General features: G+C 40.0%; 5 protein-coding genes and 1 long non-coding RNA gene across 14 annotated transcripts; 4 read left to right on the top strand and 2 right to left on the bottom strand.

Moving 5' to 3' along the window:
- Window positions 1-1,294: 1,294 nt before the first annotated feature.
- LOC122842491 (galectin-related protein B-like) lies at window positions 1,295-13,102 on the top strand. Of its 2 annotated transcripts, XM_044136421.1 has the most exons (6): window positions 1,295-1,392; window positions 2,560-2,820; window positions 3,316-3,402; window positions 3,546-3,634; window positions 4,617-4,803; window positions 7,524-13,102. In XM_044136421.1, the coding sequence occupies exons 2-6, from the start codon at window positions 2,788-2,790 to the stop codon at window positions 7,665-7,667; spliced, it is 540 nt and encodes a 179-aa protein (XP_043992356.1). In that variant the 5' UTR covers window positions 1,295-1,392; window positions 2,560-2,787; the 3' UTR covers window positions 7,668-13,102. The 2 variants fall into 2 exon arrangements, with proteins under 2 accessions (XP_043992356.1, XP_043992357.1); XM_044136422.1 differs by lacking the exon at window positions 1,295-1,392 and having other exon boundaries at window positions 2,274-2,820.
- Window positions 13,103-15,180: 2,078 nt separating this feature from the next.
- On the top strand, window positions 15,181-21,101 carry LOC122842742 (zinc finger protein 664-like). The gene is made up of 3 exons (XM_044136884.1): window positions 15,181-15,601; window positions 17,279-17,895; window positions 20,748-21,101. The coding sequence occupies exons 1-3, from the start codon at window positions 15,403-15,405 to the stop codon at window positions 21,099-21,101; spliced, it is 1,170 nt and encodes a 389-aa protein (XP_043992819.1). The 5' UTR covers window positions 15,181-15,402.
- A 1,008-nt stretch (window positions 21,102-22,109) lies between these two features.
- Window positions 22,110-32,041, top strand: aftphb (aftiphilin b). 6 transcript variants are annotated; one of them, XM_044136870.1, is made up of 11 exons: window positions 22,110-22,232; window positions 22,503-22,569; window positions 24,654-25,828; window positions 25,944-26,083; window positions 27,131-27,257; window positions 27,355-27,411; window positions 28,231-28,347; window positions 28,420-28,477; window positions 30,793-30,879; window positions 30,998-31,121; window positions 31,247-32,041. In XM_044136870.1, the coding sequence occupies exons 3-11, from the start codon at window positions 24,689-24,691 to the stop codon at window positions 31,389-31,391; spliced, it is 1,995 nt and encodes a 664-aa protein (XP_043992805.1). In that variant the 5' UTR covers window positions 22,110-22,232; window positions 22,503-22,569; window positions 24,654-24,688; the 3' UTR covers window positions 31,392-32,041. The 6 variants fall into 6 exon arrangements, with proteins under 6 accessions (XP_043992805.1, XP_043992802.1, XP_043992804.1 ...); XM_044136867.1 differs by having other exon boundaries at window positions 25,917-26,083; window positions 31,247-32,034; XM_044136869.1 differs by having other exon boundaries at window positions 25,941-26,083; window positions 31,247-32,029.
- Window positions 31,335-33,270, bottom strand: LOC122842733. Its single transcript, XR_006372610.1, has 3 exons — window positions 33,185-33,270; window positions 32,404-32,511; window positions 31,335-31,416 (listed from the first exon to the last, which is right to left on the bottom strand). It is a non-coding gene; the product is annotated as an uncharacterized LOC122842733 (long non-coding RNA).
- LOC122842732 (actin-related protein 2-B) lies at window positions 33,137-48,551 on the top strand. Of its 3 annotated transcripts, none has more exons than XM_044136875.1 (9): window positions 33,137-33,338; window positions 35,902-36,012; window positions 37,994-38,209; window positions 38,423-38,495; window positions 40,953-41,089; window positions 41,203-41,352; window positions 43,777-43,922; window positions 44,185-44,317; window positions 47,005-48,551. In XM_044136875.1, exons 1-9 carry the CDS (start codon window positions 33,291-33,293, stop codon window positions 47,173-47,175), a joined length of 1,185 nt encoding a protein of 394 aa, XP_043992810.1. In that variant the 5' UTR covers window positions 33,137-33,290; the 3' UTR covers window positions 47,176-48,551. The 3 variants fall into 3 exon arrangements, with proteins under 3 accessions (XP_043992810.1, XP_043992811.1, XP_043992812.1); XM_044136876.1 differs by lacking the exon at window positions 33,137-33,338 and adding an exon at window positions 33,683-33,855; XM_044136877.1 differs by lacking the exon at window positions 33,137-33,338 and adding an exon at window positions 33,912-33,931.
- Window positions 47,863-89,412, bottom strand: LOC122842731 (sprouty-related, EVH1 domain-containing protein 2-like). Its single transcript, XM_044136874.1, has 6 exons — window positions 88,691-89,412; window positions 68,803-68,995; window positions 68,536-68,704; window positions 67,119-67,183; window positions 59,836-59,994; window positions 47,863-58,807 (listed from the first exon to the last, which is right to left on the bottom strand). The coding sequence occupies exons 1-6, from the start codon at window positions 88,714-88,716 to the stop codon at window positions 58,022-58,024; spliced, it is 1,398 nt and encodes a 465-aa protein (XP_043992809.1). The 5' UTR covers window positions 88,717-89,412; the 3' UTR covers window positions 47,863-58,021.
- Window positions 89,413-109,177: the final 19,765 nt, after the last annotated feature.

The following is a 109,177-nucleotide window of genomic DNA, read 5'->3' as shown; positions in this document are numbered from 1 at the left end:
GTAAATTAAAGTTATGTCATAAAACAAAGATTGGGTTGTTTAATTCAGATAAGACCAAAATTTAGCTTTTCAGCCAATGTTGAAATACTTTGTCAGGGTTAAAACTATCACTAACACATAATCTCCAACCTGAAGCATGGCAGTGGCAGGATTATGCTGTGGGTCTAAAGTTTTTCAGCAGAGACAAAGAAACTAGTTAAAGTTGACTGGAAAGTGTTTATTTCAGAAAAAAAAAAGAAATGTTTACATCAAAAAGACAACTTTTGAAATGTGTGAACTGTCACAGTGACTAGCACATAACTCTTAATGACTCAAATGAACATGAGGATCTACTGGATTCACCAGGTCGACACTGGGAGGAAACGTCGTGAAAAGACAAACAGTCTCTTCTCTCCAAATGGTGTGAACGATATGTGCACATGCTCACATATCGTTCCTCAAGCGCTACCAGGTTCTTCACAGAGGAAAAATTAGTACGAAGCACAATCAACTCTTATACAGAGTGTCTGTAAAAGGTGCTGAGTCAGCAGTTCTGGGACTGGGCCTGCACAGAACAGACAGAAAAAAAAACAAAAGAGCCGTGTTATCAGGCTTGAAGGCCGCCATATCTACGTTTTGTTTCTCTGCAGACGCACACACTCCTCCATCGGCACAATGCTTTCACTTCACATGCCAGGCCTCCTCCCACATGTATACTCGCATGTTCTTTTTAAAATGGTAAAATTGTATATGGGTGGGAACATATTGCTATGTATTTAATAATAATGTTATTTAATATTGTGTATTTACACACTTGTTGAGTGGTTAGTGTTTGGGGCCACATTTGGATCTTGAATGTTCTCAAAGGGCTGGTTGTGTCAGAAGGTATCAAGAAAACCCAATAAAAGACTGTTAAAATATTTATAAATAACTGCTACTTCTTAAAGTACTTCTTGAAATTAAGTAAAATTGATCACCTATTTACATCGATCAACAGCTCCAGGATCTTTTTATTTTTGTAATTTGTTGTAGTTAAAGTCACAGATTTTGTGGCGTTAATTTAGAAAAATGTTCACTAAATATGTGACTCGCCATCACAATCTCGGACGTCAAAGCTGAGGCAGCTGTGTAGTAGAGTAAGAAATGCTTCCACCTGCAGGTGGAGGTTAGCATCACGCTAACCCAGTTAGCGTGATGCTAAATAACTTAAACGCTATTGTTGATGTGAAGTTTGTCAAAGTTTGCTCATATATATTTTTCAGTATGTTTTATTTAGTCAACAAGTTATTTTCTCCAGGCATTTATTGCAGTTCAAGTTATTCTATGCAGCGCTTGACTTTGTGGTTACCACAGCAACCAGTAACCGTCCGCTCACCCCTCAGCCCCTTTTATTGCTTCCGTGTTGCAACCGTGGTATGTAGTGAGATCAGCTCTGTGTTTAATTTACAAGTACATTTTAACTTAAGACGAATTTAATTATACACAGGGTTTCCTGTATATTTTTTCCCCCATGTTTTGGATATGTTTTTAACTGCTATCGTCATAAACCTTGTGCATGTCAGTTCAGTAAAATTCAAAAATAACTTTCTTTATGCCGGAGGGAAATTGAATGTTGTTATAACTCGTTCAATTAAAGTGCTATCGTAGACAATAATGGCTGTGGATAAAATGAAAGTGAAACAAAATTAAAATTAAACAGATGTGTTTAAAAAATTTTACAACCATTAATTGTTCTGTTTCTCTGTAGTTAGTATAGGTTTATTGTAGAAGCAGCTGGACTGATTTTAACCCCCAACTTGACTGTTCAGTGTGCTCCCATTTTTTAATTAAAATGAACAGTTCAGGTGCCAATTGAGGGATAGTCTTTGAATTATTAATACATTAATTGGGGCATAATTTCTTCATATAATAATTTTTACAAAGAATCTAGAAAATTAATGACAACCTCTCTTCACGAGACTGTCATAGAAAAACAACGTCTTCAATCAGAGGCTCCTTCAATTTTGCTGTGAAACAGACGGCTACAAGAAATCCTGCCATCGCCGTCTACAATAACTCTTTAAAGAATCTTGAAAGATTTAAATTAGAAAAACATTTATTTTCCATTTGGGAACAATGAAGTATGTTTGCGTTTTCATTTGTATTGTTGTAACGTCTCTAAGTGTCCACACGGGGGCAATAGTGGCTCAATTAACCCAAAGCAAGTCAGGGGAGAGAAACTAGAGCGTGTTTTATTGGTCAAACCGGAGAGGACAATGAATCTTTCACTTAATTTAGTTGAATGTTTTTTTACGTGGGCACATGCATTTTTGGTTGTATTTTGTGCCCCTCTTTGCCCTCTGATGCTTGCTGTGGCGTCTAAACATTTACTTAAAAAAAAAGGGGGGGACTCCCCACTTTGTGTCACATTCAGACTTCGCCTGACGCTCATTTACTCCAACCACCTCTAGCCTGCCCAATCGTCTGAAGGCTCGGGGAAGATCTGTCCGATGATTAGCCCTCTCCGACAGACGGGGATTAAAGCTGCTGATCTCTAATTATTATAAAGCATTCGTCAGCACATTTATCCATCCATTTCAGGGGCCGGCAGTAAAGCGGAGGCGGAGAGTGTGGATGTCCTGTTAGGGGCTCTTTCTCTGCGCGCGCGTGTGTGTGTATGAGACGAGGCCTGGAGCCGACCAACGTCGGGGGACTCAGGAACTGGGAAATCCTCCCGAGGCAAGTCCCACGACGCAGACACGCCACGCTCCGTTCAGCTTCCTCCCTCCTTCCCTCCCCACGCTCGCATCCTGTGCTTTTCGGCTCAAGATGGCGGTGCAGGCAGCAGAAAAGGACGGAATAGTGAGTATTCCCAAAGCCACATCAGCGATAGAAAGCATAGGTGGAAGGAATGAGGTGTGTGGGAGGAGGGATTGCGTTCATTTGTGCATTCGGTGGGGATTGCTTGGTAATGCGCGTCCTTATCTGGACGTGGAAGTGCTGTAAACGTGGACCAGAGCGCAAAAAAAAAAAAAAAACTAGAGGAGGGTGGGTTGATGGGGTTGGCGGGGGGGATCCTCCTCTTTCATCCAACCATCATCCCATGCGTGGGGCTTGGGGGAGGAAATGAGGAGATCCAGCCCGGTTGTGGTGGCGTGCCTTCACCCTCCGCCGCACGGTGCTCGACACGCAATCAGCTCTCTAAACCTGCCAGCTCGTCATTGTTGCGAACCGCGTAGCGAGGCCACAACAATTATCAATTATTGATCACACAGGCCCGCAGCCTCACGGTGGGTCTCTGACCTCGGTCCTGCTTGCGTATCGGCTCCTGATTTGTGTTCTGTGTATGTTTTCAAGAACATGGACGGGGATCACACGCTGAACGACTCACCGGAGAACCCCGGTCTGATCTCACCCGACAAGGAGGATTTATCTCGTCTTTTGGTAAGAAATCTCTCCCCCGCACCTCCACACGCCCCCCCAGTACCATTGTTTGGGTCGGGCTTTGAAGAGTGTATCTTCATATCCCAGTGTTTGATTTGTGTATTCGTTTGGGTGGGTGTGGTGGTGGTGGGTGTTGTATGCAGACGGTGCCTTTCAGCGGGCGCATTCGCGGCGGAATGCGACCGGGGAAGAAGATCATAGTGATGGGCATCATCGATCTGGAGCCAAACAGGTGAGATAAGGCCTCACAAAGCGGCAGGCTCAGTCTAACCTTTGCATATCTATAATACTCTGAATACAAGTCGGATTGATATCTTAAGATAAAATTCTTTTTTTTTTCTTCTTCTTCACTTTGTCAAACTTGTACATCCACTTCATGAGGGCAGTGGAGCTTTAAATGTGCAGAGACAGGGCGTTTCCTCACCAGTAGGGAGAACAGAAAAGAGGGGCAGGGAGGAGGTGGTGGGGGGGATGTAGGGGAAAATATGAGGAATAAGATTCCCCAGTGAGGCAGAATTTGTTTGGGTGTGTCTTTTACCCTTCATGGAGACTTGTGTTGAATTTGAAGGGGTGGGGGGGAAATCCTCCCCATGACCTCATCTTTCCCGCTGCTGGCAGAGAATTCAGGGTCCAAAGTTCATGTGAAAAATAAGAGCTGCTCCAACAAGCTGTCTTTGTTTCGCTTTCTTCTTCTTTTTATTTTTTGTTGCGTCTTGGAAAGTTTGCAGCAAGGATGAGATGCTTGAGTGTGCATGAGCTGCACAGCTGCAGGGGAGGGAGGACAAGCAGAAACTGCAGCACGAGGGATTATGCATAATTAACACTCACACTCACGGTTTGCTCTTAGACAGCAGCAGTAGAATTATTCATATGTCTCATCCCAGATTAGCTACAGACATGGACACGTTTATTGCCCCCCAATGGTGAAGATGAGTAAAAAGCCTAGAGATGAATGCATCTTTAATTGAAGTGGTCTAATTGCATTCAGTATGAGAAACATATGTTGAGTAATTGTTTAGCTTGTTTTCACAGGGAATAAATATGACGTGACACCTAGGGCCATTTCCTTAAATGGGGAGCGTAAGGGAAGACTTTGGATAACCTGGGAAGATTAAACGCTAAATAAATTTCAAGGCTCTTTAGCAGAGGTGACAACATAATTGTCCATTTTTAGATCTACTGTCCGACTGCAATGTCTTTTATTGTCTCCTCAGCTTCGACGTCAGCCTGACCTGCGGACGGGATTCGGAAAAGGATGACCCGCCGTTCGACGTGGCCCTGGAACTCACCGCTAGCTTCAGCAACCGGCAGTTTCTGCGGCGCGCCCGCATCTCAGGCAAATGGACAGATGAGGAAGCTTCCACTACCTACTTCCCTTTCATCCCTGACCAGCCTTTTAGGGTAAGAGCTTCTTTGCTGTTAGTATCTCAACATAAGAAGAGGAAGTCCCAGAGATCTGCTAGGTGTTTCCCAAACTTGGAGGTCAGGGGATCGAACACCAAGACAGAATTTAGGGAGTTGATGTGCTGATGACACAAAATGACAATTGTTCCTTTTTAGGCTCCAAAAAACTGAAATTGAACAATTTACATTTGACATGCCCTGACTTTTCTAAAAAAAAATTAAATAAATAAATCTGATCTTTTTTTCAAATCCTTGGACGAATCGCACAAAAACATTAGCAGGTAGTTCAAACAACACTCTTCAGTGTGGAGGTGGAAAGAAGACCCCTTCTGTATCAATGAAGTGTTTAAAAACACGAGGAATCATGAAGGCTGTTGAACGCTCCCTGGAAGGAAGATGGATTTTGTATTTGAAAACAACTGAACTGGTTGCTCAGCTGGAGGAGGGGAAGCGCCTGTTATCATGCAAATCATGTGGGAAAGGGATGGAGACGGGTCGACGTCACCCTCCTGTCAAGCCTTTTAGGTAACAGGATGTAGAATCTACTAAAGTGAAGTTGCCAGGTTTCATCTATTTTTGAAGAATCCAGTTGTATTGTTCAGCAAACTGGATAAAGAAATGTTGGCAGTGTTTTGGAAATCTCACAGTTAATTCCACGGTCTCCTCCTGACTCCACATTTGAGTAAACAGAGACGCACGTTGGCTAAAAACGGTAGAAACATTCAGTGGTATCGGACAAAATTGGTCATTTCTGTAGATTTCCTATCAAAATCAGTGATCAAAAATCTTCTGGAAGACCTTTGATTGGCGCATCTTTAATAAACGAGACGATCCTCTGTCCTTGCAGCATTAAAACCGAAACAAACGGCATAAACCCTGCGCGTCGTCATGTGTGTCTAATGTTAACACAACCTGCATGTGTGCAGTGGTGTGTTTACAAAAACAGCATCAGCTGCTCACATACAGGACGAAGTCAGGAGAGAGAGAGACTCTTCGGGTTGAACAGCTGTGACTCATCACTGCTAGACATGAGTGGCCCGGATGCTCATTCACATTCCGCTCTAATAAATTATGAATCACGATCAGCCAGAAATAGTTTGAGTTTAAAGTTATCCTGGACGTCCGCGTTAATATGCGTTGTCTAGGCGTCCTTTCTGCTTCTCGCTGCCGTCTCTGTGATAAGGCGATCGTCGCTTGTGGTGGGCGCGCAGTCAGGAGCTGGAGCCTGGAGATTACAGCTGTTTGTCTGAAACAAAGTGGAGGCATGTGGACAGACACATGATGATCTGTGGTTTTTACAGTGAAAAGGCTCTTTTTTTTTTTGCTGATCTCTTTATGGAAACAGGCCTGTTAGTGGCAGGGAAAGCTTCCTCCGGTCTAAGGAGTGGGTGGATGTCTACCAGTGTGGTTTATGTGTTTATTACTGTATTTGGTCAAAAGTTGAACTTGCTGTGATCGTGAGCATCGCTTTGTGTTGTGCTTCGGGTCAAACTGAACAAGTGGGGGAAAAGGGAAGCATTAATGGGTCCAAAAAAACTTGACCTGTTTATAACATGAAATGAAAGATTTTACTGAATAAACTGACTGGGGGGGGTGGATGCAAGAATAAGAATTACTTAATTACTTTTCTAATGATGAATGTGTAAGACCTTTTATAAAATTGCTGTAAAACCATAAAGTCAAAAACTGATGCAATATCTCTCTCTGGCTAACACATTAATTGTTTTCCGGTGCAACAAGCAGCATATAATGAAGTCGTTTTGTTCTCATTTGTCACTTTGAAAGCACAAACTCTAGAATGAATTTTTACTGAGATTTTCTGCTGTAGACAAAGAGAAAGCAGCCCAGCTTTGTGAAATGAGGGGAAAATTGTACCTGATTTTTAATTTAGATAGTGAGAAATAATAGTAAAATCTTAAAAAGGTTTGTGGGTTATATCTCTACCATCTCTGCATGTTTAGAGACTAAAAATATTCTCCATTCTTCTGTGCAAAATCTCTCTAGCTCAGTTAGTTAGGATGGAGTGCATGTGAATGACAAATGTTAAATCTAGCCACACACTCAAAGTCAAATGTGAGTCTGTGCTTTGACTAGACCATTCAGTGACCTTAATATGCTTTAATCTAAACCATTCCGTTGTAGCTTTAGGAGCATGTTTAGGATCACTGCGTTGCTAATATCAGCTTTTGTTTTACTAGTTCCAAAGGCAAATCTTTTTCACTTGCAAGACATTTTTCCCATGTTATAAATGAAATAATCTGCCAGTGGAACCACACTTCAAAAAACTAAAAATAAAATGAAATGATGAAATTATTTACTTTAAACAAGCTTCCATATCTTGCTGAAAAGTTCTTTCTAAGTTAGTTTTGTCTTATTTAAAGTGTACAATTATATTTTCACTAGAAAAAAAACAAAACTTGATGACATTTAATGAATTAATTTTTTTTTCTTTTTTTTTGCTGTGAATTTTATGGTCACTACATGACAAACTGGAAATGGTTAAGGGATAGACTGAATAAGCTATTGTTATTTTGTCCCAAGTAAATTCTACTACAACCTGCTTTTTGAGTCTGACTCTTTTCAGTTATTTTATCTTTCGGCTGAAGATGTAATTTGCCAAATTAAAACACGTGTCATTTATTTATTTTTTTTTTAGGTCTTCTGCCCCTGCTTTCCTTTACTTTATCTGCTTCCTTTCTCTGCTTCCCTTCCTGCAGATTGAGATCCACTGCGAGCACCAGCGCTTCCGGATATTCGTGGACGGACACCAGCTCTTTGACTTTTACCACAAAGTAAACTCCTTGCCCTCAATCGACACAGTACGGATACAAGGAGACCTACAGATCACCAAGCTCGGCTAACGCTCCCTGCTCTTCCCACTCGCAGGAGATCTATTTTGCGCGTGTGTGTGTGTGTGTGTGTGTGTGAAGCAAAGACTTGATCACAAATGACCGCACACACACGCAGACACACTAGCGCTTTACATCGTCACCGGTAAGGGGTGAACTAGCTCTCTGTTTAGGATTTCTCAACTGTTTTTCTCCAGTCGTGAGGATATAACGTGTTTCTGCTCATTTTCTTCTTTTTTCTTTTTTTGTTTTCAACTAATTTATCCAATCATTAATTTAAGCTCTAAAGTAAAAGCAAACCTCTAAAATTGAAAAATGAAAAGATTGTTTGCGAGGAAAATTTGAGTTCAAGGTGGGAAAATCTACTGTTTGTTTTTTGATTGTGATCTTTGCTTTAAAAGATTCTTTAATAGAAATGATACTTCAGATGAAAAAAACTGAATCTGCTCATGTTGTTCAACACGCAAGCAAATTTACCAGTGACTGCTGCAGAATGGGTTTTACTCCAGATAAAACTGATGTCAGTAGAAACGTCAGTTTTTGGGTTTTTTTTTCCCTGTATGCTTGGTTTCAATTTTTTATTTTTTTTTCAAAGCTCAGTCATGTCAATTCAGTTCAAATTTAAAGTCTTATTACTGCAGAACTAAAACTTTCCGGCCTATTTGTTACTTTCCGCCGTTGCACTTTCAACTCTTGTGCTCTCCATGAGGTTTATCCTAGTTTACGTGATGATGTGCTGCAGCCTCCCCGACCCAAATACCTAAAAACCAGGATTATATCGAGACGTCCCATATTGCCGTGTGCTGCGTTGGCAGGCTGATTTCTAGTGACTCCTGCAGATGGGAAGCAGAAAATGATGTTGAAATGACTTATTTTGTGCAATTGGCTTAACTTCAAGAAATCCCTCAAACCTGAAAGCAGGGCCACGTCATTGTCGGTACTTTGAATGTACGATGTGCATGTTTCCATGGTCGTGCGGGCGACATAGCGATGTACATAATTAATTTAAAATGTTTAACAGTTCAGTTGTTTTTGCAGTGTGGCTGTCGATGTCACAGTTCAGGAACGTGTGTGGGCTTTTTATTTGTGTTTTCTGAATCTTTCCACACCAGCTCAGAGCGAGGCGGAGCTTTATGGTCACCAGCAGCTCCTTCTGAAGTCTTACCAGTAACAATGCGACGCACCAGTCTGTCTCTATGATTGTTCCGCTACGTGCAGAAGATCCCTTTTTTTTATTTTCCTCGGTTGTGACAACTCTGCACTAATTGTCGTCTTAAAACTGGTAAAAGTCGTACTTCCTGTTGGTGCTGCGATTTCTCCTCTTCCAGTGTTAACATTTTTACTGGGTTGTAAGTTCCATAAGATGAAATGTACTAAAATTTCACAGAGGAAGCAAAGGCTGTGGGTTGCCAAGTTGGGATATGCTGATTAAAATGTAGCATATTTTGTCAACTGCCATGTTACCGAGTATTAGACAAGTTTATGGAGTATTACTTTAAAAAAATATTCTGCATTGATGTTGCATCTAGTTTCTCTGAATTCAGAATATGGATCTGGAAATTGCATCAAAATTTGTTGAATTGTTAATCATTATTACAAATAATGCAATTATCTCCACTCAATGTGCTTTAACACTAAAGAGACGTTTAATGTAATGCAAAAACAGTTTCTTGCTGCAATGTTTACTATGTTTATTTGGTGGATACCTCCAGCTTTGTAAAGACGTCAAGGGGCGTTTTTTTTTGTTATAATGAAATCTGATCTGTAAGAAGCAGCTGAAATTTTTTTATTTATTTTTATTTTTTCATAATCTTGCTGTAATGTCATGAAATAGATAATAGTAACTTTAAACAACCAGTCACAAAGCTCATTTTTTGCTGTGGATAGAGTAAAACTGATAGTCTGGAAGAAAAATTGCCACGGATTGGTGACATTGATCTAGACTGAATCTGTCTCAGGCCTTGTACACACATAACCAGGTCTTTCTCTAAAAACAAATATTGTACACATGAAATCTGTTTCTGAAAAGTTTTCATCCACATTAACTTGGATAAATACGGCTCTGAGTGTTTGTTTTAAACATTGCACACCCACAGAGGGCGGTGTAGTGCTAAGCTAAAACCAATGTCAGCCAATCAGATTGCTTGAGAACAACCACAACTTCCTGTTGGGGATTAAACATGGCGCCAGGAGGTTCATTTTTGTGGAGAGGTTGAACTACTTTTAAATCGTATTAGAATATGAAGTTAAAAAACACAAAACAATGTTGTTTGGGAACCATTTCAAAGTGAGCATGTGGATATGTTGGCTCATGAATACGCAGGACTCTAAGTCTCCGTTTCACCCATATACACACGGAAAGACAAATATGAAGGGGTTTTTTTAAAATACAGACTTTGGTCTGAGTTTATATAAATGCGTAACTTTAGTGATATTAAACAGTTTTTGTGAGGGAGAAAGGCCAAAATGAATAAAAGAATTTTGTTTTCCTTGATATCCGGCTACGTGTGGACTAGGCCTAAGATTCAAACAAAACTAGAGAACAATGTTTTATTTGTTTTTTTTCTTGTGAAGGATATTTTTAAGAAAATTTTGTAGAAAGCAATTTGCCACAAATTTGACCTCGGACACCATCTGGTGTACTCCACGTTGATGGCAAAGAGTTCAAAGGTTTTTTCTGGAATAAGCCATGGCGTCTGTGCCCTAAGCGATGCGCTGACTTCACTGCCTAGAACTTCATCCGCCATATCGCGTTTTACACGTTTTCTTTTTCTCCTCGTGCATCAAAATCTCACTGTGGTCGCTAACTGCTCATTCTCTCCCTACTGGTGCAATAAATAACGTTGCTGCTGTGTGAGCGAAGGCTGCTCTGAGGCAGAGCGCCTCTTTGAACCGGGTCTTCCTGAGTTCAGTCCTTGTTCTTCGCTGGCAGGCGCTCGTTTATTTCGGACACAAACAGAAAGCGCGGTGTGGAATGCGAGTGCGCCGAGAGGTCAGATCAGATCTGTACATGATGTGTAAATGTGCATTGATGGCGTTTGATATACTTTCTTTTTTGTTTTTTTGTTTTTTTAAGTTTACGAACAGTGACTATTGCTACTGCCTCAACATGTTGGTATGGTCTACGTGACGAGTGAGAGTGACTCGGTGGTACGGTGCTGGTGGTAGATGTGTGTTCGGTTCAGCGTCATGTTTACAGAGTTGACTGCTGCAGGAATTATGGGGGAGGGAGATAAACAATTGATAAATTATAGCTCTGTGTTTATGTCAAGCTTTCTCAGCTGGGACTCTCTGCGCCAGTCACAATCGGTCATTTGCAAGTTCGTTTTTTTTTTTTTTGTGGGTTGTACTAGGCATGTGTCTAAATCAGATCCTCACGGTATAATGTGGCCAGAACCAAAGGGTTTTAAGGTAAAAACAAATGCATAACATTCTATGGTTGCTTTTATTTAACACCATAAATGTTCCTACTGCTGCTAAAATAGTTATTAAACTGCATATTACAAGTTTAATAACATCTAGAGTAATTTTTTGTTACTCTGATTTCAAAACAAAAACCTGAGCAAAAAAAAGCGACTCCTGAAATTAATGCTGATCTTTTTTGGATGGCTCTTTTTGGGTAGGATTGTCAGGCTTAAAGGAGGCTTATGGTGCAAAATTTGTATTCTGCACTTTTTTGTACTTCCGTTCGAGTTTCTACTGCTTCTAAAAAGTGCTTGGAGGGGGAAAAAAATCCACCCAGATGTTTTTTTTGTGTCTGGAAAAATGACCTGTTTCAAAGTACTCCACAAATCAGCAGGAACTGCGCCTCACCTAGTAACCCAAGCGAAACTCCAGCACGTTGGTCAGCTGTGTGCACTGTACAATGGCTGCTGGAAAAGATGAGAGAGTTTTGTTGTTGACTCACCATACAGACACCAGTTGTTGGTTGCACAGGAGGCTCTACTAATGCTTTTCAAATGATGTACGGTTGTATAATTACTCATGTTTTGTTATTTTCACGTGAGTGTAAACGTTGAGCTGGAGGGCGTGGCCAGCAGCGGCTCATTTGGATTCAAAGTGACAAGAGGCCCTAAAACGCCTCATTCTGAAAACTGACCAGACTGAAAACCGGAAGCAAAAAATATAAACATGTTTTTGTTTTTTTAATAGACCTATCCTAACCTGCTCACATAACAAGTCACCTTTAAGTGTTAATCAATGCTTCTATATTTGCTACACCGTTACTGTATGAAAGTATTTCTACACAGTAGAAACAAGAAAACAAATGACGGTGTACAGCAACAGGTGTGAGAGGGGCAGCAGCTTTGTCACAGCCAAACCCAACTGTTGCACCTTCTTGACCATCTCGTTGAAAAGAAAAACGTCAAACTGTTACGAACGGTATTCAGGAAACTTTAGCATTTTTTTTTGTTGTTTTGTTGCCAAGGCATTGCATGGATACCTTGACCCCAGTATCCATGCCTAGGTTGTAACCATGTCTGCAGACCATGATGCACATCGCATAACAACCTTGTAGGGTACTCGTATGTTCCTTCTTTGTTCTGGTGCACTTTAACCCAACCTTTGAGGCTCCCGCTTTGATACGTGCGCTCAGAAAGCTTCTGTTCTGTACTTGTTGATCTACTTATGATCCCATAAATCCTCCACAGCGTTACGGAAGGTAAACTCTGGGAAATGTTTTTTGTTTTTTCTTTCTTAAAACTCCAGACTGTTCCATTATTTGCTCTGCAAACCCATTTAAAATGGGAAAATGTAACCGAAGAACTGAATGTCTCTCTCTTTCTGATTGTAGCCGGTTTGAACACAACCCGGCTCCTGCTGCCGCCAGAATTTATTCCCAGCTGTGTTCAAGTAAGAAAATCCACGTCTTATTTGGAAAGCTTCCAGTTGAAGCGTGTGCTACCCTATTTTTTATTTATTTATTTCTTTTAAGATGTAGATACTGGTGGGTGTGGCCTCAGGGGATTTATTTTGTACATTTTATGAATGAGTTATGAGGCATAAATGCGTGCGTGGCAGCTCGTAAACGTAACTGTTAACCCCCCACCCCAGTTTCTGGTTTGGTCTAGCATGCTGTTCATTTTCTCTTCATCATTCAATGTTTGTTGAGGCTGTTTACAGAAAAGTATGAGTAGAAATGTTCTGTTCCAGTACACACCTTGATTGCAAGCTGAAGGATTAGGAAGAAGAAATACCAACTATTTCATAATAAATATTTTTTTCCTTCCAGTTGGAACAACTTTCTCAAAGTGCGACAAACTAAAACGGCTGTTGTGTGAAATACTCCGTCCCGTTTATTTACAAAAGTGTCCTAGTAGAAGTAGGCCGATCGCTTCCTAATGTGTTGTGTGGTTTGTACAGGTCATTTTCTAATAATTTATTGTAACCTGCAGGTTCAGTGAGCCTGCTCTATGACGCTGTCTAAATAAAAGGCATATTGAGAAGTCACAGTCTCCAATTTGTGCAAACGTTTTCGTTTCTTCCTTGGTGGCGGGGATTACACTTTGCCGTCAACCAACAGGTCTACGGAGCTGGATCGTCTCCAATTGGTTTAGCTGTCGGATTATTTGCCCTGGTGGTTCTCAGGAGCTGCTTTCTGAGTGTGTGGTTACAGAAATCACAAACATGGAGCATTCCTGAAAATACATGAGGACAAATTATTAGTCGGTTAACTTTGCTGATGAATAAACTTTAAATATGAGTTTAAATAACTTTTTAATGCGACATTGAAAAATAGACGGGAATCAAAAGGGCGGTAGACTGCGTAGGTCTGATTGGTTTTAGCTTTGAGTCTCTTTGCTTCCATACTCAATATCAGAACCAAAAGTACAGTTCAGCTGTCGTCCTCACATCTGCATATTTATAAGTTCCGTAATGGATTGAAAGAAGCTCGTCGATGTGATAGATGGTAACTCTGAAACAGGTGCACTGGTTTCTGCCCAGTGCTGGATCTGTTCTGTCATTTATTATTCTCTGAAAACCTGACCACACGTGGGCGAATTTGAAATTTGCCCCCCCACCTTTCCACAAGGTATGTTTGACACAAAACAACAACAAAACACCGAACAGCGTCGTGATTTGTTTTTCACATGGAAGTTTTTGTCAAGGTGGCTGAGAACATGAAAATGTTGGGACAGTTTGAACTCAAAATGCCTGTTGGAAACCTGAAGTAAAAGGCATTTTGTTTTAATTTTTGTGAAGTACACATCCGAAACGACTGAATAATGTTTCTAAACTTTTTAAATTATTTGGAGGTGAGGGTTTTTTTTGTTTTGTTTTTTTTTAAAGAGGAAAATTAAAGTTTAGGAATGTTTTAAGCCAGAGAGAAGAAACGAGTTCCTCAAACAAAATCCGAGGTCACCTGAAAGCACCTGTGGGCTAAAGATGTTCTCACAATCTGATAAATATGGAGAACGTTTGCTTGGTAGAGAAGTCCAATACTGCCACATCCAGTGATGTGAATACTGCCAAATTTTTTTGTGATGCCAAAAAAAATTCTCCATAACATTAAAGCTCTGCTTTAAACGTGAGATGTGAATGAAATGACTGTACTCATGCAAACGTCTGAGTGTCCTAATGAAGCTTTATACAAGTCTGTCATTTCTTTTCATTTAAAAAGTGGTGTCCAAACTTTTTGCCCCACGTGGCAAAACTGGCAAATTTGAACTCCTGGCCAGCCACAAAGTTCGTTTTGGGGGGGGGGGGGGGTTATTTTTGCATTTAAACTCAAATGTAAAAATTTGAAAAAAGCAGAACCCTGACAGGGCTTGTCGTTTATGTCCTCACAGCTACTGAGTGGCCTACACCAAGCCCTAATCATTTGCATCCCGGTTGCACTGGATAAGCATCTCAAAACAGGGAACATTTCACCCTGTATGCAAAGATAAATGTCTTAACCGGCTGGCCACAAAAGCAAGCAAATGAAACGGCTGAGGAGGAGCGGAGTCCTGGTGAGAAACACCTGAGGAAGTTTAAAAAAAAAATTGTTTTAAGAATTAAAACAACTAAAGAGGACAATGCTAAATGTTGAAGAGAAAAAAGTCTATGAATATTAAAATCAAAATGGCACCAACACAAGACTAATCCGCTGGAAACGTCGTACTTTAGAATAACAAATAAAGTATTTTTCTTTATATAACGTGATGTTTGTGACATTTATCAAACCTGTGTTTGATAAAACAGTTGCTTGAATGTGTTTTTTCCAATTTATTCTGTAAATATTCAGCAGAATTTTGAAATTCTTCGTCTTTAGTTTCGTTTATTTATTTGTATGTATTTCAGCTATAATTCTGTAATGGAAGAGAGAGAGAGAGAGAGTAAGAAGAAGAAAAAAAATCACAAAAAGCATCCACCATTTTAGTGACTCTAATAGCTTTCTCCTTTGTACAAGCTCAAAAGATAACAAAAAGGAAGAAAACGGAAACCAGGTCGACCTATTCTAGTCTATTAAGCAATTCAAGAGACTATTTCTGATTGTATAAAACCAAACGGCATCACAGAAAGCCGTCATAGTCCTCCTGAGCAACAAGGGGCGCTACAGAACAAAATTTTTTTAATGTTTTTTTTTTTTTATATATATATGTATAAGCCAGTATGAAAAGACAAAAGATTAATTAAATGACTTTGATTCGGATGGACGGGGAACTCATTTTTTGTTCAAAGGGACTAGTTTCTTTTTCATTTCCCCCTCCTCGCGGCATCCTTCTTGTTTGCTGGCTGTGTTTCCTCCCCGGGTGGTTCTGTCATGTCGGGGATGCAGCAGCTCAGGCTGCTGGTCAGCGAGCGGCTAACGGCGGCTGCAGAGGAAATCTTCGGGCTCGTTGAGAGGACAATAACGGAGTACCAGGAGGAGGTGGTCCGCTCCAAGAGAGAAATCATCCAGCTGAGGCAGCAGATCGAGCAGCTGACCGTCTTACAGCCCCGAGTGTCTTTGTTCAAAGGAGGTTGGTAGCGACGCCGTCGAAGCAGCCTTCGAGCTGTTGCTAAGTAACCGAGAAAAAAAAGAAAAAGAAGAAGAAACAACCACTTGCCATACATTGTCAGATCGTCATACGCGTATGACAAACTGATGGCTATATCTGTCAGATCAGCATACGTTTGCATACGTTTCAGCATACGTTGTCAGATAGTCATACGCTTAGCTCAGACATGTATACGTTGTCATTACCATATGATTTTATTTAATCAGCAACATAGAATCATGACGTAGATAAGGATTTTTTTCAAAAGTGAAACACTGGTTTTGCCCCAGTTTCAGTGTGGGTAAAAATTGCGTTTTCATACACGACATGCTATCCAAGTTGGCAGACATGTTATCCAACCCAAAAATATTAAGGAAGTGGGGGACGTGAATTTAAACAGGGCGTGTTTTAGGACGTGTTTTGTAGTTTACTGCAGCTGCAGCAGCATTAAATTTAATTTATTTAGTTACTTTTTATTGTGTCTCTTCTCGCGTATGACAAGCTGACGACTCCTCTCAATATGGCGGACCTCCTGCAGAATGCGCATGCGTGCGCATGCGCTCTTACCATATGTATGCTATTCTGACATGTATGGCTATCTGACAGAACAGCGGCCATATGAGCAACATCCGCAGTAATTTAGTTTAAGAAAATGTGCCGTAAAACATAGCTAAACACAGTTAAACTGTATCAAGAAGCATATAGAACTTTTACTGGACTTTTACACTTGTAGGTCAGTTATTCTATCTATCTATCTATCTATCTTGAAAATAACAAGCTTTATATTCTGTAAAATTCACATTCTGTTGGTTTCGTTTTTATACTTCCATCTGGGTCTCTACTGCTTCTACAAATAGCCCAACCTCTTAAAAAACAAACAGTATATATATATGTGTGTTTATATGGCCTAGTAAAGTGCTTTCTTTACTAGTGATTGGTTTCTTTATAAAGAAACCAATCAGTTTGAAAAGACCAAAGAGAGTTGCTGTTTGGGATTGAGATAAAAGTACGAGAAGGAAAAAGTTGGAGGAGAAAATTGTAAACAAAGGAGCATATTTTTCATTAGGTTCACATTTCTATATTAACATTTTTTTTTATTAGTCCAATATTACATTCAAATCTATAATGTCAGGGCTGGGTGACATGGACTTAGAATTTTATCAATATTTTGCCGTACTATTGTGATAACAAATAAAATAACAATAAAAACTATTTATCACGACTTTCTAAGATAACTGTATGTCTGTCAGTCCAAGGAGCAGCATTCATAGCGCCAGAAACACTGTTCTTGAAAAACATACCTGTCGGAAATAAGCCTCTTCATACTTAAGAATTTACAGATATTTATTATTGTTCTTGTGGACAAAGAAGTGGAGAAAATAGTTAAAGTAGCAGTGTAGTAAAGGCGTTTTAACATTAACTGAAACTTATTGAGACAATAAACGAGCTTTGCATCATGACACAATTATGTTTTTTATTACGATAACTAATTTAAGCGATACAGTAAAAGCCAACTGCTAGCTGTAGGTGGAAAATCATCACAATTAACACAACCAAAGGTTTTAAAGCTTACGTCTGTGTGTAGTTGATATACATAATGTGTTTTACTTTGTGAATTCGTACATGTAGTCCCTCTTTTGCGTGTTTTCTGTCTCCTAGATTTCGAGTCAGCGTCAGAGAACCAAAGCCAGCCCCCAGCAGAGGAACAAAAGGAAGGTGGAGACCATCAGCAGGTTAAAGAGGAGCAGCTGGACGTCTGCATCATCCCAGACGTTGACACCGATTCTTCTGACGACGTAAAAGTTTCTCCTTTCGATTCAGAGACGACCCCTCGCATCGACCCCCGGCTGTTACCAAGCGTCAGCTCCATAACGGCCACTCTGAACGGCGGCGACCAGGGAAAATGGATTCGGAGTTTTGGCGGGAGCTCGTCGCATTCTGATCCGAGTCGCGGCCACGCTTCCCTCACGCAGCCGGAACACGTCCTGGACAGCAAGTCCTGCCGTCTCTGCGGCGTGTCCTTCATCAGGGACTGCGACCTGATCAGGCACGTGGACGAGTCCCACGCGGGGCAGAAGGCCTTCAGATGCTTCGAGTGTCACAAGGAGTTTGCCCGGAAAGACAGCTTGACTTTGCATCTGAGGGTCCACACGGGCGAGAAGCCGCACAGGTGTTCCTTCTGCGGGAAGTTCTTCACCCAGACCTCCAACCTCAGGGTTCACATGAGGAAGCACACGGGCGAGAAGCCGTACTTCTGCAGCTCGTGTGGCAAAATGGTGACGTACTCGTATCACCTAAAAACATGCTCCAGGCGGTCCTCAGTCACGATGGACGTTGGTGGACATTAGAGGACATTAGAGGTCTTCTATCTGAATCCTGGGTGGTTAAAAAAAATTACACTGCAAACCTGAGTTTGCACAGAAAAGCCTTGGAATCACATTGTACTATGGAAGCTTTCTTCTGATTAGATGCAGATGCTATCGCTGCAGACTATTTATTATTTTTATATGTTATTATCTGTGTTGTTATTATTGTCATAGAGGTCTTTTGGAATCACGTGAAACTTTTTTAACCCATAAAACATCTGTTTGACTCTTCAAGTTTGATTTGAGTAGTTCTACCCCTGCTTATTGTGATGTATCTCTCAATAAAGAACAACTGTGAGATTTAGCAGGTATTGAGACTTTTTTTGGGATAGTTTATTATTTGGCCCCCCAAACTGTGTTTATTTTATGTCCGATTGTACTGAGCTCTTAAATGCAATCACCTTTTTTCAGGTATAGTTATCTTTAGCACTTTGGAAAATGATGAGTTTAGAGAATGAAAACATGCAGGACTGACTTTGGACACCACTGAGCAAACTTCTGATAATGTCTTGGAAATTTGGGCTAAGAGCTGCAGCTAACTTTAGCAGCAACTTTTCACTAACATTTGGGGTTGTTGGCTAAATGCTACAGCTTTTCCAGGAATTGTTTTGGTAATGTTTCATGAATTTAGGTTAACAGCTACAGCTAACGTTTTTGCAGTAATCCTTCGCTAACATTTCGAGGGTGTTGGCTAAAAGTTGCAGCTAACTTTTGCAGGAATATTTTACCAATGTTTTGGGAACTTGGGTTGAAAGTTACAACTAACTTTTCCTGTAACTTTACACTGATATTTACTTGTCTCAGAGTTGCAACTAACCTTTGCAGTAGTATATATTGCTTATAAAAGTTTATATAATATGCTAACTTAAATTATGCTACTATGATTCAAGGATGGTGCATTTGAACAAATTGGAAATGAACAAATGTTTGTCAGAAGTTTCATTCAATAATGAAAACTCTTATTGTATACAGATTCATTACACACCCCCTGATATATTTCAACCATAACTCCTGCTAATTCTGATTGCTATGGCTTCATGCTTCCATCTGCTGAAAGCTTTACGAAAAAGGATGATTTCATTTTTCAGAAGGACGTGACATGTGATCAGATTGCCTAAAGTACCAATTTCTGCATCCAAAGTCATGTCACTCATACGATCAGTTCCATTTAAATTAACCTGAGAAAATAAAATTGGGGTTTGTATAAGATGTAAGCAAGACAGAAATTCACACAAGTAAGATATCAGGGATATCTTGAAGTGTCCAAACTTTGAAAGTTCTTGGGATCACAAAAATAAAAAAGGAAACTTTTAATGCATTTTTTTTATTTTATCTGATCAACAATGTACTAAACCACTTAAATGTTTTTACAAAGAACAAAACAGTATGATTTTTGTTGAAAACTGATCTGTAAATCACAGTTTCTAAATTTCTGGGTTGAGTGTTTTCTTATTGGAGAAGAAGGATTTACTTTTGAGAAAAATAAGTCAATGTTTGCAGTTCTAGTTACTCCAAAAATAAGATGGATGTAAAAACTGTGTTAATAAACGGAAATATATTTTTGTACCTACTCTTTAAAAAAAAAAAAAAAAAAAAAAAAAAAAAAACATGTTATATATTTGTAAAAAAAAATGTTCCCATAAAAATAGACCATAAATAAGTTTTACATTTTGAAAGGAATTAAGCTCGTTTCAAACTATTTAAGTACTCCTAAACTACAGGGGGCGCTGTGGATGTATTTTACTTTTACAGGCGAGCAGGGGGGAGGGGGGAACAAGTCACGGTCCTGTCATTTAATTAGATTATGGCTATGCTTTTTGGACTGCAGTGATTGTTTCTTTGTTTGACAGTCCGGGCGGCATCCTTCTTGTTTGCTGGCTGTGTTTCCTCCCCGGGTGGTTCTGTCATGTCAGGGATGCAGCAGCTCAGGCTGCTGGTCAGCGAGCGGCTAACGGCGGCTGCAGAGGAAATCTTCGGGCTCGTTGAGAGGACAATAACGGAGTACCAGGAGGAGGTGGTCCGCTCCAATAGAGAAATCATCCAGCTGAGGCAGCAGATCGAGCAGCTGACCGTCTTACAGCCCCGAGTGTCTTTGTTCAAAGGAGGTTGGTAGCGACGCCGTCGTTACTTAGCTGTTGCTGAGTAACTGTGATGCATGCAATGCAGCTAGGGGTAAATGAATCTGTCGATTTTCTGTTCTTGCTTCACAAGAACTTCGTGGACATTTACTAAGCATAATTGCCAATGAATACACAAAACTCTTTCTGCAGCATTTCTGCTCTGAAGTTTAACATGTATCGTGTGTATTTTGTCTCCAATCAGGGCCAGAGAATCAAATTCAGCTTCCAGTTGAGCACCAGAAGGAAAGTCAGGCGTGTCAGAGGGTTAAAGAGGAGCAGCTGGATGTCTGCATCAGCCCTGACCCGGATACCGATTCCTCAGAGGACGTAAAAGTTTTTCCTTACGAGTCGCAGGCGACCCCTCGGAGCGACCCCGAGCTGTTACCAACCGTCAGCTCCATAACCGTGACTCTGAACGGCGACGACATGCGCAACGAGTGGAATGAGAATGCCGGCTCAGATTTGACTTACTTCGGCCAAAGTCACAGGGACGCTTCCTTCCTGCAACAGGAGCACATCCTGGACAAAAAGTCCTGCCGTCTCTGCGGCGTGTGCTTCATCAGAGACTGCGACCTGATCAGGCACATGGAGGAGGCCCACGCCGGACACAAGGCCTTCAAATGCCTCGAGTGCCACAAGGAGTTCGCCCGCAGGGACAGCCTGGGTTTGCACATGAGGGTCCACACGGGCGAGAAGCCGCACAGGTGTCACTTCTGCGAGAAGACCTTCACCCAGACCTCCAACCTCAGGGTTCACATGAGGAAGCACACGGGCGAGAAGCCGTACTTCTGCGACACCTGCGGCAAAATGGTGGCGCACTCGTATCACCTGAAGATATGCTCCAGACAGACCTCATGCACGACAGACATCACCGGGGAGAGGGCGTTTCGCTGCTTCCGGTGTGGCAAAAAGTTTCACACGATTTCAGACCTGAACGTGCACATGAAGATCCACGAAGCGAGAAAATCGCACGCGCTTGTGCAGGTTTTCTCTTAATCTGCTGTTTCGCTCTTCATAATGCTTAGACGTTTTTTTTAGAATTGTGAATGCAAATGATTTTTTTTCTTCTTCACAAATTGGTGTACAGGATTACATACAGAAGCTTGGTGTCTTTTAGCTCCTTTTACTTCCTGTTGTTATATCGCTGTAATTAAACTGAGAATGATGAACGAAAAACATCTGCTGTGTCCTTGGCTATATAAACAGTTGTTTTAGGAAATGAACATTTTTTTCCCAGCTTGTGATGTTGGAAACGTGTTACATAAATACATTGAAGGAATCAAAATGACATTTATTTTGAAATTACAGGTACAAAATGTCTTGCACAAGTAATGCAGTGTCTTTTTCTACATAGCATAGCTAAAACAACTGTTGAACCTCTTTATTTCACTGTGATTATGACACTTTCTAATAATAATAAAAAAAATATTTTTTTTCTCCTTTCTAAATATTCTTAAAATTATGATATTTTAATCCAACAGAGTGAGTAGGATCACACTGATTAAACATGAGGTTATTCAGTTTGTATGGAATTTTGTTCCAGATAGGTGGAAACTGCAAAAATGATGAAATACTGAGTTCCTGTATTTGTTTAATGAATAGCAAATGGAACGTCATAAACTGTAGTCTGTCATTACTCATTACTTTGCCACTGTAATGTTTTTATTTTTTGCTTTATTATTTTATCTTCATTCATGTAAAGCACTTTAAATCCCCTTGAATTACTGAAGAGGTGCTATACAAATTAAACTGTCTTACCAAATTTGGCCAGCAGGAGGTAGTATTTCACCCAGGCAACCTGGACGTCACCATAGATTGTCTATTTTAAAGACGTAGCACGATGCTAGGATTGGAAAATTGCTGTACACTACAAAATTGCCTCTATTTCTTTTGGAAAGTTGGAGTTACCCTTTGCCCTATGTACTGTGCATTTTTTAAATTAGGGATCTATAACCGACAGTCCCTATCCTAGATGTTTGTATTGCTCATTTCCTGTGTCAGCAAGGATGTACTGACATATGTAGAGCAGTGAGACCTCTTTCTCTGTCCTGCATTCCAGTTTCCACCTCATTCCCATACAGAATAATGCTGAGAGATGATGGAGGAATAGGGTTGCGATTCTGACAGGCAAGCAAAATTAATTGTTGCTGGTAAACTAAAAAGCTGTATCGACTAAAATTTACTAACTTTTAGTCAGTTGTAGAGAGATAAGGTTTTATAACATGGCGGCTGATAAGTTACAACAGAAACCGGGTACTGGTGGTAAAGCTAGCTAATCTGCTGCGATGGGAACAAAAATAATGAGCTAATGGGGTCAGATTTCTGTTTAAAACACAATTAATTGTCAGTGTCGGATTACACTCACTTGACACTTTTCTCTCTGTTTTTACTTTGTAGTGTTAGTTTGTCTGTTTTTGTCACCTGTCTGCTCTGTTCACCATGAAGACTGGGGGAAACGGACAAGGTAGGAACCGCAGTGGTTGTTTTCTCTTTTCTGACAACAAACCCGAAGAGCTGCGCTAACCCATGACATTAAACCAACAACGAGGGATGTAGAATGACATTCAAATGGTGAAACAGTCGTTAACGCGTGTTTAAAGTAAAGGATGGTATAATAAACCCGTTAATCCATTACCGCGGAGCTGCTGCTGAACTCTGAGGCGGATTATCTTTCCTGTGTATCGGTTTACTGGCCTCTCTCTCGCTCTCTCTTTTTTTTTTTTCCACAAACGCCTCAGCGACTGAACTAGACATGAACGTTACACATAAATGTAAAACGGACTTTTAGGGAAACCCAGAAAGACAACTTCCGCAAAATATTAACTGTCAGCACAGTCTCAACAACAAAAATCCGTCTGCGTGTTTACTTCATATGAATCTACACAGACTTATAAAAAAAAAATAATAATTTGAATATTAAACATTTTAAATAGATTCATTATACTGGGATGGATGTTTGAAAGCGTTTATTTCTGCTGATTATGACGCTTTTTCACTTCCAGATGACATTTAAAATTAGTCATCAGTAAGTGACTTTTTAAAATTGGTTTGGTGTTTTATGTTACTGATGTTAAAAAATCCTATTGTTGAAAACGTGGGCTTCATGAACAGCATGTTTAATACTTCCTTAAAGGTTGCTATTTTCAAAAAGTACTTTTAAAGTTACTCATTGGAACATAAAATCTGTTTTGTTGTATGAGACTGTTAATATTTCTCATAAAGAAACTGCTTTACAGATAATTATATTTTATAATAGTACGGTATTATCAAACTTCTTGACAACAGTATCATATTATGAGTCTTTGCCCCACATGGAATATGGAATGTGGATATTCCATATTCACATATTGGAATGTGAATATGTATTTATATACAGTACAGACCAAACGTTTGGACAGTTGTGTCCAAACTTTTGGTCTGTACTGTATATCAACCATCAACAATAAGCAAGATGATTAGTTTATGTCCGGTTGGCCCTGTTTTCTGTCCTGAGGTTACTGTTGAAATCACAAACACTCTGATTTGTCTGGTAGGAGCTGTTTTCTACCCTATGCTGCACTCATCAAGTCCTAATGTCAGCCTACCTGGTTAAACACAACACAGACAATCTATAGATGCATACTATACCAGCTTGTTGTCCCGAGAAGTTGTGGGTATTATATTCAGACACATGGATGTAAATGACATATGGCAGCGCTGTAAGATTGGCCTCAATCGCTAGCAGGAGTGACCTGTAGATATTATATCTAGAATGTTCTGTGTCCAGCCACCTTCACTCGCTACTGTAGCTGACTATCAGATGCTTCAGCAACTTCTTGATAACACTATTGCTCCACCATTATGCCCTCTGTTGCCCATTCTAGACGGTCCAGCTCCTTTGTTAAACCACTGACCAAGCATCGGTCTTCAAATAAAGTCCAAATCGGATCATTACATCTTTGTGCTTAAGTTTTGTCACAAGGTGCATTTTTTTTAATTGGAGGTTTATTAGTTTTGTGTGTTTGTGTTTTATATTTTATAGTGTTTCAACTTCTTTGAAAAAGGTCCTTTATCATATCATATACTAGTGAATAGAAACTGTGTAGTTTATTTGTGTTGTTTTTATCTTCAAAGTGTGGTGCTGAAAATTTGTGAAAACTAATTTTGAGTTTTAAACTGTATGAGCCTGGTTAAAAACATTTTTGTCACATGTAAATCATGCTTACTATGGATTTTGTAGTGTTATAGGTTCTCAGTGTTGGTTTTGTTTGTTTTGGTTATTACAGTGATAAAACCCAATTAAAAAGGTCTAGATTAACAATCTTGAGGGTCCTGCTCTCTGAAACCATAAGAAGAACTTTCTTGTGGTTTCAGAAACAAGATTTCAGGATGCTTTGTTGAGCATCCTGAACAAAGCTTCAAGACACTTTGTTGTTAAGTAAGAGTTATTTCATCACCAGCATTAAGTAGGTTTATAACTAAAGCTTTAACCCAAGCTGAGTATAATAAAAAAAGACTCTTAAAGGATTGTGACCATACTTTTTTTGTTTTCCTTACCTGTCCTGCCAGACGCATGAGGCCTTTGGGTCCTGCTAGACAAATTTATGGAGCCTGATGTAATGCCCCCGCCGTCTTACTCCCCCCCTCCGCTGGATGATGACGGTGATGATGGGGTGAGGTCAGAGGAGGATGACTTTGGGGATTTCTGTATAGGGGGCGTTTGCTCCCCGCTTGGTCATGCCGACTTCACAGAGTCAGCAACCCATCAGTCGGATGGTCACCTGGTTGAACAAACTCAATGCACTCCGTCTGAGGAAACTGGGAGCCGCGATCTTGAATCTTCTTTGCACTACTCGAATGGACGGGCTGGAGAAGACCTACAGCCCGGGGCACAAGACTCTTCTGTGGAGGACACGGGGTTTGCTGATTTCGCTATGTTCACAGAGCAGGCAGGACACCCCTGGTGTTGTGGCTTCACGGAGCAGTGGGATGGCAAAGTGGACGAACGCGAATGTGTTTCCGGGCAGGAGGTTGTCATGGAGTCTGAGCCTAGATCCCAGCACGCAGGCGAGGCAAATGGAGGTATCTGCGTTGAGGGCGAGCACTGTGAGAAAAGAGATACAGCACTTGTGCAACCACCTCAGGACCACTGTCAACCTCAGGGAGACGAAGGAAATGTTTGTTTAGGAGCAGCTGAGGAAGGGCAAAACGTTGTTGGGAAAACTCTGGATCTCTTTGTGGCAGAGCCTGCTTCCGACAGGGTGTCTTGTCATGACGATTGGTCATCAGAGGAACCAAATGTTTCATCCCTTACATCTCAGTGTGGCCGGTCTGATTGGGACCAGACTGATGACGAGGTGGAAGACTGTGGATATTCTGATGCTGTCGTCAGCAGCGCTGTGGAGAAGCTCGGCCCGTCTGAGTTGAATGTGCCTCACTGTGATGCCACTCAGGAAACCTCGGCTACCTCCTGCCCAGAGAAACGTACATACTTCACCGACGCTAACGCCTTGCGTCACAGGGAACCCGCTGAGACAGCTGACACGGGAGCAGAGAGTCTGGGAACCCTTCCACCCAGTGACAGCTTTGCGGATTTCTGCTCGGCGCCCACGCAGGACGACGAAGAGAGACCAACATGGGCGGACTTCTCAGACCAAAGCAGACCGGCGGAGGGAAGACCGTCGACACAGCGCAGTGAGCCGGTCGATGAACAGGATGGAGTAACAAGAATGAATAGCTGTCAGGTAGAAAACAGATCTCTGAAATAGAATCCTGGCTTTGTTACCGTTCATCAGCACTTTTCTTTTTAAATTTTGCGTCCTAACTGTTCAGGATTCCCTTTCCTGCCATGTCCAGCAGCTCCTCCAGTCCAGCTTCCCAGAGGTCTGTGTCCCCGTTGTGGAAGGTGAGGAGGACCTGCCCAACCTCGGTGCTTTACTTCACATCCAGCAGCCTGCAGAGACGGAGGAGGAGATCCCAGAACTCAGCCGTTCTCTGAGGTAACGACAAATGACTCAGCTGCTGTGTCCAGACTACAGAGTTAGAAAAGACATTCATGATTATAATGAAATTTCTGAATGGGTTACAGATCTACAAAATCTGATAGTGTCTACATTGCTTCTGTCACCTGAAATATAAAAGTTGGAGTTTCTCATGAGTGCTAGTAGCTAGGCCTGCTCGATTATCCAACTATTTTTTTTTCCAACTATGACATCTGAGTTTGGAAAACACTTTATTTGTTCAGGGTGTCCACATACTAGCATTGCTTAAAAGGCCTTAAATTTGTGTGTCTAAAATTAAAGCCTTAAAATGTCTTGAATTCATAAAAAAATTACCTTTTAATACTAACTACGTTAATCAATTTTGTTGTGGCAGGACTGTTTGAAGTAGTGTTGTTACTTCTGGCTAGCTACTGTTCCGAGCTAGCTAGCTTTTTGCCTCGATTATGGACACAAACCCGGGTTCACAGTTTGTGCTATGCTTGATTGTTATTCCCCAAAGTAACAGTTTTTTTGGTCGTAAATTTTATTCAAAGGTGACAGCAAAATGTGGCAAAAATAATTTAATCCATAATATTTGGGGGCAACTATGATGTTTGTTGCCAGAACCGTCAAAATGCAAGTTTAATTGTCCATTGAGATACCAATCAGTTGGTGTAAAGCATTATACCTTATAGGCCTGTTTGAATCAGATTTGCTGCTCAAATCTGGTCTTCAGGATAAACATTTGCATGTCATTTGCAAAGTTTTGATTCTCCAAACATGTTTTGAAATGCTTACCTAAGTAACCTGATAGCCATCGATGATGACACACCTTTAAAAAAATCTAATTATTTTACTGAAAGTGGCATGAAGCCTCATTATATCTGTTTTGTTTAGATTTGCAGTGTCTGTGGTTTTACACTGCCGTTTTTGGTTAAGCACACATTGGATCTGGACTTACCAGTCGTGAGCTGGGTATGTATCCAGTCAGATTGTCTAAGTTACAAAAATAACAATTTTTGCTGGGTTTTTTTTTGTGTGTGTTTCTCTCCCAACTCCTGCCAGGATTCAGCAGCTGATGTTCAGCCTATCAGAGGACATGCACTGCTCACTTGGTCTCCAGTTTAAGTGGGGAGGTTCTCACAGTAACACTACACTGCTCAGGTGCCTTGGTGTGGACACTAGGAACATTGTAAGTTCATATCCAGAAGGATATTTTATTTAACTGTGCCCCAACAACCTGAGCCAGCATATGTTAGGGATTGTTTTGTGTTTTTGTCCCCTGAAAGGTTTTTATTGGCACAAAGAAGCAGGCAGTGACTGTGCCAGCATATGCCTCTTCCCTGGTGAGTCCTCAGATATTTTATATGTCATGATAATAACCTTGGTTTGCACTAATTATTGTGTTGTTGCTAAATTTAAGATGCTAATATTACCTAGTGCCGATTAATCGAATGGCCCATTTATACCTAAAGGCCTCTGAGGGTTACCTGGTTCGCAGCAGCGTGTTACACGGTCTTGTACTGCGGTCAACAATGCAAACTCGCAAATGCAAGCGATAAGTTGAGCGAGCAGAGTCAAACTGGTGTGCTCATCGGCAAATTTGGATAAAACCAAGACAACATGTATGTATTGCAGCGATGAATTGTCCTTCCAGCGAAGCACAATTTATAGTTGACATGTTTAAATGACGGTTTCACACAAAATGACTTCCTTTAAACCTCCCTGAATATGAAAACCTAGAAAACTGAGAATATTCAGACGTGTTTCATTTTAGACAATCTTTTTTTTTTATTTTACTTTTGGAAAACGTGCATACAGTGGCGGTTTTTCATATGAGCAGCTGCTTTCTGATGCCCAGGGTGGCATTAGAAACCCAAGAACTGAATAAAATATATCTTATCTTTCAGTTGTCCCCTGAAACAGTTTTCTACTACTTGCATGCATGAGTGGAGTAAGTTTCCCTTAGTTGCTGTTGAGTACCATGACGATACCTTTCATCCTAATGGGCTGGAATGCGGTAGAAGCGGCGTTGCGTTGCGTATTTTTATTTCAAGCTTACAAAGTTAAGCATAGTGATTAATCACAACGCTACAGTGTGATTAACTTAATCTGTTTTGACCACACTATTTAAAATGTAACTAAGTCTCTTAATATTTCATCAGGGAATGCTGGACCCCACCAAAGACCCTTCGCCGGCTGTGTGCTCTCCAGGACGCACGGCCGTCGCGGCACCCTCAGGGCCCCCGGAAACACAGAAACCCTCGACTCCTTCGGCGCAGGTGGCGTTCGCTAAATCAACACGACAATAAACGCGTTAAAGCCGAAACACTGATATCAGTTTGTCTGAGCAGGAGCTTCCTTCGACCCAGCCGGACTGGAGCTGCAGAGGCCATGGCAGCTCCCAGGAGGGTACGTCCCCTTGCCGAGCCCCTCACCCCTAGTAGTCTACCAGCCACGCCTGATGGCTGCCATAAAGTGTCTCACTTCCTCTGCTTCTGTCGTGTTTTTTATTACATTTTTTTCCCTCTTTCTTTACTCAGCTGGTTAGCGCTGAAATCATGTTGATAAGAAGAAGATCTACTTCTTCTGTTTACCTCCTGTGACCGTTTGGAGTGTTTATCTCAGTATTTATCAGTCCCATTGTGATGAGGAAAAGATGAATATATTCATATTCGGTGCATATACAATGCAAAGACACAAAATCTTACCAAGCAATCTTTGTGTAGTTTCTAGTGCAAATATTTTAGTACACTTGAAATAGTACAACACAAACTTCCAAGTAACTTTTCAGCAAGACACAGGAGCTTGTTTTAAGTCAATAATTCCTTAATATTTATGAAAAAGTACTAGTCCCATTGGCAGATTATTTTATTTATAACAAGACATTTTCCCCATGTTGTAAGTGAAATAATCTGCCAATAGAACTAGCACTTTTTCCAACAATATTAAGGAATTACTAACTCAGTACAAGCTCCTATTTCTTGCTGAAAAGTTACTTGTAAGTTAGCTTCTCCTTATTTCAAGTGTTCTAAAATATTTTCATTAGAAACTACACAAAAATTAGTTTGTAATATTTTGTGTCTTTGCAGTGCACCTGCTAACTTATGCCTGCTGCAAAACTCAGTTGTTGTTTTTTTCTGCAAAGGTGTCAATATCATCTGGTTGTCACCTTTTATTTGACGTGAAAAGGTTTGTACTAAAAAAAAAAAAAAAAACATTTCCATATTATTTTTCATTTTTGCCTCACAAGGCCTTGATGGTTCCCCGAGCTTTGAAAAAGCTTTACAGAGAAAACATAAACAACACACACACATCGGCTCAGGTCATCAGCTCATCTTTGCTCAGGAATACTTTATTAAATCTACTAAAATTTGATTTGTTAAACTTTTTAGGGGTAAAGAAAAATCTGAAATTGTCATGAAACTGGACATTATTGTAGCACATCTTTAAGAAAAGTTCATGAAAAGAAAATTAAAATCTGCGTTGCAAAATGCCTCTGGCTTCAGCAAAATTTCACGCATTTGTCCTTATCTCATAGACAATTTGGAATATTATGTCTCCTTTTTCCTTCTGCACTTCCTTGTGTTGACTTTTCATACGACATCCATCACAAACACTAGTTTGTGGTTTCAGCATTACTAAATGTAAAAATCTTCAGAGGGTATGCACTGTAAATGAAATGTGCCTGCGCTGCAGTACTTAAGATATTAACTACCAGCATAACTAAACTGACTGTTTCCTAACATGCACAGGGAAGCTAACTAATGTAAACACACCTATATGACCTTCAGAAACTCACCTGAGCAGCATGTCTTTCCTCCTCAAATGAAAACGACGTAAACACTGATTCAAATGAGCTCATCTCACTGATCATTTTTGAAATACTGACATCCACATTTTCTGAAATGCTAGCATTCTTTATTAAACTGGAGAATTTTGAAACACAATTTCCTTTGACCTGTAGAGGGCAGTATGTTATCAAAGAACAACTTTGATCCAAAAATAAATCAAACCTCATTGCAACAAATGTAAATAAAGCTTTAAAACCTGCATCCTCAATCCAGCTGTAACTTTCTACTGAATTTGATCGTTTTCTTTATTATTTAAGCACCTTAACCTGTCTCACAAAGCCGAGCTCCTCGTGTTGAGGCTTATAATACAATCATTTTAGTAGCTTTTGTTGTTTTTCATTACCGATAGAAAATTGTTTCTGCTTCAAAAATACGGCAGAAATTTTTATTGATGAGTTGTAACTTGTGCCAGCAGTTTTTTTTTTTCTACATTAGACTGTTATTTTTATTTTTTTTTAATTATTCAGTTTTATTGCTCAAATTGAGACATGCGCTGCATAAAAGACTGCTGGGAAAATCCTTGTAAATACTGAAATAAATCAGTTGATCCTCCCTGTTTGGTCTTCTCCTCATACCTTTCACAACTGATAAGATTTTACAACTTTGCTCTCTGGTTTGAACGCAAAGTTGAGATTTGTTTTTGTATGTTTGTTTTTTTTTAATAATATTTTTAATGGTTGTTTTATGAAGATAACATTTGTTCTTTACAAATACAGACAGGGAGAAACTGCATCTCCTTTAAGTTGCTCTTTTTTTGGATAAAAACTAAAAGTGCATTTAGAGGAAACTTTAAAAACCAAATAGTGAGGTTAAATAGAGACTGAAACCCAGCATTAGTTCTCATTTCCATTCAATTTCTCCTATTGATATCAGTCTGCTCCTCATTCAACCTTGATTATTTTGGGTCTGAGGACGAGAGCAGATCCAGCAGCAGCAGCCGAGCCAGCAGTCCTCCTCCAGGTCAGCACACCGGCGTTGGTGAAATCTTCTGTAAACATTGTTGATTTATGCTCCTGTAGTTCTCTTGAAGCTTTTGTCCCCTTTTATGTGTTTGCTGTGCACAATCTGCGTCTGGAAGGTGTCGACCGCGAGCTGTATAAATTAATCATAAGCAAACTGGAAGCTGACAATAGAACCAATCAGATAGAAGACACTCTGAACCGCCTGATGTCCGCAGCAGAGAGCACGAGCATTTCCGCCAGGTCTGTCAGCAAAAAATGTTCAGATGCTATACTTTGTGTGTTTTATTAAGCCTAATACAAAACCACTTACAGAAACCAGCTATTGGTGTTTACATTTGTTTATTTGTGCTTCTGTTGTTGATCAGGAAGTCTTCCGCCCAAGAAGAGCTGAGTGGTGAAGCTGGCAGAATGATTTCTGAACTTCCTGACTTGTCCTTCATGCAGGCCAAAGTTCTGATGTTCCCTGTCTTTCTCGGACCCGAAGCTCACAGTTCCCCAAAACTACTTTAGCTACTCGGCAGCCTCTGACAACTCACTTGTTTGAAAAGACAAATAAAGAACAAAATATGCGTGTGTACAGTACATGAGCTGATGTAGATTTTAAGAAGTACAATCTGAGACGCCCCCTACTGGCCTAATTTGTCTGGTTAAGGACCGTCATGTTTTGATCAAACTACGCCACCTGCTGACTATTTAATGTATCATTCAAAATGGAAGCCAATCAAAACGATTAACTATTAAACCTTGAGCATATATACAGCTGCATTACAGTGTATTTAAGTATTACTGTCTTAAGGTTCAGTCTTTGGGTTTTATTGCAATATTAACCAACATGTATTTACTTTAAGTATTGTATAATGTTGTTTTCTTTGAATATTTTGAGTATGCATATGTTTATTTTAAATAAAAAGGTGTCAGACTAAACATATGCAAACTTGTAAGTAACAAATTATAGGTTGATTTTTGCTCACATGTTATAGAGAATGTACTTTATGGATCAACTGAGAAGTCCTGAAGATGGGAAGTTGCATTTATGTACATTTTGGTGACAGTTCAGAAATATTTCATGGTTGTTGTTTTTTTTTTTGTTGTTGTTGTACTTAAATGTTTTAAATTACCATACAAAATTATATCTGATATCAATTTATTAAATATTAATATCTGATATTGATGCTAAAGGTCTCCAAGCCCTATGTGAAAATAAAATTTCTATAATTTAAATTCACTACCCACATCCAGGCCTGAGTTTTGTCAGTGTTGTACTGACAAAACTCATAGAATCAAAAAATCATTTAAATAGTCTCACAATGAGAAGTGGGATAAACTATCTCATAAAGCAACACACAAGGTCACAATCTAAATTCAAAAACAGATGAGAAACAAAGTCACAGACTGAGTTACCTCAGTGAATCACAAATTGAACAATTGTGGGATTTTTACTGCTCTGGCACAAAACATGTTTCTAATCGAGAGTCTGTTTTTTTTTTTTATGGGTGAGGTAAATAAAAAAAAACTTCTTCACCTGTTTTTATCCAATGTCTCCTGCAGAGACGGCCTTCTTAGCAAAAACTCCTCAGCAAATTATCTTTCTGTGATGACAATATGCAGTGTATCTCCAGTCAACAAATTCCTGTTAAAAATCAAGGATAAAGAAACAATACATTTTGTTTACAGCAGTAACAGCATAAACACGATGGTGCTGTTACAAATGTTATGTGATCATCCATCAAGGGAAGTTCATATCTTGGCAGAATGATGAGTCACAGGTGATGAGGCAAAGTAATATTGTAGGCTGTCTGAGGCAAAATAATTTTGCTTAGTGAGCTGAATGTTAGTGAGTAGAGTCACTTCTATGGCAACATATGAGAGTGTGACCTCAAAGAGAAGGAGAAAGGAACAAGTAGCAGTACTTAAAAACAAAACAAAACACAAACTTCATAAAATTTTTTGGTAAATGTGAACATGGGTGACTTCTAAAGTGATACTAATGCAACTCATGTAAAACAGCTACATAGAAGATGGGACAAATGTAAAGATTTAGTAATTATTTCTTGGCATTTGCTGGCCTCCACAGATGCGACTATGAATCAGAGAATCATTTTGATAGGACAAGCTCAAGCATAAAATATGTCTTGAACTCAAATGACGAAAAAATAATATTTTGACATTAAAATAAAAACTTAAAATACTTCTAAGCGGTAATGTAATAAGGTTATGAAACTATATATAAAAGCATTTTATGTCGAAGACCTAACAATCTCACAGAGGGAGTAACCATTGATTTTAGCGCCTCCGTCACATACCGGATGAGCACCCTTCCCTTCCTCTTCTTGGCCGGGCTGCTGTGTCTTCCTTCCGGCTTGCCGAAGAAAGTTGAGGAGGGTTCAGCGGCAACTGGGCTTTTACACAATGGACAGCCAGGGAAGGAAAGTAGTGGTCTGTGACAATGGAACCGGGGTAGGTTTGCGTTTTCGGCTCGCTGCTCCACCGAGCTGCACTTCGCTTTAGACGGAGCCGAAATGTCGAACAATTTGCTGAAACAGGAAGTGGGGCTGTCAGCGTCTGAAGCTAGCTAGCCTGAACTGGGCGTGTAGCTTCGTTTCCAGCAAATTTTCATTCATCCGAAATCGCCTCGGAAACACCTCTCTGAGTTTCTACAGTTGTCAAGTTTAGAGCTGAATTCGTCGCTATGGCTGAAGCGCTCGTGTTGTGTAAAATCGCGACTAACGGGAATTGTTCATCGTAACCAACGGTAGCTGAGCTAAAGCTGCTAGCTAAGTAGCCTGTCAGGTTAAACAGCTGGTTGTCTGCTAGCAGCGTCAGGGATTTTTAGAGATTTACTCGACAAAAGCTCGTAATTTCCAGTTTCATTATCTTTGCTATTCATTTGGTTTGCTTATAAATTTAAACGAATGTATTTTTTTGTATAAATTGCCATCGACAGCTAGGTGGAAGGCTAACTAGGCCGTGTCAGGTGAATAGAGGAACCTCTTGTATGGACTTTGCAGCGACTTCGCCCAAAAAATATTACCTGGCGGCAGCTAAACTGGGTGAAAAACACACAAATGCATTCATGTATTAACCGCGTTTCGCACATTTTAAAAACATTGTTGGGTCCATTGCTATTGACAAGCATTTAGGAAGTCACAGGAAATGCTAGCATACGAGCCTTCACTTTTGTGGAAAAAAATACCTCCAAACATTAAAACCATAAATTTGCCATATTTGTCACAGCGGTCGACCAATGTTCATTAGCCAATAAATATGTTAATCTTAAGGCGCATTTTTGCCATTTCATCCTAATTGCTTTATATTCACACACATTAGGATCTTCGTTGTTTTAAAGGCAGGAATTTGTGATAATCCATTTAGGACCTTTAGACCTTGACCAGTTTTGTTTTTGATGCATTTAAATTTATTGCTGTACACTGACACAACCACAATTATATCTACCATTTATCAATAAAGTATGGCGATTATCCCAACTAATTGATAAAGGCATTCTTTTTATTACATTCTAGCTGACATCTTTGTTTGCTTAATTACATGATAGTTATGATTGTGCATTTGTAAACCCTTGATCAATTAAGGATGCACCAGTCAGAAGGCCAGAGGTCGAAATCAGCCAATATTTCAACAATATTCTGATCGGCAATTTACAGGTCAAATAAAATCTTTAAAAATCAAGTAGTCTGGCTATAAATGCTTTGATACCCGGTAGTAGTTCCTTCATTTTCTGGTGGATTCCAAGCACATACTTTTTTTTTTTTTAAATCATAGAACCTGCAACACATTTTCCAGCTTTGCTTTTAATTTAAAGAGACAAAAAGATAAGGTAGAAGAACAGAAAGTGGCATTTGATGAAAAAACAAAATTAAACTGGTTAAAAAACTAAATCTACATTCTCCATCCCAGCTTGGAAAATGACACAAATGTTTGAATAAATGTTATTCACAAATTTTTACTAAATCTTTCAAACATATTGCAATATATCAAATTTATATACAAGTTTACTTTTTTGTGTCACCAGAGCTGAGCTGATTTTGGTGTATTTTCTACCTCTTCACATGCACAACGCACTCGGCTTGCTAATCTTTGCAGAAACTCAGGAATGTGCTCACTGCACACACAGGTACCACTGCCTCATCTGGAGTTGCAGGGACTTCCTTATCTAAACACCGTCAGCAGTCGAGGAGGATGTTGGCTCAGCGCGTTACTGACTAATAAGGCTTTTTTTCGGATGTGAATTTTTCAATAGCTCTGTGTGAAGCCAGCAAAGTGAGAGAGGAAGAAAAAGCCATCCGTATGTCAGAGTTGAATAGAGAAGTCAAGAGGAAGCGAGAAGAGACTAAACCACAGTCGCTTATGTCACAGGCACATATTCAGAGATCTGACACATTTTGTGTCAGATCTGAGTTCAGTGTGAGATGACTGAATTTTTTAAAAATGTATTTATTTATTTATTTACTTTTAAAGCTGCCGATACAGAGTTGTAAATCAGCACAAGAAATGACCTTATTTTAAGATCTGAGCTTTTCTCTGAAGCTGGTAAAGGAGGCTTGAACTAATTTATCTACTTAAATATTGTGTTCTTATTTGAGAAGATTAAAATTTGAACAGTTCTTTCTTTTTTTGTTTTTTGTCCTTAATTTGACTCTGTTACACAACTTAAACGAGTGCTTTGTGCAGAGAAGCTAAATGTTGCAACAAGAGTCCATGAAGATAGTTGTTACTAAATTGTTTGGAATATTTGGTCATTGCACTGATGGGGCAAAGTTGCAAATTTAATTACAAAGGGCAAGATAATGGTTTCAACAATTTTATTTTGTGTCACTGGGTCTTGTTTGGCATACGAGTTTCATCGCATGAATGGTTTATGCAAAAAATGCTAACATTTCAAAGGTTTTGGCTTCATGCGCGAGATTTCTAGAGCTAACTTGTGGATTGTATATGTCTGAAGCGCTTTAATGTGTCTGCTGATCACTTCCTTTTTCCTCTGGTCACTTTCTGCCCCTTGCAGTTTGTCAAGTGCGGCTATGCAGGCTCCAACTTCCCAGAGCACATCTTCCCTGCGCTTGTTGGGAGGCCTATCATCCGCTCCACAGCCAAAGTGGGAAACATTGAGATCAAGGTACGAAGTGGTTTATCTGATCAAAATCTTCTCTTTTTTTTCTTTTTCTTCTTCTAAATTCTAAATAAAAGAACACAGTTTGTGTGAAAACCCCCACCTGTAAATCAGTTTTAGATGTGAGGTGTTGTAAGTTCAGAGGTAATCAGTTTGAAGACAGCAGAGGGTTCGTATTGGCACCTGTCTCGACTTTTCTTCCTGTTTGTTTTCCTTCATTCGTCTTTTGTTTTTGTTTTTTTCTACCTGTTTTGCCCTTTCTCCACGTTCGTTGTCCCTCGGTGACGTAGAATTCCCAGAAGATGGTAAGTTCAGGTTGTTGTGGGAGTCCTGTTCTTGCCTGCTGCCGATGGTTTTTAAATGTCATGCTCAAACTGAAAATGAGGAACCTGGTTTCTTTTCTTCTTTTTTTAAATTTAACACCTAATTTGTTTGCTGATTTCTTCTTTTGTGTGTGCGTGTGTGTGTGTTTGGGCCAAGTTAGTGGCAGGGAATAAGGAAGACATCCATCACTTTGTTAATGTACTCCCTTTTGCAGGCTGAGCGCGTTGGCAGAAATGCTTGCGATGAATCAGAGGCCAGCTGTTATCGATGGAGCGCTAAAAGAGATTTTGGAACGTTTCCATTTTTAGAGCCTCTGATCTCGTCGTTCGCCCTGACAGCCAAAACGCCCACCTCAACCCTGCCGCCGCTTTAAGCGGGAGAGAAATTGAAATGTCAGCTTAAGCTCTCGGTTCTCGCCGGTTATGCGTTTGTTGGAACTGTGGGCATTTTAACGCAACGTCCAGTCAGGAGCGGAAGAAGAAGTGTTCCTCACTCGAGGACACATGGCAGACAGCTGGCAGTCTGAGATGAGAGGACATCTGGTTTTCTTTTAAGACCACATCGAGGCGATGCCTGCGACTGGTACTTTGCTGATGCCAAAGCACACAGGATGAACCCATAAAATGGCTGCTTTCAGTCGGCTTTTGATGTCTCCAAGCGGAACGTGAGATGCTTGACTGTGTGGCTAACGCCGCATTCTAACCCGGCAGCTGTGTACATTGCCAAGGCGGCCTTGCATGTGGATGGTTGGATGTGGGGGTCGAGGGGTGGTTTGCTATTGCCGAGGGGAAGTGGTTCCAGGTGTAAATGCATGGAAAAATGATGCTTTGTAGTGCATGCTGGGTAACAGAGTCCCAAGCTGAAAGGCTACAGGAATACATCTGTTTGCCAGTAGACAGATGGCGCAAGATGTTTAAGCTTTAGTCAACAAGGAGGAGCCGAATGTAATAAAGTTACTGTATAGGGCTGCAAGAAAGATTTATTTTAGTAATCAATTGTTCTATTGATTGATCAAATTTTCACTTAGTCACTTAAGTTGTTTTAAAACCTTATTAGAAATGCATTAAACAGGTATAAATCAACAATTCAGTTCCTTTTTTGAAATAATAAAATTCACATTTTATTTCCTAAAATGCAATAACAAAGCATTCCTTTAGTGAACGCTTGATCATTTCTAGCAAAGGATGCATCTGCAGTAAAAAAAAAAAAAAGGTACTGTCAACTAATCTGTTTGTGCTTTTGGATAAATGTGCTTCATATATTTTTCTCTAGAATTTGAACCAGGTGAAGCTAAAATTGCCACTTGAGGAGTTCTGGGTAGAACATATTTACAATGAAGGCATCATCATAAATACAAAATGTTTACCTTTTTGTACAGTTTTGGCTTAATTGTCTCTCTGACTGTGGCGTTCTTTCAGCAAATGGACATTTTTAGTCTGTATACTCCGCTGAGCGATTAATTGATTACTAAATTAGTTGCCAATTATTTCAATAATCTATTAATTGCGATTAATCCACTTAATCGCGATTAGTTTGATTAATCGTTTCAGCCCTATTACTGTATTGGTTTTCAACTTGTCTGAGTGACACCAGGCGATCCAAATAAGGAGCTTCATGAGCTGAATTCTAACAGTATTCGTCTCTGCTGACCACCTTCCTCCAGGACTTGATGGTGGGGGACGAGGCCAGCGAGCTGCGCTCCATGCTGGAGGTCAACTACCCCATGGAGAACGGCATCGTCCGGAACTGGGATGACATGAAGCACCTTTGGGACTACACCTTCGGCCCGGAGAAGCTCAACATCGAGTCTCGCAACTGCAAGATCCTGCTGACCGAACCCCCCATGAACCCCACCAAAAACCGGGAGAAAATCATCGAGGTACAGCGACGCGCGTGTTGTTTTGGAGCGGCTTACTTTGCCTGATTGATTGAATTAAACAAGCCTCTGTCCCGGAGGACGCGATGTATTTAAAAAGCTTTGCAGAAGTGACGCCGATATGAATCTTCTAAAATCGTGTTTTAAAAGCTAATGTTTGCGTGTGCTGCTAGCTTTTTCTTATCAAACCAAAATATTTGTTCATCCTCCACACAGGTGATGTTTGAGACCTACCAGTTTGCAGGAGTCTACATCGCTATCCAGGCTGTCCTGACACTGTATGCCCAGGGTAAGAGTTCAACCACGGTTGAAGGTTTATACCATCTATCTGTGACTTTTACCACCCAAAGAGCCATTTTTTATTCTCAGTCCAGCTAAATAAAACTGGTTTAGAGCCACAATTGTTACATGATATGTTTCTCTCATAACGTTTGGTCAGTATCTACTCTAGGTAGTTTGTCGTTTTTATTAAAGAATTACTATTTCAATTCTGTCTTTAGGTTTTGAAATGACAAAAACACATCTACATTTTGCTAATAGATGATAGATACATTTCCTTATATGAAATCAATATTTGTGGAAATGTGTGGGTTTTTAAAAAAAACAAACCCTAATGATAAGAAATCCATCTTTAAAGGCAGCAATAGTATTTTTTGAGTCACTTTGTTCTAGAAATTCATTGTAATTATACAATAAGAAACACTCTGCTATTTGTTTTGTCCAGAGTTATTAAGAGCTGTTGTAGAAGGCTCCGGAGCCGCACGTTGGAGTCCCCTGGTTTAAATAAACGATTTCTGTCTGACGTGAAGCCTTTTCTTCCTTGTTCAACAGTATTTCACTCCCATATTTCTGCTGGACTAAATAAATATTGTTTTTTTAGAGATACATCCAGAAGTTGACTGGTAGCTGAAATTTGAAGGGTCTTTTAGGGGGAAACTGTTTTCTACACCACGTCGGACATATTTGTAGTTCATTCAGGCTGAGAGAAAATGACATGTTCAGCAAATGACTAGAAAACTGACTAAAGCAGAGAAGCAAGACTGTTTTATCTTTCCAATCTCAACCTGTAATGGCTGAGTTTTCCTAAAGCCTGACTTTTAGAAACAGAGTTAAGATAATAATTCATGTTTTATTGGAGACTTTAGTTTTAGTAAACCTAGCTGTGCTAATTGCTGTTATAAGACAACTTTAAGAAGATTTTGTCTCTTTAACAAAAATCTTAATTCTTGCTTAAAGATTGGATCTTAAACAATATGAGTCTTTTAAATGACAAACTGTTAGAAAAGCCTATAGTTGATTTGATTTGTTCCCGTTTTAGATTTCCCCTTTGTCCTCTCCTTTTATTTAAGGCATACATGACCAGTGTTGGCTATAAAAACATCACCTATTATTATTATTACACTAACAAGTGTGATGAACAGTTTTAGGGTTTGACGAGGCCTCCGGCACTCTAATAGGTGGAGTTTCATACAGTGGAAGAGATATTTTCCCACACTCATTCCAAAACGTGGTCCTCCTTCAACTTTTTAATTTTTGAGTCAACTGGCTGTGTATAGGATTGAACTGTCACAAAGTAGACGTGATTTAGGGGTGTGTTCACATTGGTAGAGCAGAACTGACGTCCAATTACAAATACGCTTTTAAAACAAAGCACAATCACCATCAGATATGACTTAAAAATATATATTTTGAATTGGAAATGATGGTTAAATCTTACTTTATTTTATTTATTTACCACCTGCTTTTTAAACATTTAAGAGAGTTTAACATTGTGAGCTATTATCTCCTACTCATCAGATTTTCCAGGTTTGCCTCAGTGTAATTGTTGGTCTAGTTATAAATCTTCTATTTTTCCAGGTTAGCTTTTAGAGTTGATCAGGGTTTCCCTGGTCAATAAAGATTTTCTAAATTCTGAGGGAAATAAAAATGTTGGGTTCATTGGAAAATGGAAAGAATGTCAAGATTATTCTAATTTTGTCATGAGAGTATACGTCTCCATCCTGTATCTGAATTGAATCAAGTTCAAATGTTAATCCAGGAACACAAGGATGGATTTACAAGGATGGGCTGGAGTCGGTTTTGGTGCCCTGCCCACTACAGAAAAGTTCTACTAAATTGTAGCACATTAATATATAGTCCTATATATCAGTAGGAATTAATTGATACATTGTAGGTTTAATATGTCCCCTGTCCAATAGTTCCATATTGTTTCCAAAAAATCTACGATAACTTCATAACTTTCAAATACTTCAATATTGTTCATATTTTTAGAAAATCTCCAAAATAATAGTACAACTCACCTGCTTATGAGTTTTTTTATAAAGTACGTTTGAAAAGCATGTATATGTGAGGGGGGAAAAAAATCATTGGGTTCCCCACCCCCCCCAAAAAAACTTGCCACCCTGGGCTACTGCCCACATAAGACCTTTTTGCCCTATTTTTGTCTCTCACCAGTTGATTGGTGCAGGTCTTGGCTTGTAACACCCCACACATCTGCACAATTCATATACGAGAATGTTATAGAGCATTTTAACTTGTATGTAATGTTTTTGCTGTTAGATTTCAACCTTTCGCTGCATAATCTTAAAATGCTTTTGAAGATTTAGTTCATTTGCATGAATCCCGATAAATAAGATGTTGCTGTCATTTAGTGTTTTTGTTCCTCCACTCAGGAAGTCTGTTCCCCTTCGTCATAATGCACTTGTCTGATCAACATGTAAATAATAACCTGCTCTGCTTGTGTCAGGCCTTCTGACTGGAGTGGTGGTTGACTCGGGCGACGGTGTGACACACATCTGTCCAGTGTACGAGGGTTTCAGTCTGCCCCACCTGACACGACGTCTGGACATCGCAGGCAGGGACATCACCCGCTACCTCATAAAGGTATACGGTCTCTTAAGGAAGACGGAAAAAAAAACCAGCTTAACTGCCCTGATTTGATCTAATCCAGCCTCCATTTCCGTATTTTCTTTTCCTGTGTCTTTCTCTGGTTTTAGCTGCTGTTGTTGAGAGGCTACGCCTTCAACCATTCTGCAGACTTTGAGACGGTTCGCATGATGAAGGAGAAGCTGTGCTACGTGGGCTACAACATCGAGCAGGAGCAGAAGCTGGCTCTGGAGACCACTGTTTTGGTGGAATCTTATACGGTACATCCACACTTATTGATGGTTTTTGTACAATTGGTATAACTTCCTTTCTGATGTCACTTGGTAAACTCCTGAAATGGAGTAGAAGGTGTGTTTCACAGACCTTATTGCGTAACCAATGGCCTGCATTGGTTGTAAAGGGGTAACTTCTGGTTCAGCTGGTTCACTTCTATATATGGAGAAAAGGAAGTGCTCTGTTGGGAAATTGCACCACTTATTTTCTTTATTCAATGCAAGAGTTATTCAATGCATATTGAACCGCTACAAACGTTCTCAAGCAAATTGCTTTAAGATATTTGTGCTTGTAGTGTCTGCTCACAATTCTACGTTATTTAATTCTGCTGGAATTTCAGTTCCACTTTTTTTTGTTTTTTGTTTTTTGCTTGTGTGAAAGTTATTGCCCAACTCAGTTTTCTATATTCAGTGTCTCTATGAATAAGATTTTCTCCATAGGGAACTTTTCTTATACTCAGATTAATTCAGAGAAGTTGAAACTAAAGAACAAACATAGTCTGCAGTCACACCATCATAAGTTCATCAAATAATATTAATTGTTGGACGGCTAACATAAAATGTCTGAAAATGTGGAACTGGGGTCATAAAAAAAAAGGAACAACAGAGATATGAGAACACACAAAAATCTACATAAAACAGAAAATTGGATTTCATTTGATATCTAAAATGGTAAACAAAAAAAAAACCCAAACAACTTTAATAAGATGGGTAATATTGAAGGGTAATAAAATTAAAAATGCTACAGAACCAAGCCAGAAGCTGCTTAAAACCTGATTGTGCAAATAAAGTCAAATAAGTTTCTGTGAAAGCCTGGCTAAAAAGTGCAGTTTTAGGTCTACATGTAAAAAAATGAAAAGCCATTCAGAATGATGAACATTGTTGCTCAATCAAATAAATAACACCAAATGACAAAGTTAGTCATCATGGACCTTAGTTTGTATCAGTCTCTCACTAGATCTTAGACTTTTAATCTGAAGCAGGTTCAACTTATCCTGTTTTTTTTTTTTTTTTTTTTACTTTTTCTTCTGGCTCAGATAAACCCCTCAGTGGTCCTGTAGAGCAGGTTTTCAGCTTAGTAAGTCGGGGAAATCCACTGGATCCATCATTACTAAATCACTGCAGGTGTCACCGCCTGTTGGTGACGAGACAAGGCTGCAACTTTAATATTTAGCAACTTTACAGACAAACCAGTATCAGCCAAAATCAGATTTGCCAAGTCAGGCTTCTTAGAGGTCGAATAGAAAACTAATTCTTTGATGTCCAACAGTAAACGCCAACAAAGAGAATAACTTGCAAAATATATCCACCATAAGAAAGAGTAAACTGTAGAAAACCTTTTCACTTTAATAGTAGACAACATCCAACTGTCTGTGTGGATCTGCATTTTTAAGACAGATGGGTCGTCCACCTCCAGGTGTCTAGAATAGAACTTGCATACAGATTTTCAGTCACTTGTGTAAAAAAAAACAAAACAAAAAAAAAACTGGAACATCTGCATTCTCCAGGCCTGAGGTATCCCTGCCAGCGAAAACGCACCACTTGGGGAGGGGAACATCAAAGTCGAGTTAACTTTTTAAATCTAAAATAATTTCTTTCCAGACCCCACACACGAGCTGAAGCTTCACGTTGCCACATAGCGCATCATAATCAAAGAAATCTTCTCAAAGGTTTCCTTATGAAGTACCAAAACTGGTGGGTTATTAAAATATCAGCAGTGAGCTGGAGGGACTGCCACATGGCCGTAGTTGACTGCCACATGGCGGGGTAGCGCTATTTTCTCTGGGTCTCAAACATCTGGGCATGCAGCTCTCCGCCATCAGCCTTGCTTTTCTTTCCGAGGTTCTTTTTTTTCCCCCCTCTGGAAGGGGAACCGCAGAATCTAAACGTCTGTGTTCCTGCACGCCTTTTTGAGCACATGTTGTGTCTCGGCGCTCACTGTGACCGGGTGTGTGTGTGTGTGTGTGTGTGTGTGTGTGTTATGGTTGGTGTAGGCGAGTCGGCGTGCAAGGCGCACCGAAACAAGGAGGGCAATGTGACTGTGGCCGAAGGGCTGCTGAACTGTGCGTGACATCATTTCCTGTGCAGCCACTTTGTGGCAGCGGCTGGGCTCCACTTCCTCCCACTGCTCTCTACTCAATGAAGCCTTTTTTTTTTTTTTCTAACACTTGAACACGATGACTCAAACATGGCTTAGAGTCCACAGTGTCTGTGGCTGCTCATGATCTGCACTCATTAGTGAATGTTGATGTCCATATTAGAGGAAACAGTATTTACAAGTTGTGTGGGGAAAGTTCTACTTTGTTCAGAACCATTTTGGTAGTGTTGTACCTTTCTTAACCTGGAATGGCACCACAAGGCGCTCTACCAAACTCTCCTCTTTTCATCTCATTCCCTCCCACACGTTTCCAGCTGCCAGATGGCCGTGTGATCAAGGTGGGAGGAGAGCGCTTTGAGGCCCCCGAGGCTCTGTTCCAACCCCACCTCATCAACGTGGAGGGCGTCGGAGTGGCCGAACTCCTCTTCAACACCATTCAGGCCGCTGACATAGACACCAGGTGAGACCCAAGAGTCCAATACGCCATAGTAACCTAGATCTCTTGATCTTTGTTTGAAATATAAAAAAAACCCAAAAAAAAAAAAACCTGTCAGGTAAAGTCATCACTGGTTTTCTTTTAAACCAGTGATGTGGTCACTGAGAGGATATCAATTTGTGTTTTGAAGTGAATCTCGATTGTTTTAAGACTTTAAGGCTATACGCTCCCGAGGACGATGGGTTCTCAAGTCTCATTCACTGTCGTCCATCTTCCCTCCGGTCAGGCCCGAGTTCTACAAACACATCGTGTTGTCGGGAGGATCCACCATGTACCCAGGGCTGCCGTCCCGTCTGGAGAGGGAACTGAAGCAGCTGTACTTGGAGCGCGTGCTCAAGGGAGACGTGGACAAACTTTCGGTGAGAGACCAACGCTCACATCTTTCCCCTAAACTGACTGTGACCTAAAACTGTCTGGATTTGGCTAACAAGAAAGAGTAGAAACCACTGTAATGATTTTAGATCAGTTGAGTTGCAAACACTTAACTTTTTAAAGGAAATGTAACTTTTAGGTTCAGCTTTTATTCTCTGAAATTAAACATCCAGAGATCAGATTAGTGTTACTCTGTCTTAAAACAAGTGGGAAAAGTTTTAGGTGTTTATGTTAACCACTTAAAAAAAAAAAACTCAGACTATTTTATCTCCTTGAAGTTTGCAAAACAGATTAATAAGAGTTTGTATTTTTGATGCAATGTACGTAACCAACCACCAGGTGGTGCCAAAAGTGTAAAAGACTTTCATCTTTGTACCCATAGGAATCATCTTTGTGATTCCTGAGTTTCACTTTACTGTCCTAATCTGGTCCTATATTTTACATTAAACTTCAGCTGTAAATGGCAGCTGTTTGATTTAAATCCTTTAATATGAGCAATGAAATGAAGAAAACCATATTGTCACAGTAAAAAAAACAAAACAAAAAAAACAAAAAAACATCTGCCTTGAATTTTGACAAATTAGAGAACAGAAAGTTTAGTTGGGTCATTAAATGATCTTGAAATAAGGTGAAAGTAACCTTGCATAATCAGTATATCCTCTATTTTTATTTATTTGCTCACTTAGTGGTAAGATTTGTGCTAGAGGGTTTCCTCTGGTATGCCATACACTATTAAAATCTATACTTTTTGTTTCATCTGAGATTTTCTGGAGAAAGTAAGAAATTGTGTGTTTTTTTTTTTTTTGTTTTTTTTTTTTTTTATTATTCCTTATTTAACTATCAGAACAATAAAAATAAATGACAGCTTTTATATTAATTTTTTTTTACTTTTAATACAGCTTCTTACTGAGATCCAAGATCTCATTTACAAAAGAGACAAACAAAAATTACAAACACAACAAAAAAGCAATTAAGATATTTGACTGTTAAATAAGAATAAAATATGAGCTCAAATAATAGTTTTCTAATATTTCTTCTCTTTTTTGTCTTAAAATAAGTATTAAAGTCATTTACCATTTGAGCTAGTGTCAGGAAATCCAAAAATAAAGTTAAAGAAAAAAAAAAAAAAATTTAAATAAATGTTCAGCTAGAAAACTGGAACAAAATCTTAACTAAGTTGAGATAAAAATGTTACATTAACAATTTATGAAGAACAAAGATTGATATAACCTCACTGATCTTTGTACCGAAATTTCCTTCATATTTCAGGAGCTACAGGAAGAATCTGGATGTTTGTCAGAAAATATAGAAAAATCCTGTTTTCCAAAACAAAAGCAAAACCTTATTTTGAGTAGTAAGCTCTAGATTCTGTTAAGTTTTGCAGCTTTGCTTTCCACCCTATTGAGGGGGATCTGGGGTGTTTCTCCAGTGTTTTGGAGACTTTTAATCCTTCATAACCTGACTGACATGATCTCAGTCTGACCTCCAATGTCAGGAAGCTCCTGACACGTTTGACACACTAACTAGGTTTGATGTGCAACAACTCTACAAAGCCTCAGTGTTTCAGATCGTTTCGGTCCGCTCGTTCATGTCACATTAGGCTTTGAAACGTTTCCCAGGAAATGAACCATCGAGCAGGAAGGAAAATATTATGAACACTTTTTATTGTATAAAAACCGACTCCAGAAAGCATCGTTAGCACTGCAGTCTGCAGGATTCAATATTGAAACTGACGTGCTATGTACCAAATAAAATTTACAAGGTAATAACTCATATAAATATTATGCTTGGAGTTTGTGTGTCTCCCTGTAGCCAAAAAAAAAAAAACAAACCCCAAAACTTCTGTGGTTTGCTGCTTCAACGTATGTTTTTATTTTTTGAATATGAAGTGTCACTACTCTTGTGAATTCGATGCATAAACGTTCAGGACAAAGTTCTGATGTTGCAACATTTTTATTTATTTTTTTGTTATGTATAACAAAAAAAATTTTTTTTCTTTTTTTCCTCTATTTTGTGTTATAAAAGCTGCTTTAGTTTAGGTCATTTGTGAAATTTTAAATATGAAAATGGAGATATTTCAAGATACAAAGGTTGCTCCCACCAAACCCGTTTTTTATTTTTTATTTTTTATGTTTTTTTAATGTTTCTGTCTCTTCCATCTAGATGATATCCATCTTTCGATTTATCCAGCTCTCTCTCAATCAGTCTGTTTATATAGCTATTTTTTTACCCCTGCTGTATATTTACAGAAACTTAAAGATAATTCAGAAAACTTGAGTGTGAAAAATATGGAATTTTCGAATGGGAGGGAAAAAGATGTGTAGCAACTCTTGACTACGGTTTCTACTGCTGGGTTTGTCTTTCAACACCTCAGTTTAGGAACGGGATTGCGAGAAGATAAACTTAGAGGGACTTCAAGGTCGTACTATAAAAACGTTGAGGCTGGAAACGCAAACTAGCTCAATTTTAATCACGGTAGCGTCTCATTTCGGGGGCACAAATCCTGATCCCAGGAACAAAAACGTATCTCCATCCACGACAGAGGCCGGTCGGGTCTTTGATCCCGACCCCCCTCGCCCCGCGGATCAGAGAAACCACCAGGGCCTTCGCTGGAGAACGCGCTGTTGTGTTGTAAACTTATTATAACTCCCTCTGCGTTCCCCTTGTCGTGCAGAAATTTAAGATCCGGATTGAGGATCCTCCCAGGCGAAAGCACATGGTGTTCCTGGGTGGAGCGGTGCTGGCCGACATCATGAAGGACAAGGACAACTTCTGGCTGACCCGGGAGGAGTACCAGGAGAAAGGAGTCCGCGTGCTGGAAAAACTCGGAGTCACCGTCAGATAAAGCACCGGGACGGACAGAACAGCCGCACACCTGAAAACACAGATTCACAAACACATTTCCTCCATTCGCCCATATAGCAGAGTTTATATCTATTTATCGCTCTCTCTCTTTTTTTTTTTGCCCTTTTTCCTAGAAGTGTTGGCTGCTCTTGAATTTTCCTCAAACATCTGAAAGTATCAAGAGTTTACCTCTCTCTCTTCCCACTCCTCTCCTCTTCTCCTCTCTCCTCCTTCCTCTTTTCCTTCCTCCTCTCCTGTTCGAGGATTGGCTCAAAACTTGTCTGGGAATCCTCCCACAACCCCGCGAAGCAACTTCCTGCTCTGCGATTTGAAATGTTTTATATTTACAGGTTTTCTGTTTTGTTTTTTGTTTTTTTTTCATGGTGGAGATGCTCACCTGATAGGTGGGTCGTCCCACCAGCTTCAGGCCTTTTAGGAGGATTAAAACGATGCAAAGTCTCAAATTCATAACGTCGCATTCACAGCCCATCACAAACAGCCACGGCCGCTTTCAGCATCTGTTATAGGCGAGCACAAACTTATCACATTTTCTTTTTTTCTTTTTTTTATATATATAGATAGATATATATATCTATCTATATATATATAAATGATATGACATGTTTTCTGGGTGATGGGTTATGGCTCTGCTCTTCTTCTGTGGCTGGATTCTTAAGTTCTACATTAATGTTTTTTTCATGATTTTCCTCCTGGTGTTGTGCATTGAGCCATTGGAAATGGAATGCACACAGCGACACACATTCTTGCGCTTTTTTCTTTGATTTTTTTTAATTTTTTTTTTTATATATATATATATATAAAAGAAATTAATGGTTGATTCATAAAGGGACGGAAACAGTAAAAGCCTCTAAGCTTGACGGAGAGTTTTGTGACGGTACGTTTGGGGTTAGTTTGTTGTGGGAGGGGAAACGCGGTTAATAAGAAGCGAGTATTTGTTCATTTCTACCTTCTCTTTAGATGTAAATTTCGAGTGGATATATGAGTGGTCACTGCCGCGTCGCACCGTTTGGTCTCTCGGGTCCAAACGGTCATTAAAGTTGGAAAATACCCCAATATCCTAGAAAAAGAAAACGTATTTAAGTTCTCCAGGCTCTAGGGGTTTGACGTGTTACTGGAGCCACTTCTATTTCGGGTATGAAAAACGTGTACCTTTATCATTATTATTTTTTTTCTTCCCCTCTTTTCATGAACGTCTTATCCAGTGCCAAGTGCAGTTATTGTTAACTGGATCTCATGTTTTAATGTCTTTCTTTTTTGTCCGTTTTTTTTCTTTTTTTTTTTTTTCTTGTTTTTATTTTCCTGTCGTTCATAGCATAACTGCCTAACGCTGATTTAAATAAAAGTGATTTATAATGACGGCTGTGTGGGTCTCTTCACAATTTCTATGCCTGTTTAAAGGTGCAGAATTTTTCCCCCCTCAAAGATTTTAACTTCTTAAATTATTGGATGCCAGACGGGTTGCTTGGACGGATTCATCACACTCGCTCACAGATGGGAGAGAGAGAGACGGAGGCTCATCCACGGAGGACTGGGATGTGTGTGCAGCGACCAGAAGGAGGAAGAGGAAATGGAACAGTGGCGGAGGCAGTGGCGCCATCAGAGGAAGAGACTCTTTCCGTGCCTGAAATAAAGATCTCACCCCAGACTCTTCCGGCCTGGTTCTGTTTTAATCCCCCGACACGCAGCACTTCCCTCCCGACCTTGAACTGGTACCGACACGTCTGAGCGCCAGGCGAGACGTCGCCTAAATGCATTCAAAACGGGTTCTGTACGAGACCTGCTGTCGGGTCAAACTCGGCTCGATGAAACCGTTCAGTGGTCATTTACAAGTAGCAACTGATATAATCAAGTTGTTTAAAAACAAAAAGGCAAATGTCACTTGGTTGATAAGTTCTAATTTTAAAATGGCGTTACTGATTGTGGTTGACTCCTTTAGCGTTCTGTGGTTATTTTCTGGTGACTTTGTTTTTAGCCTGGTTATAAATCAGTCCCTGGTTCTACGCTTTTCTTTTTATTCTTTAAATGTTCTCTCTTGCCCAGTTGCTAACGTCTGGCCATGTAAAGCGCCAATTTGACGGTATGAAGCTCGCTGGAAATCGCTTGAGCTGTAAACCACCAGCCTCCACTGCTCCACTACTTTAAAACTAGGGTGACATGCTCCATGTTCCTGATTTTAGTGAGAACGTGAGCAGCAGTGTTCTGGGTCAGGTGTAGCTGTTTGATTTGTTTTCTTTCTTTAGTTTAGGCAGACATTTGAAGACACTGTTGCAGTAATCAATACGACTAAAGATAAACATGAGGAGTTTCACTAGATCTTCCTGCGACATTAGTCCTCTACTCTTGGAAATGCTCCTTGGTAGAAGGCCGACTTTGTAACTGTCTTTATGTGACTCTGAATGTTCAGACACTAGCAGCTTTGCTAGTTGTAGTTTTTAAATAGTATTACCTCAATATGAGAGGTTGGCGGCATTCCTTCAGTTTCCACACAATGACTCTACTATCAACCTGAAAGACCTCCAATCATCTTGTTTGTGTGAAGGGAAATGTTGCATCTTTCTTTCAGGCAGCTGGCCTGCAGTGGACAGCAGCAGGTGCACTGCAGGTGAGCTAGACAAGAGGAAGAAAATAAAACTTTCTCTGGAACCTAATTGGAAGGATTTTAAACAGGAGTGAAAATCAAAACTACGTGGAATATTAGTGGGTTTGAAGTACAAAGTCCTGAATGTATCATAAAAGGACTCGATTGCAATATGAAGCTTACCGAGGAAACAAATGGGGGGGAATAAACTTTTTTTTTCAATGACAAGGAAGTACTCAAAGATCAACAGAATAAAAAGTGTATTTCCCTTTTATGCACTGGAATACTTGCAGGTCTGCAATCTGGATTTGACCTGTGTTAAATGCCGACATTACTGATGAGGCTTTTGTTTCAAGACTCGTAAAAACTGTCGATGCCAAAGTATGTCTTCACCAGCCAAACATCCGCTTTTGTGTTTTTGTGTTTGTTTGTTTTGTTTGTTTGTTTGTTCATGTTTTCAAGGACAAATTGGAGTCGAGTATGTTTACTCTTCGCTTTTAGAGTTGCATTTGCTCAAACTCCAATGAGCCAGACTTGATAGAGTAACAATAGGCCAGAATGTTGCAGCTCTCTTCAAGCCGTGCTAAACCCAAATACCCCAGGCTTAAGAAAAAAAAAGAAAGAGAAGGAGAAAAAAAATCAAAAAAATCCAACTCCTTCCCTATCTTTGGAGTCGACTCCACGGTCGCCTCGTTTCTGTAAACTGTGGTGGGAAGTGAACGCCGGTGCTCGGTGCACCCGGAGAGGGGCCATGTTGACCCCATTACACAGGCAGATATCTTAAATGTTTGCACATGTGGACTGTGATGCTGTTTGCAGCCGTTGAGCTGCTTAGCAGGCCCCCAAAAGCCCTGAGGGACCCTCTCTTTCTCTTCTCTTTGCTCTCCCTCCCCCTTCCTTCTTTCTTCCTCTTTTGCTCTCTCTTTCCCCCTCTCTCTCTCTCTCTCTTTCTCTCTCTCTCTCCTGGGCTCCATCATTATCGCCCACATGCTTTTCCGGAGACATCCTGAGTGAAACAGCTCGACGGCTTCGATGGCTATCACATGTTCCTGCTGAGGAGGGAGGCAGCTGTGAAACGTACATCTTGAGACGTACGTTTGCGCCAAGTTTTTCTTTAACGTCGTTTTAGTTGGTCTCTTTTTTTTTTTTTTTTTCTCGAATTTGCCCAAACTTGAACTACGTTTAATTTGAATCTCTGATCAGTACTGCTAGATCTGCGTTTACCACCGTGCGCTGGCATCCACGTCTCAAAGGATGGCGTGAATTTTAGTTCCATGTTTGGTTCTGAAATCAACTGAGGAAATGAAACTTGCTGCAACAGCTGCAGACTGACATTTATCTGCTAAACCGGGAGTCTTTGAAACCCTTTAAAGTTTTTCTAAGTGGAAGATTAGGAAAATTATTTGTTAATAATTTTTGACTCCTATGATCGGTTCCTTTGCCCGTCTCTTTGTCCCCTTCCTGTTGGATTACTATCAAATAAAGCCCGCTAGTGCCAAAAAAAAAAAAAAATCAGCTTTGGCATCATAAGATCCAGACTATATTCGACCAGCACTTCACAGGCCTGTCCAAATCTTCTACAGCAAACTTTCTCCAGCAGTGTGAGCAGAAACTGCTGCTGTTGAGTGACTTACTTATCGTTCAGCTTATTTCCAGGCCTTGCTGTAGCTCGCAGAGTGCTCCACAGTTCTTGGGACAACTGTTTAGATTCATCTTTAGACCCTTTTCTTTTCAGAATATGATGAGGGAGACCTGATTGGTTTATGATGAAATAGTGGCTCTTTTCACTTTGGAAATATGACTCCAGCACCACTCACTGGACCATTCTAAAAGTTTAGAAATGTCACTGTAAATGTTGACTTATATTTGCGTTTTTGAAAGGTCGTGTCGCGCCAAGACAGCGATACAGCGTTTAAAGTTTGACGCACACGTTGGAGGGGTATTCTCATAAAAAGAGCCTTCATGGAGGGATTATATACATGCCTGTGCAAGAGCACCTTTCAAATCATCCAATCTCATTTTCAAGAGTGACCTGGCAAGGTTGCAGCAGTGTTTACAGCTTCTAAATGCTGACAGACTTCAGCTGCTTTCTTGGCTTTCTACACCTTTTGCACATCATTTTCTTCATCTGTTCGGTATATAAAGCCTTTACATACTTACCCAGAACAGAGAAACTTGAGCTTTAGAGTTGTTCTGGCCAGGGCACTTTACACTTCAGAACCCAGTGGTAGAAATCTTAGGGAATTCTCACTGGTTCCTGCTTTTGCAGCAGTAATAGCTGTTGGATACCAGGCAACAAAGAAGTTTTGCCCAGATGTTCTTGCAGCCCCCAGAGAGAGAATAAATTCTTTTGTTCTTGCAGAGTATGTGTAAAGTTTTTGGGTTTTTTTCCCCCATTACTTCATTTGTGGACTAATTTGCTTTGATTGCCTTGTACATGTGGACTGGTTGGGTCATTGCCGACATCTTGGGGTGAATATTATGTAAACAGCCCTGTTAGAAATTTTCTAGCCGAGAAAAAAAGTTGCTGTTGATATGCTTATCTTACTCACTATATCACTGCGCGGCGAATCTCCAGTCGAAACCACACATTTACATGCAGCTTATAAAAAGACATGACCTCTCTCTCACCGACATTAAATCAGATGAAACTTTTCCTGCTTGATGTTGTTTAGGATTACGACTGAGGTCAAGGGGTCGGGCTCCTTCCTCGAGCTTCTCACAATGGCTTCCTTTCATTTTTCCTCTACAGAACTCTTGTAACTCATCAGGTTCTCCAGTTTGCCGTTAGACTGAGGTCAAGGCGTTGGGATGGCCACTCTGCGTCGTCGTCTTTGTCCTAAAGCCACTTTGGAACTAATTTGGTGGTCTGCTCAGGATCTTTGTATATTTGGAAGACCCTTTTGTACTTTAACTTCCTGTCTGCTGCCTGAAGATGTTGCTTCAATATTTCCATATCTGTTTTGTGAAGTGCACCGTTCCCCGCAGACGCAAATCACCCCCACAATATGATGCTTCAGCAACCTCAGGCTTGCAGACACCCCTTTTGCCTCCAAATGGAACAATTGGCATTATGGCCAAAAACTTTCAATTTACAGTCATCAGACCTGCCGGACATGTCTCTAGAAATTAGGGTCTCTGAATGAATTGGCCAATTCCTACCTGGCTTTTTCTGATACTTTCGGAGTGATTGCTTCCTCCAGACTGCATGGCCTTTCAGCCCAAGTCAGCGTATAAATGGTTTCACTGCTGATAACTCCAATATCTTATAACTTTATAAGATATTTTGCTTTTGAGGACATTGATTCACACAAAAAACAGTCACCTTTGAGATTTGGAACCATCTGGCAGCTTTGGCGGACTTTCCCATGTCGTCTCACAACATGCTCCTTCAGGCATTTGGAAATAGCTTTCTGTGATTGTCAGACTCTTTGCTTGTTATGCCACTAAGCTCGTCGGGGTTGCAGTTGCAGCAGGTGACACTGAAGAGCAAGTTTGAGAAACACCAGAGAAACTACCAATCATGTCCAAGTCCTGGGATTTGAAGACAGGAACAATTTCTAAAGCTAAAAAAAGCCTGCAGGTTGGACACTTTAAATCTGAGATGCGTGGAATAAGCCAGAAACGTTTCATGGGGGGCCGTGGGAGTTTCCTCTGTGTTCTCTCGTTTTATTAAAGGCAGAAGGTAAGACACACATTTCAATTAGATTTTCTCACAGACCCTGGCCACTCTTTAGTTTCTACAAAGTACTTCCTTGTCCTTCTCAAAAGCAAGAGCTACATCCATCGTACATGTTATAAACAGTTACTTAAAAAAAACAAATATAGAAATAAAAATGTACAACATACACGTGATATATATAATTTTTGCTCTTACTTTGTTTTGTTGTTTTTACAGAGGTAAAAATGCTAAGTGTAAAAAAAAAAGGAAAGAAAAAAGATCCAATTTAGTACAACGTTTTGTTTTTGGTTGTTTTTTTTTTTTAACCAATTCTTTTTGTTGTTTTCGATTTAAATACACAAGGTAAGGTGGATGAGTTCAGGCACTTTGTTAATGGCTCTGACATGTGAGATGAATGTAAAAAAACCCCCCAAAAAACAGAAGAAAACAACACAGACACTTTCTGGATGGATTGGCCCAGTCCCTGATGCACCGTCGTTAATGGATCCAAAATTAGTAGAACAAAGCACAGACTGCAAGCTGATCCCAGTATCTTTGGATCAAGGAAGAGGATGGAGAGGCTGCCATGTAAACACACACACACACACACGCAGGCATTCATACAGTGACACACAAGTGGGTACAGGGGACAGGATGTGTCGAACAGACACAACCAGGGGGGGAAAGAGGACATCCTTAAACACTCTTCAGCTACAGTAAAAGGACATTTCCTTAGCAAAACAATGAGGGCTGAACGCTTGTTTTTAGAATCGCAGACGTCTTTTTTACACTCTGTGCTCTCCGAGGGATTCCTACCGACATCCTGCCTCGTTTCATCTTTAAACGGCTTATTGTGTTCGCCGTCACGTTCCAGACGCTGCCATCACAGAGGCCAAGGGCTAAAGAGACAGTAAAACAGCAGGTGGGACAACGTTCCCACTTTTTTTCCTCTCTTTTTTTTTTTCCTTTCTGCATTTGCTATAAAATTCAAAGCGCTCGCAAAACCCCCACAAGCCCCCCTTTACATAAACTTTAACCATTTCTTGCCCAATCAGTCACAGACGAACCCACACTTCTGTTGCTGAGCCAAATCTGGCGTGAGGGCCGGTGGAGGGCTGAGGGCTGAGGGGACGATTCAGGGCAGAGATTAATAGCACACACTGGTCACATGTGGTTTCAGCAGGTTTGTTTCTCATGTTCACCACAACTTTTAGTGCCTGAGACGGACAGACTGACTTTTGGCAACAAACCAAGTCGCTTTATAATTAAGAGCGAATAAGTTGAATAAATAAAAGGGGGGGAGGGGGGGTGCGTTTCATTCTGAACCACCTGGAAGTCATCTGGCCTTTGCAACAAACGGTATGATCATATAAAATACTCACTTCTTTATTTCTGCTTAGATTTTGGAGGAACAGGTGAATTTTAAAGAGTCTTAAAATATTAGAATGAAATATATTTCTAATAATATAGAAAAGAGATACAATTATATTATATGCCAACTAACCTATCCATGTATTCATATGATCCTTTGGGTCACGAGTAGGAACAGGCTGGTCATGGACGTATACCACGGTTTTTAAAAGACACCATTTCAAAACGGCACGGATGTTCTGCCGTACTTTTTCTAAGGTGTAAACTTTGCTTATTGAGATGCCACAGAAAGTGCCAGAGCGACTAGAAGTGAGCAGCTATCTGAAAGAAGGCTACTACACATTTTGCCTGAGGAGAATGTAACTATCAGGAAATATTCACAGTCACAAAGAACGCAGGCGTTCATCGCTATGTGTATTTCCACTAACGTTGTTCTAAAAACATGCTCTGAGTCGGATATCTGTAAAGCAGCAGACTGCAGGCTAGCTTTCCAAACTAACCATGTAATATGAACTTGTTCTGCTTGTGTAGCTCAAAGAGCAGAAAGGTTTAATATTATCTGCATTAGGCATGTTTGCTTTGAAACTACTGTTAAATGTAGGCACAGTTTATTTTACATTGTGGCTATGTATCAAAACTAAAGTACCAATTATCAACACGGTATGAAATTTAAGCAGAAATATGACTCATTTTTGGTTTTCTCTGCAAAGTAAAAGCCACTTGATTTTTGGGTTAATTTTAGTGATAGTGCTAAGAGTCTTTTTTCCTTTTTTCCTTCCAGGGAGCTTATTATGGACTTTTTTTGTAAGATAGAGTAGAATTCGTCAGGCCTGTGCTGTTCCATGTGTGACCAGTGAGAAAGTTTGGGATTTGATGGTTGAAAAAAAAAAAAAAAAAAAAGGGTGTGGTGATTGTGCGTCGCAGGCAAACTAGAGTCCATAGCTTACATATGTAGTGAGAACTGTTTTTTTTTTTTTTTTTTTTACTTCAAGCTTCTTTGAAATTTCTTGTTACAAAAATAGCTTAAATCACGTCCAGTTGAATAGTTTGATTGTTGCGGACATCTTTACAGAGAGAAGTGACGTTTAGACCGAGACTCCACATTTTAAGGCATATGGGCACAAATAGTTAAACGGTAGGTTTTTATTACTATTTCAGTGTTTGACCAAAAAAATGTAAAAAAAAATCCTGATTTCTGGATGGAGGCTCTTGCTTTGCTGAACCAATCAAGCTGACTGGAACTGTAAGACTCAGTGGGTGATCTGGTTGAGGGAATTTCTAGGCACTGTTTTAAGGTCATGAGAAAGATGAAGGGATGCTAGATTACCGCAGCATTACTTGAGGCAACGTTGAATCAGACTTCTAAAGGTAGGTGATGAGTAAATAAATAGGATTTTTTTAAAAACCATAAATCTTTGGAATATCTATTAAAAAGGATAGATTACATTCACTGAAGAGAGATCCTGTTAAGGTATTGCCGCTAATAATTCCCTTACCTGCATTAGAAAGATGCCACATCGCAGCGAGTTTGTAGAAAGTGCTGAAATGGTCAGAGCAGTAGGCCTTTAACGGCTAGCTAGCTCAGCTTAAGCTGATTTTACAATAACTAACTGCGACTGTTTTATGTTCATGGAGATCAATGCTAAATTAGCAGATGTTAAACGCTTACTTTCACAAGACGTCATTGTTGAGTTGTTGCCATTTTCTCAGTCAAATATTTGTGCTACGATACAAATTTAAGTTGGTGGAAGCTACTAGCTAAAAAAACAAATCTGTTAGACCAAAAGCAGCTTTGCAACTGAATCTCTGTTTCTTCTTTTTTTAAGTGCACCAGGCTTGACTGATTCCAACCTTCCATGGTCTCTTATTGGCTCTGATTTCATCTTTGACAGTGAATTTTGGAAGCTGTGCCAATTCACATTAGCTAGCCATTTTAAAATGTGTAGTGAAATGCATCTAAATTCTTTCACATTTAGGAACCGAAAAGCTGTCCTGAAGAGTCAGTCGAGACTATTTTTAACTTAGTCTACCGTCATGAACGTGCCTGTTGTTCATCTGTGCATATGAACACGTTGTTTCCAACGTTCCATAACACTACAGCTGCGATATGTCAGTCTAATCTTGAGTCCACCGAACGGGGAGTGAACTGTTGAATTTTGTGACGGGCTGTCTTTTTTAGCATTCCTGTGCTTTTCCAGGTCTTGTAAGTTGTTTAGAAATCATTCTGACAGTACAACTTCATTGACATTGTTCGGCGGACGAAAAGTGACAGAAACCTCTCGACGGCGTCTTGCAGAAGTGTAGACGATCGACAGCCGCAACTGTAGTGTCGTAGTTCCACACACATTTTCAGCTTAACTGCCCAAATCAGACGCAACGGGGAGTCCATGTGAGGATTTGTTGACGTTTCTACAAACTCACTGTGATAAGACATCTGTCTGCTCACAAGAAAAGGACCTGTTGCTGATAATACCTTCACAGAACCTTGCTTCAAAAATCCAAACTGTGCCTTCAAGATTTGTACCGCATTTGTTTGAGCGAGGAAAGATGTCCGCAGAGAACTATGAAGAGTATATACATTAGCTTTACTACAAGCTGCAGCACAGAAAACAAAAGGCCTCAACTTACACTCATATAAACACACACACACATACACACGCACACACACATTCCCAAAGAGGTGTAGTGTCTGATTTCTGTTGAACTGAGCGGGCCTGATGTTTGAATAGAAAATAAACAATATGGCCACAGAGACATTGAAGGAAAGAAAAGAAAATACAACAAAGAATTCAAGTTCTTTGAGGCCAAGTCAATGTACAAATATAACAATATAAAGTACCTGCATATGTGATACATGACGTATAGTTTGGCTATAAAAAAGGCCCCCTGAAAAAGACTACTCTCTCTTTAGAAACAGAGCATGAAATGGCCACATGGAGAGCTGAAAGAACTGTCTGCCATAAGGGGGAGCTTATCTTCCCAGGCTGTTCACAAAATGGACCAACTGTTTTTTTTTTTGTTTTGTTTTTCTTATTTGGCTTATTTCAGTGTCTGGAATTTGTAGAGGAACCCAGAAAAACCAAGGCAAGAGAGCAAACAGCCGCGACCACTTCTTCCTCCTCTTTGAGCCTTTTTCCCCATTTCTCTGTGTTTGCGTTGGGTTAAGGTTTTTATTTTTTCCGACGTTTCCTCTGAGAGGATTCCAAGTACGACATCTCAGCTCTGGGCCTTGTGTCGGCCTCCGCAGCAGCCGCATGCCAGCCCCACCCGGTGGCAGGCGTGGAGGGGCGGGTAGAGGCAGAGGCACGGCGCCACTGCGGACAAGCCTAGCAAAGCCAACCAACGGGTGCCAAGTCGGCCTCCGCCGCTACCCTCGCCTCCGTCGCAGGAGCAGGGGTCCGAGTACTCCCCCTCTGGGTCAGACATGCAGTGGTAGAGCATGGTGTCTGCCAGCCACATGCAGCTGACCCGTCGGATGCACACTCGCAGGGGATCTGGGGCGTCCTGGCACCGTCCTCTCCGGTTTTCGGAGAGGTAGAAGGCCTCGCCGCAGTGCTCGCACTGAGCACGCTCCAACCCATTGTCCTTCCGCCCCTTCCTTCCATTGGAGGACGGGGACAAGCTCGTGAAAAATGACCGAGGCTGGCTGGAAACGACCGAAGAGAAGGGCTGGTGGTAGGAGCCGCTGTGACCCTTAGTGGGCAAGGATCCTAGGGCGGGGTCAGAGTCTGAGGGCGACAAGGAAGGTGCCAGCGGGTAGGTATAGTCATGCTTCTGCGCCTCTGTTTTGTCGAAGTGTACATAGGACTCTGTCTCTTCCGGGTGGATGTATCTATCACGCACTATGGCGTGTCGGTAGTCCTCATAGCCCGTGTTCCAGGAGCGATCTGCCTGGCGTCCAAGGTAGCGTTCTGTGCTTCGCTCCCAGCTGCGCTCCCGGGGGTTGATTCGGACAATTTCCTCATCCTCGAAGGTGACGTGTCGAGGGATCCGAGACAATGGCTGAAGGGGAGAGACAGAAAGAACCTTTACTTGGCCAAACGTCACTAGACAAATATACAATACAGGCGACATTTAAATGTACACCTGGTTACATTTAAATTAACATTAAAATAAACTTGTCTGTAAACCAGGAAAAATCTCACTGAGGCCTACCAACTTACTGTCAATGTATAGCCAGCTGAGTGCCCACGCAGATCACACTACATCTCCCATAATACACTACCACAACAACTCACCTTTGCACAGGTTGTACTTGTGGGAAAGGCAAATGCAGTAAGAAAACCGATTGCACTTTTTGTGGTTGCTGTGCAATAACAAACCAGTGCATTCACATCAACCCTGTTTAGTCTACTTTAATCAAACTCTAGTTTGTTTTCCTAGAAAGTCCAGTTCATTTGCGGAGGTGTGAATGCACAATCGAACTCTAATGCGGACCAAAAAAGCAATCTCTTGTCCACCTAAAATCCTAGGTCTTGGTTTGGTTGAAGTGAAATCCGATGTAGTTCCAATGCGTATGTGACAGACAAGGAGAGTAAGAGACCCCTCGAAAAGCAGGAACCGAGCAACAGTGCATGGCATTCTGGGTATTTACAACCACAAGAAATGACTCATGGTTTGTTATCAAAGACAGAAGAGAAATCCTACAACTACAAAAATCTGACGCCATTCCAGAAGAAGAAGGAAGTAGGAAGAAGGAAGATGTGCTCAGTGTTTTTTTTTTTTTTTTTTTCAGATGTTTTCATGTCATTTCCTTCAGTGGTTCTTGGTGCAGTGCCACCACAGGCGAAGTGATCAACAGGTTTTTCAAAGGGTTTGGATTGTTTGACGATGCAGAGTGAAAACAAACCACATCAGCTGAAATACTATCAAATGTCGGGACTTTGACTGAACCAAGTCTACTGGACTACCAGGACGTGCATCACGTGGTTAAAATAGTGATAGAAATGCAATTGCACTAATCAATGTATAACTAATACTCGAGTAGATGCACATATTTATTCAACTGTGAATAAAGGAAACCCGTTTACCTGGTCCAAGTAGTAGTGGTCTGTGAGGCGGCAGGAGTCATGCAGGTCATGTCGATGTCCTGGCGTGCACTTATGTCTCTGAGGAAGGGGCGAGGACTCGAGCGGCGGCAGAGAGCTGTCCAATTTCTGAGAGGAGTTGGATGAGCTGTCTGTGGCGTTCTGAGTGTACAAACAAACACAGGATGTGTGCTCAATCGCTGCTTCTTCATTGGACGCGGCAGACAAATAGCCAGTGTTAGAGTACACCGTGATTGGACAAACAAAAACAGGAAGCCTTGTAGCAGCCCTGATTGGGAAAAAAACAGGAAAAACACGTGAATTGTTTTGTTAGAGCCACTTCATCAAAGCTTGGATTACTGCATGTTGAGTCAACGTTCAAGATATGAAGAGGCAGCAACATAACTACCGTAAGACCATCTTAGAGACCACAAAACCTTTTTAAAACTCAACAACAAAGATCAGAAAATGACTTGCAATCTGTTACAGCACTAAGATTGCTTAAACGTTTAGAGAAGAAGAAACACAGACAACTTCAAAAATGCTCCAGATAAAGTATGTGGTGCAACTCAATATCATAACTCAAGACGTTTGCACACGGTAACCAGAGTCACCTTTTGTGTGGCTCTCCAGCACACCCTCCGGGAACCCCCTGTGATCTTAACTCTTCTAGCCTCACAACAACCTGTCCTCCTCCCTCCCCCATCGCACTTTTCCCCACATTCCGCCCCTCTCCTCTCTTGCCGGCACTCTGCACTGCTCTGCATATGCCTATATGTGTGTGTGCGCAAATAGTATCCTGTTCCTTTTCCGCTAAAGGCTGTCAGGGCTCAAATCCAACCCAAACCTTGGCCAGACACAAGGCAGCCGGGCTGTTGCCATGTAGTTCTCAGACAGACACATTTTCAGACGGAGCAAACCAGGGGTCATCCTCTGAGGGCACCGTCTGACAGTCAGGTTGGTGCTGCTCCTGTCTCATCATGTCATCATGGCTATTTGAGTGCAAGGGTAGGCGCTATTCAAGCTGTGGCTCAGTCCGGTGAAAGGGGTGAAAGAGTGTAACTGGACCATGACATAGGCTAAATAAATCACTGGTGATTGAGAAAGGGAGTGTTAAGAGGAACAGGGTGTTACAAAGAGCTACATGTTTGCATTATTATGATTATTAAATATGCAAATACAGCATAAAATTCTTCTTGAAAGCCGCAGTATGTAATTTTTTTTTTTTTTTTCCTCCATATTTGTACAAACTACCACCATGTCATGTCATACAATATGAGACACAGAATCTGTGAAAAGACTGAGCTCCGCCACCTTCTCCCAGTGCTACCATTGCCGTTTGGAGAAATGCACCCGGCTCCCGGTCAAAAACAACCAATCAGAGCCAGGAAGAGGGTTAGTGTTGTCAATCAACCTCATGTATTCGCTGCTTACTGTGTTAATGGAGTAGAAACAACATACTGTGACAGAAAAACTGCTTATCCGCTGTCATCAGTGGCTAGTTAGCATTCCAAACCAGAATGCTAACTCGCCTTCCTGGCAGGAATGCTAATTAGCCTTAGCGTTTCGGGCAGGAAATTAGTCCAATACTATTATTATTTTACACTTCTGTGAACAGGGAAGAAAATTCCATCCAGTTTGATTGTATTATATGTATGGTCAACAATGAAATTAAAACTATAGCAACACAGTAGCTACAATATTGTATATTACATTTTTTTATTACTCTATTTGGATATTTCTATTATTTATATTATCCTAACCTGATGTAGCTCTTAGCATGCCAAAGTTTGCCAACAAGAGCTGTAGTTTACACACAGTATGTGTTTTCTTTATTTAAAATAGAAGCCTAATGTCTAATCTCAAGCTAAAAGGTTTTGTTTAATTGCACTGGTAACCAAAGAAATGTAGCTCAACACAGCTTGTTATTCGAGAATGAGTTGTTCTGTTGCTGAGTTGATTGCTACCATTCACTAACTCAATAATCTCAAGCACTCAAAAATAGAATAATCACATAGATCTTCATTCAGTAATTTGTGCTTTGATGTGCCTCTTTTGCATGGCAGCATGTTCTGAGCAGTACTAAGCACAGAGAAGGACACTAGTCTAATACAAGTGCTGTCCAACACATCCGGGTAATGTTGAGACAGTCTGAGGACCCTCTGCTATCGACTTAGCCACCAGTGGTAGTAACCTTTGGTCCAGCTGGTAGATAGAGGATATTGATCGGATATCCAGTATTGGATATCGCTGACAAGTCTTCCTATTTTGGCCTGTGATCATTGTCTGCATGCCAGTGACTCTTTATGAATGTTAAAACTGCAAGCACCTGTTCAACATGCAAACACTTGTAATCATAAATATTGGGCAAATTAGAATGGTTTTCAGTGTGCATCAAGTGTAGGTTACATACAGTCCTAGGGTATGTTATCTGCAAGCATTCTGAAACCTTCCATTACATACCACTTCAGATCAAATCTGGGATGTTATTTGAGCTATATGACCCAGATCTGGTGTGTGTGTCGGTCTGCTCTGTCTGCTGAAGCCATCCCCATTATATCCTGCTCCCCACATGGATACTGCCATGCCGAGAATTTCCCCCAGCTTTCTTACAAAGCCCTGAAAGCAGCTAGCCAAAAATAACATAACATACTGCCTCTGCTCCAGGGCCCGCCCCCCTGCAGAAGCCATTACTGGGGGGAAGGAGGAGTGGATACGGTACGAAACCAGTCCGACTCTGGCCTCCGTGGCTGCAACTAATTCAAAACACAGACCAGACTTTCTGCTGCTGAGCCCAAACGCCACAAGACGACAGAGAAAGGGGGGAGAGTTTATATTACTGGACATCCTCTTGCTGTGTATTCCAGTCCAAGGCTGGACGGAGGGCATTTCAGGTTATTTTCTGATACAAAACATGCCCCGACTAAAAGCCCAGGAGGAGTCATCCTTCAGCAGGCCAATCTTGCTCGACCTAGAATTGCTTCAATAATTTTCACTCCCCCTGTTGTGAATGAGCCAAAATAGACACAGAGACGGGAGACGGGCAGAACGGGGGTGGACTGAGTTAAGTTTAGGTTTGATGAATGAGGAATAATTTAGGGAAGTCCATCGTTGCTTGTGCTCTCCCCATCCAACTATTCATCTGCTAAATGGCAGACTGATGAAGCATTTCCCCTTGTCCACAACTCTGGACCTCGCAAGCTCTATCGCAGTCGTCATTCCCTTTAAGAGGTTGTTCAAACCATAAATAGCTTTGCATTACTGCCAAGCTGATATGGATTTACAATTCTGCACCCATTGTCAAAAATGTATAGTAAGAGAAAGTAGTACACATAAAATATGGTAGACCATACCTTGCAAAGGTATCACTATCTTTGACATTTGGTCATCTTACAGACACTATCATCAATAGCTTTTGTTGGGTTTTCACTTGATAAACCAATACAAAGTAGTGCAAAAATTGTGATGTGGTTGGAAAACAATCCATAGCTGGCAAAAAGTGTGTATGCATTCAGGTTCTGCAAAGTTAATACGTCGCAACGACGCCTTTCCGATCAGCTACAGATGAAAGTCTTTACCGGCTTCTGCCAAATCTTTGCAAAACAGCATAAGCTGAGGAAAATCGAGTACAGAGTGACTGCGGACAATTTTCAAGTCTTGCCCAAGATTGTAAATTAGATTTAGGCTCATGAATTTGACTGGATCATTCTATCGAGTGCATGTGTTTTGATCTTAACCATTTCATTGTGGCTCCGGTTACATGATTAGCAACCTTTTTGCCATTGTGTTCGGGGTGAATGTGGAGAGAAAGCTTCCGACTACAAGCAGTGCTTTGCTTGAAGACCCAAAAAGTCAACGATGGTCTACAGTGATACGGACGCCTTCTTCCACAGGTTTGAAGTGTCCCCTTCAGGCCAACAGGACTCCTGATGGCTCTTTTGTCGTCACTATCCCGTAAAGGCCGGATTAGTAGAACCATGAAGCTAGTAGTTGTCTTGTCGACATATTCTTCCACCTGAGTTGCTGATCTCCTCCACAGTTACAATGTGCCTCTTGAGTTTGTTCTGTGATTGATCCTCTCCTTACTGAGCCTTTCACTATTAACTTGAAAACCATCCATCAATATGTCAGCAGCTAAGCCATACTTTTTCAAACGATGGGTTGAGAGCAACGCTAATTCAGATGTTGAAACTGGCTTACCGCTGAAGCCAACTGACTATGCTGCAATTTACCTTAGGAGTACGACATTAGTGCGCTCGTGGTGGCAGCATGTTGGAGTAGATGTGTTAATTTAGTTCTGATACAGATTAATTTTGAGAAGTGCCCATCATTTCTTTCAAACTTCACACTTATGCACGGCTTTTGTGTTGATCTATAACACAAAATTCCAGTGGAAAACATTTAAGCTTTGAAGTTGGCAACGGCGAGGAGACGTGGAAAAGCCCAAGAGGCATCAGTGTTTAACAGAGCACTGTGAATAACGGGATAAAACCCGTGACCCCAGAATAAAACGGCAAGGCATGAGGAACTAAGGTCCTGTTGCATGGAGCAGCTCTTCAGTTAAACCTTAACATTTTTGTTGTGATCCAGCCGCTCGTTTACACACCACCAGCGACCGGAGCCTCTCACAGCAGCACTTTTTGACACTTTTCTGTAACGCCCCCCGCAGAGGTGTGAAGTAGTCTGCTTGTTTGAAAATGCACATGCGCAGAACACACAGCTTCAGGGGTTTCTTCTGCGCATGTACGGGTAGATAACAAAAACAATGGCGGATAGCATCGTGCTGTGTTGAGCTACTTAGCTGTGTTGTGTTACATGAGCACTTTGTTCGTGGGAGACGGACACGGGTTATTTTTCGCAATGAGGTGCCAGCTAGTGAGATGGAACAAAGGGTCAAAAGAGCAGATGCATTCAACGACATGCTGAAACCACAGCGCCATCTAATGGCCTGGCATGACAACTACAGTTGACTCAAAGTGTCTTGGCGGTGCCATTGAAACATGGACCTTTTTCCCAATCGACATCCAAAAACACCAGCAGTTTCCAGGCAGCGGCCTCATGTAAACCTGAGTAAGCTGTTCTCACTATAATTTAATTCCTACAACTTTAAGTAAGAGGGAAAGTCTAAAGTTTCAACCAAAACGTTTTGTGTGCCGTCAACCGCGTTGTCGAAGAAGTCAGAGATGAAATATTCACAACTCATAGCACTTGTGGAATAAGCTCTATACCACAATTATCCTGAAATTTAGACAAAATATAGCTAACGCCAGAACTCTGATCAAAGTGGTTAAAGGCTAACATCACCTGCAGATTAATGCTAAAGAGAAACATACAGACTACATGTATGTTCTCTTTAAAAGAAGGCAGACTAAAAGGGATTGCTTTGTATTTATAATATGCTGAACAAATCCTACTAAAATGGAAATATTAAGCACATTTTTGTAACTCGCACGGTTTTATTAACTGCTGCAACATTAAGTTTGGTCTGAAATATACAAGTCTTTATTTTGCAAAACAATAATAAGGCAGTTTCTCTACCAACAAAAGTGAAGGACTGCTTCGAATTCGTTCCACTGAAATCTTCTACAGTGTTCCCCGCACCGCCATCCTCACCTCTCCACGCCTGCTCATGTGTTTGTGTGTGTCTCTGTGGTGGCTGTACACTCCCAGCAGAGCACCTATTAGTCTTGGCCCTAACAGACAGCTCGAGTCAAAGATGAACCACGAGGCACTTCCTCTCGTAAATCAGCAGCACCGCACTAAGCTGGGAAACAGCTGCTCCGCGCAAGCTCGGCGGCTGCTCTCCCGTCCAAATGGGAGGGCGCAAAGATAGTGTATGTGTGTGTCTGTGTGTGTCTGTGTGCGCGGAGGGATTTGGTGGGATACAGGAAGTGACCTTGTGACCCCGCCTGCTGGCTCTGGTGTCAGGTTTCAGTGCTAAAGGAGGAGGTAAATGGTGGGTTAGCATAAAATGCCGTTAAGCTAACCTAAGGTGGAGATCAATCTGCTGTGGCAGGTATGCATAACAAAAGACTAATATTAAATCCTGAGCTGATAAGATTTCGTCTGCAAATGTTTTATGCAGAAGAACGGCAGTTCAGGTCAACATTGTTTCACTTCGGATTCTTCAAGAAAGCTTTTAAATTACATAATGTTTATAGAAGGTAGAAGATTAGATGCTGTCATGTCTACTTTGGTGTATTGTGATATTTTAAGCACGGCCCTTTATTAGGATGCCATATTAAAGTTTCTAAAGGAGAATTCACTCCAGCCCTGATTAGTCCACTTTAATCAAAGTCCAGTTAGTTTGTCTACAAAGTCCAGTCTGTTAAGGGAGGTGTGAATGCGTAATCAAACTCTGATGCAGGCCAAAAGAGCAAACTCTGGTCCGCCTAAAGATCCAGGTCTCGGTTTGGTTCAAATGAACAGTAGCACAATTCAAATGCACATGGAAACCGCTCCGAATGCAGGAAGCAAACTATATTCTAGGTAAATACAACCAAAACCAGCCGAAAAGTCTAGAGGTATCGCCAGTGGGAACATGTTGCTCAATTAGCTTTGTTCATTTGGCACAATAAAAGCGAACAGCACTACATGAAACTGTAAGAAATGCTGCAATTTTGGTCCCCAATTGAGTCGAGTCTACCTTTCAGGTGTGAAAAGACTCTTAAAGAGTATAAAGTTTTGAAGTTTTTGTTATCATGTGAATGGAAAATTAAAAGAAACAAAACACATTAGGTTTTTTTTTTTTTGTCCTTGTCAAACAAAACCACTTCATGTCTCGAGCTTCCTCTTCACATCACACACGCTCCTCTCCGTCCCCCGACCCTGCAGTGGGACCCGCAGCCAGCTCATACCTCAAACTTTGATCCCCAGTAGAAGATTACAATCAATGTCACATAGTTCCTTAAAGAGCTACTTAGTTGCTTTTTGGAGGAAGAAGAGGGAGTTGAAACATTGCCTTGCATGCTGAAAGTAAAGAGCTCGCACGACGCTGAACGCTCTGAAACACGTTGCACAATAAAAGTTGGCTCTGCGACTTCCTCCGCCGATGCTCAGCTCAGAGATGAATCAACTTTGACCCCCGTCTGACAAACAGACCAGCATGGTGCAAGGCAACCACAAATGTCCGGCCGAAAACCAGCAGCGTGAATGCACCGCCGAGCATGAGTGAGATTCCTTTTTCGTGCATTTGTCGAGGGGGGGGAAAAAAAAAAAATCCCAAAGAAGTTTTAATGTTTTGGACTCATTTTCTTAGGGACTCTGTTTATTTAAAAAATGCTTACAGTGAAAACATCGTCGTCCCCCAGTTCTCCCTCGTTCTGGAGTGCCGTAGAGGAAGTCGTGGAGCCTGCGGAGAGGGAGACATCGCAGTGAGCAGCTCGGACACGCAGCTCTACCTTTCATCTCTTTTAAAGTTGCACTTGCAGCAATAACCGACGGTCAGGTTTTACGACTTCTGAATGTAAACTTCCTCATCCTGTCGCATTATCAAAACTTTAGAAAAACTATTTTCGGAACACGTTTCTCCACATACTTTGAGCTCATTCATGTCCTCGCCAGGACCGACCGGTTTTACCTGCCATGTTTTGGACACCGCCCACTAAACACCTCTAGTCATGAACCGGAGGGGTGTTTTCTCGCCTCTCTGACTTTGTAGAACTCTTAACTTCAACATGGAAGAAATGGACGCTTATTTAGTTCGAGATACACAAATTACAGTTTTGTTGCCGATTTACAGTTTTAGGTTGTTTTTTTTTTATCTTTGATCTCGTGATGCTGATTTTAGCAGAGCAATATTTCTCTTTAAGAACTATAAAGAGAAAGTGATATTAGGAGATGTCACACTGTGTGAGACGGTTTTCAAAGGATTATTGATTATTCAATAATTATTACATGATTAAGGAGGCAGAATGTTTATTCTCGACAAAATGAAGACCCTTAAACCTTAACGTAAATTTCCACTCAAAAGTATTGCTTTCCCCACTTTAACCTTCCTGTTATCTGCTAAACGGACACTCTCTTTTTAAGTACTAATCTGACTAAATGTCCGACAAGACTTAAGAAAATCTAATTCCCTCTTTAAATCACTTGTTATACTCGTGTTCTTCCACTGGGTATGGAATAAAGAGATGACCACGGTGGAAATTTACCCCAGAAAAACACCTTGTTTGTGAGGCAACATGTTTTTTTATTTACCAAAATGTTTTGCACAGGGTTTTGTGAAGAAACAGCTGCTGAACATTTCAAATTTGTAGATATTTGTATCCAGCATTACAATTTATTAATATCAAATAATATATTTTAAAAAAAAGCTAATTATTAAACTTAACTAGAGCCATAAATAATAACAATAAGTAAAGAACAAGTCCTTCATTCAACATAAAATCTGTGCTGGCCAAGCCATATAATTACCTAAATAATAGGGGTTTTTTTCATGATATTTATTATTATACCACAAAATATTACGATCAAATTCTAAGTTCATATCACCCACCCCTATTACTGAATATGTACTGATACAGCAAATGTTTACCTGCTTATTACAGCCGTGCATAAAGTCAACATCTGACGTATCAAACACGCTGAATTTGCATTTTCTTGATTTGCTAAATTTTAAAGGTTTGCTCAAAATTCGCATGAGAATTAAATGGAAACACAGCTAGTGACGACCAACTAAACCCACATTCCAGCACAGCGTACCTTCAGCCAGGTCTTCAATTGCTTTGTGCACCCCTCTGTCGAAGGCTCTGGCGTCAGCTGGACACTGGAACGACAGGCCGCACCGCCTGTCCTCCACCTTCCAGTGGTGAAATGTCGGCATCGCGATAGTGTACACTATGTCCTTCCGCAGCGGACAGTCCAGGATCACCTATGCATCCAGCCAGTAGGAACTCAGCATCACTTCCCGTAGCAAAATCAAAAACACAAACGTTCAGGGTATTTAAATTTTATTTATTTATTTTTTACCTGTTTGTCACGCAGCCGTTCCCCCCGGATGACGAACTGGGAACTGCTGGAGCCGGAGAGATGCATCACCTCCGTAGGAAGGAGGCGACAGACGCCCACCCGGGTGAGGGCCCCCCCATCCTGAGCCAGCCAGCCGCCGCTTGAGTCGTCCCGCGTCATCACCACCGCTTTCACACGCACGATGTAGCTGTCACTGGACGGAAGGATGAAGGACAGGTGGAAGATTATTAGAACGGGGTTCTCAATGTGACATTTGTCTTAGTCTCAATCTTAAAATGCTAATTATAGGAAACCGACGATGCTTTACGGAAAAGCATTAACTGATTCATCATTTGCAAGAAGTCTTTAGGGTTATTAGACGATTGCTTTGTTAAAGTACAGTCTAGTTTGCTAGTATATGTTAAGCTGCTTCAAGTGCAAACCACTTCCTTCCGCAGTAAAAACAGAACAACAAGCAAATCAATACAAAAATGCTTTACTTTATGTTAAAGAAACTAAGAAAAAAAACCCCAATTATTTCAAATCTAAAACAAAAAACCTCCTTCACATGAATTGTTAATATTCAAATTCTGTTTATTAAAGCTGAAAATGCTGCAAAGTCAAAGTGGACTTAATGCCACAGAAGTTTTGTGCAGTATTGGATTCACACCCTGACAGACTGTTTGAGGGCGTCGCAAGTCACGACTTTGTTCAGTCCGCACTGTGCTGAAGTGGGAGGTGTTGCACCAGGATAAGTCAGCATTAAACACACACTCACACACACATGTTTGCGTGGCTATCTTTGTGGGGACTTTCCATTGACTTCCATTCATTTCTGCAGCCTAAACCTGACCCTATCCATTACATACCTAATCCTAACGCTAACCAAAACGCAATTCACACCGTAGTCCTACATCTAATCCCTGACCCAAAAACAGGCTTTGGTCCCCACAAGGAGCCGTGGGTCCCCACAACGTAGTATGTGTCAGAAAAATGATCCCCAAAAGGTATTACAAACACACACACACACACACACACACACACACACACACACACACACACACACACACAGTAAAACTAATGGAAACAGAGCTCAATGTTCAAAATCTCATGGTCTGCAGTCATAAGCTTGACTGGAATATTTCAGAATGACACAAACAAACTTCAAATGGTGGTGAATCTCCTTTGGTACTTGACTTGATCGCATCCCATTTAGTTAACAGACAGTTTTTGTTTTCCGCATCGTGAATTACTAAATTTCAGCGTTGGGATTTTAAATCACTAAGTGGAATGTACAGATACGATGCAAAAACTGAGGCCATGCAAGTCAATGAATTTACCAAATAAAACAACCACAAACAAAGCAGTGAGGATGTTCTTTTTGGACTGTAATATTGCAAAACATTTTTATGCTGGACTGGATTAAGAAAAGAAAAAACACACACACAGCTGCTGCTTGGGTCTAAAATGAGTAATAGCCTTTTCCTGGTTTCAATAGTTTTATTCAAAAGAGCCTCAACTTCACCAGCACATAAATGCTTAGAGCTGCTATCCATAGTCACACCGTGTTGCTATTCATCTGAGAGAATAACACTTATATTTGCCCAACTAGAGATTATTCTATGCCATTAAACATCTTTTGCCATTTTTAGAAACACGTTCTGCAGTAGGACTGGTTTGTTTCGCATATCCTGCAGAATAAGGGTTATTTTGTAATTTTTATACACTTTCAATTAGATCATAACGGCAGGGTAGATTAAAATGATCTATTCTGATACATGTTAAAGGTTTCCCCCAGAAAACTTGCTAAGCCCGTTGGTTGGGCGCTAGGTCAGTCATCCATCCAGCGGCCCGTTAACTCTGTGTTTTAGAGTTAAAAAATGTTTAAAGGTGACAGGAAATTTTTAAATGTCACTTGATAATTATGTGTTATTGCAAAATTGGTAGATCAATACCATAACACCAACAAAACAGTCTTAAAAAAATGCAAACATTTTAAAAACACTTAAAAAAAGAAAATAAGCAATGTTTATAAGCCTGGTGGCCCGCCAGGCTTATAATACACCGAGGAAAACCCTGCGTGATGCTGATCCCCAACATATTATTATGAAATTATGGGCCTTTCCTTTTGTGTTGTAGAAGGCAGCTGCAGCAAACAAATAAATTAGTTCTGTTACTAAAAATAAGGAAGCAGAGCAGCCAGATATCTAAAATGTTAATCTCTGTTTTATGTCAGTTACTTCATAAGAAGCAAATATAAATGTAAAAAGTAAGCTTAAGTGAGCATAAATAGATGTAAAGAAATAGGATGCTTCTTTGTTTCCACATGCAATTTGTGTGTCAAGTCAATAAATTATTGTCTTGTAAGCTAAACAATTTAAATTACTGACAAGTTTAAATATACATGTTTTTATTACTATTCTTTATCTTCTGTTGTATCTATCTAATATGTAGGACCTGATTGCTGTCAAGTTATGTTTCAATTAAAACGTCACATCTGAAAAACACTGGGGCAGTTCCACATTGCTGTACCTCCCCCACCTGCTGCTGCTGCTGCTGCACATTACCGACCAGACAACTCAAACAAAGCCACTCAACTTTTTCCACACTATCTAGAAAAAAAAATAGACTGAAAATATTTCTGGTTGCAATGAATCTAGTCAGAACGCTGGAGGTTTTCTGTAAAGCAGCAGAATGCAGGCTAGCAACGCCACGAGCTAGCCCAATTATTTAGCTAAACAAAAGCAGCAGAACAGCAAAAAGGGATATCATCAAGCAAAATACTTATTTCAAAACTTGTACTAAATCACCATATGTTTAGTCTATATTATGGAAAGAAAATAAATATTGCAGATATCATTGTATATAATAATTGTAACTTTGAATATATAGCTACGTTTTTGTTTAAAAGGGATTACATTATGTTTTAAATTTTTGTTTTAATTTTTAGTGTTAATACTGTAAAAATTGGCCTTTTTACTCAAGATTGTCATACTGTGACAAACTCATATCATTCCAAATTTGCCTTAACATTTAACATTTGCAGCCCAAGTGCAGTTTTTGAAAACAAAAGTAAAGTTAATTATCAAATTAGCCTAAGTTATGTTTTCAAATCTAAATGAGTGTTTCTATACTAAAACACTGAAAACTCGCTAGGCAATAAAACTAATAACACTAGTAATCAGGGAAATAGTTGCGTTCTTATCCCAGCTACAGATCGTTTAGGTAAGACGACAGCCAACTGGAGCCTGAAGCGGACACACGTCAAACCAACAAACAAGATAACGCAGCCACAGTTTAGTCTTGAGGAGCACAAAACAATACATGACAAAAAAAACAAACAAAAAAAACAAGCAGGAGACCGGAGGTGGAGCAGCAAACAACACGAGCCATTCCCCAGCCTTAGCATGACAGCCACCACCCTCACGGGGACACAATGCACATGGTCCCAATCCTCATGAACGACCCGACAATAACAGGATGTGCCTCTGTATATTGAATCGATGCTCTCTGTGTGTGTGTGGAGGGGTTGGGGATTGAGGAGGGACATTAAAAGAGATATGGAGGACGAGAGGCAGAGTGGGAGTGAATGGGAGAGGTGTTATATAATTAGCTTGCAGATAGTCCAAAAGACCTAATGCACATACACACTCTCACACACACGCAAACACAGGTGGCAAAACTGGTTCACCAGCTCCCACCCACACACATTCATAAAAGTGACTGAATGACAGACTGGCTGACTGGGTGATAGCAGACAAACAGCCCATACAGAAAAGCAGCCACACAAACACCCACATTCGTGCTTTTGTGTAAGACACGCATGCATAAAATGAGATGTTTTTTTTTTCCATCTAGCAACTACAAGTTGTTGTTTTGTTTTTTTTTCCTTTGGACAATACGGGCGCAATAACTGAAAGGGTTGCTTTAAAAAAGAAAAAAAAAAAACCATGTTATGAAACAGACCAAACTGGGAGGTTCAGCGGTGTTTACTGGCAGACGACAGAGTTAGCCATAATGTCGGTGCGCAGGTGGAGTAATACTTGTCATGTGAAAGCATGATGGGCGTAGGCAAAAAGTCATTCAGGTTCCTCTGTGTAGCTGGAAAACTTGAAAAGCAGCAAAGGAAACAGAAATTTAAAATAGACACCTCAGTTACCTACTTGTGTTTCCATTAATCTAAACTAACTGCAAGCTAGCTTACACTGTAAACTAGCTTACAGCGTAAGCTAGTTTAACAAGCAGTGTAGGCTAGCTTTCTTGCTTACAGTAAGAAGCAACTATCTCATAGTTCATTGGCTAAATGGCTAAAATTGCTTATAAAAATAGGTCTAATGTGTTATCCTTTTAAAATATCATATCTTGACTTCATTATTCCAACTAGAGTTATGTTAGCTTTGGCTAAAATATCTTCCCATGTATTTTAAGGTTGCAGTACATTGAGGCTACTTTGGTGGCAAATTAAGCATTTACGCAACCTTTGTAGCATACAAAAATAATTAAAAAAACTACAGAGAAAGTTTATCCTATTTCTATCAAAGGAAAAAATAGCCTTGCTCCAGGCAGCTACGATGGATTATCACTGTATGCCTCAAATAAAACCACCAAAATAAACACCTCAATCCAGCTATAGAATGAATAACACCCCAAACATAGAGCTCATTTTCCACATGTGGAGGCCAAATCTGAACAAGGCCCATATGCTGCCAGAATTAGTTGGCCCACATGGAGCTAAATGAGTCCAAACACCCCAAAACCAGTCTTCCCTAGTAATTACCACTGAACCAGAGCTCACCAACCAACATTAGAGCACTCCCACACAGACTACGTCATTATATACCGACTACATGGGACTGATGAGATCACTTCTAGTATTGCAGAAAGAGAACGATGATGTGTTCTTCTGCTTGAGCAACAATTTCTCCATTAACTGCTTGAAAAGCAGTTCATAAATAATTATGCTGGCTCGCACAATGACTGAAAAACTACACAGCAAAAATGCAATCTTTTGCATCAGCAATGACAAGAAAAAATACAAGTAAAATTTTGTTCTTGCCTAAGAACTTCTAAAAAAAAAAGAAGAAAAAAAAAAAAGGCCTACGCTGGCTTTTATTTAAATTTGAAAATGAACAAGGGTTCTGACTGGAGTTCAGCAAATTTATTGAAACTCTAAAATGAGACCTAACCAAAAATATGGTGCTTTTAAGTCCTTACTGCACAAATTATCACACCTTTTACCCCTTCAACTCTTCATGGAGTAAACAGGATAGCAATCTGATACTAGCTTGCTAAGCTACATGAGTCATCAGCTGTTTACCAGCTACAGTGCTAAGTGTTACTTTTACAAACGTGACGTGTGACGCTCCTTCACCTTCCACTCAGTAACTCTCACTTTTAATGACCAAATATTTCTAAACTGTAGCTGTGTTTCCATTACAAACGTGTGCAAAATTTTTCAATATGCCGCTAATGTCAGCGAAAAACAAAAAAACAAACAACAAAAAAAAAAAAAACAACAACACAATTTCACAATTGTGATATTTGCAGTAAAAAAGAAACACAATTAAAATCACACAGTAAGACAACATTCACCAACCACTTCTGGTAGTCTTCGTCATCTGGTTGTTGATCGTGTGACGAAAAATAAAATGTTTCTATTACTGTTTAGCAAAATAATACACTAAATGTGATACAGCTGAGAAACCACCTCATCCTCAGGTGAGTTTTGGGGCGTCGTGTGTTGCGGTGGTTGGAGCGTGCGCCCCGTATTCACTACAGAACTGCAGGCTTAAGAGTCCCGTCATCGGCTAGGTATCGTTCACAGTTCTCTCTGTCTTCTTCCTGTCGAAGTATTGTTGAATAAAGGCCACTAGTGCCAAAAACATATACATTAAAAAAAGGGAGTTTTTTTTTTTAAAACTGGCATTTTCCCATTAAGTTGCTGTTTTTTGTAATTCCAGTTTGCACAGTTACAGTACATGGCTAATGGAAATGCAGCTGTGAATAAGACTTTCTTGTAAGTAAGAAAAAAGTGTAGATACTTCCTTCAGCCAGCTGGCCTGCAGTGTACAGTAACATTTAGAGGAGAGGCAGCTTAGTGTTATTCTTTACAACTTAAGAAAACTCTATAAAACTTTTTTAAAATGAATGTTCAAAATGGCGGGATGGCAATTTGACTCCAGTAACCTTTTATTAAACCAGCTTGTTCTGTATATTAAGGTAAATCAAGACGTGATTACTTTGAACTTCAAGTCATTCATTCGTTTTTTGGGTTTTTTTTTGGCTCTATAAAACTGCCATAGAAAATGTTTACATTTGGAAATCCATACTGTTTGCCTTTACATGACTCAGACACACATGACGAATCCAGATATAGCGCGACAACATCCAAGCCGTCCGCATGCAGAAATAAACACCGAATTCTGCAATAAATAGACACATGTGCTTTCAGATACACGATCCAGGCTATCAGCTCTCTGAGATGAACTCGTCACATTTTGGTCCGTCTTGTGACCCATGTCTAGCGCCCCGTCTGCCGACAGGCCCTGTAATCTGTGGTTGGAACACACAGACAGCCACAACCAGCAGCAGAGCGCTGCTTTAATACCCTTTGGAGGAGACTAAACATCTTGACACAGATGCACTCACACTAACATTTAGGAACTGTGAATCTAATTCTGTCCATGCCAATGTTGCATGAAGCGCTGATGCTGGGGAACAAAAAAAAAAAAGGGCCGACAGCCGCTTTGAAGGAAGACGACCAATGCACTGAGGTCGTCCATTCATACAGATTCTAGCATAAAAAACATCTTAGTTGATCACTTTTAACCCAGCAGTAAAGTGGCTGTGAATTTTACTTGGCGTCACGACCAAATGTGAGTGATGACTCAATTCGGACGGGCGATAAGAGTGGAGCTCACCGCCTCGCAGATAACAGTGGCGAATCCGTGAATCATGGCCTTTTATAATTTATTGTAAGCCAGCAGGACAAAAGTGCAGGGTGTGTCAGGCAACCGTGTCCTAAAGCCAGCCGTCATGTATTTGTTGCAATGCCACTTATACTGCATATCAAACAATAAGTCATAAGTGCAACAGCCTGGAATACAAACCTGAAGTGTCACTAACTAAAGACCCAAACACTCTGCTGAGTTTTCAAACGGCGATATTCTTAGCTATGTGGAATAAAGCACTGAAATGGTTGAATGTGTCGGTTGCTAAACAACACATTTGTCCAAGTTCACCTGAACATAGTGTGTTTTGAGTATGTTGTAAAAGGATCTACCTGGGTTTACCTGACCTATACCGATTTCTAGTTAACTTTGAGATTTGGACTCAGTAAATTTGTGATATGTCCCAAACCTTTGTTTGATTTATTTTGTGACAAAACTCCTTCTCTCCTTCCCCTCAGTATTTCAGCTGGTGACTACAGTCAGAGAAACCAGAGACAACTTGATTTATTCTGTCACTGGCTCATTATGAGGTTCATCGATGAAAATTTTAGGAGATATGAGAAATTTGGGTATGTTGGCAGGCTTTTGGAAATAACAGTGTTGAGGTAAGGATTCACATTCTCTAGATTATAAACTTGGAAACTTTTGTTTTTGTGATGCTAAGCTAGCTAATCACTAACATGCTAACGCCATTTTAAAATGTCAACGTCTGTCTAACAATGACGTTTCTCTCTGATACACACACACAATGTAATATTAGTTCCTAATGAGAAATCTGACTCCTAATAATCGGTATAGTCGAACCAGAGTTTGGTATTTGTTAGTTTTTTTTATTAGCTGTTTGCTGGCAGTCTTCAGGAGGAATTGCTTTGCTTCAATTTCTTTCATTTGACCTACAAAAATACTAAAGCTGACATAACTTTGACCAAAAAAAAAAAAAGAATAAAAAAGTCTTTTAGCACCAACAAGGAGTTTATCATAGTTTCAACAGCTTCCCCCCTCTTTTTGCTTAAAGACAAATACGATAGATTTGAGCGATCAAGTTTGGAGCTCGACTCTTCCTTTGTCCTCCTCATACGAGACGGAAAGTATTGGATGTAAAATTAGTTTAAAAAAAAAAAAAAACTGCAGGCAGAGGCTAAAGAAAAGCTAATCGAGACCACTTTTAAAATTTTACAGCGCACGACTGCACTTGAAGCATGGCACAAAAACAATTAGAGCTGCTTTATAACTCTTTCACCATGCCCACTTTATATTTATGCACAACAAACAGGCTATTGAATGTGCTCCAGAGTTAAATGGACCCTGAGAATCCTCCCTTTGTGCAAGAGGGCCGCAATAAAACAGTAAACGGGGCTTGGAAGCCAAGCCGGCTTGGAGAGGTGTGGAATCCAGCTCATGTGTGCCAGATAAATGGGCCGGTGAGGGCAGTCCAGCCATGTGTGATAAGGGTGGCTATACTTCCTGTGATAAAGAATGACTCGCCACACCTCTGCATGATCAACAGCGCCCCACACACACACACACACAAACACACACACACCCCTCTCTGCACACTGTATGCGCTCTGTTTCCTGCAATCAGGAAGTGACTGAAGGGCACTTCACAATCAGGATCATTTCATTATTGGTTTGTTTTTCTGATGTCCTGAATGCTCACAGAGTCTCACGGCATTGCGTGATACTCCTGTGGCGAACTGAAATGTATGGCGCGCAAACAAAAATAGAATAAAAATAGAAATAGGCTGTCGTAATGCTTCCAGATGTTTGAATTTGCTTGTTTTCCGACTTATATAAATCTAAACTTTGATGTCTTTGGTTTTTTTTCTCCACTAACTGCTACTACTAATTAGACCGAGTAAGAAGGAAATGTTCTTAATTTGATTTGTTTATACTGAAGGACAATTTGCTGCTTGTTGGTACAAACACACACGCTAGTTAGTAGTTAGAAGAGAGGATTCATCTGTTCTATCTGATCTTTTTAATTTTATTACCTCTCATTCAGAGAAACAGGAAGTGCGGGGTTGGGACTTGGGGGAGAGGTGAAGAGAATTCATTCACATCTATTGACGCGGGCGCCTCCTGAGGGGAAGTCTGATCGGCATTCTGTCAATCAGCCGCAGTTATGTGGAACGTTCACATGTCCGGCCAGCACAAGGCTCGAGCCGCTGCTTAGGCCCAGTGCGTCAGTTGATATGGGAGCGGCGTTAACGGATAACACGCCATGCCCGACTGGCCAATCACGGCGCGAAAGCAGTGAGGGCGCTCTGATCAATTAGTCACCGATCGTTATGGGTCTATATTCCCTCCGAAACAGCGAGGGTAGTTAAAGATCTGCAGAGGAAGGCGACTAAACCATTCCTGGAAACATTTTTTGTTGAAGTTGCAGGAAACGGCATTCGGTCGTCGTCTTTAAGTAACCAAACAGAAGCTCTCCTTCGCATATTTTCACACACTGCGTCTGCAGTGGTTTATTTTATGCTACAACAGAGTTACATTTTCAACAGCTCTGCAAACAGACGCTACCGTCCTCAGATGAATGGAAATAACTAGAGATGCAACCAGAGATCGGCCGGTCGCCCGACTGACAGGCTGCTGGGGAAGTCAAAGAATCTGATCTTCAGTGTGGAAGTTGTGAAAAGAAGACTTGGTTAGCCATGTGTTAGTAATGGAAGCAGGAAGCAGAAAAATATAAGAAGCTAATTCAAGGAAGTAGATTTTCCTTCTTTAGCCTGTAGATCATTAGGGCTGCAAGAAAGAGAAAATATTCAGGAAAGAAGATGTTTTAACTTTAAGCTTTCAACCACATAGTGTCTATGTTCTGAAGGGAAAACACACAAGGAGCCATTTCACAGTTAACCCTAACTGTGTTAATTGCTTAAAAAAAATATGCTGAAAAAAGTCATCTGTAGCCATTTTGTTTGTTTTAAATGAGTAAAACCATGCTTTACAACGACCGGTGTGTTCACTTTATACTCACAAGTCAGATTTATTTATTTATTTATCCTGAAGATTAGCATTTGGTACAGCTCCTGTGGATGCAAAATATCTACTTGAAAACTTGCTTCTTTTTGTGCTTTAACACATAAAACAGAGAAATTATTACAGGATTTTATTGCTAATAGCAGTTAGCAACGCAACAATTCAGAATTCTGATTGTTACCAGAACAATGCAAGTCACTCCCAATGCTTACACAAAATGGATTGGGATTTTGCTACTGCTCCTAATATGAATAGATAATGAGCGCTCAAAACAGAAAGGTTAAAATAAAGTTGTTTTTATGTGCCGTTATAGTTTTCAATAAGAAATCTGGCAGATCAAAGCTTTGCCAAACAGAGAAAACAAAAATCTAATCCAAAATTGTACCAGTGCATCTTTAGAGTTACATCATTGGGATTTATTCCTTATTGAGAAAGCTTAAAGTATCTTCTACACATTTTTTAAAAATCTGAATGGTTTCGGGTATTTTCTTTCAAGCGTGCTCAAAGACACGTCACAAATTCATCATGACTATAAACGTTGCTCGGAGCATAAACAAGCTTCACAATTCATAAATTAGGTAGGTTGAAAAGTGAAAAACACTGATAAATAAATCAAACTCCTGTCTTTTACACCTCTGTGCAGCATTGCTCTTATAACTGTACTTCAAAAGTGGCAGCCCCTCCAGTTAACACGAACTCTACTGAAACTAAGCTGATTGGTCCTAAACCTCTTACAGACCCTCGATAAAGCCTCCCATCCGCTTATTCTTGGTTCGACTTAACGCTTTGGGCTGAGTGAAGGTGACGAGCGGAGGGGGGTGGGGGGCCTTTCTAATCCTCTTTGCATCTTTGACGGACGTCCAACACAATGTCAGCCGGAGGTGTGTTTGATCAGGTGGACTTCGTTTACATAAACTGTCAGATGTCAATGGTTTATCTTGTAATTGGACAAACTGTGGCGCATCCAACCAACTGAAAACTATTTGCATGATGAACACTAGGAAGCCTGTTCGCTCAGGGCTTCCCCAAACGAGGCACGTCGGGATTTTTGCAGCTACGCATGAAAAGCAACAAAAATATTAGATGTTACTTCACCCGAATTTGTTGCAGGTTGGAATCATGTTTCACAACATGTGATATTTATACATAACATTCTTAGAATTAATCTAACTCTTCCTAAAACAAATCCTTTCAACTGGAGCTTTCCAGCGGCATCGCAAAGACCGGGCCTCGAGATAAACATTAGCTAAATAGTTGTGTATACTGTACCTACTGTAGTTTTTGCATGACTTCTTCTGAAAACACATGACTACCACCAACTGTTAGTTAAGGAGGTAAACTGTAGTCCATCCAAATGATTAAACCCATTTTGAACATTTGGGTACAAAATGGAAACGTCAAGAACAAAATTCGTTCTACCTACAGAAAACTAAAATTATTTTCTGTCTACTGTAAGAAACTTTGCCCAGCACTTTGCCTACTCAGCACTTACCAGCAGTAGATCACCCCTGGTTATTTAATAATTTTTGTTATTTCACACTATTCATACATCTAGGCATAAAATGGGTTCTTTAAACATTAATGTTATTTAATTTATTGTGCCAATGATAAACCAAAAACTTGTCATGGTAAAAAATTTACTCTGATAAAGACCCAACCCTATGCTCAACTACTAAAAGAAATAAACAGAAACACAATGGCTAAGTACATGAGAACAAAATTTGATGACAAGCATAAACAGAAAGTAGAAAGTTACAACGTAGCAACACGTGGGTCTGAAGTGGAGCCATTACTAGAGTGACAAGCTGACGTGAAGTCGTATCCAAAGCAGCAGTAAAAACAAATGGTTAGCGTTGCTGTTATGATTCATTGCCCTTAAAAATTTAATAACCCCCACAACATTAACACAAGGACTTTTTGGTTGAGATGAAAAGCTAAAAACACTGATGATAAAACCGAGCTCTAAAGCCGACAAATAAACCATTTCTTTTTGTTACTGTTGGGGGCGGGGGAAGAAAAATATGTGCAAGGAATGTTTCCTCGGCTTTGAACACCTTATAAATTAAAGTCACCAACACGCCCTCGAGCTAACTGTGGTGTCACACTAGCTAAAGAACTGAAAGTGCACGAAGTTCATTCACTGGGGAGAAGAATGGGAGTTATCTGCAAACAGCCTCTCAAGTCGTCGTACATACGGGTTCACCAGGGGGGAAAGACACACGATGAAGTGAATGAATACTCGAGCTATTATAATCTTGGTCATCCAGTCAGCTGATGAGCAGAGATTTAAAAAAAAGGGAGGGGGGGGTGTGAGGGGAGGAAAACAATCCAGGTCCATTGTTTGGTGTCCTGATATAAACAGCTCGGACCATTATATGGCCTAAAGGCTCCGGAGAGCAAGCAGCGATGAGCCTCTCCTTGAAACACAGGAAACGCTGTGAAAAGCATCTGTTCCATGTGATGCGTGCGTGCACGCGTGCACCAGCGGAGGGGGAGTACAGAAACGTTAAAAAAAATTACCGAGGGGTCTGCAAAGGAAGCGTATGTGTTTACGCGTCTGATTTTGACACGTACCGTTCAATGCAACTCATCACTTCACCAGCTGCAGATAGTGTAAAACGAAGCCGCGCGTCTTTAAATACACGGCAAAAATGTGACGCCGTAACAGCGGCGTTGACTTCATGCAAGTCGTTGGTCTTTAAGGCTCTTCCTGGCTCGTCTAGATTTTTATATCTAACCCAGATTGACAAACTTGGTTACCACGAGACATTAAGAGAGACAAAGCAGTGATTGTGCCTTTGCAATGTTCCATAGACCTGTACCGGTTCAGGTCACAGAAACTTTAAGGTGTGCTTCGAGAACCTTTCGACATTTTTTTGGCCTTTTATAGCTTGTAAAAACAAGTGATCCCAAATAAACTGTTTTATCTGTAATGGAAAATTGAAGGGGGAAAAGGTAAAATATGCTGCAATAAAAAGTTAACTTTTACCGCGGCGCATACATTCATTTGCCAAAATAGTTTAAATCTTTCTGACAGCAATGTGAACGACGGTTTCTTCCTCCCTGCACAGCTCTGTATTTAACGCCATCCAACTTCTCATTGGCTGTCTGCCTGTACCTGCTGAACAAAAGCATCCCCCACAGCATGATGCCGACACCACCTCCATCCACAGAACGGCATGTTCGGAGTAAAACAAATACACTATTAGTTGCATACTATTAGTTAGATACACACATCTCTGTCTGCATGTGCAACCGGGTTGTATTAGCAGTTTCGTATGACGCAGAATGGGCTCTGTAGTAAAAATAGTTCACATATCTGTCGGTGAACATCCTGAAAGCAGCCATGTGACTTTATAATGCAGACCCCTTCTCTTGATTTCTTCTTTCATTTCTTCCTGGTTGTACTTGTGAATAATGTTTGGCTATATTTTTATATTTATAGCCTTTCAGACTGGCCTTCTTGCAGGCAGTGTTTTACTGTGCAGGTAAAACGTGTTTCTACTTCCCACATGCTGCCATCAACGTTTGATTCATAGTACATTGTTGTTCTGTTCAGTAATATTTTTTCTGCTCCTACCCCATAACTTGGACATTTAGATACATTTCTTTTTGTGATGTTATACTTATGAACCAAGTTAACAGCATCACCAAAGTAGTTTGTGTCCAAACTACTGTAGCACAACGTGAATAAACTCCGGTTACTACAGAAAATTAGCTTGTTTCAGCTAACTTGAGTACATTTATATTGACAATGTTGATTAAATCTAACTTTTACAAAACCATTTCTTCTTCTTTTTTTTTTTTTAATTGTCACAATGTCAGGATGGTGTAGCATGAGACAAACAATCTGTGAAAAAATCGCCGCTCTTCCACCTCCCACTGCTACTATTGTCTGAAGAAATGCAACGCTCCCGGTCAAACAACAGCCAATCAGAGCCAGGAGGAGGATCCTAAAGCTGCCAATCATGCTTGTGTAAGCACTGCTAACAGAAAAGGAAAAGCATGTATCCTTCGTCATCAGTAGCTATGCTAACTAGCCTTGGACCTCTTGGCAGTCTATGTTGAGGTGAATCAGCTGCAGACTGACTTATACCGTCATGACATAATAATTTGAACAAATGTGTAAAAAATATGTATATATTTTCTAAAATAAAAGTTACGTACTGCTGCATGAACATGCATTGAAAACTAAAATCTGGATCAAAGAGTTGGACTTTAGGCTCATCTGACAAGAGCATTTTTGTCTACAATATACCCTACAAGTCTTCTTGGAAACTACAAATGGGATTTTTGTTATGACTTTCTGTCAACAGTGGCTTGCAGCATCAGATCAGTTTCCAAAAGGGGTGAATCATTTAATCATCCATCTATGTCCGGTTTTGGCGATGAGCTTTCTCACTCCTATCAGGTTTATTGAAACGTTAATATCAGATTCAGCTAAGTTGGAAAAACGGGGAACAGGACAGTCCTGCAGAGGGAACATACAGGTCGTCTGACTCCTCGCTGCTGCGTTCACCACTTCGTGACTGCTTTTCATTTCAGGGACGGATTCGGTTTCAACTCTTTGTCGACCTTAGCTGAATGTCACCGAGCATCTCCTGTCCAATACTGACTGTGCACATGCTGACTGGGCAGTAGCTCAAACCAGATCAATACATCCTCTGCTCATAGTGTTACTCTCTGTGTGCAGGGGGCAGGGGGGATGCAATGGACCCTTAAAATGAGTAATAACTGAGGAGAGAAGAGGAACTTCCAAACCTGGGATATGATAAAGATAACACATTAAATCTGTCAACATTACACCCCAAGCAGGTGATAAATAAACCCGTCAACAACTACACGGCAACACAACAAAAGGCAGATAATGAACCGCTGATCCGGCAAGAGACTGAGAACTGTTACAGAATACTGACATCAAAAAAGAAATGCGTGACACCGCGAGTATAAATACGTGTGTCTTTATGTCCTGACCTGGCATCAATCCCATAACTGGCTTTACTTCAGATAAAGAGACCGCATTACACAAAATAGATAATTTTTACGACGGCTGCTTCCGACCAGCCAAAAAGATAAAGATAGCAAGGCTACAACCAACAGTAAAAAGCACATTAATAATCTTAACAGATACTGAAATTATATTTAAATTTTTTTATTATTATTAAATTGCTGTATTCCAATAAAATTAACTCAGACTCTCCTTTACAATTCAGCCCAACAGATAACATTCAACAGGGAGACAAAAACCTTTCACAAGATGAGAGTACACTAATGTTACGAGTTGTACTTGTTCACTGCATATATTGTCATATTTAAAAAAATTAATAAATAACATATATATATATATATATATATATATATATATATATTTCCAAAGTGGTTCAAAGTGGTTATGCGCGTTTGTATTTGTCGTCAGGGTTGTGGTTTCACAGTCATGTGAAAAAAAGTCAGTATGACCTTCAAATAAAAAACCTCAGCTGGACATGAGATGCTTTGACGACGTTTACCCAAACACTTGGCCAAAAGTTGCACCGTAGTACGGCCTTAAAAGCTTCTGCATTAATCAGAACCGGGTCACGGAAATCAAACTAGCTTGTTAAGTCAGTAATATACAGTATATTCTAATCTGACTCTGGTTCTAAAACAAGTTTAGTTTATCATGCCAGTTGGTAAAAACTTTTCAGTCAAAGGAAGCCAAGACGACTGCCTCCAGTCACAAACTTTGCACCAATCCCTCCTCCTTGATGACCTTGTGGCAACAGTTTATTACATTGAGTCATCAACTCTGCTGTAAATCCTCACACTGATCATCCATTTGGCAAAAGAAAACTCCCATCAACTCAAATCTGGTACGAAATGCCCCTGTGATTGTAGGGGTGGGCGATATGGGCTTGAATACTGTTTTATTACAATATTTTGTGGTAATATTGTGATAAACAATGAATGTGACAAGTGTCAGGCTGTGACAACATTAAACGGCAACCACGGCCCCACAAAAACCAATAACGGTCTTGATAAACATATTCATTTGTAATGTGCTACTTTAGAACACCGGTCACATAAAGAAGTGTGATTTCTGTCACTAAACTCCACACGGTAACCGCATTTAATCAAATTTTCAAATTAAGCCATATTTATTGGTACTTTTATTGAACAAACAGTGGAGAAAATAGTAAAACTATCAATCCCGATAATTCGGACAGCTTTTAAACATCATTAATTGAAATTTATCACAGCAACTATAAATTGGAATTCTTATCATGACAAGAAATGTATCACAATAAATGATAAACGATACGATAAATGCCCAGCCCCACGTGATTGCTATGAAACTCTTGGTTCCACTGCTGGTGACCAAAGACATCTCAATCCAGAAGAATTGTGTCAACTATTCAAACCTTTTTCTGAATGGATCTGTTATGGGTAACCATTTCCAGAAGCTTAAATACAGTAAACATTTGTTAACTGTAGCTGAATGGTTCAGACAGAAATGTCTTAAAATACTTTTAAACAATTATGAGACGTGAGGGTGGAAGTGCAAAAGCAGCACTGGTGTTGCCATACAAAGTCACCCAGCCGGGTTCTTTGAAAGTTTCCAGGGTGTGGCTTGGTTTTGCACATCAGTGACGAAAGCGAACTTTATCAGAAACACGACTTACAGCAAGGCCATAAATAAAGGTCTGCAACAGGAAATGACCCGACAGCTTCAGGGAGAGATTTTTTTGTTGTTGTTGTAATATATTGTGACAAATGTATGGCCTCTGTCTCGCCGTAGGACTTGGTGGGGACAGAATCAGCCGTGGGACTGTGCAGCCCAATGAGACGGGTACACTGAGAAAAACTGATAGAACTGAATGAATAAAACTGATGCGACAATTTGCAAATATCAGATGGTGATACGTATATAATCAACCCCTCTGAATAAAAATGGTTAAATTAATTGAATTCCAACCAACTTCTCAATTTTGTTTAAACAAAAATGGTTTTAAGTTATAAATTTATTTATTTTTTTTGCTAATGTGGATTGCCCTGAGTGTGAAAAAGAAACCGAAACAAGAACTGATTTGCAATTTAGGCATTAAATGTTAATATTTAAATACAGATTTCAAATAAATTCTATGGTGGTCAGATGTAAACATTTTCCTTGACAGCCACAGCTAAGACGAATGCTTCAGGATTAAGAAGTTTGGTTTATAACTTGCTAACAATTTAGCATCCGCACTGATATTAAACTCGCTTTAGCATAAAATGCTACTGAAACCATTAAAAAAATATCTCCCATTAAGGTGGACATTAAGTTTTTTCTCAACAACCATGAATAAAAATAATTAGCAACCCCTACGATAAGGTTAAAGAAGCTGCTCAGCACTTAGATCTTTTTCTTTAGCATTAGCGTTCAGGAAAATAAATGTTATCAAAACCATAACAGATTTTTAAAATACGTAAAAGGTAGCATTAAAACCTACTTTTCCATGACAACCATGGTTAAGGTTCTCTATGAACACTAACATCAGGAAGCTTAGCTTACTAGCATGTTTGTTCTCACCATTTCATGTTGCCAAGCTACTTACAGCTGGATTAAAGCTCATAATATTTACTAAATAAATAGAAGTAAATACACTGAGGAGACAAGGTGATTTGTCTGACTTGCTCCTGTTGTGTAAGAACTACATCCTTTCCAGTAGATATGCCTACTGACCAGTATCAAGATGCACCAAGTTCCAAAACCATATACAACTTCTATCATATTTTCTATCTGTAGGTAAAGTCCTTTTTAATGAGACTCCAAGTACAGTGCCAGAACTTTTTTTTTTTTTTTCTGGCTGCAGAGCACAAAGTTTCATAGTGTTCACCTCCCACCTGTTGCTGCGCACTGCTGGTCAGCAGACTGAGAGAAGGCTACTACACTGTTCTGTCACAAACAAGAAATATGAGTTTGGCTCTTTGGAAATACATTCGGTCATGAAAAACACAGACAGTGTGTGTAAGCTAACTCACAATTCAAGGTTGTGTTGTATATAAGTTGGAAGAATTTTGACCATTCCAGGCAGGAAGTAATTAAAAAATACAACGCAAGACGACTCCCCAAAAACATGCACAATATGTGAATGTCGCGATACAGATATCACTTGCAATGGATAAATAATTTTTAAAAAGTACTTCTACTTTGCAAATAGACCTCAGATAATAACTAGTCTATCCATCTCAACAACATGGCTTTATTGAATAAATGGATTCTGGCTGTTTTCAGAAAGACCTACCTAGCTCTTTTTATTCTAAAACATTTTGTGTTGTATTAAACTACAAGGGCCAGGGAGAGCTTAAATTATTAGCTAACACTGACTCCAGTCCAATATTTTCTTCTGGATATGCATATTGTATACATTGCGTGATGTTGAAACCCTGATCAATTTGTGACATTAGCAATAGTAAATACATTTTATTTTCGCCAAAGGATATCTTAGCATAAAAAAAACCATCACACCAACTCAGGCCTTGTTTCAAAACAGACTTGATAGTGTTCTGTTTTGAACTACTCTTCTTCCTGAAGTAATTTTACCTGATCTTTATTCTATAAAATACGTTCCTGTGTGAAAGCAACTACTACATGTCAGTAATTTTCTACTTCCAAATTTAGTAAATTTCCAGTATTAGTAGAAACTAGAAATTTTATCTGCATATTGTATTTTAACTTATTTTCTACTGTTCAATACCCCCCCACCCCAGATTCGTTTTAACAGTGCCGACCGGTGCCAGGTTACGTACTCGGGTTTCCCTGTGGGATCGGAGACCGGGGAACAGACACCCAGACGCGGGGCTTGTGCTGACTACAGCACGGCCAACAGGCATGAATGGGGACTCGCTGAAGGTTAGAGGGCTTTTATGAATGAGCCGTCGTCACGCTACCGCAGCGCAAACATCCCCCCCATCCGGTGCCCTTCGCCCTTCCAGCCCCCGCCAACAAATCAGCACGGGCAGGCATTACCACCGAGCAGCCTAGCTCAGACGAGAGGAAGAAAAACAAAAAACTCGTCTAGTATAGTTTATGTGTCGCCTAATATGAAAACAGCTGTTTAGGGGTAAGTATTCGGCTTTAACTCAGACCCATTGGTGCCGTGTAAACAGGGCTGTGGGCCTACACACGGAGCTACGTTTCGCAGAAGGCGAACGAGCCCGCGTGGCGGACAGAAACGAGCCGCGACGACTCGAATCAACCTGAATCCGACGCTGGATTTTTTATTTATTTTTATTTTCTCTCTCTCGCCTCTGAAGGCTAGCCGTCGTTTACAATCCCATATAGCCTACTTTTTTTTTTTTTATGAATGGAGCGCGGTAGGCTATGCAAATGAGGGCGATTGAGAAAGAGATGGCGGATGGGGCATATCGGATATCTCTTATCCGGTGAGACTTCCCCCTTCGGTTGAAAGCAAACACACAGATGTGACCAAACAGCAGAGAGAGAGAATGGGGCATAAAGAGAAATGCAGCCGCCCGCCGTTACACTGTAACACGCGCTGTCGTTGCTGTATTTCTCTATATATTTAAAGGCGCAGCTCCTTAGGCGTGTTTGAGTTCCTAAGTTACGTTGCAACAGGGCCTCACTCGCTGCTCTCTCGCTTGAGATCCTTTCAGAAAATGTTTCCGATCCACCCACGCTTATTCCCCTCCTCCTCCTCCCACTCTTCTCTCTCTCTCTCTCTCTCTCCCCCCCCTCTCTCTCTCGCCTTCTTTAGGTTGTTTTCTGGAACATAATAATATGGGGGGTTGGGGGGGCACCGTAAAAAATAAAAATAAAACAAAAAATAAATAAATACAAACGCACACGCAGCCGTTGCATTAAAGGCGCAGTAAAGACACGAACGGCTACGATTAAAAGGGAAGTATAGCTTTGCAAGGAGAGTTTTGCACATTCCACCAACTTGCTCCAAGGAACTTATAAGCACGGGGAAAGAGAAATCTTTAAGCTGCATTACTTACTCGTTTGGGTGTGTTTCCTCTATCATTTTTTCGTTTCACCTCAGGTAATGTACCACGGCGGTTGCATACTTTTCACTCGTCATTCTTTCACCTCCGATCCTGTGTCCAATTCCGCATAAATCCCCCCTGCGCCTTTGTGCGAGTGTCGGCTCTCAGGCTTTGCCCTCGACAGTCCCTTTTTTTTTTTTCCTGAAATCCTTTCCTCCACTGAAGCCACGCTGTTTTCTTCTGGATCGCAACAGAAGAAGAAGAAGAAGGAAAAATAAAGGACCTCCTCTTCTCCGTCTGGAACTTTAATACCCAATCAGTGGATAAACGCAGGCTGCACTGGCAATTTCGGTTGCCGAATCTAGCTTCTGATTCTCTCTAACCCCCCCACCTTCTCCAAACACACACACACACACACGCGCGCGCGCGCGCGGGCAAACTCGCTCGCTCACTCCCTCTCACACACGCTCCGGGTTTTTTTTAAGTCCTAAGGCGCATGTTTTCACCGACGACTCCTCTTCCAGTTGTGCGTAAAAAAGAGAAGCGCGTCTTCGCTGCTGTTGCCGAGGGGTGGCCCCGCTAGAGCCCCATCTCTCACTACTCCATGTTGGATTGCAGGCGGCTGAGCTGCTCCAACGACGCCGGGGGAGGAGAGAGAGGGAGGCTGGGGGTGGAGAGGGGAGCAGGGCGGAAGCGGTGACGTCGTGCTACATTTTGGTGGAGGGCCCAAGACGGCTGCAAGCTGTGGCCTATAGTGGCCCTTGATAAATGCAACAACCCCCTCCCTCCCTATTACACACACTCACGCACTCCTTGATCATTGATTTCAAATCCGGGCATGTCTCATATCAAAACTCTTAATTCAAGTTCAAGCTTGGTCTTAAAAGATATACTATTGAGTGGGAAATTGTGGAAAGGCGATTAAGTATGGAAAGCCCAAAGTACCAAAATTTTCTAAATGAAATAAATGTATGCAAAGGTTAAATAAATATATAATTAAATACATTTTTTTTATATTTAATCAATAAATTGCAGTTTAAAATAAATAAATATGTTTGTAATTATTTTTGTGGTGATAGTTAACTTTATTTGGTTAAAAATAATTACATGTAAAATCTATCAAGCACATCCTAAAGTCACATGAATTCAATTAAATTATTTTACAATTTATTAGAGCTGCATCTCATTAAAAAAAAAAACAAAAAAAAACACGACATGTCGATATTGTTTTTTTATGATAATGTTATTAAAGTCAAATTTTTCCTCTACTGCAATGTCTCCAATGGTGGGTGTATTTTCTGTTTTGTATCGACCATCAGAGGTTTCTGATTTTGATTACTCTCATCTATGGCCGTAAGCAGCAGTGGATGTTTATCCATAAAACATCCTTGTGGCAGCCAGAATGTTAATCCGGAAAAAAGAACTAAAATATTTTTATCCTTTGGGTATTTTTTTGACTAAAGAGTACAGTGTTATGTGTTCAGCTACACAGATGTTAAAACCTAACAGTTTGACGTCAAAGAACTTAAACATCAAAATTTTATATGGCTGCTCTTCTTTTAAAAGTTAGATATAGTTCCAGTAAAAGCTAGTTTATTAGTACTTTGGATGATTTGTTAGCTAATAAAGTCAGCAGATCCCGCTGGCTTTCAAACTTGTGCCGGTGTTTGGATGTCATTACCAGAAACAAATATCTGACCTCAGAAGTTACTGATGTTCCTGGTCACCTGCCAACCATTTCATCAAAGTTATTTTGTTCATATTTACCTTGCAAATAATTACTACAGCCACTTCTCAGTACATGTAAAAGAAGCCGTTGTACCATAGTTTGGGATCAGTAGCCCTGCCCACTGACTGACACATGAGACTCGCTAATAGATTCATTTGTGATGTGTTGTCGTACACCACCGTGGAACAAAGGGGTATTAAATAAAAATACATTTTAAATAATGAATATATTTAATAAAATGACTATTCATCATGCATATCTTGAATACTTTGCCTATGCTGTTAATATGTTTTTAATTCAGGGACTTTTGAATAAACATTGACAGATTTATTATTATTATAATTGTTTTTTTGGGGGGGGGGTTCAAATAAAATTCTGGCCCTTTCAGACCTCCGTAGTTTGGTGCAAATTTCTCATTTTTTAAGGAATTAGAGTATCAGAGCCACAAACTATTATTCATTTATGCTTAAACAATCAATGTAAGTGCATGTTTGATCAAACACAACGTGATTAAAGGAGTTTCCGGGCTAATCCTGTTAACGTTTTACTAGCATATCAGTAAACAGTTCTGTTAATCCTGTATTACCTTTGTTTAAAACAATCTCTGGACTGATCTCTTTAAAATCTACTGATCTGCTAAAGAGTGAACAAGTTAAATGATTAGTCACGTTGTTGGCTAAGAATCCAGTCAGATTTTCAATCCAACCACCCGAGCAGTTGCCAACATTGTTTTCCTCTCAGGTTCATGTCTGTGTGACGGGAAAAAAAAAGCGTAGAGATTATTAGGGTAAAACAGTGATGGTGCACCGCCCTCTGCTGGTGACTGATCCATTGTACACCCAAATAACGTAGCTTGTTCTTTTTCTTCCTTACATATCCTAACACAATAGTTGTACACTTGTGTTTAAGCAGGTAAGACTTTAATAAATGCCGAGCTTGTTGATCACTATTTAAAACTATATTAAAGCATGACCTGCACTTTTTTATGTTTGTTGTGTCATAAAAAAAGGAAACAAAGCTCGTATCCACTGGTAACTATGGCCGATTCAAAGATGTGGATTTATAAGATATTCAATATTTAATAAAATAGGGATATATATTCTCTATATATATATATATAGGGGCTGCACAGTGGAGCAGTTTGTAGAGCTGTTGCCTTGCAAGAAGGTCCTGGGTTCAATTCCCGGCCCGGGTTTCTTTCTGCATGGAGTTTGCATGTTCTCCCTGTGCATGGTGGGTTCTCTCCGGGTTCTCCAGCTTCCTCCCACAGTCCAAAAGCATGACTGTCAGGTTAATTTGTCTCTCTAAATTCTCTCTAGGTGTGAGTGTGTGTGTGAATGGTTGTGTGTCCTGTATGTCTCTGTGTTGCCCTGCGACAGACTGGCGACCTGTCCAGGGTGACCCCGCCTCTCGCCTGGATCGTAGCTGGAGATGAACCAGCAACCCTCCTGACCCCTTTAGGGACAACGGTGAACAGAAAATGGATGGGAATATCATAAATTTTTGTCTGGAAACGTAAATCACTTTTAGTCACTAGAATAAGAAAGTCAGATGGGAAAAGTTTGATATAGCGATTAACATCTCACGACCAGCTCCCGATCAATAATCTTATGGTGGCACAAAAATCAAAAGTATTTGAAAATCTGATCGACTCTCATGAGGAAATTATATAGAAGCAGAGCCGAATCACATGCACCAACACAAAAACAAAACGTGAAAATAACTTTTTTTTTACACTTACAGAATAGCAATGATTGCCAAGGAAGTGCCTTTGTTTTAGTTGAACATTCCTTTCATTTGTCTCCTTTGCTTTGTAGTTTTCTTCTTTTGTACAGTTCCTGATTCAAGAGTGTTGGGTACTACCCGACACATGTGGGCAGCCGGGTCGCTTCCGAGCATCAGGTCGTACGGTGTGAGAGGATGGTTCGTGAGATGCGAATTATTGAACCCTGCAATGTGGTTTTACATTTTGAGATGGAGTTGAATGCGACTTAAGATGTTATATAATCAGCTTTAGCATTGACAAATTCGACTGCTTATCTAACTTGCAAATTAAATTTGGATGCGTCATTCATGACCGCAGCAGTAAACTGATCAGAGGAGAATTAGCCACCAGCATGTGTTCCTGATTTCTCTATTTTAGTTTGTGCTCTGGAGCTCGTGAAATATTCTTTTTACAAAGTCCACGTCCACTCTGTCTGTCTCTGTCGTTGTGTTCTTGGATAAGAAGTTTTACCTGCTTTACCTGCTGGTCAGAGGGTCCAGTGGTACTGGTGCATGACGACCTAGCCGCTATCAGACTCCCACAGGGCAGATATGGCTACTCCCCAGTAGCCTGTCACATAGTACAGACCATTCACCAATATTTACCTTGTGAACAATTAATGACATTACTTTTGAATACCATTAAAGACAGCTAAAATGCAAGAAGGCTACAAGCAGGCAAGTGAATTGGTCAACTTCCAAAAGGTTAACAATGTAGGTTTGTGGTTCTTCGGACCACATTTCCAAAGTCTTGTTCTTGTCTTGGTTTCAGCTACAATTCTGGTTGAATACTTTTCTCGATCTTAGACATACAGACCAGACCACAGCTACAAGTTCATTTGAAACTTGGCTGTTTTAAAGAGCACCCAATGTATTTTTTTATTTATCTGAGTTTGAAGATTTCAAAGACGCCAACATCCAGTGTTTTTCTGGTAAACGTTTCTGCTCTTCAGAAAGGTCTGATACCCTATTTTCCCCTCCAAATTGAATGCAAAATACTCACAAGTGCATGGAACAGCTGGGAAGTAAGAAGACTATATGAACAAAGCAACAAAGCTGCATAGGGCATAGTTTCCTACGACATTCTCTGCAGTAGGGTTGTGCACACTCTATCCATGTAGAAATGAGTTGTATTTTTTTGCCTGATTACAGCCAGCCTCGACTTTTCATACTGTCAAATGTGTGCTTACAGGCAAACAGGAAGTCTCAAGTTTGACACGTCAATAAACAGGAACCAAAACAGTGACGAAATGGAGACCACTAAGCTAGGATTAGTCAAAAAGTCTCACTCATTCATTTATAAACCTTCATTTCTAATTTTGTACTGTACAGATAATACCTTATGCATATCCATCGGCCGGCATTTTTTTTCTCCTCTTTAATAGATGTCACCCAACTTTACCTCTCAGTCACACAATTGTTTCTTCTCTTGTTTTTATGTGACCTCCTGGATGAAGTCTTGGGAGAAATTTTAGTAGGTCTGCCTCTTCAGGGAAGGTTCACCATAGTCCCATGCTTTCTCCATTTGGGGGTAATGGTTCTCGCTGTGGCTCTCTGGAGTCCCAATAGCATTAAAAGGGCCTTACCTGCTCCACTCTGAGATATCAGTGACTTTGTTCCCCATCTTTTCTTAAATTTCTTGAGATCTTGACAGGAACTGTTGCTCTTTGAGATCTTGTAAAGACTCATTTATCCAAGTGCTTCTGCAGGTCTCACATTGATCCAGCCTGGGTGTGGCTGGCAAGGCTGAACTAAAGAAATGTGATTAATCAGATTTAATACCTGAATTTAAAAAGAAATTGGGTTCACACTGGATTAGTCATCTAGTGCTCTTTGTCTGGTATTAACATTTGTTTGATGGTTTTAAAGATATAAGAGTGTTGAAAGTCTGAAAATTTCTTTTCTTTATTGTTTCCTAAAAGGCCTGATCTCTGGACATGGACTTTTTCATTTGGACATTTGTCTCATTACATAAGATCTGTTGAACACAATGAAAATAAAATCCTTTTATTAGCACTTTTATTTACATACAGACCAATAACCACTAATGCCCTCTAGTTCTCTTGATTCATTTTTATGTATTTTAAAATGGTACAAGCCATTTTAAAATACAATACAAAGGAAGGAATTTGCCGTGTTAATAAAAGCAAAAAAAAAAATAAAAAATTTGAGCAAACTACTTTTTGGAAAAATGAAAAAAAAAAGTTTCCTATTGACATTTTTCCAGAAATGTATCATAACAAATGTAATAGAAGGGCAGTTTGATAAAACAATAAATTTACTGACTTCAGTCCGACCTGTGGTCATATTGGCACAACAGTGCCCCCAGGTGGTCAAACTATAACAATTCAGTTTTCCAATAATCCCACTAAATCAAAAAATTTAATGTAATTAAAGATTTGTTTCAGTTATTCCAATAAAAAGTGAAACATTAGTATAATATCGATTCATGACACACAGTGACATTTTAATTTTTTTTGTTATTTTTATTATAAATTCCAGCAAAAACCCACAATTCAGCTTGTCAGAAAATCTTACTTTTATATAAACGGGATTAAAAATGTCTCAGTCAGGCATATAGAAAAGTATTTTCTTGTACTTACGCATACAGTGTGTGTGTTTTAGTACTTGGTTGGGGCTCCTTTTGCATGAACCACAGCATCATGCAGTGTGGTGTAGAATTAGGCATGTTAGCAAAGACAGCTGGGAAATTAAAACAGATTTTTATGAAGCTTCTCAACAGATGGAAGCATTAAATACCCTAAAACATCCATGAACAGACAGCAGATGATATGCAGTTTTTTCTTTTGCATTTTTTCTTCCACTAAGCTTTCCATTAATATGAACAGAAAGCTTTGTGGGCAATGATCTCTAACAGCCTGCATGTTTTCGTTAGTTATAAGCCACAGTAACCAAGTTAACCAGTTATTGGAGTACTAGTTTTACTGCTGGTTTTGAATTAAATTGTATTATTAATCTGTAATAAGAACAGCCTCAGACTTTTTAACCTGTCTAAACAACTTACTGTGTGACCCTAAATGACATCACACTTCATTTTGCTTTCCCGAGTAGCGAAAGCTACATGGGTATATTATTCTTTTACAATGTGTGTTTTATGTGTGTGGGGGCTGTTTTTGTGTCCTCATCTTGTCCCAATGTTGACTTTAGATTCTCCTTGTGCTTCATGCAGCACAGAGTTCTCCACAGAGATTTGAGGACTCAAAGCAGTAACTCAGTCCTTTAGCACGCAATCAGCCTGCCATTCATCATCGCTGATTGGGCCAATGGAAATTAATCTTACTTTTCTGTCTTCCTGCTTTAGGAGGCTCTCTTTTAACAGTTTTTAATTTCATTTTAGGTCATATTTGTTGTTAAGAGACATGTAATTATGCTAACTCCTTTGTTTTGTACCAGTCTTGCTAAGCAGCAGAATTTAAGTGGTGAAAGATCATTTAGTATTGAATGAACAGTTTGATTAGAACAACATTTTAATTTGTATTTAATTTGATAGCGAATTTAATCTTCGAAATGCGTCTTTCCTTGTGTGTTTTGAACAGTTTCCCCACCAGAAATGAGGCGACAATATAACCATAGAAGAAGAACAACCAAAGGAGCCGAATGACGATCATCAAAGTTTTCTCTATTACATATTACTAATTTAAATTTGCCCACATACCAACAAATTATGCAAAAGCCTTTTACCACATGCACTGCCAAATCAGAACTCCACCTCTTCACTACATTGTATTATAATTTTGTAGAAAACAATGTCATAAAACCCACAATGTTAACCAAACTCCTGGGTTATAAAAAAGAAAAAAAAAAATCAAGAAAACTGATTTTGGTATTTATATCTACTCTGTTTAATAGTAGGAAACAACTGAAGAGAACTGGTTCATTGCTCAAAAAAGCTTGCAGCATCTTTGCCTTTACCAACAGTTTCGAGGATTCAGATGAAGCTGTTTATCTACCATCAGGTGAAGGGTATGTCAAGAATCCTGTCTTGTTGTTTATCTATTTACCTCATTGAACTCCCAGAATCCACATTTGCTTTACAGTCGATAGAAGAGAGGCAGATGTAGACATTGTTGTTTCTTATTGTGGGATGGAGGATAATGAGAGCTAAGAAAGCATTAGGACGTGAGATTGTCAATGTTCAAATTCCATCAACTGGAGTACAAAACGGTTGCATTTGGATCTGTGCACATACAATAGACTACAATCTAATACAACACAGGGACATGAAACTGGTGATAAAGATAAAAAGAGGCTCAGTAATCACGCATTTCACTGGACATACAGTAATAAAGGATACTTTATGTAACAAATATTTATTTATTGTAATTGGTTAAAAACCTACTCCCTTTTCCACCTTCTTGGTCCAACACATAAAAACTCATTAAACGGGCAGCATTATGTATTTTCCAGGCGCACAGAGTCATTTTATAGCACAATCAAGTAATGGTTGCCATGGGAGATTAAAGGATTTCTCAAACATGGACGAAAGAAACAACGCAACACTCCAGGTGTGTTTTTGATGACTATTATATAACATGATATAAATCTCAAGAAAGCAATTTTACACAATACCGCCCCTTTAAATTTATAAAGTTTCACATCACTGCACCTCTTTTCATTGTTGCGAGCGCTTCAGCGTAACATGTTGACACTCGTCGAATAGTACACTGATGTTGGGGGAAAAAAAAAATTTAAATAAAATGAGTCAGCTCACGTTTGTTGAACTGTGGGAATAGCCAACAGCTCACCAAATGTCACCAGCAGAGGGCAGTGTAGTGAGGGGAAAACAGAACTTAGAGGTGAACAGAGTGGCATGATGGCGTTCTGAGGTCACGATGAGCAGGATACCTTTGTATGGCTGCATTAATTGAGAATACAGGGAGATGCGATGAGTTGGACGCTAATGCTGATGTCAGGACAAACGGTGGGTACAGATATGAGCCACAGCAGCACTCCGTAGGTGTTGGGAGAAAGTAGCTGCATTATGTTTTGAGACTATAAATTGTAATTGATCATTTACGGTTAGATCAGAAAGATTCATACTCCTGATATTTAGACTTCAAATGATCTTTATTCAACTAAGAAATTTGCTTTTGATAGACAATGAGACAGGCATTTCTCAAGACAAACAAGTATCAATTTTAAGAATAATAATAAAAAAAGAGATTATTTGAAAGATTTATTTTTGCTAATTAGTGCCAGTGGAAGTTGGGAGACTTCCATTATAACCCCCATTTTTAGGGTTATTAACGGATTAAACCTCAGTTGACCAGGGTTACAAATGACTTTGGCCTTAGAGATCAGGTTAAAGCTTAAAGCACAGGATGACCAGAACTCGGCTTTCTCCAGGTCGTTTCATCCTCTCCCCTGTTTTTGATCCTTCATACTAATTATACAATTTCATTCATACTTACCATGCGGATACCGGGACAGATTGTGCTTTCAACATTTTTCTTTTTGCAACATGGATTTGTGGAGCTAATCTCTGCGCTAACACCGGACCGGGGCACTGAACATTTCTGCTGGTAACGTGTCAAAAATATGGGAAAATTTGAAATTATGAATACTTCCAAAGGTCTCTGTAGATGGGACTCATGTTACAGTTGAAATGAAGTGATATTTAGTTTTTATTTTGCATAAATACTCTTTTATAAAAATGTGAGCTCAGTTTTTTCTGACAAAAAATATTCATACATGAGTTACAGGTAGATTATTTGGCATTTAAATACTAGAAAGAAAAAAAAAAGTTCTACTAATTATGTAATGTGTTGACATTGTAAAACATGAAATGAAAGTAAAACTAAAGAAATAACCCTCATAGGGAGAAATTTGTAACCCAACCACAACAGCAAATTGGAAATTGCTTCGTCAGACTTGTAAATAAAGAAAAATAAAGATTGGTTTTGACTTTGAAAAGGTTACCCAAACAGAAGGTTGCATTATTTGACCTGTTGCTCTCACTAAACGTTATCTGGTGAAGGTATTTCTCCCATTTCTAAGTTTGCAAACCTAATTTTCATTCTACGCTCTGACCAACCTGAACTTTTTCAGTATTTATTCTTCTACATCCTCTAGGTTTGTTGGTGTCAGATTTACTTCACAAAAAAATGAAAAAAAAAAAAAAAATCCAAGTTAAGAGTGTGCAGCAGCTACGATATAAAAAAGTATCAGCCGTCTTCCAGAGATCAGTGTCATCACAAATCCTCCCCGAAGTCAAGCGTTTAACCCTTTGGCAGCATCAAGGACGCAGAGAAGAAGAAACCTAAGATGGCTGCTACCCGTGATTCACAAAAATAAACGTTTTGATTAAAAGCTTTGTTTGTCTTTGTGTGTTTAAAGCCATGTCTGCAGCAGAAAAAACAACTTGTAAGGGGGTTAATTTGTCACTAATTCGAACCATACCGCGCTGCCCTTACCCCTCCTGAGTATCACAAAACATTCATCAGCTCTGACTCCCTGACCTCCTTGCATCAACGGGCCCCGGCCTCCAGCCAATCAGAGCCGACCGAGACAGCGTCTCGCAGTCTGTTAGGTTTATACCCGAGCATTAAAGTCACCCAAAGGCCTCGCTTCACCTTTAAAACCAACACTGGTGCTGCCCTGCGCGCTAATGACCCCCCCCCAAACATACAAAAACCTCTTTGGTCGCCTTCCACTCCATCACAACAGCAATCAATAAGTGATAAATGGAGTCACTTCGGTGTACATATTTAGTTTAACGTCTAACCTTCATGTGAGGACCTGATGGCAGAACTGCAGTCACACAGATGTGGCTTAACAGGCCAATCATACCGCTGAATACCTTCCTCTGTATGTACATGCATGGCTTTTCCAGCAGAGGGAGACAAACACTCAGAATCCCATTCACTTCCACATTTGAACATACATAATGCGCTTGAATTCATTTTATTCTATTATTTAACATAGTGCCAGGTTGATTTCAGTCTAATAACCTGCATTTTGTGGTGTATTTAAATCTCTTTGATGATCTGGAACATTTAAATGTGACAACAAATAAAAGTAAAACCAGAACAGAACTGAAATGGACACTTTTTATAGCACTAGAGCTGATTTTAAGTCTTCACTCTGTGATAAACTGAAGACAGCCCTCTCCTTTCATCATTTGACTGTTTGGCTACGATGTCTTTACTGGTGAGTGTGGTTATCTTCAAACCAACTGGCTGTGGTCTAGTTTCTTGGTTTTGAAGCCTCTTTAAATTTCAACCTATTATTCAAGGATTCTTTAAAAGCATATGATGCAATCATTGAATTACAATATCCCAAAGGCAACAGAAGTAAATTTTGGCTTTGATGTTCAATCTTGGCCAAATGCTGTCGAAGAAAAAATGTCTGCAAACCATCCGAAGTTAAAAATACTGAAGCTTTCTTTTCTGTGCTGTACTAATATCAATCAAATTGTTATTTAATCCAAATCATTACAACAGAGTTTAAAATATTGGCGTGTGTGTGTGTGTGTGTGTGTGTGTGTGCATGTAAGGTCAGAGTTGGGGGTCATCACTGTTTAGTCTGTGGGTTTCTCCAGAGCGGCGACTACAGCTTTCACTGATTTATAGCTTTCAACTCTGGACCTTTGTGGATATACACGCATACAAATACATACAATCCTATTTTCATCAATCAAAAACTAAACATTAGCGAACATGTACAACGTCTTGAATCCAAATATTATCAAAAGAATGACTATAAAAGGATAGCAGATTCAAAGACAAACTCAAATTCAAACCAACATCTTTCAGTCGTCCAAGGCCTGGTTGTCTCTCGATGCTTAGCGAACTAAAAAACACATCCAGTCTCACGGGCCGCTTGGCCTCCGGCCCCTGCAGTCGTAGGAATGATCTTGGGAGCCGGACTCTGTCGCCAGACCGCGGCTCCAGTCCAGTGTGTGTGTGGCGGCAATTTCCCTGAGAATCCCCTGCGATTGAGGCGCTACTTTCCCTTTCCACGGAAACACCAGTGACCCCTCCCCCCTCCACACATGGGCACACAATGCAGCCACTGCTGATAAACACAGAGCAGTCACTTCCAATTAGAACTGACTGAACAGTATGATGTACAGTCCTTTCAGATAGCCTGCAGGCCCGCAGGGAGAAGAGAAAAGTCCTTCTTTTGTCAAATGCACACAATCGATTTCTGCTTCGATACACTCATACGTAACAATACATCGCTAATAGACGTCGCTTAACATCTGCACTTTAAACATTTCTTTTTTTAAAAGAAAGACTCCATGATGTAGCTTGTATCATTTTAGGAAGCCGTACTGCGTTGAGTTATTTTTGAATATGTTTTGCATTTGCTGATTGCTTATCTGCAGAGCCCTATCACATGGAAGATATCATCTTACACACACCAGAAGGGCCCAAACATGTGCAATTATTCCTGACAGATTTGACATAAACAGCTTATCATCCCGGTCTAAAGGCAGCTGTAAACAAACCCCACTGCTGATCAACCAACCTGATTTAATCTCCCTCTTGAATTTCCAAACAAACGCGCCGATCCTCGTCTGCAGACAAAGAAGCCGCGCGCAAAATGCTTCACAGATCCCGACTTCGAGTCTGTCGCCGAAGGAGCGGGCAGAAGTTTACGAGATTAGACATCAACCAGCAAAGCGAGCAACAACAGAAACTCCGCTGCTTTAACGGCGACCCGTTTCTTTCTCTGCATGTGTGTGTTATACGTGTTGAGCGCTTGTGGTGTGTGTAGAGGCCATCCAAACGAGCCCCTTTGTCGGTCGAGGAAGAGAGCGTGTTGATGGAATCCTATTGATGTGCGGATTAGGGCACGCCTCTGTGATCAAGTGCTCAAACACTAGATAAGAGGGTCAGAAACACCCTTTAATCCTGCCTAACCCTTTCTCTAAACAGGACGCCATCGTGTCATCCCAGTGGAGAGGAAAAGAGGCTGGAGGGACAGCTGGAAATGTACCTTTAATCTGATTTATGGCAGAATGCTTGATAGGCGGATTTTAATTATTGGCTGGTTGTTTGAAGGGCTCAAGAGCATTTTCAAGGGTGACTCATTGGAAGTAAAAACTGATGGTTATAAATTTATGGGTAGTTACATTTTCCTGGAAAGATGTAGGTGAACAAGTCGGGTTCAAACCGACCTCTGCTTTGCTGAAATAGAAACATATTCATAGAGATAAAAAACTACAAAAACAACCTGAACAAATGGTTTGATTTGGATGTCTTTTTTTTTTTTTGACCCATTTTTAAAAAAAAGAGTAGTGGTGGGTATAAGTTGTTTCGCAAGAAACTAGCATGTCCAGAACAGGCACCACAGGCCTGAGTTGAGCAAGATGCTACTGGTAGCTGCAGCACATCAGAACAGTTATTGGAGGTTTGTGAGTTTGCAAATGTTTGAATTGCTCAAGTTTGGGAAAAAACAAACAAACAAACAAAAAAACGGTAAATGAGAAAACCAATGTACATTGGAAAGGTTTGGACCACACCAAGGGAGGATCGTGATGATATGCATCAAACATTACAGAACACAATGACTTCTCCATTTGCTATTTGGAGACATGAGCCAGATTCTTTACAACACTCTGTCATGATCTTGATGTGTGGACAATTTTCTGAATATAGTTGTTAGCATTATGGCCTTATGGCAACAACATCCTGGTTTGAGCCCATGCGTGCGTCGGTTCTCTTCGGATACTCCGGCTTTCTTCCATAGTCCAAAACCATTACTGTTTTGTTAATTGATTTCTCTAAATTGCCTCTTGCCCAGTAACTGCTAGAGATTGGTACCATCCTCCATGGTACCAATGGTATATAGTATATATATACTGTATATATATATGGTATATGTCTTCTGCTTGAAGGACAGGCAGAATTTGGATGATGGATGGATGAGGATCTCTACTCGAAGGGTTCCTGCAGTTTGCACAACTGACTACGATACTCCATCATCAAGCTGGGGATTTAAGGAGCAGTTGGATGATCAGATGATGCTGATATCCTTGACATATTTCAAGATAATACACCTTCCTTCCAGTGTGAAAGCTAAATCTTTGTATGTGTTCTTGTTTACCTAGGTTCCTCTCATTCCATCCTTGACCAGCATGTCTATAGTATACATAGCAGCAAGCTGAGAAGACTAATCCTGCAATGTCCAACTCTCCATGTTCTTCCACTGTCATATTGTCAGAGAACCTCCGGTAACGATTAGGGACTTCCTGTCAGCACAGTGCAGATACATCCCATACTTTGCTGACATGAGACCCTCAGACTGACCATACTGCCAAGCCCTCCCACACAGTCAGATGACATTTATTGTCTTACAACTTACACCTCTTCTGTTTTTATTTTTTACTTCTGAATGCTAGACTCATAAAAGAATATTTTATTAATTGTCTTATATCTTCTTTAAATCCACAAGTTTACATATGCTAGCGTTTCTGTACCTTGAAAAAACGTTTTAAAAGCCCAATTGATCACATTTTCAATCTTCTGGTAGGTTAGTTGCCAATGCTTAAGTAAATTGGCACACCTGTGAATTTATTCTAATGCAACGCTTGTGGTGACATTATGAAAAAAAATAATCTAAAAACAAGGAAGAGAGCTGTGGACCTCCACAAATCTGGTTTATCCTTGTGTATCATCTGCATGTTCCTCAAAGTGTGAATTCATCACCAAACATGAGTACCTACGGATGAACCTGCTGGGAATGTCCAGCTGTGTTTTGTGTCCTAAACATGAACGTATCTTTGTGCAAGATGTGCAAATCAACCCCAGAAAAACCGTAAAAGATTTTAAGATGCTTGCTGAAGCAGGTAAAACAATGTCAAGGGCTGAAAATCAACAGAAACAGATTACACTTTGCCAAAGCATTCAGAGATAAAACAGTTACTCTTTTGATATCTAGATTTGGAAGAACAAGAAGCAAACCTGAGAACATATTCCCAAATGTTTTGGGGGTGATTTGCTACTGGTTGGACTGGTGAACTTTACAAAACAGACAGTATAATTTGAAAAGAACATTATATAATGGATGTTAAGACATCATCTAGGAAGTTAATGCAAAGTAGAATGACACAAAGTGAAGTTTTTCTTTTCAAGGCAGACAGAAGTATAAGATTTACTCACATAAAGAAACGGCTTTTTAGCAACTTTATGTAATTTTCTACAGCTAAAAAGTTATTTAACCAGCTAAAATAGCTTTTTATTTTAGTTGTTCACTAAACCAGCTAAAATAGCTGTATGCTAAAACATAGCTATTTAGCTGTAGCTTAAAAACTAATATTTGCTATTTTAGCTGTTTTTAGCTATATGGAGGACAGAAATGAAAGTAAAATTAAGCCAAGAATTATCTATATCTGTATCCCTCCATTTTCGTTCTCACTCCAACATTTGTTCGATTGTGCCACTGAGCTGCTGTAGCAATTGGATGGTAAAATACCTGTGACTCTGCCAACCTGTCGGCTTCCTGCTGAGGTGTGAAAAGGTAATACATGCAACGCCTTTCCTCAGAAATACCGCAGTACTTCACACTATCCCACTGCACAGCATTTGAAAACCAAGGAAGACCACTGGCCAAGTGTTTTAGCACCCCATTAGAGAGGAAGAAACGATTGGCGACTCTCCCTGACGACGCTACCGTAAGGTGACTTGTCTGTGTAGTTCCCAGGCTGACAGACATCCAGAGAGCTGGGAGTAAAACGAAGTAAATGTGATACATTTATTTCCCAGAAGAATCATGTCTGCCAGAGGAAATCATCAGGGCTTTTGACAAATGAGCACTTTACTGTATAATACGCTGAATGCTTATAGCGCTCAAGTGTTTTTGCAAATACAGCTGAAGCCAGATATTTACACTGACAATATAAAAAGATACATTTGTCCCCTCACTCTCTCACCTTAGATCTCATGAAAACTTTCATCTTTTAGATATTTAATATAGATATTTTATACGGAAGCTTCCATGCTAAATATTTGGTGGAATTTCCTGTAAAACTTTATGACTACAGTGTCACACGCTATGTACATTTTTCTGTTTGTTGTAATCCAGCATAACGTTGTTTGTGCAGATGAATGCAGGACGCTCAGGCATTGTGAAATTGGACTGATGGGTGAATCTAATTTATGCAGCTTCAAAGTTCTCTTCCCAAAATCTTAGCAGTTTTTTACTTTGATTTTTTATGATTTCACAGCAGGAAGCAATGCGTTTTCATGTACTGAAGATACTGTAGGCAGATGTCCAGATTATAATAATATTAATGCAAGTAGACTTCTAAATTCGAGTCAAAAAAATTTAATCATACTTTTGAAAGATCACTCTTTTGATGTCCTGGAATTTCTGTAAATAGAAATAATTTTGGAAATAGGCCTTTCTTTCCAAACCCAAACCCAAAAGAACACATTTTTGACCTTTTGCTGACCCTTCGCGAGACATAAAATTTGAATAATCCTTTTAAAAGATCGGTGTGTAAACTTTGAAACAACAGTAAAAGCATCTTGCTCAACTTGTACGTTCCTCAAGCTGCCTCTGTGACAAACGACAAGCCGCCACGTCCCGAACGCGGCAGCCCCTGAACGCGGCAGCCCCTGAACGCCTCTCCAGACAAGGATTGTTAATTCCTGTGTCTAGATTAAAAACACCTGTTGGTAAACAAGACAATTATTCTGTTGAGTCCAATAGGGAGCTGTGCATTAATCATACATGCATCCTGCCGTGTTAAAAGGCAACTTGATATTCCCTCAATGAATTCCCACTGATTAACTTGATACTCCTGACTGTTTAAAATTCATCTCACCGGTGAACAAGAAACTGATCTCTTGTGTGTGTGTGTGTGTGTGTAGGCGTGGGTGTGTGTGTGCGCGCGCGCGTGTGTGTGCATAAACTCAACTGAGTTATTTCCTTGAGATCTCTCAAAAAGTGTATGCATAAAATATCCCGGTCCCTCGGTGTCAGCACAATTAGCCGTTAAATAAAATGCCTGCTCCCCAATGCTTTTGCAACATTTTAATTAGACAAACCAGCCAAAGCGAGAGGCTTTTACTAAAATAAACAGCCCTGTTTGCCAAGAAAAAGCTCCCTGGGGGAACAGGCGCAGAGGAAGGTTGGCTTTCGGGGCAGGAAGTGGAGTGATGGCAACAGTTTAACCAAGAAACTAAAAAGATGTTGGAGGTTTTTCAGTATATTTTTATATTTCCTTGAAGCACCAGAGGTTTTAATAAGTTTCAGACATTCTCCACTTTTTTTTTTTGCTGCTTCTTTTGGTACTGTGAGAAAGTCTGAGGTGTCTCACTTCTATCAAAAGAATCTCTACTTTTAATCAAAGAATTAATAGTTGAAACACAGATTTGTAATGTTAGGTTTAGTTGTTTTCCCAGCTATAAAAGCCAAACATGCCTGACTTTTACATTATTAACAATTACCTGGGATAACATTATTTTACCATCCATTAACACCAACTGTGCAAAAACCTTGATATCACAATCAACAAAATAAATGCAAACACTTTCTTTATATTGTTACAAAAAGCTAAAGATTTTGTTTTAAATGAATGATTTTGCTTAATAACACAGAGGTTTTAATAAGTTTCAGACATTCTCCACTTTTTTTTTTTGCTGCTTCTTTTGGTACTGTGAGAAAGTCTGAGGTGTCTCACTTCTATCAAAAGAATCTCTACTTTTAATCAAAGAATTAATAGTTGAAACACAGATTTGTAATGTTAGGTTTAGTTGTTTTCCCAGCTATAAAAGCCAAACATGCCTGACTTTTACATTATTAACAATTACCGGGGATAACATTATTTTACCATCTATTAACACCAACTGTGCAAAAACCTTGATATCACAACAACACCAAACAAACAAACAAAATAACAACAAAATAAATGCAAACACTTTCTTTATATTGTTACAAAAAGCTAAAGATTTTGTTTTAAATGAATGATTTTGCTTAATAACCCTCACTAAGGTTTTTGAGTAATTTCTCCTTTGTACAAAACAATAGTAGAACGAAAATGTCGAATTTTGTTAATTTTTAATTTCAGCAAGCAAACGTCTGGCTCTGTCTTTCCTCCCAGGTTTCACACGTCTCCAGTTGTACTTCCATGCAAAGCTTGTCACGTCACTGTTTCAATTTCTTTATCAGCTGTATCCTGCTCCCCTGCTCCGTAGAGAGCCGGCCTCAACATTTCCTCTTGCCATCTTTCAGGTATGTCCGTGGATCGCTCCCGTTCGTCCTCGTCTTTGAAGTGACAGCTGTCTGACTGTCATACAGTACGTGTAATCACATTGTCAGCTCATTTTCAAACATCGCCAGTCCTTTTATCCCCTCCGAGGCTTAAATGTTAGAAGGCAGCATGGATGATTATTGGTCCCATCAAACCAGGAAATGGTGAGTCAAAGTGCAACATCCTTCCAGAGAATTTAAAAGCAAATTAGAATTGGTGTGAAAGCAAGTTAGACAACACAGAACCATTTGAAGATCAAATCTCAACATTGCCGCCTGAATCAGAAAGACTTTCTAAGCACTTTTCTCCATATTTCCCTTTTGTTTGAATAATGATAGAAGAAAAATTCTTCCCTTCAAGGAGCATTGAAATACCAGCAGAGCTGAGAGAGTGGTGGGTTTTCGCAGAACAATTGTAAAGCTGGTAATTCGTTACATATCCTGGACCGTTTTTGTTGTTTAGAAGTCTGTTTCTTCTGATGTTCCAGACCTCAAGGCTTTCTCAAGACTTCATTGAAAAACAGGGAGATGTTGTACACTTTATTAGCAAATTCAATTACAGAGCAAAGGATGCCCCAGACCGACTGGAGACTGTGGTACTGATGGCAACACAGGGCAGAGACAGATTCTCCTCTCGAAGGCGGTGCCATCTGAACCATCCCATTTCTGACACCAAATGTTGATGAGGTTTGAGGAGCGGGGATTATGGAATTATCAAACATGGAGAAGCATGTTTGCGGTCCGATAATCTGGAACAAACTTCCAGAAAACTGCTGAAACACTGAGTTTCTTTAAATCAGAGCTAAAACCGCTCGGGTTTAGAGTTGCTTTTGATTCACAACTGGAATGTTGATCAATGTGATGATATTTAGTGTGGCATTTGACTAAATCTAATGTTTATTGCTTGTTTCATAGTTGGTTATTGTATTATGTTTTTATGTGCTACAACATGTCAACAATTTCAGCCTTGTTGCTGAAATGTGCTTTACAAGTAAACTTCACTTGTAAGTGTAGAACAGTGAATTATCTCCCTAACGTTTTTCTTTAATATTTTTTACTTTATGTTATACAACTGGTGCATCTAATCACAGATTTTCAGGTATCAAGCTAGGACATGAGACCCTCTTCACTCTCTCAGAAGAAAATAATTTCTACTGTAGACTGAATAACAATCACACAGGCTGCTGATGAGAGAGGCAGAGAGGCAGGATTATTCCCCTGAAAACAAAGGGTGGGACATCACAGACAATTTTACCACAACTATAAAAAGTTATAGAATGACCAGATCTCAGAAATAATGACATTTCATTGTACTGTATTTCCCAAGACTTTGTGTTGCACTCTTTTCCTGGTCTGGTCCTGGTTTGGGACGGTTGACCCTTGTCTTTCATGTGATCTGATCCGAGTCCTCCGATCAAGACAAGTGAAAGTCTAAGGGACATTCTGGAAGATAATGTCAGAGAAAACTAATTTGAATGTTAGGTTGTCAAAGTGGGGAGCAGACTGACAAATATGAGCAGATCCATATTTCAGTACAAACTGTCCCCTAATGGATGACATGGAAGTACATTGAAAGATGTAGGATTTAAATATTAACAGGTTAAAAATGAGTATATTGATATTAGTCATTAATGTCAAATCGTAGTAGTTATTTCAGTGCTTACATATTTATCAAGTCATGGCACCTTTAGCCCTTTGTAATGGACAAGCAGGTTAAAGAATTGTGTTTTTGACAATCAAACTCTGATTAGAAAAGTTATTTTTGAAATTAAACTTGGACATTTGAAGTTATAAAGCATGTGTTCATTCATTTTTTACAAATAATCTGAACTGGTTTGATATATAAATATATATTTGTAAGTGTACCTATACCTGTAATCTTACAGCTTCACATTGTAAATTTGGGTAGTTGTTGGCTCAAATCAGCACCCTTTTCACATAATGTCCATTGGGGGGCAGTATAACCTCAGTCTTCAGCCAATGTTGACCCAACAAACATTCCCCCTGGATGTCCCAAAGGTTCATGTTGCCCCCTGAAGGACGAAGAAGAAGGGAAGAATCACTTTTATCTAACCTTGTAATCTATGAAATGAGCTCTTCTCGTCTCTTCCGAAGAAGAAGAAGAGAAAAAAAAAGAGAGAGAACAGGTTAATTGGATATAACTAATATGCACATTAGTTGTGCAAATCGAAGCAGGAGTAAGTGACTTTGGGAAGTGGCTTAGAAAAACTGAATTCTAAGAGAGATCGTCCGCTTGCTCTCCTTTCCTGAATCTCTGAGCAATATCTTCTGTCTTTGCTGCAGCTTTTTACAGTGGCGTAATGCTATCTAGATAAACTCTTTTGATGTGCAGCAATCTCAGATCTTTTCTCTCTGTTCTTGACGGCGATGGATTTAGGCACGGCAATCAGGGTGGATTCACATTAAGGGCATTGATTGATTCTCAGATTATCTTTCATGGAGGAAAGTTTAGGTTTCGCTCTATAAAAGGGGTTTGCTCAAAACACGGCCGCAAAATCGTCAAAATGTTGTTGGTTTTTTTCCCGTGGTGGGAATTAGCAGCACAGATGGAGTGCGAAGTAAAGTCAGTCAACTTGGTGGCTGCCCAAAGGTTTACGGCCTCTGCAGAAGTTCTCGAGTCTTTAAATAAATTTGCTTCTACTTAGTATTTTTTGTAGAAAAAAACAAAAACTGAATCATCTCAACAAGAACAGTATCTGTGCAAAAATATTCGCTTCGTCTGCTACCGCCATTATAATTAGAAGGAAGAAGAAGCGAAGACA

The sequence above is a fragment of the Gambusia affinis genome, linkage group LG13 (genome assembly GCF_019740435.1).
Source record: "Gambusia affinis linkage group LG13, SWU_Gaff_1.0, whole genome shotgun sequence".
NCBI lineage: Eukaryota > Metazoa > Chordata > Actinopteri > Cyprinodontiformes > Poeciliidae > Gambusia > Gambusia affinis.
Note: the sequence above shows the minus strand (reverse complement) of the source record. Positions and strands in the feature narration are given on the sequence as shown.

Bases quoted from the DNA above. Each gene is read 5' to 3' on its own strand.
- LOC122842491 (XM_044136421.1), top strand. From the start codon at position 2,788: ATGGCGGTGCAGGCAGCAGAAAAGGACGGAATA. The intron at 3,403-3,545 runs GTAAGAAATCTC...TGTTGTATGCAG, and splicing joins AGGATTTATCTCGTCTTTTG to ACGGTGCCTTTCAGCGGGCG. The intron at 3,635-4,616 runs GTGAGATAAGGC...TTGTCTCCTCAG, and splicing joins ATCGATCTGGAGCCAAACAG to CTTCGACGTCAGCCTGACCT.
- LOC122842742 (XM_044136884.1), top strand. From the start codon at position 15,403: ATGTCGGGGATGCAGCAGCTCAGGCTGCTGGTCAGCGAGCGGCTAACG. The intron at 15,602-17,278 runs GTTGGTAGCGAC...TCTGTCTCCTAG, and splicing joins AGTGTCTTTGTTCAAAGGAG to ATTTCGAGTCAGCGTCAGAG. The intron at 17,896-20,747 runs GTGACGTACTCG...TGCCACAAGGAG, and splicing joins GCAGCTCGTGTGGCAAAATG to TTCGCCCGCAGGGACAGCCT.
- LOC122842731 (XM_044136874.1), bottom strand. From the start codon at position 88,716: ATGATAGAGGAAACACACCCAAACGA. The intron at 68,996-88,690 runs GTAAGTAATGCA...CCTTCCGTCCAG, and splicing joins GAGGAAACACACCCAAACGA to TGACAGCTACATCGTGCGTG. The intron at 68,705-68,802 runs GTAAAAAATAAA...CTGGATGCATAG, and splicing joins AACGGCTGCGTGACAAACAG to GTGATCCTGGACTGTCCGCT.
- aftphb (XM_044136867.1), top strand. From the start codon at position 24,689: ATGGAGCCTGATGTAATGCCCCCGCCGTCTTACTCCCCCCCTCCGCTG. The intron at 27,412-28,230 runs GTGAGTCCTCAG...ATATTTCATCAG, and splicing joins CAGCATATGCCTCTTCCCTG to GGAATGCTGGACCCCACCAA. The intron at 31,122-31,246 runs GTCTGTCAGCAA...GTTGTTGATCAG, and splicing joins AGCACGAGCATTTCCGCCAG to GAAGTCTTCCGCCCAAGAAG.
- LOC122842732 (XM_044136875.1), top strand. From the start codon at position 33,291: ATGGACAGCCAGGGAAGGAAAGTAGTGGTCTGTGACAATGGAACCGGG. The intron at 33,339-35,901 runs GTAGGTTTGCGT...TGCCCCTTGCAG, and splicing joins TCTGTGACAATGGAACCGGG to TTTGTCAAGTGCGGCTATGC. The intron at 38,210-38,422 runs GTACAGCGACGC...TCCTCCACACAG, and splicing joins ACCGGGAGAAAATCATCGAG to GTGATGTTTGAGACCTACCA.